General features: G+C 40.6%; 4 protein-coding genes across 4 annotated transcripts in view; 1 reads left to right on the top strand and 3 right to left on the bottom strand.

Moving 5' to 3' along the window:
- The window catches only part of LOC146633106 (uncharacterized), a 7,461-nt gene extending 5,386 nt beyond the window's left edge, over positions 1-2,075 (bottom strand). Inside the window, exons 1-4 of the mRNA XM_085352911.1 lie at positions 2,033-2,075; positions 1,827-1,862; positions 1,416-1,727; positions 815-1,129 (exon numbers count right to left, since the gene is read on the bottom strand). Of these exons, the coding sequence (XP_085209037.1) occupies positions 815-1,129; positions 1,416-1,727; positions 1,827-1,862; positions 2,033-2,075 (706 nt within the window). The remainder of the gene's footprint in view (positions 1-814; positions 1,130-1,415; positions 1,728-1,826; positions 1,863-2,032) is intronic.
- A 44,808-nt stretch (positions 2,076-46,883) lies between these two features.
- On the top strand, positions 46,884-63,387 carry LOC146633105 (uncharacterized). The gene is made up of 9 exons (XM_085352909.1): positions 46,884-46,920; positions 47,579-47,614; positions 47,696-48,007; positions 48,293-48,607; positions 59,882-60,169; positions 60,284-60,577; positions 60,870-61,190; positions 62,749-62,883; positions 62,990-63,387. The coding sequence occupies exons 1-9, from the start codon at positions 46,884-46,886 to the stop codon at positions 63,385-63,387; spliced, it is 2,136 nt and encodes a 711-aa protein (XP_085209035.1).
- Positions 63,388-82,708: 19,321 nt separating this feature from the next.
- Positions 82,709-87,667, bottom strand: LOC146633104 (uncharacterized). The gene is made up of 5 exons (XM_085351313.1): positions 87,511-87,667; positions 87,109-87,402; positions 86,079-86,396; positions 83,469-83,606; positions 82,709-83,382 (listed from the first exon to the last, which is right to left on the bottom strand). The coding sequence occupies exons 1-5, from the start codon at positions 87,665-87,667 to the stop codon at positions 82,709-82,711; spliced, it is 1,581 nt and encodes a 526-aa protein (XP_085207439.1).
- An 11,153-nt stretch (positions 87,668-98,820) lies between these two features.
- LOC146633103 (uncharacterized) lies at positions 98,821-126,363 on the bottom strand. Its single transcript, XM_085352908.1, has 10 exons — positions 126,348-126,363; positions 125,948-126,262; positions 123,460-123,774; positions 116,545-116,856; positions 116,031-116,339; positions 106,275-106,565; positions 105,847-106,140; positions 104,791-105,108; positions 99,695-99,826; positions 98,821-99,611 (listed from the first exon to the last, which is right to left on the bottom strand). The coding sequence occupies exons 1-10, from the start codon at positions 126,361-126,363 to the stop codon at positions 99,061-99,063; spliced, it is 2,853 nt and encodes a 950-aa protein (XP_085209034.1). The 3' UTR covers positions 98,821-99,060.
- Positions 126,364-144,179: the final 17,816 nt, after the last annotated feature.

Raw genomic sequence — 144,179 nt, 5'->3', positions numbered from 1 at the left:
AATTAACTCAATATACATGTCTTTGGGAGGAAGCCAGAGTAGCAAGAAACAGCCCACACTATCACTGGAAGAACATGTAAGCTGTGCAGCATCAAAGTGACACTTTCAAGTAGTAATCACATGTTGACATTCTCTACAAAAAAGGATGTAAAAAAACAAGTATGTGAAACCCCATTATAATGAGATCTCCAAATGCTAACCTTAGCCGAGCCTTAGCTAATTCACAAATCAAAACTGAAGGAGTGAGGCTGTACTACGCTGATCTATCAAATAAAATTAATCTTGAGTTTATCACCTACAAGAAGCATCTGAAATCTCAGACATACCATCATGAGTTAGCATGAAGCTGGAAAAGTAACCTGATAGATGTTAGACATTCATCTGCTATAATAACTGTCTTTAAATAAAGGGATGTCAACATTATACTAGTTAGAGGAAAGTTAAAAGACTAAAAATAAAGCACAAGTAAAGAACAACTGCATGTCAGTTCATGTGTAAAAATTTAATTAATTGAAGGAGTTTGTCCAGCAGAAGGAACTGAAACCAAGTGTGCACAAATGAGGGCCAGACTTTAAGTTAACTAACATGGTGATGGATGACCTGATGAGATCTGCTGGTGCTGACCACTCGACTGCTCCAGCTCCACCAGATTATGGTGGAGCTGTGAAGAAGACTTGTGTAAAAGCTGTTGCTATGTGAACGTACTTATTTTTAAGCTTTACTCGAGAGTTCATTTATTTTCCATAAACACTAAAAATGTTTAATGAGTAATAACAAAGAAAACAAATATTATAATTTCAGTGTTTCTGCTCACCTGAACAGACGACACCCGCATCTTCACCATGGTTACAGTCGTGTGTCCCGAATCCTCTGTGCTGACACTCAGTTAGAGAACTTTCACTCCCTGAACAGGCCACATCATCAAGCAAGATCTGTCCACTTCCTTGACCAAAAAGGGCAGATGAAGTGGCACTCAGGGCTGTACCACAGTCTAAGGATCTGCAGACCACTTCAGCATCCTTTAAGTCCCAGCCATCATCACAGACTGTTCCCCATGCACTACTGTGGTAGATTTCTACTCTTCCAAAGCACTGACTCAACCCAGACTCAGATAATCTGATATGGGCACCTAGTCACAGGAACATTTGTTTAAAAAGTGTTAGTGTTTTCTTTTTTATTGTTTGGTCATGCAACCATCACACACACTTACCAACAATAATGATTATGAAAGATAACATACTTTGTATCATTTAAATTCTGAAGAAACCAAAAGAAAGCCAAAAGCCAATAACCCAGCCCAACTTTCCTTCTTGCCATTCAGTTTAGCTCAGTTATAGTGACTGGGTCACAGAGTTGTTCATCTAAACAGAGAAAGATACATTTATTCAGCACAATTTATTAGAACATTATCTCACCTAAACAGACAACACCAGCGTCCTCGCCATGTCCACAGTTGTGTGTCCCAAATCCACTGTGTCCACACTCAGTTATAGAGCTTTCAGTTCCTGAACAGGCCACATTATCAAGCCAGATTTTCCCACTTCCTGGACCAAAGTCAGCAGATGAAGTGACCTTCACCGCTTTCCGACAGCCCAGCTGTCTACAGACCACGTTGGCATCATTTAAGTCCCAGTCATCATCACAGACTGTTCCCCAGGAGCCACTGTGATAGACTTCAACCCTTCCAGAGCACCGAGTGGACCCAGACCCAGCTAGTCTGATCGGACCTATCAGCACATAATATAAACTATATATAATATTGTCCTTTAAAAATATAAAAATTTTATATTTAAGCATGTATGTATAACACATGAAAAGACACTGACCTGCTGCAGGTGCGAGAAAGGCAAAGATGCAAGAAACTACTGAAGAAGAATACGTGAGATTACACAGGACAAAGGTTGGCAAAAAAATAAATAAAACAAATATAATGATGAATGTTTGCATTGAACACTGAGACTTAAAGACTGTCTCATGCTATCTCCGTACAACATAAAGAAAAGTATTATACATTATAGAAATTATTGCTTACCAAGCATCAGAAAGTGAAGGATGTTTTGCTGTGTGCCTGCCATGACTGACCACAAAAAGCTGCTTCATGTCATTTATGAGAGCCAGGCGACAGTAAAACGAACTTCCCCTTCAGATTTCCGGTGGGTTTTTTGTGGATTGCTGAATACCATTTGCAAACATAATCCTAATTTCTAATTTAGTCTCTTAGTTGTTGTAAATCATCACAGTTTGAATAGGACTGGAAACAAATTTGCAACAGGTCTTCAACACGTTATCCATGAGAACAGACACCGTCTCCATCTAGTGGTCACACTGTAGTATTAACCTAGATTACAAGTTACCTCGATCGCTTTGATTTTCCTCACACCAGACTGTGTTTTCTGAAGTGTGTAATGTACAGTTTAGCAGAGGTAGAGCTTTTGTTTATTGCCGGTGTCGTGCCAAGGTTGGTATCCCCGACAAAATTTGTTTTCCCTGCGTGGCAAGCACGCAATGGAAAGAATTTCCAAATCACTGACAAACAGTATCACTCATTCTTGATTTTTAGTTCAGATGCACTTCTTATTATGACTTATTACTCCGAAATGTTTGAGTTGTAGCTCTTTGAAGTGAAGTTACACTAGGAAAAAAAGTAATTATCGGGCAAAATTTCTTTGATTTGTCAAAAATAATCCTGTCCGATAAATGAACAATAAATGTATCATTTTCTGATTGTAACTCACAAACTGAACGGTAATGTAACGACGCTCATCTTTCAGTTTTTACTAAAGTAAACATCACTACTTCGTCTAGTTGGTTGTAATGCAGGCAGAGTCAACCAGACATACTCCCGACGCAGGGGAAGCAAATTCTGTCGCTGATCCCTACCTTGCCACGACACAGGCAAACTGGTGTTGTGGCGAAAAGTGAATTCCGGGAATTTAAACGGTTATGAATGACATGTTAGCCTATAATCTGCCAAACATAAATCTAATGAATCATATAAAGTCATTTTGAGCCAGGAAGAATATTCTCAAGGTACTGAGCACCAGTGGCGGAGTGGGGGGGTGGCTTACTGGGCTTAAGCCCGGGTTGTTTTTTCAGAAGCCCGGGGTCTTTTGGAGTGTAATTTTTTTTCATAGTTAGATGCCTGGCTGACAACTGTATAAAGCAAAAAACTACACACAATATTCGAAGCACATAGTGCACACTGTGGGAATTTATGACTGTGCGTAAACCCCCCCTAATATTGGTATGATCCGAGCTCAGGCACTAAGCGGGGCAGGGCAGCTGCTGCCTAAGAGTGCGCTGTTGGAGAAACGGAGCTAGGCAGACAGAGGAGAAGTGAAGTTTGACTAGGTACTAGTGATGTGCGATACCACTGATTTTCTTTCCGATCGGATACCAAGTAATATTCAGGGTGGTATCGACGATACTGATCCGATACTTTGTGCACAAACTTATTTTATTTATTGTATCTCAAATTGTAGCATCATAATGATTACAGGACATCAGATTTCTTGTTCTTATCACTTAATAATGCAGAGTTCATCATATAGAAATAAAAAAAAACTGAAGTTGTGCACTATTTGAACACCTTGCCTGCCTGCAGCACTAAAGGACTCCGTGAGAGACGTCTGTCTCACCCTAGCAGCACCTGTCCCTGTCCTCCTCTTCAGTTCGCCTTGTTACGTCCCCACATAAAAGCTAGGCGATGAGGGTGGGGGACAGTAACAGTTGGATCCGGGTGAAATGAAAAGAACGCCAGGCAGAGGTATTTAACATAAAATAAATCTTTATTATAATCAAATACCTCAATAATCATATAAATGGTAACAACAAAAAGAGACAGCACCGCTGCTTTAATGATAAATCAGACAGGTCAACCCAAAGAGATAGTGACCACTTCAACAAAGAAAACAACTATACGGCTTCAACAACAAAAAAGACAGCAACGCTGCTATTAACAATACCCAGGCAGGCCAAACAAAATAATGGAGGCCGCTGTCACTTAAGGGAAACCACCGCTCAGTTAAGAACTACTCACAAAGTCTTAGCTTAGAGTCTTAGCTTACATTTCATATTTTCAGTTGTTTCCCTCCACGGCTAAACAAACTCTCTAAATCGGTTTCAATTGTGTACTGATGAACACAACAATGGACATAAGGAGCTTCTTTCAAAGAAAAAACTCAGGTAGATGTTATTTTATATATTATGCTTTGGATGTTGTTCAGTATATCTATAAAAAACAAGAGGAATTTCAATACACAGCAGTATATTCACAGTTTAAACCAGATATTTATATACACTTTAGGGAGAAAACATAAAAACTTTTTTTTACTGTTAAACATCAATTTAGAGTAAACTTTTGTTTTAGATAAATAAATGTTGAAATATCTTTTGAATTAGTTAAGTGTCAGAATAAAGAGAGACAGAGCTGTCTATTTTAATCACTTTCATCAAATGTAGGAGTACATATACACTAAGTTTATTGTTAATTAATAAGAAAACTGCAGACGATTCCATTCTGAGCTGAAGAAGCTTCTGATAGGTTAGTAGAGTCCATGTGAGTAAAGTGGTGGCACACCTGTGGATGCATATAAGGCAAAACACAGAGCCTGTTTCTGTGACATGGGAAAATCAAGAGCTGTCAACCAAAACACCAGGAGAAGAATTGTGGAGCTCCATAAGTGTGGCTCAATTTTGAATACAATTTGGTGCCATTTGCAATTAAGAAATACAGACAGTTTCTCTCTTTACTCTTAAAGTTAACAAATATGTTTTTTATATTTATCAATCTAAAAAAATAAACATTTAGTCTGATTTGATGTTACAATTAAAAAAGTGTTTTTATCTGAAGAGTACATAAATATCTGGTTTCAACTGTATATTTGATGATGTTGGTGTTTGGCTTGATTGTCAGCACAAAGAGGGAGAGAGAGGAACAGAGAGGGAGAGAGAGGAACAGAGAGAGAGAGACAGGAGCAGAGAGAGAGAGAGAGAGAGAGGAACAGAGAGAGAGAGGGAGGAACAGAGAGAGAGAGACAGGAGCAGAGAGGGAGAGAGAGAATGACGACAGAACAGAGATGGAACAAGAGCAGGTGAGACACACATGTTAGTCAAATGGTTGTTTGCCAAAACTCACCAGAACATGTATCTCGTACCTAGTGTAACTTTTTAGATACCATTTGTTACTTTTCAAATTCTATATTTATTAAGTTCTGCAGCTTGTTTGCACAACAAGGCTAAATAATTATATAAACATTTCTCAATCTAAATATTGTACTTTGGTAGAATTAAAAAATAAGTGTAGTGCAGGTCTATGATGACTTTTAGTGCTACTATCATCTAGTTCTGATTCTGGTTCTGTCTTGGTTACTGTTGTAGTCGTTTTAATTCCGGATCAGTTCTGGGTCTGGTTGAATTGGGGTTTAGTCCTCGTGTCTTGATACAGGCCCGACTTTGTTCTGCCTTGCTGCTTAATTAAAAAACTAGTTTAAGGTGTCCTGCATATGTATATAGAAGTGTGTGTGTGTATATATATATATATATATATATATATATATATATATATATATATATATATATATATATATATATATATATATATATATATATATATAGGAAGTCATTCTTTTTTGAACAAAACTCAAAACAGACCATAATAATCTTTCAGTCATTTCTACCCTCACTTAATTTCCTTTCGCTGCTCAGCTCTCACAAAGTGGCTCAGTTATGCTCCAATCACTCCATATTGTGGCCAATCAAATGCGAGGATATAGGATAATATCATTATGTGAAAAACAGAGAGGGTGAGAGACAGGACAGTCAAGTGGAGCATCCGTCTGTCCTCTCAGTAAGTGAGTGAGACAGTAGACAGCGGTGAGGAGGGCTGTGCGAAAGCAAAAACACATAAATATGCCTGTAAACGAAGCAGGATCTGGCTGCAGTTTAAAGACTTTTTTTGTCTCGGTCTTGGTCTTGGTCTTATCTTGGTCTCGATACCCTCTGGTCTTGGTCTTGTCTTGGTCTCGGATTAGGCGGTCTTGACTACAAGTCTAGATGGATGCAATAAAACCACCAAGTCCGTTGAAACTGACTGGAAACGTGGATGCAAGTTGGAGGACTTTCAAACAGCAGTTCAAACTGTATATTGCAGCTGTTGGAGTGGATCGACGGGCAGATGAAAGGAAAATAGCCATGCTGCTCACCATCGCCGGCACAGAAGCAATAGAGGTCTTCAACACTTTTGTGTTTGCTCAGCCCGAGGACAAAGATAACTTTGATGAAGTCATGAAGAAATTTGACGAGCACTGTCTGTCAAAGAAAAATAAAACATACAAGAGATACGTCTTTCGCTCACGCTTACAGCATCAGGGTGAGTCATTTGATACTTTTGTCACAGACCTCAAGATCAAAGCTCCGTCCTGCAATTTTGGTGATCTCAGAGACTCTATGATACGAGATCAAATAGTGTTTGGAACTAATGAGAAGAAGCTCCGAGAGAAACTGTTGAGAGAAACAGAACTAACGCTGGAAAGTGCTATAAAGATAAGTCAAGCCAGTGAGCTAGCACGACAACATGTACTGACTTTTAGAGAGCCTGTTCAAAGAGCAGCGCAACAAGAAAATGAGGCAGTGAACGCAGTGTCGATTAAAAGAAAGCCATGGAGTAAATTCAAAAACAACGACAACAAAAACAAAACATTGTCACGGTCTGGCTGGCAGACCGTGGGGATGTGGGGAAAGGAGGACCCAAAACGCAGACTCTGCGATGCAAACAGTGCTCTTTATTTACAGTGAAAAGCTGTAAACACAATAACTCCCCATTGCTCCCTCGAACCCCGTGTGCGTGCTTCCCTCCGACGTCTGTGCTCGTGCTCCCCGCTGTTGTGTTTCCGCACTCCCTGTGCGTGCTGCCTTTCTGGACCACTCTTCCTCCTGCAGGGAAACCATAGAAGCAGCCGTCAACACTAACCCTCAGCGGGCATATACGAACGGCACAGACATATGCTGACACACTGACTTGGTACGATAACTCAATGATCCCGCGCCGGTGGGAGCTCCAACACTCTCCTAAGTAGCTCCCCCGACGAGCCTGATCACCAACAGGTGTGGCAGGAACTTCAGGTGTGGCCCGTCCTCCCGCAGGGCCACACCCATCAGGCCTGCAGGTGGCTGTGCTCCATCCTCCAGCCACACCCGCAGACATACACACGTGCACAACCACACCCTGTCTATACATACGAGTGGGACACAGACTAACACAGCATTGTGGAGAAAAAACACACATCACCAAATAATAATCATACTAGCAACAACAACAGTCAAAACTGCTCACGGACCCCCGAGTCCTCCAGAACCGGGTCCGTGACAAACATGTGACAATGAAATGTTCACTTGCAAGAGATGTGGAGAGAAACACAGACCAAAACAATGTCCCGCATATGGAAAAAATTTGCAAAATGTAAAGGACAAAACCATTATGCAAAAATGTGTCTCTCCAAAAACAAGGGACAAAAAGTACACACTGTGCAGGACGACACAGATGACAGTGATGATCTAAGTGAAACATTTTTCATTAAGATGGTGTCACATGAAGAAGATGTCAATGCACAGTCTTCAAGACATAACACTGGCCAAAGTGTTAGTTCAGTCACAGATGATAAATGGACTGCTCCACTGTTAGTCAATGGCCATTGGTAACATTTAAAATTGACACAGGGGCCAAAGCTAACTTGATCAACGAGAAGGATTTCAAGGCACTGACTGAGAAGCCTAGAAGATTTACAGAGAAAGTCACGCCGCTGAGGGCCTACAATAACCAGCCAATACAAACAAAAGGTGGATGCAGACTTAAAGTGACAGCAAAAGGCAAACAGCATAACATTTTGTTCACCATCGTGCCTGATGGACACGAGTCACTTTTAGGAGATAAAACATCTGAGGACTTGGGACTAGTAAAGAGGATCTATCAGATTAATACTGACGCCATGAAAGAAGCCTAACAAGGCAAAAGACTGGAACACCAAGGGCATGAAGGAAGTTCAGACATTATCAGTAAATTTCCTTCAGTCTTCAAAGGACATGGAACATTGCCTTACACCTACAAAATCCAGCTCAAGGATGATGCCGTGCCTGTGGTGCATGCCCCAAGGAGAGTGCCTGCTCCATTACGGACAAGTTTGAAAAAAGAGCTTGAAAGAATGACTCAAATGGGTGTCATTGAACAAGTGGAAGAGCCCACAGACTGGGTGAACTCTTGTGTCAAGAAAAAGAATACAGGTGCCTTAAGAGTCTGCCTTGATCCCAAAGATCTAAATGAAAACATTAAAAGAGAGCATTATCAGATCCCTAAGAGAGAGGAAATAGAGGAAATAATGAGTGAAATGGCAGGAGCTAAGCTTTTTAGCAAACTGGATGCATCACATGGATTTTGGCAGCTGAGGCTAGACCCAGAAAGCAGCCGGTACACTACCCTTAACATACCATTTGGGCATTACTGTTTCTCGAGGCTCCCATTTGGAATTAAATCAGCACCAGAGATCTTCCACAGGGCAATGGAGTCCCTGATTGAAGGGCTGGAAGGCACCAGAGTCTACATAGATGACCTTGTAGTCTGGGGAAATACAAGGCAACAACATGATGAAAGGCTGGAGAAACTTTTGTGGAGAGTTAACAAGAATGGACTTAAACTGAATAGAGACAAGTGCCTCTTTGGTGTTTCAGAGATGACCTTCTTGGGAGATAAGGTTACAAGTGAATGGGTGGAACCTGATCAGTCAAAGGTACAAGCCATATTGGATATGCCAGCACCCACTGACAAAAAAGAGACTTTGGGCTTAGTGTTTGGGTGTGGAAAATTTCACAGCTATGTATATGGATTACCAACCTTTACAGCAGAAACTGATCACAAACCTCTCATCTCGATCAGAAAAAAGAACCTCAATGACATGTCACCCAGAATTCAGCGCATGATGATGGTGTTGCAGCGCTATGATTTTGAGCTGATCTACACGCCTGGGAAATATATCGTACTCGCGGATGCATTATCCCGAGCGCCAGCACCAAGTGGTGACAGGTTAGTCAGCACTACAGCCGAGGAGGCTGAAACACATGTAAACATGGTAACTGCCTCACTCCCAGCATCAGATGTCATGTTGCAGCAAATTGTACAGGAGACAACAAAAGATCCAGTGCTGCAGAAAGTATCCCACCTTATACAGAATGAGTGGTCAAAAGGAGTCTGTCCAGGGTTCTACTCTGTGCGAGCTGATTTATGCATGGCTAATGGGCTGGTGCTGAGACAAAACCAGATTGTCATCCCTCAATCCATGCGGAAGGACATGCTTCAGCGTATCCATGAAGGACATCTTGGAGTGGAGAAATGTAAAAGGAGAGCAAGAGGAGCAGTTTACTGGCCAGGCATCAACAGGGATATTGAGGAGATGATACAGAAATGTGAAACATGTCTCAAACATCACTACAAACAAACAAAAGAGCCAATGCTGGCAGCAGATCTACCCACTGCACCATGGCAAAAGGTAGGCACGGATTTATTTCATCTGGATGGCAAGGACTATGTTTTGGTGATTGACTACTATTCTAATTATCCAGAAGTGGCACAGCTTTCCAGTACATCAGTACAGTCAGTCATCACACACATGAAGGGCTTTTTTGCCAGACATGGAATTCCACAGTGTGTCATCAGTGACAATGGTCCACAATATGACTGTAGAGAATTCAGTGACTTTGCAAAACAATATGGATTTCAACATATCACCTCTAGTCCCTAGTATCTAGTATCCCCAAGCGAATGGACAGGCAGAAAAAGGAGTCCAAATAGTAAAGAGATTGTTCAAAAAAGCAAGAGACAGTAAGACCGACCCTTACCTGGCTCTGCTAAGCTACAGAGCTTCATCCCTGGAGTGTGGGGCATCACCTGCTGAGCTACTCATGCATCGCAAGCTCCGCACCACACTTCCACACATTTCCAAGGAAAATGACAATGCACATGACAACAAGCTGACTGACAAAAGGATGAAACTCAAGCACAGACAGAAAAGGAACTATGACAAAACTGCAAGTTGTCTGGAACCGCTTCAGGAAAGAAATGTTGTGAGGATTGCAGGTCCAGAATTCGGGGACAAAAAAGCAACAGTTCTCAGCGAAGTAGGGCCCAGATCGTTTGCTGTTCAGACAGAATGGACAAGTGTTAAGAAGAAACCGGAGAAGTCTGTTAAAGACTCAGGATGTTAAACATCAGGACACAGAGACTGGAACTGAACAACGAGGTGCTAACCCTGTTGAGCACCACAGTGACCTTCCCCAATGTCTGAGATACTGAGAAGGTCTACCAGACCTAAGAAACCTACAGAGAGGCTCATAGAAAAAGTGTGAACTGTTGTGGTAAAGAATTGTTAAAAAAATAATAATAATAAATCACAAGTAAATAACAGATAATAATTCATTTAGAATAGTAATTGTTCACACTTACTTGCGACCTGCTGAGTTATAATGTATTATTGACTGTTCAAGTTGTCAAAGGTGAAGAGTTCTAATGTGCTTGAAGGCTGTATGGGACTCATTTGGTTCATTCTGGAAGATGTAATGCATACATCCATCCATCCATCCATCCATCTTCATCCGCTTTGTCCGGGGCCGGGTCGCGGGGGCAGCAGCCTAAGCAAAGAGGCCCAGACCTCCCTCTCCCCAGCCACCTCCTCCAGCTTATCCGGGGAAATACCAAGGCGTTCCCAGGCCAGCCGAGAGATATAATCTCTCCAGCGTGTCCTGTGTCTGCCCCGGGGCCTCCTCCCGGTGGGACATGCCTGGAACTCCTCACCCAGGAGGCGCCCAGGGGGCATCCTTGTCAGATGCCCGAACCACCTCAGCTGGCTCCTTTCGATGTGGAGCAGCAGCTGCTCTACTCTGAGCCCCTCCTGGATGGCCGAACTTCTCACCCTATCTCTAAGGGAGAGGCCAGCCACCCTTCGGAGGAAGCTCATTTCTGCCGCTTGTATCCGCGATCTCGTTCTTTCGGTCACTACCCACAGCTCGTGGCCATAGGTGAGGGTAGGGACGTAGATCGACCGGTAAATTGAGAGCTTCGCTTTTACACTCAGCTCCCTCTTCACCACGACGGACCGGTGCAGCGTCCGCATTACTGCAGCTGCAGCCCCAATCCGTCTGTCAATCTCCGGCTCCCTTCTCCCATCACTCGCGAACAAGACCCCGAGATACTTGAACTCCTCCACTTGGGGCAGGAACTCATCCCCGACCCGGAGTGGGCACTCCACCTTTTTCCGGCTGAGAACCATGGCCTCAGATTTGGAGGTGCTGATCCTCATTCCCGCTGCTTCACACTCGGCTGCGAACCGTTCCAGTGCGAGCTGGAGGCCCTCACCCGATGAAGCCAACAGAACCACATCATCTGCAAAAATCAGAGATGAGATTCTGAGGCCACCAAAGCGAAAGCCCTCCGCCACTTGGCTGCGCCTAGAAATCCTGTCCATAAAAACTATGAACAGAACCGGAGACAAAGGGCAGCCCTGGCGGAGCCCATCACCCACCAGGAACGAGTCCGACTTATTGCCGGCAATGCGAACCAAGCTCTTGCAACGGTTGTATAGGGATCGAATGGCCCGTAGCAATGGGCCAGACACCCCATATTCCCGCAACACCTCCCATAGGACACCCCGAGGAACACGGTCGAATGCCTTCTCCAAGTCCACAAAACACATGTAGACTGGTTGGGCAAACTCCCATGCACCCTCAAGTATCCTGGAGAGGATAAAGAGCTGGTCCAGTGTTCCACGACCAGGACGAAAACCGCATTGTTCCTCCTGTATCCGAGGTTCGACTAACGGACGAACTCTCCTTTCCAGCACCCTGGCATAGACTTTCCCAGGGAGGCTGAGGAGTGTGATCCCCCTGTAGTTGGAACACACCCTCCGGTCCCCTTTCTTAAAGATGGGGACCACCACCCCGGTCTGCCAGTCCACAGGTACTGCCCCTGATCTCCACGCAACATTGCAGAGGCGTGTCAACCAGGACAGCCCTACAACGTCCAGAGCCTTCAGGAACTCGGGGCGGACCTCATCAACACCAGGGGCTCTGCCACCAAGGAGTTGTTTAACTGCCTCAGTGACCTCGCCCCCGGAAATTGGCGGGTCATTCCCCTCATCCCCAGACTCTGCTTCCTCCTCGGAAGACGTGTCAGTGGGATTAAGGAGGTCCTCGAAGTATTCCTTCCACCGCCCGACAATTTTCTCAGTCGACGTCAGCAGCGCTCCGCCAGCACTATACACAGTGCAGGTAGAGCACCGCTTTCCCCTCCTGAGACGTCTGACGGTTTGCCAGAATCTCTTCGAGGCAGTCCGAAAGTCTTTTTCCATGGCCTCTCCGAACTCCTCCCACACCCGAGTTTTTGCTTCAGCCACTGCCCAAGCCGCATTCCGCTTGGCCTGTCGATACCTGTCGGCTGCCTCCGGAGTCCCACAGGCTAACCAAGCCCGATAGGACTCCTTCTTCAGCCTGGTGGCTCCCTTCACCTCTGGTGTCCACCATTTGGTTCGGGGATTACCACCACGGCAGGCACCAACCACCTTGCGGCCGCAGCTCAATGCAGCAGCTTCGGCAATGGAGACGCTGAACATGGTCCATTCGGACTCAATGTCCCCAGTCTCCCTCGGAATGCTGTTGAAGCTCTGCCGGAGGTGTGCGTTGAAGATCTCGCGGACTGGGGCCTCTGCTAGACGTTCCCAGCACACCCTCACTACGCGTTTAGGTGCACCAGGTCTGTCCAGCGTCCTCCCCCGCCACCTGATCCAACTCACCACCAGGTGGTGATCAGTTGACAGCTCAGCCCCTCTCTTTACCCGAGTGTCCAGAACATATGGTCGCAGGTCTGCTGATACGATTACAAAATCGATCATCGACCTACGGCCTAGAGCGTCCTGGTGCCACGTGCACTTATGGACACTCTTATGTTCGAACAGGGTGTTCGTTATGGCCAAACTGTGATTAGCACAGAAGTCCAATAACAGAGCACTGCTCGGGTTCAGATCAGGGAGGCCGTTCCTCCCAATCACGCCCCTCCAGGTCTCGCTGTCGTTACCCACGTGAGCATTGAAGTCTCCCAGCAGGACAACAGAGTCTCCAGGTGGAGCACCCTCCAGCACCCCCCCCCCCCCCCCCAGGGACTCTAAGAAGGCTGGGTACTCTGAACTGCCACTCGGCGCATAAGCGCAGATGACAGTCAGGACCCGTTCCCCGACCCTAAGGCGCAGGGAACAAACCCTCTCGTCCACCGGGAAAAACCCCAACGTACCGGCAGCAAGCCGAGGGGATATTAGGATACCCACCCCAGCCCGCTGCCTCTCACAAGGGGCAACTCCAGACTGAGACAGAGTCCAGCCCCTCTCCAGGAGACTGGTTCCAGAGCCCAAGCCATGTGTAGAGGTGAGCCCGACTATATCTAGCCGGTACCTCTCAACCTCACGCACTAACTCAGGCTCCTTCCCCACCAGAGAGGTGACATTCCATGTCCCTATTGCCAGTCTTGGCAGCCGGGGGTCAGTCCGCCAGGGCCTCCGCTCCTGGCCGCCACCCGACACACAATGCACCCGACCCCTATGGCGCCTCCTGCGGGTGGTGGGCCTGCGGGAGGATGGGCCCATGTCTCCTCTTCGGGCTGTGCCCGGCCGGGCCCCATGGACTAAGGCCCGGCCACCAGACGCTCGCCCTCAGGCACCCTCCCCGGGCCTGGCTCCAGGGCGGGGCCCCGGTAACCCTATCCCGGGCAGGGTAAACTGTTCCCTCGGTGTCCTTTTCATAAGGGTCTTATGAATCGCTCTTTGTCTGGTCCCTCACCCAGGGCCAATTTGCCATGGGAGACCCTACCAGGGGGCAAAAGCCCCCAGACAACATAGCCCCTGGGATCCCTGTGACACACAAACCCCTCCACCACGATAAGGTAGCGATTCAAGGAGGGGTGTAATGCATACATTTGGATTTATTTTGTTTGACTTGTGCTACAACTTTTGGTTATAAAAAAACACTACTGAATGTAGTTTGTTGCACAATTTATAACATGTTGAATGTTAGACAAGAATGTTCAGATGTTACAGAGTAACAGTTCTCTTCGGAAATGTGCTTATTATAACACCAACCTGTTTGGAAAGGGGATGTAATGATAGCTGCTATTGTTGAAGCTACCCACAGGGGCGCTCTGGAATCAATAAGATATACAGAATAGAAGAAGTGATCGTTGTAGAAAAAAAACAATAAACAGCTAGCTGAAGCTAGCACCAGGAGCAATTCTTGATGTTTTATTCATAGAGGAATAAGAACATTACAAATATGACAGTGTATCACGAAAGATTGATATCAAACTGATCACTTGACCCATATTACGTTACTTGCTATTCAAGTGAATCAACAAATAGCGAAATGAAAAGCCGATCAACAACAATGCTGTTTCTTTAGAGAGTCTTAGCTTACATGTGTGTTTATTTCATATTTTCAGTTGTTACCCTCCACGGCTAAATAAATCGGTTTCAGTAATGCACTGATATACAAGAATGGACATAAGGGGCTTCTTTCAAAGAAAAAACTCTGGTAGTATTTTATATATTATGCTTTGTATGTTATTCAGTAGGGGAGACCGGGGATAGTTGTAACGTGGGTCAGTTGTAACACTTCCAATTTCTCCAATCAGGGCTAAGTTTCAAATGATGTGACTCATCCTGTGCATGCCCAATTCAGTTCTGCTATCACATGTGAAAAATCAGCACATTTTGTCAAACACAGACAATTTAACATGAAAAAAAGTAATTTGTATGCCAAAAAGTAAGTTTTTCTACTTTATTTCAATTTGTAATAGCATTATCTGCTTTGCAGTTAAACTCATCAAACTTAAATTGTGTTATTTGTATGTCTATGGGGATATATTCTGTGTAAGTCTTTAGTGCTAGTGCTAATGTTTTAGCCGTTGGCTGTAATGTTAGCTAGTTCATGGCTATAGGAGTCTGGGTCAGTTGTAACAGCAACAGTCTGGGTTAGTTTTAACAATAATGCAGATGTTACAACTTACCACACTATTACTTTAACTTATATTAAACAAGTTGGGGCAATGACATCAGCAGAGAGAGCTTCACTGGTCGCTTTTGTATATGCGGTTAATGCCATTGGCAACACAATTCCTCCACTGTTTGTGTTCCCACACATACATTATGCAGACCACTGTGTCAGAGATGGACCAGTAGGAAGTATTGATAGTGGAAATAAATCAGGATGGGTGCAAGAAACAGATTTCCTCATCTTTCTGAAGCACTCTGCAAACCACACCAAGGTAAGCCATGATAAAAAGTAATGGAATTGCGATGCTGGAATTGCGATGCTTCATTGTTATGTTCAAAATTGGTGCAAGAGTTGTAGGTTATAATGCCCACTGAAGGAAGACCAACCAAAATTAATGAAATATTCAGTTGCAGAAAATTCCATAATTTGTCTTTTTTGGGGGGTTGGAATATGTTCAAAAGCTAGATTTCTGCATTCTGTCACACACACACACACACACACACACACACACACACACACACACACACACACACACACACACACACACACAGAGCTACATAAATGGATGTAAGTGCATTCATGTGTTGAATAAACAAAGATTACATGTTAATGTTTTGTTAGTACCCTTATTTCATAGTGTTACATTTTACCCCAGGATATGTTACAACTAACCCAGACTATGGGGTTAATTGTAACATTTCACTCTTCGTGTTTGAGACCATACCATGCAATGGGTAATTGTGCTGCAGAGAAAATAGCTGCACTATTTAATAGCATTACATTTTGAATCCACTACCTTAAAAGAGCTTCAATTTACAGACAGAAATGTCAAAAATGTTACAACTATCCCCGGTCTCCCCTATATTTCTATGCAAAACAAGAGGAATTTCAATACACAGTTTAAACCAGATATTTACATACACCTTATTTTTTTTACAATAACATTTTTTTACTGTACAACATCAATTTAGAGTAAACTTGTTTTGTTTTGGATAAATAAATATTGAAATATCTTTTGAATTAGTTAAGTGTCAGAATAAAGAGAGACAGAGCTGTCTATTTTTTATCACTTTGATCAAATTTAGGAGTACATATACGCTAAGTTTATTGTTAATTAATAACAAAACTCCAGACGATTCCATTCTGGGCTGAAGAAGCTTCTGATAGGTTAGTAGAGTCCATGTGAGTAAATTGGTGGCACAGCTGTGGATGCATATAAGGCAAAACACAGAGCCTGTTTCTCTAAAATCAAGAGATGTCAACCAAAACACCAGGAAAAGAATTGTGGAGCTCCATAAGTGTGGCTCAATTTTGAATACAATTTGGTGCCATTTACAATTAAGAAATACAGACAATTTCTCTCTTTACTCTTAAAGTTAACAAATGTTTTTTATATTTATCAATCTAAAAAAATAAACATTTAGTCTGATTTGATGTTACAATTAAAAAAAAGTGTTTGTGTTTTGATCTGAAGAGTTTGTAAATATCTGGTTTCAACTGTATATTTGATGATTGTCAGCACAAAGAGGGAGAGAGAGGAGAATGAGGACAGAACAGAGATGGAACAAGAGCAGGTGAGACACACATGTTAGTCAAATGGTTGTTTACCAAAAGTATCACCGTATCATAGGTCCTCATGTATCTCGTACCTAGTGTTTCTTTTTAGGTTTGCTATTTTTCAAATTCTACATTTATTAAGTTATGCAGGCTTGTTTGCACAACAAGGCTAAATAATTATATAAACTTTTCTCAATCTAAATAGTGGACTTTGGTAGAATTAAAAAATAAGTTTAGTGCAGGTCTATGATGATTTTTAGTGCTACTATCATCTAGTTCTGATTCTGGTTCTGTCTTGGTTAAGTCCTAAGTAGTCCTGATTTTGAACTGTTGTAGTCCTGTTTTAATTCTGGATCAGTTCTGGGTCTGGTTGAATTGGGGTGTAGTCCTCGTGTCTTGATACAGGCCCGACTTTGTTCTGCCTTGCTGCTTAATTAAAAACCTAGTTTAAGGTGTCCTGCACATGTGATATATATTTTCCCTATATGAAGTCATTCTTTTTTGAACAAAGCTCAGAATTAATCTTTCAGTCATTTCTACCCCCCCCAAAAAAAAAAAAAAATCCCACATGCATACTACCCTTTAGGGCTAAGCCCCGGGTGTTTCAAGTGTCTGGCTGCGCCTCTGCTGAGCACCACAGTATACAGGGCCCGGAGTCATTTTGTTACCTGGGTAGAAGTTGCAGTCAGCTTTGTTTTTGTTTGCCAAACAATTTAAAACAGATTTTTGCTTTTTCCAAAGAGAGTCATTCCACACCTGCTGATACAAATTTTTGGAAATCACAATGGGGTAATGAAGTCTGGTTGTCCCATGGCTTTGAGCGTTCTGCTGGAGTTGCCACGCTTAAAAAATCTTTTTCTGGGGATGTGTTACACTCTGACTGTGACACCTTAAGACACTACCTCTGCTCAATGATCAGACACAATAACAGTACTTTCATTGCAGTAAATATATATGGTTACAATAATAAAACTGAAAATGATAAATTACTTAACTCCTTAGAAGAAAGAATTAATTTCTGGCTCTCCAAATACCCAAATTCAGTCGTCTTAATTGGTGGAGACTTTAACATCGCTTTAGACAATATGGTTGACAGGTGGCCTCCAGGATGCAGCAGTCTGCATACAGTGCAAAATTAAAAAAATTTATGGGAAAATTTAATGTTGTGGATATTTGGAGAGAAAAATTTCCAGATGATAGACTCTTTACTTGGAGCAATAAGACAGGATCCAGGCAATCACGTATTGACTTTTGGCTTGTTTCTGACTGCATTGATAAAGATAATTTTTCCGTTAATATACTTGCCACCCCCCTTACTGATCATAGAGCAATTCACATTAACATCCAAATGTTTACACTGGATAATATACCTTATAAATTCTCTTACTGGAAGTTAAATAATTATTTACTAAAAGATAAAATGGTTATATGCAGATTAATAAATTAATCGTTTATTATTGGAATAAAGCTAACAGAGAGAAGTCCTTTTGTACGAATTGGGAACTTTTTAAATTTGAAGCATGCAAATTCTTGAGAAGATATGGGAGTCAAATTACTAAGTTAAAGAAAGCTGAAGAACAAGAAGTGATAAGCAAAATTGCCTCTTATTACCAGTAGTCCCCAGAAGAAATCTCAGAGGAAGATAAATTAAGTTTACTAGAACTTCAAAATAAATTGGACGGTTTATATCGACGCAAGGGCTGAGGGTGCTTTTGTAAGATCCAGGAAGAGGTGGCTGGAGGAGGGCGAACAAAATTCTGCTTACTTTTTCAGGCTTGAAAAATATAGATCAAAAATAAACTTTATTCATCAACTAAATATTAATGGCATTGTCTCTGACAATCCCAGAGAAATTTCACATTTCTGTGCAAAATTCTATACTAAACTATACTCAAAATATAATGAGGTCATCTCAACACGATTTTTCAATAATATTAAAAACCTAAAAACTATTGTTGTGGAAGATAGAAGTTATTGTGACAGCCCTCTGACTGTGGAGGAAGTCTGTAATTCCATTTCTGCACTTAAGGCCAACAAATCTCCCGGCACAGATGGTTTGACTGCAGAGTTTTATGAATCATTTTCTAATCTCCTGGCTCCGTTTTTACTGCAGGTTTTCACAGAAAGTATACACCCTCCCTCCTACTCTTACTCAAGGTCTCATAACACTTATTCCAAAACCAAACAAAGACTTACTTTTTATTGATAATTGGAGACCCATCTCCCTGCTCAATAATGACTATAAGATTATGGCTATAATACTTGCAAACAGAATTAAAGAGGTCTTGGACACAATTATCGATGAGACACAATCAGGCTTTATGAGAAATAGACACATTTCTAATAACATTAGACTGGTTTTGGATTTTCTTGATCACTCTGATTTGGTATCTGACAATAGCTTCATTCTCTTCCTGGATTTTTATAAGGATTTTGATACAATTGAACATCGATTTATTTTCTACTCTTTGGAAAAATTTGGCTTTGGAGAGTTTTTCTGTAAAGCTGTCAAAACCTTATACATAAATAGTAGGGGTGGGGGAAAAAATCGATACTGTGTAGTATCGTGATATTTTGTTTGCTAATAATGTATCGATACAGGGACAGCAGAAATCGATATTTTGTTACAAAAAAGGTTTTTGTGCTCAGAGCATGTTGATCCTTTTTCTGAGCAAGAATCCTGACATTCCTTCACTGTCCAAATGTGTTGTGTGTGTGGCAGCAATAAACATGACAGTTTACTTATTTTAATTTAAGACATGTTTTATTTTAATTAAGTTTAAAACTTTTTTTTTTAATGTAAAATTATATTTTGTTTTAATTTACTTTCAAATTCTTCAGTTGCTGAATGGGCTGCATAGTTTTCATAAATTGCATAGTTCAGAATAGCTATAATTGTACCAGATGGTTGCATTCAGTTAAGTTGGACTAGACTGTAATACAAACCGTTCAGTTTGTCAACAATAAAACTGACTGAAATGAGAGAAAGACTGAGTGCGAGACTTTAATATTAGATAAAATGAATATTGATAAAGTTTAACTTTATGTACAGAATCGGAATATTGCAAAATATTTAAAAAAAAAATTGCAATAATATCGTATCGTGCGTTAAGTATTGTGATAATATCGTATCGTGGGATCTATTTTCTTATAGACCTCTATCTGGAACTTTATACCATATCATATTTTCTCTTGTTTTGGTGGCTTTAATTTTATTTTAAATTGTAATTACAGTGTTGAGAAACTCCCTGTAAAGCTTTCATCCTTCCATAAGCAAGTCCTCTTAGCGTGGATCCTCATTTATAAACACAACTTCTCACCAATTGTGGGGCAATTGTGGCTCAAGAGTTGGGAGTTCGCCTTCTAATCGGAAGGTTGCCGAGTTGAGCCCCAGCTTGGACAGTCTCGGTCGTTGTGTCCTTGGGCAAGACACTTCACCCGTTGCCTACTGATGGTGGTCAGAGGGCCGGTGGCGCCAGTGTCCGGCAGCCTCGCCTCTGTCAGTGCGCCCCAGGGTGGCTGTGGCTACAATGTAGCTTGCCATCACCAGTGTGTGAATGGGTGGATGACTGAATGTAGTGTAAAGCGCTTTGGGGTCCTTAGGGATTAGTAAAGCGCTATACAAATACACGCCATTTACCACACAAATACCTCATCTGGAACAACAGAGATATTTTATTTAAAAATAAATCACTTTTCCTGGAAACTTGAGTCCAAAATGGGATCCTATTGGTGGCTCAGCTGGTTAATAAAGAGGGACAACTACTTACTTACAATGACTTTATTGCACTATATAATTTTCCAATCAGTATTCAGGAATTCTCAGTGGTGCTTGGTGCCATACCCGCAGGGACTTTAATGTTATATAAAAACACTGACAGCTTAATATCTACCTCAGTCACTCTCCCTGATCCAGCTGAGTCAGCAGTAGGAAAAATCTGCTTTTCACAGGAACTTGGTAACAGCAATAAGAGAATACGTAGTTTATTCCAAGAAGATATCGTCTCTCTCCCATATATAATATCTTAATGGAACTGATATGTTCCAGATATCAAGTGGAAGACAGTCTGGATGATCCCCCATACAGTGGGGCAAAAAAGTATTTAGTCAGCCACCGATTGTGCAAGTTCCCCCACTTAAAATGATGACAGAGGTCAGTAATTTGCACCAGAGGTACACTTCAACTGTGAGAGACAGAATGTGAAAAAAAATCCATGAATTCACATGATAGGATTTGTAAAGAATTTATTCGTAAATTAGGGTGGAAAATAAGTATTTGGTCAATAACAAAAATACAACTCAATACTTTGTAACATAACCTTTGTTGGCAATAACAGAGGTCAAACGTTTACTATAGGTCTTTACCAGGTTTGCACACACAGTAGCTGGTATTTTGGCCCATTCCTCCATGCAGATCTTCTCGAGAGCAGTGATGTTTTGGGGCTGTCGCCGAGCAACACGGACTTTCAACTCCCGCCACAGATTTTCTATGGGGTTGAGGTCTGGATACTGGCTAGGCCACTCCAGGACTTTCAAATGCTTCTTACGGAGCCACTCCTTTGTTGCCCGGGCGGTGTGTTTTGGATCATTGTCATGTTGGAAGACCCAGCCTCGTTTCATCTTCAAAGTTCTCACTGATGGAAGGAGGTTTTGGCTAAAAATCTCATGATACATGGCCCCATTCATTCTGTCCTTAACACGGATCAGTCGTCCTGTCCCCTTGGCAGAAAAACAGCCCCATAGCATGATGTTTCCACCCCCATGCTTCACAGTAGGTATGGTGTTCTTGGGATGCAACTCAGTATTCTTCTTCCTCCAAACACGACGAGTTGAGTTTATACCAAAAAGTTCTACTTTGGTTTCATCTGACCACATGACATTCTCCCAATCCTCTGCTGTATCATCCATGTGCTCTCTGGCAAACTTCAGACGGGCCTGGACATGCACTGGCTTCAGCAGCGGAACACGTCTGGCACTGCGGGATTTGATTCCCTGCCGTTGTAGTGTGTTACTGATGGTGACCTTTGTTACTTTGGTCCCAGCTCTCTGCAGGTCATTCACCAGGTCCCCCCGTGTGGTTCTGGGATCTTTGCTCACCGTTCTCATGATCATTTTGACCCCACGGGATGAGATCTTGCGTGGAGCCCCAGATCGAGGGAGATTATCAGTGGTCTTGTATGTCTTCCATTTTCTGATGATTGCTCCCACAGTTGATTTTTTCACACCAAGCTGCTTGCCTATTGTAGATTCACTCTTCCCAGTCTGGTGCAGGTCTACAATACTTTTCCTGGTGTCCTTCGAAAGCTCTTTGGTCTTGGCCATGGCGGAGTTTGGAGTCTGACTGTTTGAGGCTGTGGACAGGTGTCTTTTATACAGATGATGGGTTCAAACAGGTGCCATTCATACAGGTAACGAGTGGGGGACAGAAAAGCTTCTTACAGAAGACGTTACAGGTCTGTGAGAGCCAGAGATTTTCCTTGTTTTAGGTGACCAAATACTTATTTTCCACCCTAATTTACAAATAAATTCTTCACAAATCCTACCATGTGAATTCATGGATTTTTTTTTCACATTCTGTCTCTCACAGTTGAAGTGTACCTCTGGTACAAATTACTGACCTCTGTCATCATTTTAAGTGGGGGAACTTGCACAATCGGTGGCTGACTAAATACTTTTTTGCCCCACTGTAAATATTTGATTGTTATGGAAGAGGATTAGGGCCACTGGGAAAAAAAAAAGAATTCTGACTTTATTCTCAGAATTCTGAGATTAAAGTCAGAATTCTGACTTTATTCTCAGAATTCTGACTTTTTTCTCAGAATTCTGACTTTAATCTCAGAATTCTGACTTTTTTCTCAGAATTCTGACTTTAATCTCAGAATTCTGACTTTAATCTCAGAATTCTGACTTTTTTCTCAGAATTCTGACTTTAATCTCAGAATTCTGACTTTATTCTCAGAATTCTGACTTTATTCTCAGAATTCTGACTTTATTCTCAGAATTCTGACTTTAATCTCAGAATTCTGACTTTAATCTCAGAATTCTGACTTTTTTCTCAGAATTCTGACTTTTTTCTCAGAATTCTGACTTTAATCTCAGAATTCTGACTTTTTTTCTCAGAATTCTGACTTTAATCTCAGAATTCTGACTTTTTTCTCAGAATTCTGAGATTAAAGTCAGAATTCTGACTTTAATCTCAGAATTTTGAGGTGGGCACCTGCAGGCTTCCAGCTTCAGTGACAGCGATGTGTCCAGTTTGGCAGGTGGAGAACTAATTCACTAAATATGGTGGATATAAGTGACTTTTTGCGTGGCCGAGGGGTCCCCGAAGATGCTATTTTATTAATGGAAGAGCAGAAGGTGAGTAACAAAAAAGAGAAATAGTTTGGTGTCTCCTATTTTTACAGGAAAACAGTTACGGTACAGTTACGGTTAGCTGTTAGCATGCTTGTTAGCTTATAATGTTATATAGGAATGAACGTGTTTCACGATGTTACAGTATACTAGGTGAATTGACGTTTTAACTGTTGTTGATCGCAGGATCATCCCAGATGGGTTCGTTGCATTTTATTTTATTGTTCTACTATTTCAGAGTTTTTCAAGGCAGTTAAGCGGAGCTGTGTTACAGATGCTAGCCGCCTGCCAATATCACTGATATATTTGATGTGTACAAGTAAGTTACACTTAGTACAGCGGAGGAGAGAAGCTGTAATGAATGTTTATGCGGATATTTCACTCAGAAAAATGGGTGGCGTTCATACACAGCCACCGACACAGCCCCGGTTGTTGTTCTGACGGTGGCCGACTGACGATCCCCTCACAACATGTTAGCTAACACAAACTAATGTTGTGCATGTAACTGTGTATACGTTAGTGGTACAGTGTCGGAAGAAATAAGCAAACTGTTAACTGTTTATAATGTCAGAATGACATCATCGTTCTCCTGCACTGTGTAATGTATGTCAGCTCAAGAAGGAAATCATATCTTATACTCTGAGCTGCCCAGTGCACTTAACGCCTACGTGTGGAAATGGTAGGCTACACTACAGTTAACTACCGGTAAAAAATAAACTTAATACAGTATTTGATTTTTTTTATAGAACAATAAAATAAAAAGTGCTGGCTGAGGAGCGCTGCCGTGTTGAACTTTGACCTCGGAGTGACGTGACGTTTGTTCGCACAACCAATAGAAGTGCAGAAAGTCGCAAATCAGGCATATTGTTCGCATAAACACAAAAATAAATAAATAAATAACGAAATAATCCCGATATTGTGCCAAAGACTGATTTACAATGTTACTTTGTGTTCTATGTGTAATACCTTTGCTTAAATGACTAAATGGACTGTGTATTTATGACTCTGCGTTATAGTCTTACATACATAAGTAACATTCATATGTACAGATAAAAATGTACAGAGATATGTACACAAGCGTGTACACAAAAGTCTACTGCTGATCGAGCTGCTCAGTGGTCGTACAGTCTCATGCAGAGAGCGTGGAGGTGTTGTCCGTTGCCATTCCACCACTCCAGCAGACCACAACATAAAAGACAGCAGACGCCACCACAGTGTCGTAGAACATCCTTAGAAGACGTACTACCTACATCATAACCAATCAAGTCCTGCTTTTTTTTTAAATACAGAAGAGGATTTATTATTTACTGAAAGGCTATGCCTTAGTTTGCTTCTTTCATTATTGTGTTTCGCCCTGCATAAAATAGATAGCTTTTCTGACAACTACAGTCAATACTCTCCTACTGGCATTAGCAGTGACCTAAGAGGCTTAACCGTAATATTGCTTTGCAGTGTAAATGTTGCAGAAAATGACTGTCTTTTCTTTCTTCTTGTGTGCAGATTGACTGTGACTTCATAGCACTGATGGATGACGCAACTTTGGCAAACTACATTCCCTCGTACGGAGACCGAATTGCCGTCTTCAATTTCTGCAAAAGCAAGCAACCACTGTCAAAAAGAAAACTAGGACTTCTGCAAAAAGTTCACCTCTCAAAGTGAGAGAAACAGTGGCTGACATGTCAGATTTGGATGACTTAATAAGACTGTATTTCAGACTTTCTTTCAGTAACAAAGAAATACTTTCAATTTTAGCACATAGTCATCATACAATTATAAGTGTTCGAACTCTAAAGAGAATTTGTAAAAGACTTGGGCTTTTTAGAAGGAAGAATCAATCAAACTTGGAGGAAGTGCTAGCCTTTGTCCAACAAGAGATCATGACAAATGGACAGATGCAAGGTTATCGTTGGCTACATCTACGTGCAATTCAACATGGATTTGTGGTGTCACAAGATACTGTAAGATGCATAATCAAATTGCTTGACCCTCAAGGTGTGGAACTGAGACGAGCTCGACGGTTGAGAAGACGACAGTACAGCTGCAGAGGGCCAAATGCTCTCTGGCACATGGATGGCTATGACAAGTTGAAACCATATGGTATTGCTATCAGTGGCTGCATAGATGGTTTTAGCCGCTATGTTTTATGGATGGAGGCTTATACTACAAACAGTGACCCTAAATTGATTGCAAGTTATTTTCTGAAAACAGTTTCATGCATCAGCGGATGTCCAGAAAGGTTACGTGCTGACCGAGGCACCGAAAATGGTTGTGTCGAACAAATGCAGATGTTTTTACGGAGAAACCACACAGACAGTTTTGCAGGTGAGAAAAGTTTCCTTTACGGAAGAAGTACGGCCAACCAACGTATAGAAGGATGGTGGGCTACCCTACGCAAACAGAGTGCACAATTTTGGATGAACTTATTTCAAACTTTTCAGGATGATGGCCACTTCACAGGGGATTTTTTGGACAAAAGTCTTATCCAATTCTGCTTTCTCAATCTTATTCAGGTAAAAGCATGTGCTCATGCTATGTAATGTCTTAGCTGCATAAATAGAAAATATAAATATGGTTAGAACATTTTTTTTCTTTAAATTAAATATGAATTTTATTTCCATTTTAATATGTCTTGATGCATGCTCAATCAGCCAGGTAAGGAATGTTTTTTGACAGAACATTTCTCACACTGAAAACGCTACATCCAGATGAACAGAATCAACTTTTTGGGATTCCATTTTAATACTTTGATGGAATTGTATTCATGTTATCAGTGGAAGTAACTGCACCTTTCTCAGCACAGGTGCATGGAGCATTTTTTTTTTTATTGCCACATGGTTTAAATTACTATGGAGTCTGTTACCTAGTGGTCCTTTGGGCACGGTTTCAGAAAGCAATCCTATCATTTGGTTAATTCTCTATTGAAAATATATTGTAGAATCATTGCACACTGAGTATAAAGTGTTGGGCTATCTATTCAACAGCAGAATCATGCAGCACCATTCTGTGTCCATGTGCTGTTTAGTGAAAGTGCTCTTTTGTTGTTGCTGCTTGGTTTTACATTAATTAGAGGTCAGTTTCTATGTCTGTTGATTAATGAGTTAATAAGCCTCAACTTTGGCTAAATCTACTGGTACATGGTCTGTTTCATATACCGGTACTTATATTGTGTTGTTTTTCATGTAGGATGAACTTGATGAAGTTGTGAACACATGGAACTCGCACAAAATCCGGCCAAGTGGTAGTGCAGCATCGGGTCGACCAGTAGTAATGTACTCATTTCCAGAGCTGCACAGTGCTGAGGATAGACTGAAGCCTATTTCTATGGAGGATATTACTTTGTGTATGGAAGAGTGTAGCCCAAAAGGTCAACACCCCTGTGATGAAACAGTCTTTGAACTGTGTTGTCTGCTTATGGTAGAAAATGAATGGGATGCCCCAGGAGATCCACTTGGTGCTGCGGATCTGTATATTAGGTTAAGAGAAGAAATACTGCAAAGTATTTAAGGAACTTCAGTGTGTAAATGTACAAATAAATACAAAATATTTCTCTTTATCTTGATAACGTGATTTGATAGTAGGTGCCATGTCTTACAGGTACCTTTTATGCAGGTATTTCTGCACTGCATTAAATGAAAGACATCTTTTAGGTGTGACCGAACATGCCATTTTTCAGGTCATTCTCTCAGAATATTGCTGTTTATTTCTGCTGTAATGTAAATTCAGAGTGCTGATAGGAGGTCAGCACCAACTAGTATCATTTTATGTTGATCATAGTAATAAATACAGTTTGGTTGGTATCTTCCCCCCCCCAATTTGATTGTTTTTCTACATTCACACTGATAGGTTTGTAGCTTGAACCCATCCGCTGGAACGTTGAAGACAATATAATTACACTGCTAAGCAAGACACAAATAGGCAAAGTTCTTCATGTTACTCGTGCACGGGAGAGACCGGACAGAGCGCCGTCCCTTCGCTTGACCCCAGTTGCTCTCGTCCGTTCTCCCGTACCACTGTTCTTTTATTGAGGTTACATGAATATGCATAAGTTCATTAACATATGACGTCTACATACACACAAAGAGTACCTTGCCTGTGTGTGTGTGTGTGTGTGTGTGTGTGTGTGTGTGTGTGTGTGTGTGTGTGTGTGTGTGGACTGCTGATCAAAGGGTCAAACATCCTTGGTCAGGAAGAGGGTAGCCTCCCCCTCACCCTAGATGGTTCATCCTAGATAACACGGTGAGGAAGTCCTGCAGTTCATCTAAACAAAGAGCACTTAGACTAGAACAGACGCAACTACGTTAATCCTACCATAAAACAATAAGACACGGTATGACCTCTCATGCTCCCAAAGTGCTGTCTAATACACACAAAGTTTGCAGACTATCAAGGATCAAAACCTCTACCAATCTACAACTAATTACAAAACTCTAAGCATATATAAGTAAATATTTCTAAGCACAAATGACAATCAACAATACAAATCTAACATTTCCCCCCTTTTTGACCTTTATGCTTAAAAAGTTCCCAGGTATGAATACCTCATGTCTGACAGTTTCAATGCAAACCTTTTTATACTCAGCATATGTCAAATCACCCTAAATTACTGAAAAGGTACACAGTTTAACAAATGTATTAGCAGTTATCCCATTCCTCATTGATCTCATCTCATGGCAAACTGCATCCCACAAACAAACAAATTGTTAATTTAATAGTGAAAATAAGAAGATAACATTTCCAAAAACATCTCAGCTTGGTGGTGCTTCCTCCGGGTGTGCACATCACATGTCTCTCTGCAGAGTGGTTTAAGCTCTGCAGGGCGTCATGAATGTCTCTTCCAGTTGTTTCCATCACTGTCCATAGGACCAGAGTCCAAATGTATGTAGAATAGACATTCAAACATACCAGTTGGTTTTGTTGTTCGTCAACATGGGTCTCAGCTATTTCCAAGCTGCAGACTTCTCAGCACTCTAGTTTTATGGCCTCTTACCAGCCCCCATCACCTGACTTCAGACCTTCGTCTTGTGAGGGGGATATTTATGACTCCTTAATTGTCCACGCTCTGCAGAAAAGCTCTCTGTGGAAAGGGTGCTGGGTTCCGTCATCTTACTGCTGTTATGATCCCAGCAGCCTTCAGAGTGTCATCGTATGCACAGTACAGTGGCACAGCGTTAGGTGATGTTCATAGGAAACTGCTGTTATCACCACCATAGCTTCTGGTTCCTGTGCTTTTCACAGAATCATGACGCCATCTCTCCTGGCCTCAGCTCCCATCCTGTGGACGATCCTCTCAGGCACTCCTTCTCGTCATGCATAGTCCTGATTTTGGGCCTGCTGGATCTGTCTCTCTTAGGTGAGAGTTGTCATGTGTCCATCTCCTCTGCCTTCCTCCTGGTTCAGCTGTTTCCGGCACCAGCTGGGGTCCTATAAGGATGAGCGTCGTAGTCAAGGTAACCAAGAGGGTCCTGGTCGCACACAGGTCCGTCACGCCTCGCACTTGGTTGCCCTAGAGTTGATCAGAGGCTGGAGGTTGAAGTGCGAGCTTACCCTACGGGGGCTCAATCAGCACTCCCCCCTCACCACTGAAACAACCAAGTGTGAGATTTCTCTATTGTGCTGTCTTGAGGGTGCCGGGGTTTCCTGGGACCTCGACCTCTTGCAGTGGCTCTGATAAATCCAGGAGGGTCTCTCGCTATTTTGCAGGCAGTTAAAATGGTCCTTGCTGTGGCTCCAAGGTCTGATCTCATGATGGGCCCCAACCAGCTTGACCTTTGACCTCAACCACTGCCTGGTCCTGTCAGCTATGCGCTTCTCACTGGGCCTCTGAAGATTTCTCAGGAGATTACTGCTGCACCTGTATTTCCTTGCTAGGAAGACAAACTATTTGGAGTATGTCAACAATCATCAAACCACATTCTTTAGTTCAGTGAACTTCACTTATAGGCCATCAAAGCCTCATCTGAACATGGGTGCACCACTTGCATAGGTTTAATACTTGTAAATAAAACGGCTAATCACACAAATCACTGCAACAATAATAGTAAACATTGCTTAATGTTACTCCTTGGACCCCACCTCTTGACGCATGGACACACCCATGCGCCAACACACCAAACCTGGATTCCTGTCTTAAAGAAAAAGATTAGCTAGATCATATCCCAGGCAACATCAGGGCATCTCCTCCCCTGGAGCAGCACCACCCTGGACCTATAATCCTGCAATAAAAATGTTAGTGTGTTTTGCATATTAAGTATGCTTAACACCTGGCTCTCCCAGGAGCCTGCATACACACCATCATGGCCTGGAAAGCAAAATCTGGAAGTAAAATCAAACTTCATACCTGTAAACAATTGTATCATAAGAACAATAAGCATTCAACATCAGCAAGACAAGTGTCATGTGCAGGTTTTCTCAAATCAGTAAACTACAATTATTTTCATAAGTCGCCTCAGACATGGATCATCCCATGTACTCAGGCAACATTAATGTAATCGGTGACTGCTCTTAAGCAAAGTCACTCCACTTATATATTACTATGGGCTCAAAAGTGGCCAGCTAATGAGCCCATATCAAACTATCCCAGAAACACTGTATCTCTTATTTGTTCTTCTCATGTCACTTGTCCGCTTCTGCCGAATCCTCTACACGCAGTCATAGAAAAACAAACATTAGCAACACAGTGACCATTGGTGGTCAGACGCAGGTCGACAGGTTCCAGAGGTGCCATAAAAAGACCATAAAGTTAGCCATCTATAGCTGTGGAAAGAAGTAACACCAGTTCTCAACACAGGAAATTTCACACATGTTATTCACATTATCAAAGTAACCTTCACATTTTCCCATCAACACAATGCAACAGCATCACCACTCATAACCTGTAAACACAGTTTTCCTCACACATAAACCCAGAAATCCTGTAGTAGGAAAAAACATCAACCAGTTGTCCTGGTATAAATCGCACCATCAATTCACATGAAGAACTGGCATGCTGTAAGAAAAGAAAATGCAAATATTAGCGCTTGCGCAGGCGTATGCATACTTTGTCACAGTTATCTCTGTGAGCAACACAAGCCTATGAATAACACACCTGATAAATGCACAGACACAGAAAATGGCATTTAAAAGGTTAAATCATCATGCAACCTCGAGTGTTGCTGTCATCTTTCTGCTCCTGTAAAAGGAAACACATGGGTTCATCTGCACCTTTGTCAGGTGGGGGTTAACTTCACACAATCATGTTCAGTCAGTCAGTCAGTTATTTTAAAATTCTTACTCATTCACTCAGTGGTTCCTTCTTTTGCTAATTGTGGAAATTATCATCGCATTCGTTTCCACGCTCAGCAAAACGACGTTATTTCAAAAAGAAAAATAATTTAGACTGGATTTCCTCGTTGAATCCTTTTTGGGGGGGACTCTCATTTCCTAATTGTCCCAAATAAGTGGCTTTCTCCTGAGCCCATTTTAAATGTGGAGAAACTCACTTGCAACAATTGTCTTGACGACGTGTAACGCTTTTAATTCCCGACTTGCAGATCTGCTCAAAGAAAAGAAATTCACAAGCAAAAATCAGTGCTTGTTCAAAAATGAAAAATAAAAAATAACAGAGATTATCAAACCAAACTTTCAGTGCACTGTGAAAGTATCAAAATAAAAAGGCCTTGTTAAGTCATGACACAAACTCCTCATCAACTTCACAACAGGAGAAGAATCATCAGCTAGATTCACTCCAAACCAACCATCAGCTGCACAACACACCACACCACATAACTATGAGTTTAATCACCAGGTCTGTGCTCTTCACTCATTTAGGCCACAGATCTATTTTATTCAATTTTTCCTTTTTCCCTTCATCATAAAACATGTGACATGCTGTCATGCACTTCACAAAAGAAGTTTGTTCTGACGTATTCAGAGTTGTGTATCTAAATACAGGATTCACTCGCACATCAAAACAGGAAACTCAGTGTTTTAGAGTCTCCACTCTAACAAACTCCAACACATCCCATTCACTCGTGCTAGAATTCAGTCACCTTTCATTAATCTAAAAACCAATCAAATAATTTGCATATCGGCTATTAACCCACTAAGTTGACAGGACAACAGAAATGCATGTTCAAAATATTATCACTAAAAGAGAATTTCCCTCATACAGTAAATTTAGTAGTAAACTTGTGCTGCATCAATCAAGCAGGAAGCTTCTCCCAATTTACTATATTAACACTAAATTTATTATCTGATCACTAGTTGGTCAAACCAGAATCTTTTTTCCCACAAAAGTTTAAACTGTTGTCCTGCAACCTAGAGAGTCAATTTTTTGCATTGGATAAATTCAGCATTTGATAACAAGTGTCTGCTAAATTGACACTATTTTAGCACTGATGAAAGATAACAAGCTAATTTTCATTGCATGTGTGTTTGTTGTTAGGCAGGTTTAATGCATGTCTGTGGAGCTGCATATCCAACAGAGCATGTTCTCTGCCTTTCCTACACATTTCTCTGCTATTATTTGATCACTTCTTAACTAATGTGCTATGAGTCCACTGGTTTTTGCATCACACGAGGTGACTTGGACAAGATGATAAACAGACTCACACTTAAGATGTTGTCTAATCTTCATGAGTTATTTTGTGTTTGGAAGTGTTAGTAGGGTTAATTCATGTTCTGCTTGTTTGTGTGATTTTGTATGTTTCTATTTTCGCAATATTTCAGACTCCGTCTCAATTTTCCAACTTAAGCAGTCAGTTTTCTTTTCCCCAGGTTTGCTAACCCAAATTTTGATTTCCCACATTTAATAACAGCATTCCTCTGTGTTTCCACTTACTCTCACTCTGTTGTCATCTCACTCTGTTGTCCTCTCCCACTTTTGTCCTCTCCCACTTTAACAGTCCACAGCCGGCAGTTCTCCTTCAGCTTTGTCCTGTGTTCCACTGTCTCTTCTTGCCATTTTACTCCACAGGTGGCAAATGTCAAACTCCAACTGTTCAGTTCTCCTCAAACATTTTCTTCACATGCACAGTGAAGTTTCAGCTTGTTGTAAACACAGTGCCATTCATCCGATCAGTCAGGATGATGGGTTTGCTCTTCTTCTTTGATGCTGTTTGTCCACATTGCTGCTGCTTTGCTGGGACTCTTTGCTCAGGACTTGCTGCTGTCTTTATCTGCCATGTTATTGCTCTTTGGAGCTGCATTCCTCAGGGAGGAGTGAGCACTTGCTTGTGAGGTTGAGAGACACATGGCGCTGTAAATAAGTCAGCCAGAAACTTGGCCTGCATGTTTCCAATGATGTTAAACTATAACTTTCTTCCGACCGCTGCATGTGGAAAATTGATTCAGGTCTGCTTTTCACCTGAAAGTGACAAACTAAGACATGTTCATTATTATCATCACTGCTTAACCAACACACATCTCTCTCTCTCTCTCTCTCTCTCTGTTTTTGTGAACAATCCTTTCTTAAAAGCAGAAAATGAAATTATAGTTGGTTTTTTTTTGGTTGATCAACACAAAACCTTTTTCTTATGATTATTTTTTTCCTACAATATAAATTCTTCCTCTTTTTCATTTGCATAAATAAATCACATGGCCGATGATACCATGGTGATCCATAAATATAATCACCAGTTTATTAAATTATTTTTAACCCAACAAAACAAATAAACAAAAACATGATGCTGATGCTACACACACACACGAGTCAAGGTGCAGGAAAACTGCTCACGGGAACGCTGCACACTCTCTGTTTCCCTCTCTTTGAGTAGTTCCCAGACAGCTCTTGATCTGATAATGTGTAGCTTGCTCATCAGCTCAGAAAAAAAAACTGCAACGCAACATCACACAGTAGTTGCATGCTCTGCCCACAGCGGCAAAGTCTTACACTTTCATATTCAATACAGCTTCTCCATCATGTACTTTTAGATGTTTCATACAGGGTTCAGCATATTAGTTGTTTTCACAGGTGTGCTCCATATCTCAACAATGGCTCATAACAAGACGACAGTCTTTCACACAGGTCAAGTGCCTCTATGCACTTCATTAGTTTAAATATTTACCTATATCACTTCACCTCACATGTCATTGTACTGAATTTAAGCAACCACAAGCTTAATGTAGATTACTTTTAACAACTATCCACCTCAATTACGTCTATGGTCTGGCACACAGGCTGTTGTCGATCAGGGCAAGCTAAAGAGTTAACATTTTGTGTCAGCTGCCAGGAGCAAAGTCCAGCACAAACGTCTGTCTCCCTCCGACTCACTCTTGGTTGCTTAGAAACCCATGATAACAACAACAGTCGGTGTCACAGACCACATGTTCTGCTCCGCACACACCCACACAACAACAACAACGACGACGACGACAACAAAAACAACACAAAATAGGCCTATCGTCCAGCACAGTCAGGACCCCGCGGAACTTCTCAACGCCCCACAAAGTGGCGGAGAACTCACCTCTCGCCACACAAAGTAGCGAGGAACCTCTTGCTCCACAAAGTAGCAAGGAACCTCTTGCTCCACAAAGTAGCAAGGAACCCGGGTATCGCTCCACAAAGTAGCGAACTTCTCAACGCCTCACACAGTGGCGGAGACTGCACAACCACACGGTTATAGAGTCGGGCTCTTCTCAACGCCTCACACAGTGGCGGAGACTGCACAACGACACGGTTATAGAGTCGGCCTCTTTAAACTTACTTGGCGTTGCTTAGAGTGTAATATCAGCCCAAATCCCGCCGACCGTCATTCATCGAGGAGAAAAGACAGACCGCGAATCCACAGGAACTTCCTGGCTGACGTCAGTCTTTCAGCGTGCCTCTCCTCCCCTCGGTGAATGCGATTCCAGGGCTCCGGCATCGAAGGACCAATTAATGATAGGTTTGTAGCTTGAACCCATCCGCTGGAACGTTGAAGACAATATAATTACACTGCTAAGCAAGACACAAATAGGCAAAGTTCTTCATGTTACTCGTGCACGGGAGAGAACCGGACAGAGCGCCGTTCCTTCGCTTGACCCCAGTTGCTCTCGTCCGTTCTCCCGTACCACTGTTCTTTTATTGAGGTTACATGAATATGCATAAGTTCATTAACATATGACGTCTACATACACACAAAGAGTACCTTGCCTGTGTGTGTGTGTGTGTGTGTGTGTGTGTGTGTGTGTGTGTGTGTGGACTGCTGATCAAAGGGTCAAACATCCTTGGTCAGGAAGAGGGTAGCCTCCCCCTCACCCTAGATGGTTCATCCTAGATAACACGGTGAGGAAGTCCTGCAGTTCATCTAAACAAAGAGCACTTAGACTAGAACAGACGCAACTACGTTAATCCTACCATAAAACAATAAGACACGGTATGACCTCTCATGCTCCCAAAGTGCTGTCTAATACACACAAAGTTTGCAGACTATCAAGGATCAAAACCTCTACCAATCTACAACTAATTACAAAACTCTAAGCATATATAAGTAAATATTTCTAAGCATAAATGACAATCAACAATACAAATCTAACACACACTACCATTAAACAGAAATGTTTATATATTACTTGAAAAAGCTGAATATTGTGATATTATCAATCAGTTATGAAACACATGTCAATCCTTTTAAAAGGCCATACATTAAACTGCATTTACAAATGTTATATTTTTGATTGAATCATAAGTGGTGTAAACCTGCCTACCAGTAAATTGCAATATAAATTTTTGTGTTTTGTTGCCAGACATGTGCATAGTATATAAAATATAAACTGACCAGCTCCCTGCTCATTGTTTTCTGTATCAACCTTTACTCTTAATATTCATGGCTGGAAACCCAGGCACCAGCATATGATATGCTAAGTGCCCGGGTTATCTGTGGTATGTTTCAGCAAACCATAGTAGCATTAACAATTCTAGGTCTTGACAACAGCATGTTTCTATAAACGTATCATTGTTAATATTTAAAGTCGTTATGCCTTTTGGGGAGCTTTTAGTGCAATTATATTAAAGCAAAGCTATTATAATCATTTACCCATATGAAGGTCCATCACTTAATTATTAATGTATTTCACTTCTGTTAGTTGTAAGATATTTTAGCTGGTTTTCATGTAAAATGACCATGAATCATTGCTATACTGATTCAGTGTTAGCTGTTGTATACAAGGCTCCTTCATGATATGAATCCTAAAATTATAAGAAACATACCAAAAATATTTTGACTTTTATTTGTAGTATCCCAGCAACAATGCAACAAAACAGTTCCTGCAAGTGGAACCAAGTTATTGTCCCATTAAGTGCAACATGTTTTACATTTATATTTGTGTATCTTTATGAAATGTTTGAAATTAAAAATAAATGGTATTCTTCCATGTTACTGAGCTCATGTGTGGCAGTCTCTTGAATTCTGGCATGTTCAAATAGATATGGAGTTTGATGAACATATTCAAAACAACAATACAAATGTACTGTGTACAGTAACATTTTATTGGAAAAAGTTTACAAGAAACCTGTTCTTGCCAACGCCAATAACATGGCTAAAACTCATAACCGTATAAGCTGCCCTGTAACAAGAATGACTCAACTTTTAAAACAAACTTATAGATCTCATACAGTCTTGTTATGCATCAGTATACATCAGTGACTTACTGTAAAGACCATGAACACTGGCTATTGTGGTATCACATATTCCTTCAGTGTCATCTATGGTATAGAAATAAAAACAAGTGTGAATGACTGAGAACATACATGCATACAAATAAAAATGCATAATTTCTGGCAGTAACAAGACATTTTTTCAGGTGTTAAGATTAATACTATATCTGAGAACATGACAATTTGGCATTACAAAAGGATGCCTGAATAATCACAGTACTTGACCACTGCACTGAAGTGTACAGTGTTTATTTATGATCTCAGTAATCAATAACCATCTTCAAAACAGACTGAATCCTTTAAGCAGCTTGAATCAATTTGATGGATGAATAACAGGTATGCTTAGAAACAATATGGCATTAAGAAAATACTGGAATTTTAAAAAATATTTTCACCAACTTTATATGGAACCTTTGTAATCAACAACAAATGCCAAACTTTGATACCTTAACCTACCTTAACTAAAAATTGCATATACTGTAAAGCAAAATGTTTTCAGACATGACAAATGCTAAAGTATAAAATTGTACTTATTCCTTTTACAATACAGTGTTGCATAACAGCATTACTTTTACGTTATAACTATGTTCAGTTTTAGCCCTGACGTAATAAGAAAATACCATCTGAATGAATTAGTCTTTCTACTAATTACTTACAAAAGTATTTGACTGTGCTGAGCTCTCACACCACACATGGTGCTTTAAAGAACGTTTAAGAGCAGTTTAATTATAGTTTATAGATCTTAAGTAATCTTTCTTCATGCTTTTGCTGAAGGTTTCTGTCTTACAGCTGGAAAGCTTGGATTTGGTGAAGACAGCTCTGGATATGGTAGTAAACAGTGTACCTGTTCGTTTTGTTTTGTGACTGTATTATGTAAAACTCAAAATGATAAAAGAAAATGAAATATTAGCCAAAACTAGACTTCTAACAGAGATGAGAAACTTCTCTCTAATTAAAAAAAGTATACTGTATAAGTTCAAAATACATAAAAATACATATTCCTAACATCTCTTTACAGTTATGCTCTAGTGTGCATGAGCAGTTCAAATGTAGCGCTTTGCTGTGAGAGTCTAAACAATGTCCATCACCCAGATATTACTTTCAAGAACTGCATTAAATTCAGAACAAAAATCTGGGAAGTTTTCATAGCTGTTAGCTAGCTGCAGAACATTCCCACACGTGCGTCCGACTGGTCTTCTTGTAAACTCTGTCATATCTTGAAATTCCACATAAATACTGTTTGTTACTATAAGGTCAGATCCGGTGCAGAAACGCATAAATTTCTGAAGTTTAATGTTATCCAGCTCTCTGATGAATCTTTTGAGATGATTTTTCACTTCTTTTTGTTGTGGAGTCAAATCCACAGCAAATTTCAGCAGCTGGCACACTTTTTTTGAAGTTGGTTGCAGTTCAGAGAATAACTTGGTCAGTCCCTCTGGACTGAGGGAGATATGGGAGTCGATGATCTCCCTCCAGCAGTCAATAACAAACAATGGTTTTTGGACAAGCTCTTTGTGTGCTATTTCATCAAGGATTGTAGGAAGAGTCTCAGCAGTGATTCTTTTTCTACAGCCATAACTGTCAAGAACTTCCACAAGATCATCCAAGTCAACTGCAGAGAAATCTTTTACTGCTTCCATCAAAACATCACATTCTTGGCTGCTGACAAACTGTAGAAAGTGTGCTTTAAGATCACTGTAAACACCACTGAAAAGCACTTGTTCCAGAAAAGGGATTGCAAGTTTATTTGGAAAATACTGACATTCTTGGTAACCTTTCAGGAGTATTCGCCCAACTGCCTTCCATTTTTCAGCAGGAAAATCATGGCGAATGAATGGCACTTTAACGGTTGCACCTAGGGTGCATCGCTCATAAAATTCATGCCAGAAGCATGTGAGTACATCTCTTAGTATTCCTGATCCAGTGCCTGGTTCTTCTGTGTTGTCTGGAAGTATGCGCTTCACATTCAGTGTTTTGGTCAAAATCTCCTCATCAGAGAAAGCAGTAATCATGTCATGTAAAGTGTCAGTATGACGTATGGTGATTGTTATTATGTTCTCTGAATTAGGTGGACTGAGGGGTACAAGAAAACCCTCATAGACTAATGTGTCTTCTGTATCTTTTTCAGCATCAAAAATTGGACCAAAAGTAATTTCTGGATTATCTAAAATTTCTGAACCAGCGATGACTTCATCAAAATTACCCCTGACTTCCCCCACTTGCAATGGATTAATATCACTGCCACTGCTTTCTGAGACAAACACCACTTCAGATGTCTCGCTGGCATCTTCTTCAGGATCTTTTGGTTTTGTTGCAATGTAGAAGCGTAACATTGTCAGTCTCGCTGCCTCATACATATTGCCAATAGACTGGCAGGTATCATCAGTAAGGTGGTTCTGTTTAAAGTCCCAAACCTCAAACTCAAAATCTGTTTCACATCCCTTAGGAGATATGCCATTAGGAAAAAAAAAGTTTCTTTCCTTCCTGAAGAATATCTTTTAATTCAGCATCAGTGGCCATTTGAATTTTTCTAGTGCCACCTCCCTGCTTCACTCTCACCTGTTTGGCTATTTTTCCATCACAATGTATCCATCCTATCTCAACATTGCGTGTTGCTTTTTGCTTCTTTGTCTGTCTTATTCCTGCATCTGTATGTGAAGTGTTCTCCTTTGGACTTTCTTTTCTGGTTTTCATTTTCTCACGAAGTTTTTGCAGAAGTCCTAGTTTTCTTTTTGACAGTGGTTGCTTGCTTTTGCAGAAATTGAAGACGGCAATTCGGTCTCCGTACGAGGGAATGTAGTTTGCCAAAGTTGCGTCATCCATCAGCGCTATGACATCACAGTCAATCTGCACACAGGAAGAAAGAAAAGACAGTCATTTTCTGCAACATTTACACTGCAAAGCAATATTACAGTTAAGCCTCTTAGGTCGCCGCTAATGCCAGTAGGAGAGTATTGACTGTAGTTATCAGAAAAGCTATCTATTTTATGCAGGGCGAAACACAATAATGAAAGAAGCAAACTAAGGCATAGCCTTTCAGTAAATAATAAATCCTCTTCTGTATTTAAAAAAAAGCAGGACTTGATTGGTTATGATGTAGGTAGTACGTCTTCTAAGGATGTTCTACGACACTGTGGTGGCGTCTGCTGTCTTTTATGTTGTGGTCTGCTGGAGTGGTGGAATGGCAGAGAGGGACAGGGGGAAACTTAACAAACTGGTCGGGAGGGCCAGCTTTAGCGGTCTGCTAAAGTCCACTGAGCAGACTGGGGAGGAGAGGATGTTGTCTAAGCTAACATCCACCATGGACAACACCTCCACGCTCTCTGCATGAGACTGTACGACCACTGAGCAGCTCGATCAGCAGTAGACTTTTGTGTACACGCTTGTGTACATATCTCTGTACATTTTTATCTGTACATATGAATGTTACTTATGTATGTAAGACTATAACGCAGAGTCATAAATACACAGTCCATTTAGTCATTTAAGCAAAGGTATTACACATAGAACACAAAGTAACATTGTAAATCAGTCTTTGGCACAATATCGGGATTATTTCGTTATTTATTTATTTATTTTTGTGTTTATGCGAACAATATGCCTGATTTGCGACTTTCTGCACTTCTATTGGTTGTGCGAACAAACGTCACGTCACTCCGAGGTCAAAGTTCAACACGGCAGCGCTCCTCAGCCAGCACTTTTTATTTTATTGTTCTATAAAAAAAAAATCAAATACTGTATTAAGTTTATTTTTTACCGGTAGTTAACTGTAGTGTAGCCTACCATTTCCACACGTAGGCGTTAAGTGCACTGGGCAGCTCAGAGTATAAGATATGATTTCCTTCTTGAACTGACATACATTACACAGTGCAGGAGAACGATGATGTCATTCTGACATTATAAACAGTTAACAGTTTGCTTATTTCTTCCGACACTGTACCACTAACGTATACACAGTTACATGCACTACATTAGTTTGTGTTAGCTAACATGTTGTGAGGGGATCGTCAGTCGGCCACCGTCAGAACAACAACCGGGGCTGTGTCGGTGGCTGTGTATGAACGCCACCCATTTTTCTGAGTGAAATATCCGCATAAACATTCATTACAGCTTCTCTCCTCCGCTGTACTAAGTGTAACTTACTTGTACACATCAAATATATCAGTGATATTGGCAGGCGGCTAGCATCTGTAACACAGCTCCGCTTAACTGCCTTGAAAAACTCTGAAATAGTAGAACAATAAAATAAAATGCAACGAACCCATCTGGGATGATCCTGCGATCAACAACAGTTAAAACGTCAATTCACCTAGTATACTGTAACATCGTGAAACACGTTCATTCCTATATAACATTATAAGCTAACAAGCATGCTAACAGCTAACCGTAACTGTACCGTAACTGTTTTCCTGTAAAAATAGGAGACACCAAACTATTTCTCTTTTTTGTTACTCACCTTCTGCTCTTCCATTAATAAAATAGCATCTTCGGGGACCCCTCGGCCACGCAAAAAGTCACTTATATCCACCATATTTAGTGAATTAGTTCTCCACCTGCCAAACTGGACACATCGCTGTCACTGAAGCTGGAAGCCTGCAGGTGCCCACCTCAAAATTCTGAGATTAAAGTCAGAATTCTGACTTTAATCTCAGAATTCTGAGAAAAAAGTCAGAATTCTGAGATTAAAGTCAGAATTCTGAGATTAAAGTCAGAATTCTGAGAAAAAAGTCAGAATTCTGAGATTAAAGTCAGAATTCTGAGATTAAAGTCAGAATTCTGAGAAAAAAGTCAGAATTCTGAGATTAAAGTCAGAATTCTGAGAAAAAAGTCAGAATTCTGAGAATAAAGTCAGAATTCTGAGATTAAAGTCAGAATTCTTTTTTTTTTTCCAGTGGCCCTAATCCTCTTCCGTAGATTGTAAATAAGGTGAAAGAAGTCTCATTTAAATTTCTACATAAATGTTATCCAGCCAGTCACTACATGGTAAAATTTAAATGAGACATAAATACTAATTGTACTTTCTGTGGGGATCATCCAGAAACCGTGACACATCTTTTTTGGTACTGTTCTTCTACACAAAGATTCTGGAAGGAATTTAGCTGTTTTGTTATTGTCCATATTTTAAGGGAGTTTTCTTTACGATGGGAAAATGTTTTATTCTGTTTCTTTAAGTTCCCCACGGAGAATGATAAATGTTTTTTTATAATAAATTTGTTAATACTTTTAGCTAAATTTTTTATCCATAAATATAAGTTTACCAATAAAACACCATATCTGCCATTTGTTTAAGGATGTGGAATTGTACAATCAATATCAGACTCCACCAACAAAAAGGCTCTCAAAACAATACATGTATATGTGAATTTTTCCGTGTATTCATATAATTATTACTTTTTTCTTTTTACTGCTGATTTTGTGTGTTCATTTTCTGTTCTTTTGTATACTTCATCTGTTTGTATGTTGTATACTCGTTGTTTGTTAAATAAAGTTCTTTAAAATAAAATAGAAGTTGCAGTCAATTTTCCGCAACGTAACTGAATTTACAGTTATGTTTTCATTTTGTCATACTGCAATAACACAATTGATGTAAAATCAGACAAAAAAACATACAATCAGAGTAGAAAATGTTATATTTATACTGTAACAACCACAAACATGTTTAATGAATCATATTTCATAACTTTAAATGCAAATATAAATTGTCAATTTTAAAATCCTATGCACAAGTTTTGCAAACAACAAAGTTATTTGCATCCATTTACCTTTTACCTTGATTTCAAACTATTTACAGAACAATCAGCTGTTCTGCATTCAATAAGATGCCACACAAATTATTTGTGCCACTCCAAATAATTCTGTCCACTATAAAGGAGAACATCACAGCCTGATACCTGCAGGTCTGACGGCAGCAGGTGTATCACTCCTTTTTCTACATGGACTGTCAGGGTTCCTGGGTCATTGACCCAGTGATTTCAGTTTGTTCATGTTCGGTTTATTTTGCCACATCAATGTTGTTCTCACTTCCTGTTTTTCCCGTATCAGCTCGTCTCTCATGTCGTTAGCCAGATTATGTTCAGCTGTGTACTCACCGGTCTCTCATTATCATCCTCATCAGTCTGTGTATTTAAGTCCTCAGTTTCCTCCAGTTCATTGTCGTGTCATTGATGTTATGTTGTCGTTTCCGCCTGCGTTCAGTATAGCCAGCCATTCAGTCTTTCAGCCAGAAGGTCCTTTTGTTCCTGCGCTGTTTATCCACTCTTCATAATAAACCATCTTCAGTTCTTAACTATCCACGAGTCCTGCGTTTAGGTCACTTCCTTGCCTCCACACGACACAAATCCTGACAGCGTGTGCGCATACCGTGTGTGTGCATGTGTGTATGTCTCTGTGTATATGACTTCCCGTCTTAAAAAAGGCCATCTCCCCACACCCAAGGTACACCAAACTCCTCTACAAAACATGATTATTAGGTCACAAGCACTGAGACTCCCACTCAGGTATCCCTTGGGGAATTTCCACTAAGCTATGGCTTCCCTTTGTTCTACTTTCACAGCCCAAGGTGGGGGGGTTCTCCTAAAAGTCTAGTCCTAACTTTAAGATACGTTTAGGCCTTTATTGCATCCAGGGCAGTGTCAGTGTCTCTACAATACTCTACATTTCTTGTAACTTATTTCTAAATCCTAAAGTGAACTACAAATATCTTCACTGGCTGTATGCAAGTAGCAGTGCCATGACAAGCATCTGTAAACAAAAGAGCTGTGTACAAACACAATGACAAAGGCTAATGAGGACGGAGAAATACATTTAAAGGGTTGAGAGTAAGTAGAATGACATCAAAAATCAAATTGATTGAGAAAAACTTCAATCTATGTTAATACTACAGTGTGATCACTAGATGAAGACAAAGAGTTCTGTTCTTGTGGATAACAGGTTGAAGACCTGCTGCAAAATTGTTCACAATGAGTCACAGTGACTGACAGCAAGTTAGCCTGGGCCCTGGATGTGTTTTTGAATATCCCTGGATCTCATAAAAGAATTGTTTACTGGAGGGAAGATAAATTCAGCTATCTGATCGCCGGCTATCACAGGCAAGGTCTCTGTCAGAGCTGAGCATCACTCTGGCAGCTCGAAAGTAACATCAGCGCCTATGTTGACTGGTCTGACAAACTGGATTCAGCAATGGGACAGCTGTGCTGCAAAGCAGGTTAATCAGGTCATTAGTTATCTAAAACACATCAACAATGATGGTGGCAAGCATCACAGTAAGTAACCATAGTGACAGTGGGATGGTCTGAAACTGAAACTGGATAAATGATCTGAGGTTATTATATCCATCCGATATCAAGATTGCACTAAAACCTATTAAAATAAGTAAACTGTATGTGTAGATAGTGTGCATTATTGTTGTAACCTTAAGAAGAAAAAGATGTGCATATCTGTGTATTCAGAGTGTGAATACACAGAAAGACAATAGAAAGTCACGTACGTTGTTGTGTTCCACGTTCACAGAGGAGTAATGAAATCTAGTGGACATTTGAAGATACTACACAGAATAGTTTAAAAACCAGTGTAAAAGCAGAGTGAAAATTAAAGGACACTAAGAATAAAATATACTGCAAAATGAAATAGAAAACACAAATTAACAAACAAGGGAGTCACGTGATAGTGAAGACAGATGTCATTTGTGCACGACATTCAGTAGAAATAACAGCAACACAATCCTGACTCATGAACATCCACATCTGCATTAAGTATTGGCCTGTAGGTCCAGTCATTATCGACAGTTTAGTTCTTGTGGCATGAAATTGTGCATTAATAATTCGATTTTCTGCAACCTGACATTTGTTGAATAACTGATTGGGCCAGTTTATAAAGTAAGTTGATACATAAGAGTTATACCATAGATGATCTATTTGGGTGGAGTTTCATTGGCACATGTTGATTACATTCTTCTTATAACGAGGACAGAGGAGAGAGCAGAGGAGATGAAGACTATGAAGTTTATTTTAGTATTATTTTGTGACTTCAACCTTGAGGCAGCACATCTTTGACATGTTATATTTATTTCACTATAATATTTAGTAAATTTAGTAAATCCAAAAGATTTCAAGACTGGGCTCAGCACCCAGATCCTAATCTTTGAAGACGTCCTTCCCTTAGATGTTGGAGGTAACAAGTGAAGCAGCAAAAGATGGCAGCTGCCTCGCAGTCCCAAACTACAGAATAGGAATTAAGATCATCACAATTACTGTCATTTAAAGGACCCCAGCAGCCATTTTTTCCACGGTATGTAATACCATGATGACATTTTAGACACCTGATAATTTTTCAAATAAGGCAGTTTACCAGTGCCTTGGTATAAAAATTCATTTCTAGAGACTTAAAATCTTCTCGCCACCAAGTGAAGTACATATCGAGTCATAACAATAGTAAGATTATGTAACTTTTTTTGTGTTCAAACTACATTAAATGTCATTTCAAGTTTAACATGTTTGTAAGCTTGTTTTCATACCATACAGAAACCCAATGTGATTTAGAAAATGGACAGCTGTATTCCAATTTGTAGTAAAGGTTTACCAGTGATATATTGTGTTGTGGGAATTAAGCAAATGCTGTAAAGGCATGCAAAATCTACCATTTCCAACTTACACTTACCACCCTCGTCAGAGTAACGCTGTGCAGAAATGAGCAGCTCATCCAATTCTGTACTCTGAGACAGATTTTTGCAATCTTTGATGATCCTTGGCTTGAAGAATGTTGGCCACTTTGCAAGGAGCTTACCAGACACTTCCTCCCCAACAAACAACATTGTGAAGTCTTGGTCAATCTTAAACACAAAGTGTAACAACAGAAACAACACTTTAACAAGAAAACAAACAAAGGAACCACAAAGCGGTCATTAAATCATTTTATGCCTTACCAAGCCAGGTGTATCCAGAAATCTTGGGAAAAGGTACAGGACAGTAGAAGCTGTGGCAGGTTCTTGAACCACTTTTTGCCCATGTTGAAATGTCACCTTCATGTTGTCTTTGACATGTTTCATGTCAGTTGAGTGCCTCTTCCTTGCATTTATCACCTGACAACGGCCTCACATTTGAACACAAGTTGCGAAGAGTCTTGGGGCTGTCTTGAAAAGCTGACTTTGATTACTTCATCTCTTCTCAGGAACCAGCATATCACCACCTTCCAAGAGTAAAATAAGGTCCAGCATATAACACCATTTCTTTGCAAAATATCTAGCATGTCTAGTTCCTTTAGACTGAGCTAAAATTAATTTTGTTAAGAAAAAACATCCTTGGTCCATTTTTAAGTAGTACAAGCTGTGTAACATGACTGCAATACAGTATTCTCTCAATTATAGCAGGGGTTAGTAGGAACCATATTTCTATTTTATTATTTTTATATATTTTAAGCCATAAAACCCCTCCCCACTCTCTAACAAACCCTAATATAACCCTGTTATTCATTTTTAGACTAGAAAATGCTTAATTTACCACGAAAGAATTTAAATCTAAAAAATATAAACAAAGAAAATACCTACTGGCTACAGAAATGCACACTATAATGAAATTCCCATAATTTACAAGATGTAGGGGCCATTATAGTGTAAAAATACTCTCAGGTTACCCTTAAGCATCCTAGTTCACCTAAGGCAGGGTCTCAAACCTAAATGAACTGCCATCTCATTGGAGGGCTACTTCAAAAAAACAGAAACCATAAAGAAAACACACACAAATATTCCTGACAATGTAGCGTTTGGTTTGTTCGTTTTTAAATTTCAAAAATTGTATAACAAGACAAAACTGCAAATATGAATGCATTTCCCCCCCTCTCACTCTTAACTAACCGATGCCTTTAATTGAACTACCAAATGAACACAATGGTCCTCTCTTTCTGGTCAGACACTTTGCAGCACTTCTGCTGTAATTTTGTTCATATTTAACAAAATAAAAATGCAGAAATAAGTGTTCACATTAGTTTTTTACTCTCACTGAACTAACAAAGCCAATCCCTCCACATGTTTGTACTCTCTTGTTACCTCGGCCAGGTCCGCGGCTCTGAAACGTGGTAATGACACCTCTGGCTAATACGTCGGGTTGTCGGGCTTGTAGCTTTACTGTCAGCGAACACAGTGTACAGTCGAGTCTTAACAGCTTTCTTACAACCAGGCACTCATTTTGGCAGCAGTGGTTATTATTATATTTACATGCTTTCTTCTTCCATTTCTCCTCGGTAACAGCTCCTACTTTCTCCCTCTCTCGCGCTCAAACACACACGGGAGGGGCCATCCCACAAGTTCTCCCTGCAGCATGGACTACGCTGCCTATGAGGGCCCGTAACACTCTGCCCTTATTGCCTTCATATTAAATCATTTTTGGCTAATCACAAAAAAAAGTCACATTAAGGGCCAAATTGCATTATACTTCTTCACCTCACCTGACGTGGGCCGTAAGTGGCCGCGAGTTTGAGACCACTGACCCTAAGGCTTTGGCAGTTTAATTCGAAAATAAATAAAAGGCATTTAATAAAAACTGTGACATATATATTAACAAGTAATATTCATTACAGTCTGCCAACAGCCAGATTATGCTAAATGAATATTAGGAAAGTAACTGGTACTTTGCAGAGTTCTAGCTAGCAGTAGTCTAGCTTAACAAAAAGAGTTAAAATTCAAATATGACACTTAAAGATGATGTATTTTGATATAAATACTATTTTTTTTTTACTAGTTATCATGTTACTTGTTCTAACATCAATCTAAAACTTAATATTTAACCGAATAAAACTTACCGCAGCAGCAAGAAAAAATGGCGACCGAGGATTCTGAAATGCGGAGCTCCACAGGAAATGAAGGTGTGGTCTAATTTAACACCCACAGTGTTAAAATGCAGTAACGACTAAAATCCACACTAACACTTTTCAGGAATCAACTCCCGATGTGTTATTTTAACTCGATTAAGTGTTGAACTAACTCGGAACTCTGTTGAATTCTACTAACACTGAAAAATCAACACTGGCATTTTTGCTGTGTAGCAATGCCCCTGACTGCGAGGCACTCGATTAATCATTAGCATTATTTTTGCCATTGTTATGCAACATTACACAACACGTAATCATGTGTGTGAACTTCAAGCCTTACAGCTGCTTTGTTTGAATACCCTGCGGATGCATGTGAGATTAAAAAAAGAAAAAAGAGGAAAAACACCGGAAATCGAAAGAGGAAGTTCATTTTACTGCCACCGGGTTCTAATAAATAACATGAAGCAGCTTTTGTTTGTCAGTTATGGAGCAGCTGAAGGTGCTTCACATCTTTACCCTTGGTAAGAAAATCTTCCTTTTCGTATAATGTTTTTCTTTATATTGTGCAGATCAAGAATATTATAGTTAACTAAAACTATATGTAAAAAATAAAGTCTTTTAGTTAACTAAACTAAAATAAAAATTTAGATGGAATATAATTAGTTTTAGTAGGAATTTTATTACAACTTGCCCGATGAGGCATTGGTAGACTTGAAACTTGAGTCTACAAGCCCGAGTGAACTGCTTTCAAAAGATTATGTTTGTTCATTGTAAGACCTGTAGTGATTTTCCTAAATCAATTAAAACTAAACTAAGTTGCATGTTCAAATAATAAAAAAGAAACTGAAATAAGAAATTAAACTCTGGAAGCTAAAGTGAAAATAAATTAAGAACATCCATCCATCCATTTGCTTCCGTTTATCCTTTTCAGGGTCGCGGGGGGCGCTGGAGCCTATACTAGCTGTCATAGGGCGAGAGGCGGGGTACAAAAGAAAAATTAAGAACAAAAAGTAAAAAGATACAAAACTATAATAACTCTGATACAGAAGCAGTAATGAATACATCTTTAAGACTCAGTTTTTATTTATTTATTTATTTTTTTATAAATGATAACATTTTGTTACATTATTTTTAACTAACTTTATATCATAAGCAATCCCATGTTTTCCTCTTCATCAGTTTCTTGTCTCTTTGCGTCCTCCACACCTGCAGCAGGTAAGTTTCTTCTTATGTGTCTCATATGAATATTTCAACTTGAAGAAAATATTAAATACAGTTTATATTATGTGCTGATAGGTCAGATCAGACTAGCTGGGTCTGGGTCCACTCGGTGCTCTGGAAGGGTTGAAATCTATCACAGTGGCTCCTGGGGAACAGTCTGTGATGATGACTGGGACTTAAATGATGCAAAAGTGGTCTGTAGAAGACTTCGCTGTGGGACACCAGTGGAGGCCACTGCATCTGCTCACTTTGGTGCAGGAAGTGGAGAAATCTGGCTTGATGATGTGGCCTGTTCAGGAAGTGAGAGTTCTCTAACTGCGTGTGAACACAGAGGATTTGGGAAACACAACTGTGGACATGGCGAGGACGCTGGTGTTGTCTGTTCAGGTGAGATATTGTTCTAATAAATTGTGTTGAATAAATGTATCTTTCTCTGTTTGGATGAACAACTCTGTGACCCAGTCACTATAACTGGGCCAAACTGAAGGACAAGAAGGAAAGTTGGGCTGGGTTATGCTGATTGGGTTTCTTTTGGTTTCTTCAGAATTTAAATGATACAAAGTATGTTATCTTTCATAATTATTATTGTTGGTAAATGTGTTTGATTTTTGCCATGGCCAAATAACAAAAAAGAAACACTAACACTCTTTAAGCAAATGTGCCTGTGACTAGGTGCTCATATCAGATTATCCGGGTCTGGGTCCACTCGGTGCTCTGGAAGAGTAGAAATCTACCACAGCAGTGCGTGGGGAACAGTCTGTGATGATGACTGGGACTTAAGTGATGCTAAGGTGGCCTGTGGACAGCTGGGCTGTGGGACAGCAGTGGAGGCCACTGCATCTGCTCACTTTGGTCCAGGAAGTGGGAAAATCTGGCTTGATGACGTGGCCTGTTCAGGAAGTGAAAGTTCTCTAATTGAGTGTGGACACAGTGGATTTGGGACACACAACTGTGGACATGACGAGGACGCTGGTGTTGTTTGTTCAGGTGAGAAAAAATACACAAAACAACTTGATAAACTTAATTTTCTCCATCAATCATGTAAGGTACATGGGGTCAAAAGCAACAAATCAACCTGGACCCATCATGTTTCCTCCACTGTGCAGTGTTTGACATTTTTCTGTCAGTTTGCAGTATAGTGTGTTCTGTCAAGTTTTTCTTTAATGGTTTTTACTCAGGATTCAGTGGTTACTTGCCAGGGGAACTGTTTAAATAGATATGCATTTGCCATATACAAGTAGAGCACAAAAAGTGATCATTATTCTTTTTATTTTTTATTCTTTCATCTAACTAGTACACTGTTGATATCTCTTCATTTACAGACAGTTAATGTTTCAGATGCATGTCAAAGCTCTTTCAGATTATATTTCCAGCTTTCCCAGAGATCTGTTTTTGAGGCAACAATCGCATCAGCAGATAACAAACTCAAAATAAGCGTAGCTTATCTTCACACCTTCAGTTTTGATTTGTAAATTAGCTGAGGCCCAGCTAAGGTTAGCATTTGGAGATGCTGTAGTGGGGTTTTACATACTTTTTCTAACCCACTGTACATGGAGCATTTTGATATTTAGCATGGTGTTATTAATATTTTGCCATCTAACTCTGTCTTGTCAAATGACAGAATCCTGTTCTAAGAGTACAAGCAGAAATGACAGTGTGGCTCACCACAGAGACCACATTCCTTTATTTATTTATTTATTTTTTTCCTGTCCCATTTGGTTCTTTAGCTGTCAGAATTGTTGTCTGAAGACCAACAAGGATACCCAATGGATTTACTTTGCCAAATGGATCATCACAGCCTTGCCGTATTGGTCCATTTGATCGACCTTTGTTGTTATTATTTATTTTATTTTATTTTCAGTTGTTACAGACGGGACAGACATGACTGAGGGATAGGAAAGGGAGAAAGAAAGATGAAGTAAAAGAAAAACAGAAGGGAAGAGGGACAGAGAGAAAGGGCACTTAAAAAGAGAAAGAAGAGGAAAAAAATCTCCTGGATCACCTGTTGAGAGAAAAAGAAGAGAAAACAGAGCAACATACTAAACACAACACCATCACGTTAATCTAGCTAAGTGTAAACAGCAGTAAATACTAAATATTGAATGTTGTTGTGTAGCAAGCAGGACCAACAGCGCACAATGTGCTTGGAAATAGCACCAATAAAGGTGTAGTTTATGTCTATGAACAGTGAACACCCGTGTGCACACCTGTGTGGATCAGCGCGCTTGTATTCAAAAGGTTTCCCCATGTAATGGTCTGCTAGAGGATGTAGAGAGCCATAGCCCCGCTCCCATGGCATGAAGCAGGCATGGAAGAGATCCAGGCCCCAGACATCCAGAGGCCCCAGAGTGCAAGAGCCCAAGAAGGACCACCGGAGGGGCATCCGTGCCACCCTCAAGAGCTGAAGAGAGACCACATTCCTAACATGTAATTGAAAATGTATTTAAATGCACTGCAGCTGATTTGTACCAGCCTAAAATGTCCTCATGTAAAATGGTGAAACTACATTTTTATGCAAATAACTTGCGTATCAGCATGATTGATCAAGCATATTCACATAGATACATGGGCAGAAACACAAAAATGGCTCAAAACTAAACATCACAACACCTTCACATACTAACACACCCACACACAGTAAGTTACTCAGGCAAACAAGAAAAGCAGCAGCTGGTGTGTAGAGGAGATTTTAAACAATTCAGAGCACTGTTAAGTATGGGTGTCCATGGCTTTCTGCAAATTGTGCAGCTTTTACATGAGGATAACATCAACCAGTGAGGCTCTCTTTTCTTGACTCCTTTCCAGTGTGGTTCTTAAAAACATTAAGGAAAAAATAAACTGAAGGCAAGCAAACCCAACAAATCCAGGACTCTGCTTTGACACAACCAGCTTTAAGGCTTGGTGTACTTATAAACATAAAACTTTAACAATTCAGATGCAAAGAAACTGTCAGAAAAAATCCCCATTACATTAAACAGAGAACAGTGAGTCCGTTTTTTAGCGTGTATGTTTGGTGTTTTACTGTAAATTTCTTCTTGATTGTTTAGAGCAGGGGTCGGAAACCTATGGCTCGTGAGCCAGATGTGGCTGTTTTGATGGCTGCATCTGGCTCGCAGGCAAATCTTTAACAATAAAAGAAATATGATATTAAAACTATAAAACATTCCCATGTATTTCAATCAATTCATTTTCTACCGCTCATGTTGATGGTTGCGGATGGCTGGAGCTAACCACAGCTGTCCTCCGAGACAACACCAAATTTTTATTGGATAATGCGTAACATACATGGGTCATTGTGAGGTCAGGAAGTAAACTTCCTTCCTTTTAATCAAGTAGTCAGCTAGCCAATTGCAGAAACCCTTTTATCGAAGATGGCTAAAAGAAAAAAAGATGACGAATATCATACTTTTCAGCAGGAATGGACAGAGGAATTCACCTATGTGGAGAGAGCAGGTTCTGCAGTGTGTCTAATATGCAATGATAAAATTGGATCGATGAAATGGTCAGATATAAAGCGCCACTTCGACACACGCCATACTACATTTGCATTGAAATATCCTGTAGGGGACAGCTTGATGTTGCTAGTTAACTTTTTGGCGACTTTTCAGATACAGACAAGATAATCAAACAAGTAAAAGATATGCCCCTGTCGGCAAAAACTGCTCACAATTGTACCATCATGATGGCAAATCAAATTGAGGCAACATAAGTGAAGGACATAATAATGGATTGCATTTATACAGCGCTTTTCGGGGCCCTCAAAGCGCTTTACAATTCCACTATTCATTCACTCTCACATTCATACACTGGTGGAGGCAGCTACAGCTGTAGCCACAGCTGCCCTGGGGCAGACTGACAGAATCGAGGCTACCATATCGCGCCATCGGCCCCTCTGGCCATCACCATTAGGCGGTAGGTGAAGTGTCTTACCCAAGGACACAACGACCAAGACTCTCCGAGCTGGAGGTTGAACCGGCAACCTTCCGATTACAAGACGAACACCCAACTCTTGAGCCACAATCGCCCTCAATTATTGAAGTTAACTCAGAAAGATCAATTGGAGAAAAAGAGTCTAAATGAATATCAATGGTACTGAAAGTAGCTTTTTATATTTTTATTAGTGTGTCCCACAAACAGCAAATATTGTCAAAAAAAGTAAGAAATCTTTGGGGGTGCTTTGGTCTACATCACCCCCTTTGATTGGGGGTGATGTAGATTCATAATATTATCTACAGCCAGGGCTAAAATCGCCCCTGGCTGTAGATAATATTACATCTGTGGGATGATTACTGGTAATTTTTTCTCTAATGATAAAAATTTTATTTGTGAAGAAGTTCATGAAGTCATTACTAGTTAATGTTAAAGGGATGGCTGGCTCAACAGAGCTCTGACTGTTTGTCAGCCTGGCTACAGTGCTGAAGAGAAACCTGGGGTTGTTCTTATTTTCTTCAATCAGTGATGAATAGTAAGATGTTCTGGCTTTGCGGAGGGCTTTCTTATAAAGCAACAAACTATTTCTCCAGGCTAAATGATGATCCTCTAAATTTGTGACACGCTATTTCCTCTCCAGCTTACGAGTTATCTGCTCGTATCTGCTCATAGGCGGCTTACGAGCAGATAACTCGTAGGCAGTTATCTGCCTAAAGCAGATAACTATAATTCTCCGTGGTTTGAGAATTATACCACAGAGTCAGGTACTTCTGATTTGAGGCCTTAGTTTTCACAGGAGCTACAGTATCCAGAGTCGTACGTAGTGAGGAGGTAAAATTATAATAATCGACCTCTGTTGGGGTAGCGTTCAGGTAGCTGCTCTGCTCTATGTTGGTACAGGGCATTGAAGATGATAACAGTGGGTGGATTATATTCTTAAACTTAGTTACAGCGCTTTCAGAAAGACATCTGCTGTGATAAAGTGATAAAGGGTTTTCAGGAAACACTGTTAAATGTTCAGTTTCTATGCCATATGTTAAAACAAGATCTAGAGTGTGATTAAAGTGGTGGGTGGGTTCTTTTTTTACATTTTGAGAGAAGCCAATTGAGTCTAATAACAGATTAAATTCCATGTTGAGGCTGTCATTTTTAGCATCTACATGGATGTTAAAATCACCCACAATAATTATTTTATCTGAGCTTCATTTAAACTAACATAATCATCCTGCTGCAACCAGGTTTCTGTAAGGCAGAGTAAATCGATTTGTTGATCAATTATTAAGTCATGTACTAACAGAGACTTGGAGGAGAGAGACCTAATATTTAATCATCCACATTTCACTGTTTTACTCTTTGGTTCAGATGTGGATACTGTATTGTTCTTTCTTTGTGATTTTTTTTTTATGTTTAAGTTGTTTATTGCTGGTTTTTAGTTTGTTTTATGTCTGTTTGGGAGCTGACACAGTCTCTATGGAGATGGGGTTTGGGGGGGGGGGGGGGGGGTGTAACCTGTACGAAATATTATTTAACAAGAGTCTTAACTCTAATTAACCTGTGAAGTAAAACAAATTTCTTAGAATTCACCTCATCCCATATCTTGTGTTTTAAAATTTCTGAATACATATTTTAATTTAACAAACTTTCGCTAAGCCTACCTGGGGTTGAAAGTCCTGATAAATGTGTGGCGTTTCAGCGGGTACACCGGCTTGCGCGAGTGTTTCGCTTTACACTACATTCAGTCATCCACACATTCACACACTGGTGATGGCAGCTACATTGTAACCACAGCTTCCCTGGGGCGCACTGACAGAGGCGAGGCTGCCGGACACTGGCACCACCCGGTCCTCTGACCACCACCAGTAGGCAACGGGTGAAGTGTCTTGCCCAAGGACACAACAACCGAGACTGTCAAAGCTGGGGCTCGAACTGGCAACCTTCCGATTACAAGACGAACTGCAAACTCTTGAGCCACGATCACCCACGATAATCTCCCAAATTTAGGACTACAAGTTAAAAAAGAACTAACAGAAATAAAATGCACTTCAGCTAAATACTTTTACAATTTATTTTTTATAGCCACAGGTTGCCGACCCCTGCCCTAAGCCATTAGATGATGCATTCGCTGACACCTTGCATTCACAGCTTGGGTCATACATGGCTAACACTGGTGATGTCACCTTGTGTTCCAGGTCAAGAAACACTCGGCAGTTTCTCTTAGATAGGCCTCTTTCTTAAACAGAAGCCTGTCATGCTTAACTTTTGAGAATATAAGTAAATCTTTCTTTAAAAGAACTCTGTCCTGCTTAACTTAAAATCATATAAATTAATAGAAAGCAACAGAACAAAAATATTCTTGTAACTGTGCACATATAGTGCATTTAGTACAATTGGCTTCAGTTCAGGTATTATTTCAGCTTTTCTAATGCTAATCAGCTGCTCCTGTTTGTAAACCCACTTGTTCCCATGATTACGCATCTTAACTCATCATCATTATTAATCTATGTATTACTTTTATGTATTAGTCATCTATTTGTTGTAATCATCTATCCTTGCAGTTGTTTATTACACAAAATAAATTATATTATCACACTTCTGGCCACATAGCGCTGATATTGATTGATTGATTGATTGATTGATTGGTAATTTATTTCAACATGTGAACAATATACAAGTACATTTAGAAAAGAAATGAGAGAAAAAAAATATACTATACAAATTACATACAAAAAAACATTCTGATTAATTTACATGTTGAAAGGGAGTGGGAAGAAGTATACACTTATTTAATCCCACCCCTGTCCCATAAATTATCAGTGAATATTTAGTCAGCTTCCTTACTGATATAATTTGTAATAAAAATAGTGAACAGATTTCTGATATACTATATACTATAATATCACATCATGAATTTTTTGTTTGTTTGTTTTTAAATAGATACATTCACTTAATTTAAATATTTTCCTTTTCTTTATAGATCGAGAAGATCATATTTTTATAACTCTTTTTGAACAGTTTTATGTTTGGACATTGCTTTAATTCCATATTCAGTTTGTTCCATAGTTTCACTCCTTGAACAGAAACACAAAAGCCTTTTCTTGTAGTACGTACCTTCATTGTTTTGAAGTTACAAAAACCCCTTAAATTATAACTTCCTTCTTTCAAAAAAAACATACTCTGAATATTACCTGGCAGTTCTTTATTTTTTGCTTTGAATAGAATTTGTGCTGTTTGGAATTTCACTATATCGTCAATTTTCAATATTTCAGACTGCAAAAATAGTGAGTTTGTATGTTCCCTATTCACTGCACATGCCCATATTAACCTTAACCAGAGGGTTAAAAAACAAACAAACCAGTGTTTACATACCATATCTGCTTCTGCCGTGGCCTGGTGGACAAGCCCCTCGTGTTCTTCATGTGCCCACCATTAGAAGCATGCCTATGGAAAAAGTGCGCCGGCACACAGTGCAGTGCGCTTTATAGGTGTTATCGTGCACTTTTCCAGCCAGGTGTTTTCCTTTTCCCATTCCTCCCTGTACTTTTGCAGCCTATTTTTCTTTCTCTGAGGGGAACAAACATTGCTGCTCTAATGCTGGGCTTACACTGTGCGATTTTTGGCCCATTTTGAGCCGATTTTTGAGTCATGCGACCGATTTGGTGATCGGCCCGATTTTGGCCTTCATCGTGCATTGTGTAGTATATGTGGGGTAACGAGAAGCGATTAACACCTCAAGCAGCTCCCGATCATCAATCGCTCGTGAGCCGCTCACACTGCTCACGCGCAAACACGTAAACGTCGGTGAAAAAGATGGAGCAGCACGGCTGTGCAGCGTGTGATCTGGACACAAGCGATGGAGGCACAACTTGTAGAACTTTGGAAAGCTCATCCGAGCCTTTTCGATGTGGCATCACAAAATTATCACGACCACAACAACCGTGAAAACAGTTGGATTTACACTGCTGCTCAATCACAGCTGCCTGATCAATGTTTTTCATTAGCAATTTAGCAAAGTTGATGGTGGTTGTGTGTCTGTGTGAGTGAAAGACAGAGAGAGCGAGCGACAGATTTTCTGTTATAACCTTCATTTTATGGACGCACAGTGTGAGCTCTCAGGTCGCATCAGAGCATCGGGTGAGACCTGCATCGTGACCTACCAACTTCTAACCCCTGCGAGTCAATCGTGCAGTTTGAGCAGGAGCTGAATAACGTGACTGAAAAAATCGCACAGTGTCTGCCCAGCTTTAGGTGTACTGTCGTCCGAGACTTGCACCGCAGTGTCGGCGTTTGTTTCCCTGTTGGCCATGCTTCTTGTTGTGGTCATCTGTTGTCTTCCGGTATTTTCTCTGTAAGCGACCTTTCCTCGACCAATGAGATGAGCGGTAATCTGAATTGTCATACTCGAATTGCCATAAGTGTGCTGTCAGCTCATTGGTCACAAAGCAGGAGAGGGGCTGGGAATTATGTTTTCAAACAAAGCGTTAATTCCATTAAAAGTTATAGACTACTTTTGATTCTCACTGTATTACGGGACAAAGTGCGTCCCTTATTAGCTCAATACAGGACGTGTACTTTTGTTTCTAAATACGGGACGATTCCGTTTTTTAAGGGACGGTTGGCAACCCTAATGACAATTGCTATACACTTTACATCAGATGACCACTTTGGTTGCAAGATTCAGATGATTATTTATTAAAAGATAGAGAATTAAAATGACAATAAGAAAGAAAAGTATTTCTTTGTGCCCCTCTTTCCCTGGTAATGTGTCTGCAACCACAGTTGCAGACACATGATCTGGGCCACCAAAGGGTCGTCATTCTTTGCGGTATGTGGGCCATGTGTAAGTTGTGTGCAGCCACGGGCCAGTTGCAAGCACACTGCTGGCCCTGTGCTGGCCCTGAACAGGTTCAGCTCTGGACCCAGATGTCAGCCTAATGTCTACCTTAATCAAGCCATGTAATAACAACATGTGCATAATAGTGCAAAAGTAAAATGACAAAACTCTGATCAGACAGTGAATGGACTGACTCTTATACAGCACTTTTCTATTCTCCCAGATTGCTCAACATGCCACATTTACCCAATCACACACTTTCTCTAAACTGAGCGCTTCCTAACTACATTCATACACATTCAGACTTGACACTAGCCTTCCGATCAGTGGGTGACCTGCTCTACCTCCTGAGCTACAGCCACGCACTGGCAAAGATGAGCAAACCGTCACTAGGTTTTGGCTAAAGTGTACACTCACAAACCTGCATTTGTAATGTTGGCTACCATAGCAGTATAGTATTGCAACATGGCATTTGAGTCTTCTAACTAAAATAGGAACATAAATATTGCCATCATTGCCAGACCTGGCCCACATCTGGTTGACATGCAGCCATGACACCGGTCAGTCAGAAATGCCAGCTTGATGCCAGATCCGGGCCAGACCCATTTTTCTATGGGTCTGGGCCACATGAACCAAATCACAATCGAGCCAGATATGGCATTCCAACCGCTATGGACAGCGCAATCTATGCCAGGCCTGGCCCATATCTGGATGACATATGTCTTATCATGCCAGAAGTCAGCCAGCAGTGCAGGCTTGATACCAGATCCGGGCCAGACCTGCTTGCGATGTGGGAAGGACCTCTCCTGGTTTCATCTTCATGTTTCCCTCTTACCAGATATCCAAACCGATATCATGACCAGCAGCTTTTACGGCTGTGGCTCCAGCAAACATCAGCTGATACCTGAAAGTAATATTAAATAAATTCTAAAAACAGCTTATCAAGCTTAACCATACTGCTGTTGTTTAGCATGACATCCACAGGTTTCCTCTTTCTGTCACAAAGTGGGCGATAAACAAACAAGAGAGACGGAACTTGCAACAGAAAAGCCAATCAGCTGATCATTGATCAGTTTCATGATTGAAGTAGCAACAGGAGAGGGAGAGAATGTCAGAAGAAGAGGCAGCTGTGCAGCATAAAGACAGAATAACTCCAGCTTTGTGTCTTATTTTCATTCTAGCTGAAGAACGGAACAAATCACGTTCTTTTTAACCTCAATAAGGATACCACAAAACCATATTCTTCTGTTTGTCCATGATAAGATTGGTTTCAGAGCCGCTGCCCAAGCAAACGGGAGGGTGTGTCCGACGTCCTCAGCTGTAAATGGTCCAGCCCAGGGTCAATCATGACACATTGGCCAATCCACCACCTTTTATTGTTTATACCATTACAAAAAATTAAAAAAAAACAACAAAAAAGCTCATGAGAACAAAAAAATATCATCGGCCCACCAGGCGAATGCCCAATATGCCTGATGGCCAGTCCAGCTGTACTTATGTCTGACTTTATGTTGATATGTTGATAGACTTCTGCAGGGTCAAATCTGAGTCAAGCTGCATGCATTCTGACAGCCGTTTGTCTGTGAGACCAACAACAAGCCTGTCACGTATCAGCTCATCATGTAGCACTCCATAGTTGCAGTGTTGTGCTTGTGCGTAGAGCACAGTCACAAAAAAAAGCATCCCCTTTCTGATTATCTCCCTGTCTGCGCATGTTGAATTTAAGCACGCTGAAAACAGCCTCGAATCCATCATGTACCCCCGATATGTTGTCCTCTGCTTAGCAGTTAACTTAGTCAGTGAAGAAATAAATCAAAATGTTGACTTGGTTCTCTTCCAAACTCACATTCAAATTACTTGCAAGAGAAAATCTTTTGAACCTTGGTATCCATTTGGACTACTCTTGCGGCTTTGAAAAGTCAGAGGACTCCAGTTGCTGGATGCTGAACGTCGTGCTCGGCCCCGCTGACACCACCAGTCTCGCCCCCTAGCTGCTATCCTAACTAATTACACTGATTGGTTCCGTTAACATCCATCCATCCATTCGCTTCCGCTTATCCTTTTCAGGATTTCGTGGGGCACTGGAGCCTATCCTAGCTGTCATAGGGCAAGAGGCGGGGTACACCCTGGACAGGTCGCCAGTCTGTCGCAGGGCTAACACACAGAGACAGACAACCATTCGCGCTCACATTCACTTCCGCATTCACACCGGTTCCGTTAACATCCTGCTGTGGAATGCAATTACACCGCAGATGTAACCTAACTCTGACCATGAAACCACAACCACTGTGCACCAGTCACACACTGTTCTTTACTTTAAATCCACCACATTATAGCAAATTAACCTGTTTATCCTGCAAAACACAATTTCGTATGTACTGGCTCAATGTCCGTTTTAAAAACATGAGGACTTACATGTAAGCTTTACATTTCCAGTTTATCAAATCCCACTGAGACCTTCAAATCTAACCTCTGTTCGTCTTGTCCAATCTTTCTTATCTTTCTCCAACTCTGGGTGAGATTTATTTCTCTACCTGCGAAATAAAGTAGCTGGACCTTTAGCTAGCAATACACTGTGAGACAAACTGCTCACAAACAGTTTGTGTGTTTGCTGATGTTTGTTGAGCTGATAAAAATGTTGCATTTGAAATGACCTGACACTTAAAAAGTCACTCCCCTCATTTTCATTCCTCTTCAGTAGGGCTAGCTAGATACTGCAACTGCAACTTACAGACACCTACAGTCGTTTCAGTGTTGTGCAAAAAAACATAAAAAAATAAACATAAAATAAACCACTGTCCCACTTTTAACCCATAAACGTTGGCCAATGCCATCTCTCTTTCTCTCTCTTTACCTCTCTTGCCATCCCTGGTGATTAATAAATGAACAGGACTGCCTTTCAAGTGTCACTGTCTAGGTTTAAACTGGTGTCATAAAGGCTAGCGGTAACAAACAATAACTCCCCCCAAATGCGTTAAACCAGAGATAAAGAGCAAGTTTAGAAAATGTAAGGAGTAGAAAGTACAGATATTTGTTTAAAAATGTAGGGAGTAAAAGTAAAAAGTAGTCAGAAAAAAAGTACTTAAGTACAGATACCTGAAAATTGTACTTAAGTACAGTAACAAAGTATTTGTACTTTGTTACTTCCCACCTCTAGTGTTATTATACTGTCTATGCTTGGAAAGAGCCAAAGTTGTGTTAGCAGTTTCTGTCCCAGATACCATCTTGCTCTCATCTTTTCTAAACTGGATTTTATTGCCAGCAGACATGGTATTGATTCATGTAGAGCTTGAGAAGGGAAAGTGGAGGTGATAGTGGGTTGCAAAGTGGCTTGCAGTGAGAATGTCACTAAAGAGAATTACCAGTTGGATATGTAAACTGGTATCAGTTGAGCCATATGGATTGTTATTGGGATTAGCTGAGGACATCGGTGTAGCTTGACTTTGTGATCTATTAAAACTAACACTATTCTTTTTTTTCTTTTCTTTTTTTTTTGTTAGTGAGTCTCCCAAAACCCAGCATCTCTGTAAATGAAGGTCAGGTTAGCTGGGGTCAGAATATCAGCATCACTTGTTCCGTCTCATCTGAGTTCTTAGATGGAACTTTCACCCTCAAGAAAACCTCAAGTAATTTCAGTCAGACTGAAACAGGATCCAGATCTGCTACCTTCAATATCCACAGAGTGGACTTCAGTGATGATGGACTGTACCAGTGTCAGTATGAGAAACGCATTTCAAGTAACACATTCAGCTCCCCCCTCAGTGACTCTGTCAGAATCTCTGTTACTGGTAAGAAGAAATACACTTTCCTGAACATCATGCTGCATTTGTTTTCTATAAGTAGGGCGCTCAGTGAGCTACAACAAATGTATTATTGTGCTGGTGTTGTGTGTCTCTTTTCAGTAATCTTTCCAAAACCCAATATCTCCATCAGTCCTGCTGGTGAGGTGACCTGGGGTCAGAACATTGGAATCATTTGTTCAATCTCAACTCAAACTTTAGGTGGAACGTTCATTCTGATGAAAACATCAGATTCATTCAACAGGACCCAAAACTCAAACACAAACTCTGCTACCTTCAATATTCCTGAAGTAGACTTTGATGATGAGGGATTGTACCAGTGTCAGTATCAGGAAAGCGGCCCAAGTCAACAATTTTACTCCCCAACAAGTGACTCTGTTAGGCTCTCTGTTACAGGTAAGAAAACAAATACAAGTATGATCATAAATAATCAATAGCAATGCTTATAAGAGGATACTGCAGTAGTTCTTTCTTGTATTTAGAACAGCAGCTCTTTTTTCATAAAATTTCTGGGTGGCTGACAAAATGCTCTCAAAGCCCACAGTACTCAGGACGAAACACAGACTACTGGAAACAAACTATTACACACTGTAGAGCATTTAGCAGCTAAAGAGCTAAATGTTAAGTTGAGGCCTAAAAGAGTGAATGCTGGACTTCCGTCCTTAATCCCAATGTCACTTTCACACAGTGAGACTGCAGAGGCCCAGCATCTCCTTGACGTCTCCGAATGCAGGACTTGTCTGGGGTCCTGAAGGTGCACAGATCACCAGGGGTTACAGCTTTGTCCTCACCTGTTCCATTAACTCCACATTTTCCAGTGGACATTTTATTCTCAGCTTCTCTGGCTCCAACCTCACAGAGCCAGCAGTCAACAACTCAGCCTCATTTAGTTTCCCTGTAGCTGAGTATGAACAGCAGGGCAACTACAGCTGTGTGTATGAGGTCACAGTGTCCACACGGACATTCAGATCTGCTGTAATTGCACCAATTAGTGTCATCATTAAGTACAGTAAGTACAGTATTTACACATACATAAATTACACAGTTTATGCTTTTTTATTTTTTAATTGCAAACAAATAATAAGAAATGTCACTGTGACAAATCTTCTGTGCACACTGTGTATCGGTATTTCTCAGGCTTCTCTGTTCATTCTGTTAATTTCTGAATGTTTACATTTAAAACCAGAAAGAGAAGAAGCAGATGTAAAGGAGGAGACTGTTCCAGTATAGAAACAAACGTGAATAGAAACAGAAAGATATGAGTCTGAAGTTTCCAAAAAAAACAAAAACAAATGCAGTAATCAGTCTTTTCAGAGTAATCCTGTGCTAGGGTGTACTTCATAGCAAAAATTACTCCATTTGTCAAGGGAGAAACTGGCAAGAATGTACCAGGGGGACGATCCGACCTGCCCCAGATGTAAACAGGTGCCAGCCAACTTATGCCACATGTTCTGGTCTTGTTCCAGGCTGAAAGACTTTTGGGCTAACATCTTTAGAACATTCTCATTCATTTCTAATAAGGATATGGAACCAATGCCTCTGACATCCATCTTCGGTGTGGCACCGAGGGAAACTCAACTAACAGCCTCTCAGAGCAAGGCAATAGCATTCGCCTCATTGCTGGCTGGGAGATTGATTCTATTTAACTGGATAAAGGCAACACCGCCATCCCATAAACGCTGGGTGGAGGAGGTGATGGCACACCTCAAATTAGAACATCTCAGATTTACTATACAGGGCAACACCAAGAAATTCTTTAAGGTCTGGCAGCCTTTCATTTCCTATTTTGAAGATGAGTTTCCGTCCACTCCATGACTGGCAACTCCCCCCCCCCCCCCCCCCCCTTTTTTTTTTTTTCCCTTCCTCTGTCTGGGTATAGTTTTGTCTTACACTGTGTGGTAGGACTTGAGTTCGAGCTTTTCTGTATGAATGGTATGCTTTCTGAAAACTCAATAAAAACACTTTGATTATTATTCATAGCAAAAATTAGACAAACACTGGAATAGGATAAAATGATTGATAAGAATAAGATACTGTACATAATAGAATAGAATCAAATAATATACTGCATACAATAGAATAAAAATAGAATAAACTTTCTTAACCATCTTTCCTGTTTTAGCTTTCTCTCAGTCTGGACATTATACTGTCTGTCATCAGCAGAATTCTCAGTAATCACTAGTGAACCACAGTAAAGTTTTGAGACAGTCTGTTAAGACTGTTTAAACTTGTAAATAACTGCTTACATTAAATTGATGAAAATGATTTTATGTTTTTTACTGGTTTCATCTAATTGAATTAATTTAGCCTTTCTTTCTTTTGGTGCTGGGGACGCTGTCATATTTTTACAACTACTTTTAGTAAGTAAGTAGGTTTTTAAGTTGAGCGTGTAGTGTTGACTGTTGACTGTGTATCTGCTCCTGCTGAGCATAGTGTTCTGTAGCCAAACTCTTGAAACTAGACTGGTGTGAATGACATACGATGTGGCTGAAAACTACATGCTCTCGACTGAAACATAAATGAGAAGTAGTTTTTATGGATAAACTGATCAAATTTTCTCTTCCTAGTGTCTTTGATGATGCTGGTGTCCTCGGTATCTGTTGGAGTCCTGCTGCTGCTCCTGCTGCTGCCATTAGTGATGTGGCTGCTGTGCAGAAGACCACGAGCAACCAAGCAGCCTGGAATCCTCGTCCAAAGTCAAAGTGTGTGCTCACCAGGACACACAATTATTAAATAATTATTCATCACATTGTTTACATGTTCATACATATTACAAATTTGCATTGTTTTCCCTTACTTGTGTTTCAGTGTCTGTCAGAGTCAGGAATAATTATATCAATGCAGATGAAGAGGATGATGAGGAGGACTATGTGAATGTTGATGCAGTGGAAACTAATGAAAAAAGCAAAGAAGTTGCAGTACTGGATGAAGAAGCGAGTGATGATTATGATGACCCAGTGAGTGATGAAGATCATGATTATGAGGAAGTGAGCCCAAATGACAATTACAACAAGCCCAAGGAGGCCTGTGTGAGCGTAGACGGTCACAGGGAAGATGAAGGGGAAACTAGTGATGAAGAAGACAACTATGAGAACATATCCTCACCATCATTAGGTGTGGATAATGATAAGGAAGAGGAAACTAGTGATGAAGAGAACGACTATGAGAATGTATCCTTACCATCAACAGTTCATTATCATTTATAATGACCTGAACTTCATAAACATCCGAAATACAACCACATAAAAAATGTTCATAAGGCTACGTCCACACGTACCTGGGTATTTTTGAAAACGCAGATTTTTCTATGCGTTTGCACCTTTCGTCCACACGTAAACGCCGTTTTCGGTCATTGAAAACTGAGATTTTTAAAAACTCCTGCCAGGGTGGATATTTTCAAAAACTCGGTTTTTGCTATTACGTGTGGACGAGATAAACAGAGAAAACGCAGCGTCAAAGGTGTGCGCCTTTTTTGACGTCACACTGTGCGCCACGTTATTGTTTCAGTGAAATGAATTTCTACAATGGCGGATTTAGACAAAATGTTACTGTTAATTTTACTCTCTGCAGTGTTTAAATGCTTACATATACACACACAGTTACTGTCCCTCCACACATACGACTCAGTTCTGCTTCTATGCGCCATCTTTGTTTACTCTTTCCCGCCCAGGCTTATTGACTTCTGATTGGCCAACATTTCTACACAGATAGGAATATAGTGCCACCTGCTACACTGGCATGTTTATAGAAGCGTTTCACTTCGTTTTTGGCTTTATGTGTGGACGGGATTTTTTATAAACGAAAACAGAAAATCTTCGTTTTCAAAAATACCCGTGGACGTGTGGACGTAGCCTAAGTGTTGACAATAAATGATGGCAAGATTGGTCAGCTTGAGATTTCACAGTAAGCTGCAGTAACACCAGAGGAATATATTTTATTTCAAGCCAACATGAAAATAATCACAGGAACGTTTTTAAACATTCATTATTAACCTATTACATTTATATCCATATTTACCACTGAATAATTGCTCGATGATGTCTTTTTCCATAACTTCTCTTTTGGGTTTAGTGTTCTATGAGTCATTGAGTCGGGAACCATTTAGAGCAGAGACAGGCAGAGTTTAAAGAAGCAGAAGGACTTTTATGTTTATTTTTGCTGCAAGAGAATGATCAATAAAGTTCTGCTCAGCACCTGAATTGAATAATGCAAGAGTGTGTTTACTGTAATCTTTGCGGGTACCAAGAGTCTGGGCATCATGGTGAGTGGTTGGAAGGATTCAAAATGTGGACTAAGGAATTACCAGCATTTATTTACAGTCCCGGCAATTCACACAGGGAAGTAACGAATTTGCAAACTATATCTCAAGAACAGCAGGTTATCCAGAAGGCCACTCATCCATGCCACAGGGATGGCCAGAGACAAATCCACCAAACTGACCCCAAAATACTCACAGTCCAAACACTCACTCAGCCCTCACACTCGATTCCTGTACAAACAGGAACAGAAGGTAAGTGGCAGCTTCAAGGCAAACAAAGAAGACAAACGATTAAATGTGGCAGAAACCAAACTTCACTAACTGTTTAGTTAGCAGTCCGGCGTTGAATGACAGTCCTCGTCCAGCTTAAAGGAACCGGATGATGAGGCAAGTACCCAAGTCAACCCAAGTGCAGTCAGCCAGATGCTGGAGGAAGACACTGCAAAACAAAGTGTGGTTAGAGACAAAGAGAGAGAGAGAAGCGGGCAAGGCAGGAAACTGGAGGACCATGATACTGGGTAGGAATGAAATATCAGATTTTGCCAAGCAGCATCCCGACATCAGTGTGAGGCCCGTCTTAGAATTATCACTATATTTTTTATATCCCTTTTATTTATTAAACTTACACCTGATTATATTCTGATCAATAATAAGCAATTAAGCATCCTTAACTATCAGCAAAATCACTTGTAAATCATGATTCTGTGTTCAACAAATACACCATAAATAACACCATTTCATTCAGAGTTATGCATAATGATGGGCTGGTGACATATTTATTATCTTTCACATTCCTGCAGCCACACACACACTAATCTGCCAAGGTCAAAACTTGATTATGTCTGTGCACACAGAATCTGGACATTGAAACCATTTTCACTACTGAAACTGTAAATGTGCAAAACTTTGGGAATAAAAGAGAAAATAAAGACTTAAAGAGACTTACAGCTTCTATTGTCATTGTGCGGTTTCTTGCACAGCGAAATTGGGTAGATGGACCACAAAGGTGCAAAAGTAAAGAAAACAATATACAATGAGGGAAAAAAGCAATATATATGTATACATATATGTGAGTAACAATGTACATGGTGTATGCGTAGAAACACTGAAAGAGAAACATTGTGGGCTGTATACAAGGTCAGTTATACAATATAATAAATAAATAAGGGTGGAGTGGCTATGGTCAGTTAGGGTGGAGGTGGTAGTTCCAGTGAGACCAAAATATTGCACATACCAAAGATATTACACATGGGCCAAAAATATTGCACAGAACATGAAAAGACTGAGATATTGCACATGGGATGGCAGCAACATAGTTGATTAGAAGCGTCAGAGTGGATGTGTTGGAGAAGTCTGTTCACACTCTTAGTTTGCATTAAGAGTTCTGTCAGCCCACGGGAAGAAGCTGTTCTTTAGTTTAGTAATCTCAACTTTTTTCCAGAGGGCAGGATGTTGAAGAGGTGGTGGTTAGGGTGGAGGTAGTCCTTTATAATTCCCCTGGCTCTGGAGAGACATCTCGAGCTGGCAATGGAGTCCAGGGGGGACAGTGGACAGCCGATCACCTTCTCTGCAGTTTTGATGACCCTCTGTAGTCTCCTCTTGTCAGCTGTCGTGCAACCAGCGTACCACACAGATAGTGGTTCGGTAGAAGGACACTAGTAGGTCAGTCTGCAGCCTGTTCTATCTCCAAACCCTCAGGAAATGGAGGCGCTGCTGGGCTTTCTTCACTAGGGCTGATGTGTTTGTGGACCAAGATAGGTCCTCAGATACGTGGGTGCTGAGGAACTTAAAGGAGGCCACCCTCTCCTCAAATATGCTGCATTGCAGAAAAATGTGGGAAACTCTTCATTTCGCACAAATTTTCTGCCAGGAATCATGACCTTGCAAGACCATCCAAGGTAACTGTGCACTACAGGGATGCATTTGGCTCAACTCCTGTATATCTAACAGTGACATGGTTCGTAATTAAAAAAACCCAAAAGAAAGCAGAGACATATATACTTCATATACAATGCCATGTAAGTGCAGCCTAGGACCATTCACAGATTATAATACAAAAATTAAATGGTATAATATAACATAAAACCACAGAAAACTGGCTAAATTTACATTTAAGTTAAGTTTTATTTCTCACTCAAATTCAAGTCTCTGCAGGCTGTGAATGATAAATTTAAAAAGCAGACTGAGGAACTCTTCAAGGTCATCTTCATCAACGCCAGCTCATCAGACTCACTGAAGAAAGTGATCACAAAACGTGGTGAGTTAAAGATACATCCATTCACTACCAATTCAATTAGTCATGTCTCTTAGATTTTTGATATGTTCCATGTCATTTGAAATCTACCACTGAGACATCCATGTAGGTATGAACTCAGGAGGATGCGTTAGAACAGAGCTGTTAAAGGTCTCAGCTGTTTCTATTGAAATAACCCTAAATGGAAGCGATTACATTGAGAAAATCTTTGCTCTTTTAAGTGATCCTGATACATTCACTGCCCAACGCTTTCTAAATAAGACCTAATATGTGAATCTGGTCTGTGAAGATCAGGCCTCACATCTTCTTTGATGACCAGCAGAGACTTGTTGATACTGCATTGGGGTCCAGCACAGTGGCACTCCTGGTGCCCTCACCAAACTAACAATAATATGTCATAACGACGCAAAAATGTGAACTGAAATATGTCCCCATATTGGTCTAAATAACAAAAAATAAACACATTTTTTTTAATCTCATCTGTTATTTTTGTATCTTTATAAAACATATTTGTATGTATTAAAGTTATCAAAAAATGTACTGCATGTTGGAGCTGCCATAGCAGACTGGGATTTCCTCACAGAGAAACAGTCTTTCAGGGTGTAGATGTAAAGAAGAACCATAATATGTAACTATATCAGTCATTATGTAATTATGTCAAAAACATCTGAGTTTTGTATAGCACATGTTGAAATATAACAAATATGACTATAGCACATTATGCTGCATGGATTTATTAAAAAGCACCAAAATCTAGGAGGTATCATTTTTGTACCATCTTAGACAAGTAAATAATACTATCACACAAATCTCCTTAACCATTTAAAGTACTAACACTTTATATTATATAGCTGTTTTGTGAATTGGTGCTATATAAATTGAGTTATATAAAAGTTATATTCAAGTTCAAAATGAACTTCAAACTTCAAATTCAAATGAATCAAAATGAAGTAAAAGTGTTTTCACTCACTCTCAGCAGAGGGCAGTGCAAGATAGTCAGAGTTTATGTGCCTCTTTCCCCTGTTCCCTTGACTATGATGCTTTAATGCATTTCTACATTATTCCACAGAAACATTTATCAATGTAAAGCTGTTTAGAACCTACCTACAATAAGCTGTCTATTTTAAAGAGCTTGGAAAGAAAGCGAATGGACTTCATTTATTTTCATGAAGACAATTCACCTCTCATCCAAGAAGCTTCTGCAGTTCTAAAACAAGCTGAATAAGATTAAATGTTGAGGATGAACTGCTGAGGTCTTGACCTTCTGTATGTCAGTCAGATGACTTGTTTCTACTAACAGTGATGAAATCCAGCACACCTCAGAGCTTCATTAGTGCATCCAAAGACTCAATATATTTTATAGTCATTCAATTGTTGACCAATTCCTGTGTGAAAGACCCTAAATCTGTAACATTATGAATTAACTAATGAGTCTCTGCATTTCACTGGTAAATATCTTAACAAGCGCATTGTGTATTTCATCCTTTACTCACATTATCATTATACAATAAATGTGTTCGTTTCCAGAAAATCTAAATGTCATGATGATTTCAGGTGATTAAGTTTAGCGTTTACCCTTAATTATGTGTGACTGTCATCACATACATCAGCCACCATTCATGTCACACCCCTGGCTGAAAGGGAAAGACATAATATATACACCTCACTGAAAAAAATAAATGTATTTAAAAGTCAAGAATATCACCAGTTTGTCTGTAATTTGTGTAGTGTGTAAATGCGTGTGTAATCAAATAAAATTTAAATAATCCCAAATGACCTGGAAGAATAAGTGATAGAAACTGAGGTTGCTGAGGTCCATATATAGTCTCAGCTGAGTAACTAACCACGGTGACAAATATCGCTCTAAATACAAGTAGCCACCAAAACCTGGAAGAGGATATAGATTTCTAAGAGCCATCACACATATTTATTCACAATAAAACAGGTTTTTGTGATGTTGTCCTGGGGGATGTCAACATGAAAAGTACACAGTAAAAATTAGCACAGACAGGTGTTCATCAAAAATGAAAGAAAAACATTGTAGAAGTGATTTGACCTGAGAAAATTTTAAATTTGTGTATGTAAAGAAAGCCAGTTTAAAAAAAAGAAAAAAAGAAGAAGAAAATACCCGTGTTATGTAAGCTTTGGATAAGATGGAATTAATAGCTAACACGAGAATGAGCCCACTCCTGCACCCTGATAAGTATGAAGGCTTAATTTGTTACCCAGATGATTTCAATGGGGCAAAATGTGCTTAAATTAAATCAGCCACTGTGACCATTGTTGCAGAGATCACAAAAACAAATATGGTTTTGTTTGGGATCTGGGGCTTTTGTTGGCTTTTTTCTAATAAAGTCTTGAAATAGGTGGAAGTAGAGGATTTATAAATGATTTATTTAAAAAAGCAATTTTTTTTAGAAATAAAAAGTTCTTTCATCAGTGAAGCTGATAAAAAGCTGAAGGCAGTGGCACATCCAAATGTTCACTGTGTTTACAGAAAAGTGCCAACTTGGATTAATCAATGTGAAAAGAGAAAATGGGATGATCCACACAGTAATATGGGAACATGTATTATTTTCTTAATCAGCAAAGTAGTTTTGGTCTGTGCTGATATCTTTGGTAAAAGTGTTCTTGACTGATAAGTTGGGATTTAATGTGATAAACTTACAGTAGATAACACAATGTACCACTGAAAGACAGGAGGCACTGTTGATGAAAATGGGCCTGTGTACACCTGCGTAGATATTCCAACCTCATTCCTGAGTTATGCTCAGTGTTACTATTAAGCATTTATATTTCTTTACCTGACTGATTAATTTTGTGTTACTCAACATCAAACTAACCTTTATTTTCTTCATAAAACAAGACATTTCTAACTTGATTCAAACTTTTGAGCTGTAGCGTAAATTGCAGTGAGAGTCCATGGTTATTGATTAAAGCAGATGATGTAGAGCAGGGGTGCTCAATACGTCGATCGCGATCGACCAGTTGATTGCAAAGGTAGTATTGGTAGATCGCATGGCATTAAAAAAATAGATGCCAGCCTATCATCCATCCCGTCACTTGATTGATACAGGGAAGCCAGTCAGATGACAGCAGATTTTTTCTGACGCTTAGGTCGCTGCGCATGCGCAAACAGCGGCGTGAAGTGTAGTAAAACTGACAAGCTAGTCAGCGAGTTAACTCCAATTTTTAGCTCTCGGTTTTTTCTCTTAAACCTGGCCGTCAGCAGCTACTGTCCGGACTATGCATCCCTGGCTGATTCAATTCAGTGCAAGTCATCAGAGTAAACTCAGGTAATGACAAAAAATTTACATAGTTAATTGTGTTGTGAAATATTGGATATTGCGGTTATGCATGTATATACATTGTAGATATAAAGAATCCTCAATATATTTATAAATAAGTATATGTTTTGGATTTTTGTAGTGGGTAGATCATTTTGACTTGGTCATTTTATAAGTAGCTCACATGCGGAAAAGGTGTGAGCACCCCTGATGTAGAGTATCAGGACAGGGACAGACTGTTAAAAAGTTATGAGCTGTCTTGCTGCAGAGAAAGTGGAGTCTGTCATCCTTGAAATGCTGCCAAGACAGGCAGCTGGCAGGATTGAATGATGCTCTGCCTCTGTGCTCAAGTACAGACATAGGCTTTAAGCAACCATGAGCCACTGATAAGCGTGACAGATCAGTATTAATATGAATGCAAAAGTGGATTAGTTAAATATGAGCCACTGATAAGAAAACGCCAATGAACACGCAATAAAGTGGACTTGTCAGGGAGAGTTTTTCACTGCCATTGGAATAGTTCAGCTCAATTTTTGTTGAAATACAGAGCTAGAAAGTTGAGTCTTTGTTTCAAAATGCTGACAAAACCTTGATCAGATGCAGTCAGACACAAACAAACAGTATAAACTACTGCTCAAAAGATTGGACTCAGTTTGAAAAGTCCTTGTTTTTCATGATTAAAGTACAGTACAGCACATTTTTAGTAACAATTACTCCTGTTTTGAAAGGAATCACATTGTTCTACTCAATACACGTTTGAAGGTTACTGTGCTGATTAAAGAAACATTACATTTGGTTAATTTAGGGACTGAAGCTTCAGATTTGTGGGTTAAATTGGACTGATAAGAGATCAAATTATCATGCACCCAGAATTTCTCTCCTTGTTTCATGGAAAATATTTTTCCTTCTCTCCCTTCCTCTGGAGAGGAGGGGTCCACCCTAGGGCAGAGTCCAAGAACTGGACTGAGCTGCATCGCTTCATGGAGCAGGTAGTATTTAAGGACGCCTTGTGCCACAGAGCTTCACCAGACTCTTCACCTCTTCAGTGGTACTCAGATCTGCCTACTAGTGTTTATTTCTACTTCTAGTTATGTGGCAACTAGTTCTCTATTTGTTCCAGCTGGTCAGCTTAAGCAGATCGCGCTGGTCAAAGACCTCAAGCTATCTCCCCTTAATGGTTGTGAATGGATCATGGAACTCTGAGCCCTCCACCTGCCTGCCCGCTGGCCACCGATCCCTCCCTTTTTCGCCTTATACGGACTAACCCCTCTTAGCTCCTGAAATTTCACGGGAACAGTTAACCCAGATTATCTGAAACACCCCATCAATTCTCTATCGATCTCTCTGCGCAAATCCCTCAGCCTAAGTCCTCTGACTTCTTGGTCACACTGCCTCTGAATAAAAAAAACAAACCTTTGTGATAGAACGGTCTGCCCAGTCTGAATTTCAGGTCCTGACTTCCTGCTATTGTGACATAAATTGTAGCGTCTGCCTTACAATATAAAGCGACCGTTGTTGTGATTTGGTGCTGTATAGATAAAACTGAAATGACCTGAATTTAAAAAAAATAAAAATTCTGAGAATTACATTTTGTAAGAAGTGAAAACTATTCAATGTATGAAACTGATTAAAAATAAAAAATGAAGGCTTTGAATATCTGGCTGTGCCAGTGTCAGGGCTGAATAGAAATAGTTAACCAAATTTGCTGTAATATAATATTAAATGAAGATTGTTGACAATAAATAAAAATATAAACAAAACAAAATATTTTAAAAAATAACTGTTTCTGAGCTCTTTGATTCCAATTTTTACTGATTGCATTGTTCTCACATAATATTAATGCTACAAATACAGGATGTAATGTTCACAGGGTGATGTTAGTACTTTGTTGTAAAGTGAAGAATGTGAATAATTCCTCCATTGTTTAAAGATTAAGTGTATACTCAGAAAACTGTGTAAGAACATAAACTTTATCTACTTTGCTGTCCTCATAATCCTCGTATAACTATCATTGCTGTCAGTACTCTCATGCTCACAGCAGGGTCCTGCTGGAAGAATTCCCAACACTATTGCATCTAAGTCAGACAATACATGCATTTCCCCACAGTTCCAAGAAATACTCTAAGCTCCCAACTTTATACTAAATGTGTGTGTACTACATTACTGTTTGTGTAGTACTTGATAGTAGTTCCAAAAAGATGGGAAGAAATGTTCCCAAAACGCACTATTTCTCTGTAAATTGAGGTGGAAGAAAAGCAAACTAGCTGCTGTTCTATCCTTTTAATTACTGCTCTTGAAAAACAGTTTACAATTGGAAATAGAACATTTCAGCAAACAAAATCACTCAGTGCAGTTATCAAGAGATCCCTTCATAAAATCTGTTTCATAGATCAATTTAAAAAAATAACAGCTCGTCCAACTTTGCTTCATGCTGCATTTTTTGTTGTATCATCTCAATGTACTTTTTTCACCAACACACCACTCATTATGGAATTTCTTTTTCTTATGAAGTTGGTAAAAAGCTGTATAATATATAAACAAGGTGGGATTAAAACTGGTTTTGTCATATGAAACAGGGCATGTGGCAGTAATGTGACACTGGAAAAAAAACATTTCACATACTTCCATATCTGCAGTTGAGTTTTTGGTGTCATCTGAGTTATCTTTGAAAGCATGCACATGCACTGGGAAGACATACATGAGTCTGTATTTTTTTATAATAATGTTATCCCTTCATATAGCCTGTAAGAATTATTAAATTACCCACAATAATATAAATTGAGATGCAGATATGGAAGGAAATAAAGACTTTTTCAAATATGGCTTTTCAGCCCTGATATTTTCTCAACTTCTGAGAGAATATCACGGCTGTACATAATAAAAGTCCATCAGTGTTTTGGATGCTATTCCACAAGACAGCTGATTGAAAATGCCACACACAAATGTTCCAAAAGAACAGATGAAAACAGATTTAGTTTCACTGAGACGTTCAGGTGTCTCTCTGACTTGTACACAAAATCATGTCTTTTCCTTGTAACTGTGTATACAGTTAGCTGCATTAATGATACACACGCGGTTTAAAACTTTGCACCATAATACTTAATTTTAATATAAATGTATCATAATGAACACAATTAATACACAATGATGAAAACAAGCTTGAGAAGAATAACAAGACTTCCAGTTTTGGCATAAAGCAAATATACGAGTTCTTCGTGATTTTTAGCTGATGAAACTCACCAACCAACCCACTGCTGCTCCAGCACCAGCCACAGCGGGACCAGCAGTAGCTGACATACCAGCTGCACCTGCAGCACCATTAGACAAAGAAAGTGATAAATACTTATGCTTTGTGCCTAATGACTAAATATCACTTCAGTCCTGCTGATATCACAGTGTACTCTATCATTATCATCATAAGAAGTCATAGCATGCACTGCTGTAAAGATGACAGCCAAATTTATCTATCCTTGAACTGTATCATTATCATCATCATTATTCACAGTTATTGTTGTAATGATATCATTGATGATGTCATAGTTATGTTTATCATAATGACCATAATTATCATAATGATACAGCATAGTGTCATTATCTAATCTAAAATTATGATATTTTCATGAACTTTTTATTTTTGGATGTTGTTGCAAGTTAAAATCCTAATGAAACATCAAATTATTAATTTACCTGCTGACTGCAAAACTTCCGGCTGCCACTCCTCCTCCATTAGCAGCTGCAGCAAATGACATCATGCCTGCAGCTATTCCAGCTGAGGTGAAACCAGCAGCTCCCAGAAGAGCAGGGGCAGCGACTACAGCACCTACTGCAGGAAGACAAGACATGGATCAGACCTGGATCGGCCTTCGATTCAAATGAGCTAAAGTTAAATAAACTGCTTACCTCAGGGGTGTCCAACTCCAGGTCTCAAGGGATGAGGTTTTTGCTCTCACCCTGGGTCAACACACCGGAATCACATGATTAGTTCATTACCAGGCCTTTGGAGAACTTCAAGACATGTTGAGGAGGTAATTTAGCCATTTGAATCAGCTGTGTTGGATCGAGGACACATCTAAACACAAACTGTAGAGTGGTTTTAACTGGAACATTTTTTCTGGCACAAAAATGCTCAGCTGTCATTAATGAAATACATGTTTTCAGACATGTTCTGGCAGACCATCAATGTGTTTAACATGTCTGAGATGATGAGATATCACTTTGTTATCAGTCCATAATGATGCAGTGAAAAACAAAAATCATTTGTATCATGTGTGACACTCAAAGTGTGTGATCAATTTGTGTTTTCACTTCAAGCCTTGGTGATCACTTTCAATTTCTGCCAGTTATAACAAGCAAAATATGTCATACTTGGGATCCAATTATGTAAAAGCAATGATATATGTATGTATCTGTTATCTGAAAAATATATATGTGAATATAATAATAAAAATAACCAGAACACAACTTCAAAATGCTTTTCATTATTAGGGCTTTATTCAAAGTTGCACAATTTGACCGTGTTCATGTGTTTTGTAATAAAACACCACAGCGATACCAGCTCTCAGCCAAGCTTGATGCTGATATGATTGCAACTGTTTCCAGTTGACAGCAGTAGATATATCATTTATTATTTATTTTTTAAATTCTAATTTCAATAATTAGCGTACACTCGCAGCTGTACTCACATAGACTCATTATTCCACTCAGGGAGCGGAGCCTAAGACTGGACTGTGCCTTTTATAATAATAATAATAATACATTTTATTTGAGGGCGCCTTTCAGAAACCCAAGGTCACCTTACAAAAAACACAATTAATAAAAGGAGCAATAGTCATAAAATACATAAAATAAGTTAAAATTACAAAACAGAGCGTGACAACAGATAAAATCAGCATTAAAGCGAATAAGCCAGTTTAAACAGATGTGTTTTGAGCTGTGTCTTAAATACGGAGAGGGAGTCAATATTTCTTAGTGCAGGAGGAAGAGAGTTCCAGAGCCGAGGAGCAGAGCGACTGAAAGCTCTGTTCCCCATAGTGATAAGGTGTGAGGACGGAACAGTAAGATGAATAGCAGATGATGATCTGAGAGTGCGGGAAACAGTGGTGATATGGAGCAGGTCACACAAATATGAAGGAGCAGATTTATGGATACACTTGTATGCAAGAAGTAAGATTTTAAAATTTATCCTGGCTTCTACGGGCAACCAGTGAAGCTGCTGAAGAACTGGGGTAATATGAGCACTTAACGGAGTGCAAGTTATGACCCGAGCTGCAGAATTTTGAAGAAGCTGGAGTTTATGAAGGGACCTTTTAGGGAGACCAAATAGGAGGGAATTACAGTAATCAATACGGGATGTAATAAGACTATGGACAAGGATGGCAGCAGCATGGGGAGTAAGGAAGGGACGGAGTCGGTGAATATTACGTAAATGGAAGTAAGCAGACCGTGTTATGTAATTAATGTGAGACTGGAATGAAAGAGTATTATCAAGTATGACACCCAAACTCTTAACCTGAGGGGAGGGAAGGGTGGGAGAATTTTCAACGTTAATGGAAAAGCTGTGGGATTTGGTTAAGATAGATGGTGTACCAACAAGTAAAACTTCAGTTTTATTACTGTTAAGTTTGAGGAAATTGGAGGAGAACCAGGATCTAATCTCAATAAGACAGTCTGAGAGGGAGGTAGGTGGGAGGGATGAATTGGGTTTAGAAGAAAGGTAGAGCTGGGTGTCATCGGCATAACAGTGAAAATTTATATTATATTTTCGGAATATATAACCAAGAGGAAGCATATAAATAATGAATAAAAGAGGCCCCAATACTGAACCCTGGGGCACACCAGCAGAAACAGGATAGAGAGCTGAAGAATGGGATTTAAGTTGGATAAACTGAGTGCGGTCTGAGAGATAGGAGGTAAACCAGGTAAGTGGGGTATGACTAATACCAATGGAAGCTAACCGGTTCAGGAGAATATTGTCAGAAATGGTATCAAACGCCGCACTAAGATCAAGAAGGATGAGAATGGATAGGAGACCAGAATCAGCTGCCATCAGAAGGTCATTGGTAATCCTTAACAGAGCAGTTTCTGTGCTATGATTGGGGCGGAAACCAGATTGAAATTGTTCATAGAGATTATGGTCATTGAGATGTGAATGAAGCTGGGCGGCGACAACTTTTTCAAGAATTTTTGAAATAAAGGGGAGATTTGATATAGGGCGAAGATTATCAAAGTTATTGGGGTCTGCACCAGGCTTTTTGAGAGTTGGAATAACAGAAGCCTTTTTCAGTGCTTCAGGAACAATCCCAGTGTTCAGGGAGGAATGAATAATATTGGTTATGAGAGGTGCTAAAGAGGGAAGACAGGCTTTAACTAACACAGTAGGGAGAGGGTCAAGTTGACAGGTGGATGGCTTAGATTTTTTAATGAGATTAGATACATCAGTTATGGAGGGAAGAGTAAAGCTTGAAAATAGCTGACAGGAAGACAGTGGGGGAACCAGGAAGTCTACTTCAGAGCCAGGAGCTCCTAAAGAGTTAAGTTGACGGTGAATGTCTGAGATTTTACAAGTGAAAAAAGAGATAAGAGAATTGCAAAAATCAACAGAATACATCTGGGAGGGGAATGTGTCTGGAGGTTTTGTAATTTTACTGAACAATGAATAGAGGGACCTGGAGTTACCTTCATTAGAACTAATTAAACCAGAGTAGTAAGCAGATTTGGCTGAGGCAATGCAGTCCTTATAGAACAAAACATGATCATTGTGCATTTCTTTATGTACAGTAAGTCCGGTTTTCTTGAATAGACATTCGAGTTGGCGTCCTTTAGCTTTAAGGTGACGCAGGTCGGAGGTAAACCATGGAGCTGAACGGGAAAATGAGACAGTTCGATGTTTAAGGGGAGCAAATATGTTAAGAAGGTTATGAAGGTTGACATTATAATGACAAACGAGTTCATGAGGGGTTGAGGAGCAGTGGATAGATGGAAGGTCACGGACGGCAGATGAAAAAACAGCTGGGTTGATATTACTAATTTTCCTAAAAGTGATATTACGAGAGATACAGGTTTTGGAAGCGGTTATGTTTGCATCAAAAGAAATAAACATATGATCAGACTGGGGAAACAATGTGGCTTTACAATGGGTGGGGGTAATGCCAGAACAACAGACCAAATCCAGGATATGACCTTTGGAATGGGTAGGAAATTCTATGTACTGTAGAAGCCCAAAACTTTCCAGGCAGGAGGTAAAATCTCTGGAAAGGGATTTTATTATTGTCCATATGAATATTGAAGTCACCAGCAATGATCAGATTTGGAGAAAGTACAGAAAAATGAGTGAGAAGAGCAGAAAATTCATTTAAAAACTCCTTGTTTGGCTTAGGTGGCCGATAAACAGTACATATGATGGTGGGGGTAGATCCAGGGAGCTGTAGTGCAGTGTATTCAAATGAATGGGAGGGAGGGGCAGAGACAGGGAGCACTTTCCAGTGCCTCCGGTGAATTATCGCGAGACCTCCGCCCCTCCCCGAGATGCGAGGTTGACAGGTGTAAACAAACTCAGATGGAGTGGAGTCGTTAAGAGAAACAAAGTCATTAGGCAGTTGCCATGTTTCAGTTAAACAAAGAAAGTCCAACTTACGATCACAGAGGAGATCATGGACGAGATGTCCCTTACCAGTGAGAGAGCGGATGTTTAATAGACCAAACTTGATGCTGGAGTTACCATGCCTGACAGTAGGCTTAGTCGATCTAGCCAGGTGGGCCAGCACACTGTGGTCAACAGCCCGGTCAGTCTTGCAGGGAGGACGACGAGTTTTTGACCAGATGGAAAATATTGAGTTAGTGTCACTGATGTTGAACTTCCGCTGAAGCCCTCGGTGGATATACCTGCAGCGGGGCTGGAAGGCGATGTCCGGGTAGAAGTATAGAGCCACCGGTGGAGAGATAGCCAGGCAAAAACGGAGCCGTAAAAGATCCGTAGCAGAATACTGGAGAAGAGCTGTTGCCGGGTGATGAATGATGGATAAAAAAACCCAGGTGAGCACAAGCCACACCAACACCCTGTGGATCCGCATCTTAATCAGGGCCGAGCACTGAACACAAACGGAGGGACCGCTGACAGCTGCAGCGCAAGCAATAGAAGCCCGAAAATATTGCGAAAACAAGTCAAAACAGGGCCGCGTCTTAGATACTTGATTTAAATTGTCGTCAGCAACTTAAAAAATAAGATAATAATAACCGGTGAGCAGCGGCAGCCAAGCGCGCCAGCGTTCACTCGACCGGAAGTTAGTGCACAACTCACTTACAGAGTGAGACTGTGTGTGCGTGCATGTAGGAGTAGGAGGGTCACCAGTTATTTTGTGGAAAACAAAACTCCTGGAGTGGGTGTCATGTGAAATAAATAAACTTTGTAAAGTAAATAAACTTTCTTTAGTAATGATGGAACAAGTGAGTGATTTTGAGGTTGCATCTCACGGGGAAGGCAAAGAAACAAACCTAAAGCCAAGGAAGTAAGAATAAACACAAGCAGAAAACCATGAATGACAATAATCCACGAATATTAACCAATAAACACCAAACCCTGGGTCCGTGATGCAATACCATGACAGATTTATAACAAGTCCCCGAACAAATACAGATAAAGCATAAGAAGCACATTACCAACAAGTGGAAAGTGCAATAATATGATCCATTATGTCTGAGTGAGAGGTCAAACAAGAAAAAAATATCTGAATGGCAATTTCGTGTTTTTGTTTACTGTGTACTGTGATGGATTAAAAGAGCAGTGTGTGACTGGTGCACAATGTGGCACAATGGTTGTGGCTTAAAGGTCAAAGTTATGTTACATCAAGTGCAGCACAGATTTATATAAATTTTACCTGATGATTCTGAGATTCCTTCTCCTCCACCTTCATACCTGCTGTATAGTGTCTAATAATAGGACAGCATTAACAGTGCACAGTCAGTGTCTTAAAAAACCCAAAACACACTGCACCAAAAATTGGTTCACGCCAAGGATCGGGTCCCCCGACACAAACAGAGTAACATAGTGTATGCTGTTAAGTGCCAGGAGGATTGCCAGGATTTATACATCGGGGAAACCAAACAACCTCTGGCTAAGCGGATGGCACAACACAGAAGAGTGTTGTGGACGTTTTCCATTAAATAAAGCTGGGGAAGGCTGGGGAAACCTGCAGTCAGCTGAGACTGAAGAAGTCACTTGGATGAGTGACGAAACATTTCTCTCTGAAAACGCTACGTCCAGATGAACAGAATCAACTTTTGGAGATGTGTCTAGAAACAAGCAAATTTGCTGAACAAAATGTACAAGTGAGTCATGGTTGAAGGAAAAAAAAAGTTTCTACAACTGCCTGTGAGGGGTGCAACAGGCCAACCACCAAAGAGTCAATTCTGCAAAAGTACATTAACACAAAAGACTTAAAACAAAATATCAATAAATAAATTATCAATCTCTGTGTTTTACAAACCTCATCAGCCAGTGTATTTCTGCTAATATCTGGGCTGGCTTGTTGCCTGCTGGTGCTTTTTTCTAGCCTGTACCCTCTTTCTTGCCTTTACAGAGTGATCACGGAGATTCTTCCACAGTCTGTAACACACTGATTTTTTCTTTCCCAGTGTCGCTGAAATCTCTCCGTGAATTCATTGACATTTGGGAGTCCTTGTGCTCTCACATTTATGTGTCATACAGATGCCTGTACAGACGGACCGTGGTTTTCCCTCGAATACGTCCATAGTGGCAATTGTGCCAAGTTACAAAACTCAAGAGGTGCATGAACAGCCAAGGTAACACCAAAATGGCGGCACATGCCGTTGTGTTCTTAATGTTAACATTACCTTCATTTCTGAAGCAAGTACAGTTTTGACATGGAACTGCTTTTTTTTTATTATTTATGCATCTGTATGCTCTGTGAATTTTCATTCGTCAGACATTAACTGACTACCAAGAACTGACCTAAGCAGCGACTCCGGGCCGAGCACATATTTCAAACAGCAGTCTGAGCTCATCCTTTAAGCAGTGATGAGGCCCTGTAACCCGAAACAAGACAGACTCTAACATTTCCACACTGTATGTATGTGAGCGCTGTTTGTGAACACAACAAAGAGCATGTGTCATATGTATTTGTGGCTTTTTAGGACTGTAATGCCTTCATGTGATTGGCTCAAACAGTGAACAAGAATGAATGTGATTGGTTGAAAACAACTGGCTCATTGTGGTATTTACCACATCCTCTTGGAACAGTTTGCTGATACAAAACACCAGAAGCTTATCTTGATGTCTGTTATTGCTGTGAAAAGTTTAATGCACCTCAAAGTGTCAGCAAATAAATATTGTTTGCATTCAGCTGACTGGCTTTACTTGAAGCAATTATGGTTTGGATGAACTGGACTGCACTGGGGATTCATGGTGAAGCCACCAAATCTGGACTAAAGAAAAAAGTTCACAAGGAACAACGACGCATATGAAATAACCTAAGTCAGCTGTGAGTCATCAGCACTGCTGCATGAATAAAGAAGTGTGTCAGTTGGGTAGAGGATGCCAGGATCAGAAACAGAAAGAGAGACTCCAGATAGCTGCTGTGTCTGCATCTCTAAATGACTAAGATATGATTACACCACCCAGCTCAACCAGGTTATTATTCAGTTTGTCAAAACATCCAAATTAAGATTGCCCAGGGTTTTAAATGTGTGAGAATGTGCAATAACATCCAGGTGAAATTACATATTCTGTAGGAAATTTATTAGAAAAAGTGTTTACTCGCTATCTATAGTTTTACATAAATAACAAAATGAAATTTATAGTTTGCTTTTGAAAAGTGTTTGAGTATCAAGGGACAGTGTATAATACTTTGCATGTATACATGTATATATTTACAGTATGTTTTTTATATGGACAAAGTCATAATACTGGAAAATATAAAATATGATGTATGCATCTAAAATTAATTGCAATATCAGTTCAAAATAGAGGCGTCCCAGACCCAAGTCCACCATCAAGAATAACATACAGTGCAAAGCATTAAAATATAAATCATCAAAAATCTAAAAGTTATCAGGGAAGGTTGTTTCAAAGAACATTTGCACTCTTTTAAACACATATCCTGGAATTATTACTAATAATTAATGTGAAGACCCACACTGATGCTTTAGTGACATCATAGAAAACAGTTTGCAAACAGTTTGTTGAAGTTGAGCTTTTCACTGTTGACTATCATATCTAAAAGGCTTCTTACAACAAACTTAGGTTAGCCAGCTAATATTTTTACAGTACATAGACAATATTTGACTAGTTTAAATTCAGATCTGGTTTTAATGTTGGAGAAAATGTACAGTATCTCACAAAAGTGAGTACGCCCTGCACATTATTGAAAAAATGTTGTATCTTTTCATGGGACAACACTGAAGATATGACACCTTGATAGAATGTAATGTAGTCAGTGTACAGCTTGTATAACATTGTAAATTTGCTGTCAGCTCAAAATAGCTCAACATACAGCCATTAACGTCTAAACTGCTGGCAACAAAAGTGAGTACACCTGTAGGTGAAAATGTCCAAGCTGTGCCCAAGGTGTCAATATTTTGCGTGGCAACGATTATTTTTTGTTCTGAGTGAAATCTGTCCTGTTAAACTGCCGTATGGTCTTTTTCCAATGTGCTGCAGCTCAGTTTCAGGGTGTTGGCACCCTTCTTATAGCTTAGGCCATCTTTATGTAGAGCAATAATTCTATTTTGCAGATCCTTTGCCATGTTAGACTTCCAGTGAACAGTATGAGAGTGTGTGAGAGCAATAACACCAAATTCAACACAACTGTTCCCCATTTGCACCTGAGACCTTGTAACACTAATGAGTCACATGACACCAGGGAGGGAAAATGGCTAATTGGGCACAATTTGGACATTTTCACTTGGAGGTGTACTCACTTTTGTTGCCAGCAGTTTAGGCAATAATGGCTGTAAGTTATTTAGAGGGGACAGCAAATTTAAAGTTATACAAGCTGTACACTGTGTCATATCTTCAATGTTGTCCCATGAAAAGACATAACAAAATATTTGCAAAAATGTGAGGGGTTTACTTACTTTTGTGAGATACTGGATATTAAAAATAATGCATGCATCCACCCATGCTTGGCATCACCCATTGGTTATTGAAATCCCACCGTGAAGCCTCAAGATGAGCAATTTTGCCATCATTCTCTTGGTGTTTTCAAACTGGTGTTTTCATGAGCAAGGGGAAGATCTGACTGAGATTAGAACTTAGGGGACACAGCTCAATCAGTTGCAAGCAAGTTGCCTAAAGTGCATCATCATTTACAAAGTTAACATCATGTTGTGTTCAATATGACTGGAAGGTGACACGACAGTTTTTACCCTTTTTCCATGCACTTCCAAAGAAGTGCATGGAAAAGAAGTAGGTGAAGCTAGAGCGGGTCATCTACTAATCGGAAGGTTGCTTTGATCCTTGGCTCCCACAGTCTGCATGCTAAATATATATACTGACCTCAAGTTGCTTTCTGATGCATCCACTGGAGTGTGAATGTGTGTGAATGTTAGATAGAAAACTCTTAAGCATCAAAAGTGCTTGTATGAATGGATGAAAGAGGTAAGTTGCCTAAAGCGCTTTGAGTGCTCAGAGGATAAAAGAGCTTTATAAGAACAAGTCCATTTACCATTTCATACAAAAGGACGAGAGCTCATTACGAATGATAATGAGCTGGTTATGGTAAAGATACATTCTCATAGTTGTTTTCTTCATCACTAGTTTCCTCTTCATCACTAGTTTCCTCTTCTTCCTTATTACACACACTTGCTGAAGGCGGGGACACATTCTCATAGTTGTTTTCTTCATCACTAGTTTCCTCTTCATCACTAGTTTCCTCTTCTTCCTTATTGTCCACACTTGCTGAAGGCGGGGACACATTCTTATAGTTGTTTTCTTCATCACTAGTTTCCTCTTCTTCCTTATTATCCACACTTGCTGAAGGCGGGGATACATTCTCATAGTTGTTTTCTTCATCACTAGTTTCCTCTTCATCACTAGTTTCCTCTTCTTCCTTATTATCCACACTTGCTGAAGGTGGGGATACATTCTCATAGTTGTTTTCTTCATCACTAGTTTCCTCTTCATCACTAGTTTCTTCCTCATCTTGTCTGTGACAGTCTACACTCACACAGGCCTCCTTGGACTTTTTGTCATTTGGGCCTGCTTCCTCATAATCGTGATCATCATCACTCACTAGGTCCTCATAATCATCATCATCTTCATCCAGCCCAGGAGCTCCTCCTTTGATTTTTTCATTAGTGTCCAATAGATCAACATTCACAGAGTCCTCAACATCCTCATCATCATCTTCATCTCCATACTTGTAAGCATTCCCGACTCGGACAGCCACTGAAACACAAGTAAGGGGAAAGAATGTGAATATATAGTCTGATGAATATCAGATGAATAATTGTTTAAAATTTGCGAGCACACACTTTGACTGTGGATGAGAGCTACAGGCTTCTTGGCTCGTCGTTGTCTTCTCCTGCACGTCAGCCCTACCACTAACAGCAACAGCAGGAGCAGCAACAGGAGTCCAACAGATACTGAGGACAGCAGCGGCATCAAATTGACTAAGGAGAGAGAATTTGATCAGTTTGACCATCAAAACACTTCTTCACATAATGAACTACTTTTCATTAATGTTTTAATTTAGAACATGTAACTTATTTCAAGTCTGTTTCGAGAATATGGCTACAGGTCACTGAAAGGGCACTCCGCTCATCCTGTCAACACTTCTCATCTCAACTATGTCTAAAAGTTAGACACGACCACCCATTGGTTTGTTAAGTCCTGTTGTCAAGCCTTCTTAATCTCACCATTTTTGCCATTATGAAACCAAGTGTCAGTCAATGGGTGGATCTGAGAAAATGAGGGACAATGCTTGCTCATGAAACGTTTCACCTACAGGGTAGGTCTGCCCTACAGCATAGCCAGCTTTAACCTCCAGTTTGACAATACTGCAGAACATAATGTCAATATTACAGAGTAAGAGTAACATTCATCAAAATGATCATTGCTTTAATGTCTCATATTAAGTCTGACTTTCTTTTTATTTGATCTTCATGATTTGTGACTAACTTTCACATAGAATGCAGGATAATGGTGTAACACATAGTGGACAGTACCTCATCCAAAAGACCGGGTCTGTTCTGACTGAGTGACTGTAAGAGGTTTGGGTATACTTAACAGATTTTCTGAGAACATTACTGTAAAACAATCTGTAATAAGAACTGGTTTGCTAAGATCTTTTTTTATTTTGTGTCATCAAAAACAAATGGGGTCTTTTGAGGATGGCTGTAGCTCAGGTAGAGATGGGTATTGTTTAGGTTTTATCCGATACCGGTGCCAAACCGGTACTTTTGAAACGGTTCCGGTGCTTAAAGAATGGAGAACACAAACTTTGTCCAAAAACCTCTCATGTTCAGCTGTTTTTTTTGTAAAAAGACAACAATGTTAGCCTTTTCTGCAGCTATGTGGCATATATGGTATCACTCTTGGCTGGAAGCAGTGCTTAATCAATGGAAAAAACACAAACTTTGTCCAAAAACCTCTCGTTTAGCTGTTTTCCACTTTTTCTTTGGTCATTTTAGCCTTTTTGGCCAGGGTGAAGGGAGTATCTGCCATCAAACAGGAAGACAGCCGCATGTAACTACGACGGTGTTTGCTAGTTCACCTTACATGCATTAATGTAATAACGTGGTTAGCCTACTCAATGTAAATTACACACGAACAACATTAAGCTACTCACGCAGAGAAGAATGGCTGCTGCTGCCATCATCATCCTCATCATTTCTGCTACACTGGCAGGGCTACGGCTACACCCTCAGTAGATGTGCTCGGTGTGAGGTCTCGCAGCAAGCTATCAAATACGGCGCATTTCTCGGCTTTTAAAAAAAACGCTATGCGTCGCCAGCTGTTTAATCGGATTCTTGGTGTTACCTCCTTTGACAGTATCACAGTATCAGCTTAAAGCACTTGTTGCTGCTGAGTTTGCATATTTTGCTGTGAAGTACAGCCAGACTTTTGACCGCTTCACCTTGGGCATTTTTAATCTGTAGCTCTGCTCTAAAAGAACGTACGTACCTGGACCCGCCTACTATCCTCGGAAACGTAAAATGATTGGCTAAAATCTAAAGTGTATCACAACTCAGGAAAAAAAAAGCACCGAAATGTGCGCTGCTTTTCGGTCTGGTTACTACCGTTTATGTCAGAACCGGTGCCATCATGGCACCGGATACCGGTACCCATCCCTAAGCTCAGGGGGTAGAGCAGGTCATCTACTGATTGGAAAGGGGGTGGTTCAATCCCTTGCTTCCCCAGTCTGCATGCCAAATATCCTTGGGCAAGTTATTAACCACCTGATGCATCCATCAGAGCAGCAGTCCCCAACCTTTTTTGCGCCACGGACCGGTTTATGCCCGACAATATTTTCACGGACCGGCCTTTAAGGTGTCGCGGATAAATACAACAAAATAAAACTAGTACCGGTACCGAAAAAAATAACATTTATTCATAACACACGTGAAAAGACCTAGGAAAACCGAGTAAACGATAAAAACGATAACAAAATAACGCTGAAAACCGATAAAAACCCTGAAAACCATACATTTCCCACCTGAGCCTCAACTCTCGCGGCCCGGTACCAAACGACTCACGGACCGGTACCGGTCCGAGGTCCGGGGGTTGGGGACCACTGCATCAGAGTATGAATGTTAGTTAGAAGGCACTGACAAGTATAGAAAACAGTGCTTGGTTAAATGTGGCGTGTTGTACAAAGACATTTGAGTAGAGACGAGTAGAAAACTGTTATATAAGAATCAGTCTATTTACCATTTTATTTTTATACTCTACCATTTTCCTCCTTTATGACTTCTCTTTGTGGTCTTAAATGTATACATTTATAACAAGACTGGGAAACATAAGCTAATGCAATGGTCACAGTTTGCATGGTACATACAGCTACAGCTACCACAGTCAGTCTGATATTTTTATGTTATTTTTTGCTTTTATACAAAAATCCATGAATTCAACACTGTACTTACATTTAATGATGACACTAATCGGTGCCAATACATCAGATCTGAATGTCCGTGTGGACACTGTGACCTCGTACACACAGCTGTAGTTGCCCTGCCGTTCATACTCAGCTACAGGGAAACTAAAGGAGGCTGAGTTGTTGACTGCTGGCTCTGTGAGGTTGGAGCCAGAGAAGCTGAGAATAAAATGTCCACTGGAAAATGTGGAGTTAATGGAACAGGTGAGGACAAAGCTGTAACCCCTGGTGATTTCGGCACCTTCAGGACCCCAGACAAGTCCTGCATTAGGAGACGTCAAGGAGATGCTGGGCCTCTGCAGTCTCACTGTGTGAAAGAAAGACTTACCATTAAGAAGGGCAGCAGAAACAAGTCCAATGGTAGCATTTCATGCAAGTTAGCTTATTATTTATGAATCATCATTAACCAATCAACATTAGCCATGTATTTTGTGATCTACCGAATGTTAACAGCTGTTTAATGTTCTACAGCGGCGGTGTCAAACATAAGTCCCAGGGGCCAGAATCGGTCTGCCAAAGACTCCAATTCGTCCCACTGGATATGTGTAGGAGGGCATAGATTTTTGCTGCTGTTCCTACTGATAAAGATCCCTCTCGTGGTCATTCACATTACACTAAGGAATTAAGTAATAAATAAACGTTGAAATGACAGAAAAGTTCCAGCATTTTTTTTTATATAGTGGGTCAACAGTAATAAAACCAAAAAAAAAAACCACAGTTTATTAACTGCAGCCGCGTTTCTGCGAGATTATGCAGAAAAAACAAGATGTACTTTTGAAATTGCACTTTTTGTTTTATATGAAAAAGTTAATATCTATATTTTTATTACATAGATAAACATAAATTAAAGCTGTTGATATCTTATGACAAGTAATTTCTACAGTTTATACAACACTATTTGTATAAACTGCAAAAATATAGCAAATAGCAAAAATGTAAAGATCTGTAAATTTGTATTATTTTTATTTAGTTGATCAGTTTTGATCTTTTTATTTTACCCTTTTATTTATTGCTCTTACCTGTGACATTGAGTATGACACTGTCACTTAGCGGGGAATTAAAGTCCCGCCTTGAGCCCTTTTTCTGATACTGACACTGGTACGATCCCTCATCATCAAAGTCCACAGAAGAAATATTGAAGGTAGCAGAGTTTGTAGCTGAATTTTGGGTCCTGTTGAATGAATCTGATGTTGTCATCAGAATGAACGTTCCACCCAAAACCTGAGTGGAGATTGAACAAGTGATTGCAATGTTCTGACTCCAGGTCACCTCACCAGCAGGACTGATGGAGATATGGGGTTTGGGGAAGCTTACTGAAATAGCAACACAGAATTAAAGTTTTCATTTTATCACCAGTTTACTGATTAGATTATACAAAATGGAATATACCATAAAACTTGGGAAATTGGATTTATCCTTACCAGTAACAAAGAGTCCTACAGAGTTACTAAAGGGGGAGGAGAACTTTGAACCCTGAATGCTTTCCTCGTACTGGCAGTAGTACTGTCCTTCATGACTGAAGTTCACTTTGTTGATACTGAAGATAGTAGAGTTGGAATTTGAGGTTTTAGTCTCCATGAATGAGTCAGACGTCTTCTTGAGGATGAAAGTTCCATCTGATGCCTGAGTTGGGACTAAACAAGAGATGCTGGCACTCTGACCCCAGGTGACCTCACTGTTATTTATGGAGATCCTTGGCTTGGGGGGGACCCCTGAAACAATAATTTGGCATGTGGTAAATGTACACCGTATTCTCCTTTTAACTTAAGCATCTCTGGTGTAGTGCCAGCATTGTGACAGTAAAATGGCACTAGCACTGGTTTTCCTGGTCAGTATTTCAACATTTAAGAGACATTTTTGGTTTGTTGGGGTGGTGTTCTACCAATCTATGGTAAATGGCCTGTATTTATATAGCGCTTTACTAGTCCCTAAGGACCCCAAAGCGCTTTACATATCCAGTCATCCACCCATTCACACACACACATTCACACACTGGTGATGGCAAGCTACATTGTAACCACAGCCACCCTGGGGCGCACTGACAGAGGCGAGGCTGCCGCTGCCTTTTTCATATAATCTATTTATCAAAAGGTCGGTGGTTCAATCCCAGACTGCTCCGGGATGTATGCCAAATATCCTTAGGGAAGATACTAGACCCAAGTTGCCCTCCAGTGCACCCATCAGAGTGTATCTGTGTGAATGTTAGATAGAAAGCATACAAAAAAAGTGCTTGTATGAATGAGAGTGGTGTAAAGCACTTTGATAATTTTTGTATTATCCATCCATTTTCTAAATGATGGCACCCGTATTTGGTTTGCATTGCTTTGTTGCTCATTTGAATAAGTTGCTGGTCTGAGCTTTGATGGCGACTTTATGAATGAGGAAATGAAGTTTCAGGCAGCTGGTTGATGTGCAGCAGGACAGCAGGATACTCTGTTGAGGAAAACCTGCCAATGAGCTGGTTAAGGTTACAATCTGTTTCTCAAATAAGTGACTCGGAGTGAACCAGACTCAAAAGTAACTTTAAAAAACACATAGGCAGCACACAGATGACGAAACAGAGGAAAATCCTGACATGCTCCTACAGAAGCCATGACACCATGAAAGTATGGCCCTGACTAGCATGCAATACTTGAAAATTCACACGTCCTGGATTTTAATTTTTTATTTTTTTACAGGCAGTTGGCCTGTCAGTGTTAACCTTACATTTACCTAAACTGAATAAATAACAAATACAAACAGAGCCAAAAGTCCATTGTGAAGAACACGAGAAAAAAAAAAGGCAACTCCCTCCGCTCTGAACCCAGAGATGTGCTTCTGAATTATTTCCCTATGCGTCACTGTCAAGTAGTAATACCACATTACTGCTGTTCAATGCGCCGCACTGCTAAATTAATCCTTTTCCTGTCAGCATCACCTTGCAAAGCAGCTAATGCTTTGATAATGAGATCAAAGGTATCTGCAGGCAAGCTCAAGATCAAAGATAACGAACAGAAAGTAGAGCAGCTGAAGAATAGTCACACAGTAGCAGGCAGGACGATTTCATCATTTGTTGAGGTGCTCGATGATACCACAGTGATGTTTCCCACAATATGTCGACCTGCTGAACATTCTAAATTTTTAATTCAATCATCAAAAAACTACCTTACAACTTCACACTGTATTTTCCTGTTGCCTACTTCATATTATTTATTGGATATAGAATTGTAAACTGTGTGTCATTTTTAACTTCACTGAGTATATGTTTTAGTTGTACGCTTGATTAATCATGCTGATCTGTCCGTTGTGTGTGAAAATATGGCAGCCATGGTGTTGATGTTGATTTTGGTCATACAGGCTGTAACATTACAGCTGAGAAAGGACAGTCTTGTGAAAAAGAACATTTTCAAAGAACTCTATGAACAATTAGAATAATTAGAAAGTAACTGAAAAAGTCTCGTTCAGGGTTTCAAATTTTGTTTTTAGATTTGATCTTTACTGTCAAAACCTTAAACAGCACCAAGTCTGCAGCTGTGAGAGCAAAATCTAAAACTGTTGGGAACAGGTTATGTTTGAGTTTAAACTCAGTTGGAAGTTCAAAGTTCATTTTCACTGATTCTTTTATTTACAGCAGCTGAAGAGACTTGTGTCTCAGAGAAGAAGAAAATCTTATTTTAAAAAAAGCTATGCATTTACATTTTTGTTGGGAAATATAATTTACTAGTAAATGTTTTCTCCAATGAACAAAGTGTAGTAAAAACAATATAATATACTAATTACATTATTTATTAACGAAAAATAATAATCACTTCACCACTTTTAACAACTTTTATTATGAACTGATATCACGATAGGATTTAACTGAAAGTTTGCTCACCTGAACATGTGACACCAGCATCCTCATTATGCCCACAGTTATGTGTCCCAAATCCACTGTGTCGACACTCAGTAAGAGAACTTTCACTTCCTGAACAGGCCACATCATCAAGCCAGATTTGTCCTGTACCTTCACCAAAGTGAGCTGATTTATGGAAACTCACTGCTGTCCAGCAGTGCAGCTGTCTGCAGACCACTTCAGCATCTTTTAAGTCCCAGTCATCATCACAGACTGTTCCCCAGGAGCCACTGTGATAGATTTCAACTCTTCCAGAGCACCGAGTGGACCCAGATCCAGCTAGTCTGATCTGACCTATCAAGAACGTTATATAAACAACATTTTAATATTTCCCTTAAAGGTTTTCCTTTAAAAAAAGACATAGGAACAGACTGACCTGCAGCAGGTGACGGTGAGGCCAAGAGACAAGAAACTATCGGAGAGGAAACCATGCCATTGCTTATTACATAGAAATGTTCTTGTTGATATGCAGTGATGAATATTTGCATTGAAAATCAAACCCAAAATCCTATTGATACTGTGCCTGTACAAAATTACAAAAAACATTATACATTATAGAAAATCCGTCTTACCGAGGGTAAAAAAATGCTGTCTGCCCCACATGGCGTGTCATTTATGAGATCCAGAGAACACTACAGAGAACCAAAATTGTTCACAGTGCTTGTCCTCCCGAAACACTTCCCCTTTCGTTTTGTCGCGGGGTTTTTTTCCCATCAACCGACACGGGGCATTAAAACTATGCAGAATTAAAGTCTGAAGTTAACACACTTTGTCCAGCAAAAAAACAATCGCATCTATACTTCTGACTGAATGTTATCATTCTGCTTTCTGCTGCCAGCCGTGAGTACAGATATGATCAATGAAATCAATTTAGTTTCACTGTAAGTTTATCGCCATTCGTTGCCAAAAGTGTCAATCAAAGCGCGTATCTCCCGTCTCAGGCCCTTCTATCGAGAGATAGTTAGTCTCAAAAGATTGGAAAATGGTTACGATATTACCCACAAGTGTAAACTAAGATTTACATATGCGCGCACACAATGATTTGTGTGTAATTCCGCGTACTCAGAAATGCGTGCAACAGTCCACACATGCAATTCCACAAATCAAATAGTTCAATCAGTCATCAGTCTCACTTTCAAAGACCTTCACGAGCTTACTCGTCTCTAAAAATTATTTCAGACATTGTTTACGCTCACATCACGGTTTATGTGCTCGCGGAGTTTTGAGAGATTTACACACTTTTCATCTTTCCACGGGGCTACAAACACAAGAGGCGCTCCATCCCTAAATGAAAACTGGACGTTTGAAATTCCTTTGAATCTTTAAATTACGTCCAACAAAACGATTTTTTACCAGAAATTTCCCAAAAAAATAAAATAAAATAAAATAAAATAAAATAAAATAAAATTTAAAAAAAAAAAATATATATATATATATATATATATATACACACACACACACACACACACACACACACACACACACACACACACACACACACACACACATATTTAAAAAGGTAATTTTTAATAAACAAAAAGGTAATTCTGAATACATCTAAAAAAATGTATAGAGTGCAAAAGTGTGGTAAAACTTTTTGCCCCCTTTTCCATTCACTCATTATTCATGTCTAGCAACCCTATCTAGTCTCCAAGCTAGAAAGGAATAGGATTGTCACTACAGTGTTGCCACAATACACATCCTTTTGAGGTCCAAGAGTTGAAGATAAGCTTTGTGAAATCACTGAAATAAGTCAGACTTGTGCATGCATGTCAGTGTAAGCTGGCTTGCAATTAGACCAGATAAGGCTTTGATGCAGCAGGTGTGTTATGTGGAAGCAAGTGGGATAGACAGCCTTGATCAAATTCAAATGTTATTTGTCACACGCACACACACACACACACACACACAAAATACAATATGTGGAGAAATGCTTATTGCTGTGCAATGCCCATTAAACGACAGTAAAGAATTTACAGATTATGACAAAATTTACAGATTTTACCTTAGAAATTTACAGTAAAAAAGAATGTGCAAATAATGATTTAAGAGAGAGATTATAAGAAGTGTGTAAATAAACAGAGTGTGTGCGGTGATGTGATGTATGAGAGTCCAGTCCTACACCTGGTTCAAGTCCCAAATAGCCTGGGGGACAAAACTCCTCTTTCACTCTGTTTTGACCTTAAGGGAGCGGAAGCGCTTCCCAGACCTCAACAGTGAGAAGAGTCCATTGTTGGGATGGGAGAGGCCCATCATGATCTTCCTGGCTTTGTTCTTGCACCACTTGGTGTAGATGGACAGCAGGTCAGAAAGCGCTGATAGATTGATGCGTTTGGCCGAGCGCATCACTCTTTGCAGATCTCGTCTGTCCTGCTTGGTGCTGTTCCCAAACCAGGTGCAGATGTTTCAGGATGCTCTCGATGGTGCAGGAGTAGAACTTCTTAAGCACCTAAGTCTTCTGGGGAAGAAGAGACACTGGCAGGCTTTCTTAACCAGGGTCTTAACCAGGGTGTTAATGTGACAGGTCCATGATGAGGTTCCGCATCTTCCGGGCAAGGACAGAGAGACTCAAGAGGAGCTTCTATCCCCAAGCCATCCGTGCCCTAAACACACACACCCGCCCTCTCACATCATCTATAATTGACTGAGACAGGACTCTTCCAGACACTCTAAACCAAGGCACAATGTACATTTCAATTCCTTTAATTTTAAATATGTTTATATTGTCTATCCTGTAAAATAGTCAGATGTCTATTCATATTAATGTACAGAATTCACCTGCTTGCTGCTACTACTGCACATTCACCCAGTGTATATACTATATGTATGTATATATATATATATATATATATATATATATATATATATATATATATATATATATATATATATATATATATAATGTTCTTCCTCTACACCCCCCGCCCCCATTTTTGCACATGTCGAGGAGCGTGTCAGGCTACATTTCACTGTGTGTTATACTTGTATAACTATGCATGTGACAAATAAAGAACCTTGAACCTTGATAGGTCCTGAGTGATGTGGAGACCCCTGGTACCAGAAACTATCCACTCTCTCCACTAGGTGTACAAAGCAGATATGGCTAGTTTAGCAGATGAAAGGAGCACAAGCAGGACACTTGGCTCTCAAAAATAACAATGTGGAATTGCTTAAAAACAAACAAACAAAAAAACATGGATGTCCATTTGTGATCACAACATAGGTTTCATTTAGTTTGGTTTAGTTTTAAATATAGCCGGGGATCGGCTCACCAGGGCCTCCGTTCTTGGCCGCCACCTGACACACATTGCACCCGACCCCTACGGCGCCTCCTGCAGGTGGTGGGCCTATAGGAGGATGGGCCCATGTCCCTTTGTCGGACTGGGCTCCATGGCCACCAGACGCATGCTAACATCAGCTGCTTTCTGGTAGAGAGTACCATGTCCCCCCATGTTTTTAATGCACTTGGAATGCTGGGCCTCCCTGCTGCAGGACCGGGGGTGGTCTGCTTGTCTCCACTCCACAGCAAACATTTCCTGGGTCTGGGGCTGGATTGACCCTCTGGGAGTGTCTATGTGTCAGGTCGAGTCTTAGACTCCACCTCTCTGGGAATATCTCAGGCTCCCCTAGGTGTGGGGGCCTATCTCCCCCCACTACACTCCCTGCCAATGGCTGATACCCTCAACCCTTGGTGCATTGGTGGTTTTCGGTGTCCGGGGCTGGGTGCACGGTGCTCACTCCCAGTGGTTGCTTGGCAGGGCCTGGCGCCCATGACTCGGTCAGGGCCCTTCCGGAGGGCTATGGCTCCCCACATTTACTTTCAGATAATTATATGGAGAAATCTTTGGAATACAAGCGCGCTAACGCACACAGGTGTGCACAGACACACACCATCTTCCTTGGATGCTGCCTCAAAGCATATCGTGCATTGTCGATTTTGTGTGCTTAATTTAAAATTAATTTTAAAATTGTAAAAGTAATTTTAAACATTTTACTCAGTAATGTGTACTGAGGACCTTCACCTTTTTTAGCTGAATATGGAAACCACTATACCAGAGGTGTCAAACATACGGCTCACCTGTATATTTTATATAACATAAAATAAACTATATACAAAGATGCAGAAACGTGTGCACTGAAAAACAGACAAGATGTTAGATTTACATAAATTAAGTAGTCGACATTGGTTGCACACAGATGTTCTGCTTTTTGAAGCAACTCAACACAAGTTACACAAACAAAGTGCAATTGCAGTAAATTCATCAAAGATGCTTACATAAATCCAAGAGATGGCCAGTCTCCATTTTTCACTGTACATGTAGCACAGAGCCGTGGCTCAGTGTCTGAGTGTCTGAATGAGTCTCACAGGTCCGAATGTGTGCTTAAAGCCATTTATAATTCCTAACTTGTTTGATCTGCTGCTCACCACAAACAAGCACAAGCATACATTTTGAACATTTTACTGTATATTTATAGGTTTTACAGTTTTTACTACTGATAAAAAGTTCCCTTATGGCCACTCATACTCCACAAAGTAATTAAGGAATAAACAATTACAAAACAAAAAACAACAATTTTCACCTTTGAAAAAAATGTAATGAATTCCCTCTTACTTTGGCAGTTTGGCACTTCCTCTACAGCTCTAACTCTCAGTGTGTTTTGATACCAGTTTCCCATCAATAATCTCTATTTTTGGCATTATTCGTTTGCTTATTACAAACCAGTCTACTGTTGTGTACAGTGTTGTTTTTTCTTAGTTTTTGTTCCCAAAAATGTGTCTCTAATAAAACCTCTGTAACTTTGTGAAAATAGGAAAAGTTTTTGTTTTTCACTTTCTGCTATAGAAATTTCTAGAGTTTTCTAGGGGATCCTCGAGGTCATCTTACACACCTAAACACAATTAAATAAAGTAAACAAAAAACCCCAACTATAACGTTTTTCAAGCTAACAATAGTCTAAAACCAAGTTAGAATAAAGTTGATGGTTAATTATATCAAAAGAAGAGGACAATTATAGATGAAGATTTGCAATTTTGGTATTTAAAAAACCCCATAAATTCATTACAGACTGCAGCAGAGAGTGAACGTATATGGTAACGATATCTAGTACAAGTGTTTCCTTCAGCTCACAGAATAATAGTAGTGTAGCAAGCACATTTAACATGAGAAATAGCTTCTTTCCTATTGTATTGTTTATGACTGAGGTACATGTCCTTATGAATAGTAAGTCCAGTTTTTCTGAAGAGACATTCCAGGCGATGGCCAATAGCTTTAAGCTGGCAAAATTCAAATGAATATCAAGGGACAGAATGGGGGAAGGAAAAGTTTGAGTTTTCTGAGGAGCCAAGGTATCTAAGAGTTTGACAAATCCATTGTTATAGTGAGATACCAAGTCATTTGTGGAAGCTGAAGCATCTATGGCCATTAAATTATCAATGCAAGGGGAAAGAACTGATAAATCAATGCCTGTAATGTTTCTAAAATTAAGAAAGCATGTTAGATTACCTTTGTACAGTTGGAAACCAACACCGAATGAAACTAAATTATGATCTGAAAAAGATATGTCTGATACAGCATAGTTCATCGCTCGGACTCCAGTACAACAGATAAGGTCTAAAGTATGTCCTTTGGAGTGTGTGGGAACATGTATTTATTAGTCTAAGCCAAAATTCTCCAGATAGGAAATATAAAATTTTTTTAAATTAATTTGATGCTCTGTCCATGTGGCTATTAAAATCTCCCAGCAATGTTATATTTGGAAAGTAAAAAGTAAAATTACGACACGAGCTTTTGGTAAGTAGTTGTTGGTTTTGTGAAGCAACCGATGACGGGGTAACTCTCATGACTAACTCAGATTCCCTGTGGTTACGGAGGAAGAAAGGAGCTTTCCAGAATGCATATGATAATTTTTCTCAAGGGATACTAATGTCCTTGCATTATATGCAATGACCTTCTGTTACGACTGTGGCCATAAGAAGTCTGTATGAGCTGCTTTGTTTCTGTGTCTGTGCTGTGCTTAAGACCCTCTGCAGGTCCTTCCCCTAATGAAGAGTAGTGAGCTGCTGATTGGACCGTGGAACAGGTGACTGCGTTCAAAAAGCCGCTCTGACAGCTCCCGGGAGAGAGAGAAACGAGCGAGCAGTTTTAAAAGCAGACACAGACCCAGCCCTGGTTTCCAACTTTTTGCATTTCTTGGTATCTGTGTAAGCGTGCTCTGTCAGAGCTGCCACTGGTGTAAACTCTGTGCTTATGTATGCATAGGCTGAAGCGGAAGGGGTGAGCCGCCTTTTTCTTTCGAACAGTTTTCTCCTGTTTTGTGGGCTAGGAAGTGAGGGATAGTATTGTCATTTGTTTGTTTTGTTTCTATCTTAGGGTTTAGGTAGTTTCCTCTGGTGTGACTTAGGTGGTTTTGTTTATTATTTTAGCCTGGGTTGCTTCCTGACATTAAATAAAATCACCTTTTTTTACTCATAACTGGTTTCGAATGTTTGGCTTGGGAACCAGGGCAGGTACTTGCCTCTCTCTCCTCCAACCTTATGTGCGTCTCTATACGCCTAGACTAGGGGCGTAACACCTTCATCTTGGCTGCTTGTTTCTGATAAAACAGCTTCCAGGCACTGCTGTGAGGTGGGGTATAAAGGGCTCTGAAAAATCATGGTAATCTAGAATGGGTGCCTGTGTTAGATAGTTTGTCAACTGGTTTAGGGCATCTTGATGACTCTCAGTCCATCCAAGTTCTTCTTAAGACCAGACCCATTCTGGCTGGTCAAACTAGTGAATGGCAATTTCTGTCCTTCTGTTCTGTCTCCTCAATGTGACAAAAGGTCCGTAAGTCTTTTCTCAGAGTCATTCTGGTGCTTCAAACACTGCAGACTGACTTGCTTCTTTCTCACTTATTCTAGCAGCACTTTAAACTGGATGTGTGAATGTGTGATGTGTGCATTCATTAACTATTTTCAACCGTGTTGCTGTATCATCAGCTGTATCATCAAGTCACATCAAGGTCATGATTTTACAGTGAAGTTCAAAATTATTATTTAATACGCTTCCACCTGCAGAAAATGTTCCACCCTAGGACTGACATATAGTGCTTTTCTACTTTCCATGAGTAATTCAAAGCACTTTATACAACATGCCTAACTCAGCTATTCACCCCAGTGCTTTTTTCTATGCTTGAGGGCTTTCTATTTAATATTCCCACACATTCATACTCCAGTAGATGTATCAGGGAGCCACTTGTGGTTAGCATCTTGCCCAAAGATATTTGGCATGCAGACTGAAGCAGCCAGGTATCAAACCACCAACCTTCAGATAAGTACAGTCATGCCAGGTGTCATAGGGCAAATAGTGGGGTAAACCCCAGACAGATCATCAGTCTGTTATAGAGATCCAGACAACCAGACACACTCATACCTTCTGCCAATTCAGAATCACCCATTTACCAAAGCCCATGTATGTTTTTGAACTGTACGGGGAAGCTGGAATACCTGAAGAGAATCAATGCAAACACAACAAGAACATGACAACACCACCAAGATTCAAACCCAGGACCTTCTTTATGTGAGACAGCTATAATGACCATGTGCTGTTATTAGTTTAAACAAAAAGTGTTCAATCATGTTAGTTATTGTTCTCTGTAATCACAGGTTAACCGTTACCTCACACTGGCAGTCTTTATGCTAACCGTGTACATGGTATCTTATTTTTTCCTTCATCAGAAATTAACTAACAATCGAGAACAGACCTCAGCAGCTGCTCATAACTGAGCACTCATAACAAATAGAGAACTTGTATTTGAGGGTGGCTGTGGTCCCTAACCTCTGCGAATACCAGAGGTCAACTGTAAGGACATAAATGAGGGTGAAATCATCTTGTCATCTACATTGTTGATACAAGGTGCTAAATATGTGTTTTGATAAGATCAACAAAGATAAAGTTTGTGTGACTGCTTTACATTAAGTAAAAAAAAAACTTACATGAGTTTGAATATAAAAATATGCATTATCTGTTCATACAAATATACTGTATTTACCTCTCCAGGATCAAATTTGACACCTTGTCACCAGGACTATACTAAATATGTACACGGACACCTGAAGTACATATTCGTGTTACTTGTGCAAATACATCATGTTGGAAATCAAAAAATATAACATAAAATTATAGGATGAGTACAGCAAGCAACAGCTGGATTAAGATATAGAGTTTTTTGGTCTATTATCTTTGTTTGTAAATCAAGGGTTTCTGCAAATTTCAGGCCAATAAGCTTAACTGAGGTTATACAAAGAATAGAAAAAAAAAAGGCTAAAACAGGTTTTTGATGTTGAGATCTTCACAGTCATGGCTAAAAAGCTAGAACAAGTGAATTTAATATTAAGGGCAGCTAATAAATTCTTACACTACATAGAAAATATTCAAATTGTTGAAATTCTAAAATTTTAACATTAGAAGACAGTTTTAAGGGATCATCTTAGAATGTTTATAAAGTATGCATAAACCCACCCATGGCTGACATCACCTACTGCGAAGCCTCAAGCTGAGCAATTTTGCCATTTTGGTCTGGGTGTTTTAAAACTGGGCATCATGAACACGTTGCAGATCTGACTGAGAAACTGAGCCCAATCAGAAGCAAGCAACTTGTGAATCTCATGATAAAGATTACCCTGCTTTACCCTTCTTTTGACTCTAATGTACATGATGATTTACAAAGTCATGTGTGTTCAGTATTTTAAACTTGAAACTACCAATTGAGGCCATCAACACATCAGAACGGTTTTAAGGTCATGAGGTCAAACAGCAAGGAAGCCAGAGACCTCCATACAAGATCGCACCTTTGCAACAAAAGCAGTCTCCTCCTGTTGGCCATTAGAAAAAAAATTCATGTCTAAGTGGCTTCCACAATGGCATCACCTTTCAGACCCAGAAGGCAAGTCTACCTTTTATATCTATATAAAAGGCATCTATATATTTTTATATTATGTAGTATGTTACAATTACGGGAAACCAAGCTAACTAATTAAACATATTGGCCAAAAGATTTTTTGGTTGCAGTTGTATTTTAGGTCAAGTTATTATCAATGATGATGAACTGCTGATAGTCAAGATACATTCTCATAGTTGTCCTCTTCATCATCACTACTTTCTTCTTCTTCATCATTATGTACACCAAGCGAGGGTGGGGATACATTCTCATAATTGTCCTCTTCATCATCACTACTTTCTTCTTCTTCATCATTATGTACACCAAGCGAGGGTGGGGATACATTCTCATAATTGTCCTCTTCATCACTAGTTTCTTCTTCATCATCATTATCTACACCTGGTGGTGGTGGTGGTGATACATACAGCGAGGGTGGGGATACATTCTCATAGTTGTCTTCTTCATCACTAGTTACATCATCTTCATCTTCTCTGTGATCACTTACACTCACATAGGCCTTCATGCAATTGGGGCCTGCTTTCTTGTAATCATGATCATCATTACACACTGGCTGCTCATAGTCATTGCTTCCCTCGTCATCCACTCCTGCAGCTCCCCCTTTCATTTTTACATTAGTGTCCATTAGATCAACATTCACATAGTCCTGCGTATCGTCTTCATCACCCTCACTGTCTCCCCACTGGTAAGCATTCCCGACTTGGTCAACAACTGAAACACAAGTAAGGGAAAACAATGTCAATATGTAGTCAAACTATCTGATGAATAATTGCCTAAAATTTGTGAGCACACACTTTGACTGTGGATGAAAGCTAGAGGCTCCTTGGCTCGTCGTTGTCTTCTCCTGATGAGAACCACTAACAGCAGCAGCAGGAGCAGCAGCAGGATTCCAACAGCTACCGAGGACAACAGCAGCATCAAAGACACTAGAAGGACAGCATTCGATCAGTTTGATCAAAAACTTCCCCGGTACAATGAATTACGTCTTAGTTAAGTTGCTAATCTAGAGCAGTGTTTCCCAACCACTGTGCCATGGCACAGAGTTGTGCCTTGAGAGATCATCAGGTGTGCCATGGGAAATTATTTAATTTCAATTAATTGGTCCAAAAAATACAATTTAATAATTACTGCAAATAATAAAATCATTGTTGGGCATCTGTCCTTTCAACACAGTGACTGGTAGAGTAATTACTCTTTCATGTCAGTGGGTGGCAGTGAATGAATGAATGAATGAAGCCTTTATTTGTCACTTGCAGTTGCCTGCAGTGAAATTGGAGCCCTTCCGACCATACATACATTACACAAACATTCCAGAGGATGGTATGGTGGAGTCAAAAAGGAGGTACTGCCTCTGGACACAGTGGAGACTGTCAGAAAACAACTACAAGAAGACAGCTTCTTGGAAGACAGAAACAGCTTTACCCCAAACCAGATTTGCACACTATTAGACCTCTGCCTTACCACCACATATTGTAAATACAACAACGGTTTTTACAGACAAAAACATGGATGTGCCATGGGCTCCCCGGTGTCACCTATTGTAGCCAACCTTTATATGGTGGAAAGAAAGGCTCTTGGCTGTTTTAACGGGAGGGTATCTAGCTGCTGGTACAGATATGTGGACGACACCTGGGTCAAAATCGAGACCCAAGAAGTAGAATCCTTCACTGCGCACATCAACGCTGTGGCTAAAAACATAAATTTCACCAGGGAAGACACAAAGGATAACTGTTTGCCATTCCTGGACTGTGCTGTGCACATTAAAGAGAACGGCAACCTCAATGTTGAAGTTTACCAGAAGCCCACACACACACGGACCAGTACCTCCTCTTTGACTCCCATCACCCTCTGGAACACAGACTTGAAATAATTAGGACCCTACACCACCGGGCAAAAAATGTTCCCTCTAAGCCTGAAGGAAAAAAGAGGGAACACGCACATGTAAATGAGGCTCTTAAAACATGTGGTTATCCTAACTGGGCTTTCATAAAGTCAGCAACGAGGCACAGAAAAGAAGATCAGACACCAACTCTTGAGGATCAGAAAGACAAATGCAAAAACATTGTCATCCCCTATGTTGCCAGTTTATCAGAAAAACACAGGAGTTTTCTCCAAGCATGACATCCCAGTGTACTTCAGACCCAGCCACACGCTCAGACAAAAACTGGTTCATCCCAAAGACAGAACTCCTAAACACAAACTTAGCAACATAGTATATGCTGTAAAGGGTAGTGACGAATGCCCAGACCTCTACACTGGAGAGACCAAATAGCCACTTAATAAACGCATGGCACAACATAGAAGAGCCACCTTGACGGGACAAGACTCAGCAGTCCATCTGCATCTAAAGGACAAAGGTCACTCTTTTAGGACACCAATGTTCACATTTTGGACACAGAAGACAGATAGTATGAAAGAGGAGTGAAAGAAGCCATCTATGTGTATTGTGAATGACCATCTTTGAAGTAAGTAAGTAAGTAAAATTTTATTTATATAGCACATTTCTAGATAAAAGATCACAAAGTGCTTTACAAGGTATAGGAACAGATTAAAAAGACAAAGTACAGTCAAAAGTTAACAAAATGCAATTTTAAAAAGGATGTGTTTTTAGCTGAACACAGGCGGTGGTTTACGACACCAACTTTCTGCCATCTGAGATCCCTTCCAAGACGCCTTAACGCCCACTCACATCCTGGGCCATCTGACCTCAGGAAATCACATGATAGGTTGGGGCCAGGTTTCAGAGCAGGTTCATCCAAAACCTTGACTGATTGTGACCTACACCCGTTTTCACACCTTGACTTGTGTGATTAGGTAGAGGATCAACAGGGGGTTCATGACCCCGTTGGGGGACACTCACTGAGGAATTAAATCTGGGAGTCTCCACCATTTGACCGTAGAACTGAAGAAGCTTCTCGAATGAGAGGTGAAACGTCTTCAAGCAACTTAAAGAAGTCCAGATACTTTTCTTTCCAATCTTAATGAGTCTACGGACATTAGCTGACATTCCCAACTATTGGCCAATGTGCGTCTTGTGGAAGGAGACTCCATCAGAGAAAACTTTCTATTTTGCAAGGCACTGCCAGAAAAAAAACGGGACAGGAAATTTTTTGGGTTACATCCGAATAGCTTGAACAAAGAGGGTGGGAAACCTGCACGAGTATCTGCACTGATGGAGCAGCAGCCATGGTCGGACGCACCAAAGGTTTCGTTAGCAGAGTGAAAGCGATAAACCCAGATGTTGTTATTATTACGCACTGTTTTCTGCACCGCAAGGAGCTCGTTGCCAAGACTTTACCAGCAGACCAAGCTCCTGTATTGGATGATGTCGTGCGCATGGCAACCTTCATCAAGACAAGACCTCTGAAAAGCCACATACTTGCATCTCTGTGCGAGGAAATGGGAGTGGAGCATAAAGCTTTATTGCTCCACACGGAGGTCCGATGGTTGGCACGCAGCAAAGTACTGGCCTGTGTGTTTGAGCTGCAGGAAGAGCTAAACATGTTTTTGAGTGATGAGAGGTACAATGATGCAAAGCTGCTTACAAGTGATTAGGGGTGTGCAAGGCTGGCTTACATGGCAGATATACTTCCGCATTTTAATAAACTTAACACACAAATGCAAAGCCGAGATGAAAACCTGCTCACAAGCACAGATATAATAAATGTATTTTGTTCAAAGGTCCACCTCTGGCAACAACATCTTTAATTAACCGATTCGCACTACAACCTGGTTTGCCTCTTACCTGTAATTATTTTTATTTAATTTAATAACTGTACAGTACTCTGTTTATAGTAACCATTGTCCTTAATGTAAATATGTAAGAAAAATTGTGTATGTTTCTGTTCCGTGTCCTGTGTACTGTTTGTTTGTATATGTGTCTTTTTGGCTGCTGTTACAACCAAATTTCCCCTTGTGGGACAATTAAAGGATTATTCTATTCTATCTAAAAAATGCCAACCTTGGCATGTTCCCACTCGCTCAGAAATGGCAAGGAGATACTGAAACTGCCACACTGTGTGAAATAGTAGGTAAACATTTGAAAACGCTCGAGAAGAAGTTGTTAATTTATTTCCCCTCTGTTTCCACTGAATGCCTTGACTGGGTAAGAGACCCATATAGCTCAGCAGCAGTTTTTTAGAAAGGATAAGACTTTGCAGGAACAGGAGGAACTAACTGAATTGACACAAGACTGTGGTGTGAAGCTAAGCTTTGCTGATCTATCTTTGGATAGTTTTTGGTTGACTGCTGCAAAGGAGTTCCTCATTCTGGCAAACAGAGCCATTTTGACATTGCTCCCATTTTCCACAACATATCTATGTGAGCTAAGCTTTTCACTTAGGAAGAGTGGTTGAGAAGAGCTTCATATATGGGGAAAAAATGCTTAGATGGTTTTGTTACAAAACCCGTAAAAAAAAAAAAAACAGAAAAAGAAAGCTGAACATACGCAAATCTTATAAATGTATACGACTTTTGTTGAAAAAATTGAGGTAATCTACTAATCAGAAGGTTGATGGTTCGATCACTGGCTGCTTCAGTCTGGGTGAGGCAAGTTGTATAAAGGGCTTTGAGTGCTCAGAGCAGAAAAGCAGAAAAGTGGTATATAAGAAACAGTCAATTTATCATTATTATAAACTACCGGTCAAAAGTTTTAGAACACCCAAATGTTTCTAGTTATTTATTGCAATTCATGTCATTCAAGTCCAATGAATAGCTTGAAATGGTACAAAGGTAAATGGTGAACTGATAACTCAGACAAGAAGAGGTCTGACAGACCCAAAGCCACCACTGAATCAGAGAACAAGTTTCTGAGAGTTAACAGCTTATATGATAGGCGGCTCACAGGACAACAGCTTCAAGCACAGCTTAATAGTGGTATAGAAAGCAAGTCTCAGTTTAAGCGGTAAAGAGAATACTTTAAGCTGAAGGTTTGACAGGACGAGTTGCAGCAAGAAAGCCATTGCTAAGACGTCAGATTAAGACAAAGAGGCTTGCCTGGGACATGAAACACCGCCATTGGACTACTGAAGACTGGAAGAAGGTATTGTGGACTAATGAATCAAAATTTTAAATCTTCAGTTCATCATGTAGGATCTTTGTTTGCCATCAAGTAGGTGAAAGGATGGTTCCACAGTGTGTGGCATCATCTGTCAAACATGGAGGAGGAAGAGTGATGGTCTGGGGCTGTTTTACTGGATCCAGGGATGGTGCCACAGCATTCTGCAGTGCCATGCAATACTCTCTGGTTTGTGCCTAGTTGGTCAGGGGTTCATCCTACAGCAAGATAATGACCCAAAACACAAGTCCAAACTATGCCAGAACTACCTCAGGAAAAAGAACAAGAGGATGGCTTGTTCAGACATAGACTTATACCCCATCGAGCTGGACAGAAGAGTGAAAGCAAAGCAACCTACAAGTGCAACATTTATGGGACCTTCTGCAACAGATTGGGAAGGACTTTCTGAAGAATATTTGATTTCTATTGTAGAAAAACTGTTATATCTGACAAAAGTCTACTTTGATGAGTCAAAACTTTAGAATACATTTTGGTACACTTCAGTTGCTTATGTGCACTATGTTTTCATTTCAGAGTGCAATGAGACATAAACTTTTTTTTTTTTTACCAGAAGTGTATATCTATATATGAACATAACTGCTGTTTGGCAGCAGTTTTTTTTTCTTCTTTTTTTGGCAACATCAAGGTTTAAGTTCCTGTTTCTGTTAAGTTCTATTTTTATTTCAGCCTTTGCCCCTATTTCTACTGCTTCTTCTCTTTCTAGTCTTAATTGCAAACATACAAAGGGAAAACACAGAGACATTAATACTGAGAAAAATTAGGTAGTTATGATATGGTTTTGTTAATAAAACATAAATTCAACACTGTACTTACATTTAATGATGACACTGATCGGTGCTGTTGCAGCAGATCTGAATGTCCGTGTGGACACTGTGACTTCATACACACAGCTGTAGTTGCCCTGATGTTCATACTCAGCTACAGGGAAACTAAATGAGGCTGAGTTGTTGACTGCTGGCTCTGTGAGGTTGGAGCCAGAGAAGCTCAGAATAAAATGTCCACTGGAAAATGTGGAGTTAATGGAACAGGTGAGGATGAAGCTGTAACCCCTGGTGATTTGTGCACCTTCAGGACCCCAGACAAGTCCTGCATTAGGAGATGTCAAGGAGATGCTGGGCCTCTGCAGTCTCACTGTGTGAAAGCAAACTGGGATTAAAACATATTATTCTCTCTACCTTTTAATTCTGGACTTGTTTAAACTCTAGAATCAAAAGCAGAAGGAAGGATTTTTGTGGGGCACTTAAGGGAAGCTGAATCAAACTCAACACATTTCATCACTTACTAACTATTTGGTGTTATTTTATTTTTCACACATTCAGCAGTTATTGAGCAACATTAGAAGTTTCTTGCTACATGATAAATGAAAGTCCATGCTTATCTGCCGAGAAAAATGGCAGATTAGCTTGGGTAAAAGACCGAAAGCTGAGGCACACAATGAAGAATGCTGTTGGTAAAGTTTCTGGGCTGCCTTTCCTCATAACAGCCATCCCTTAAGATTTTCTCAATTTAGAGCAATGCATTATCAGGGATTGTAACATCTAGTCTTTTTACTGAATCTTTTAGCCCTCAACGTAGCATTTAGCTCTTTAGCTGCTCAATCCTCCATGGTATGTAATAGTTTGTTTCAAGTAGTGTGTGTTTACTCCTCAGTACTGTTGGCTTTGAGATCATTTTCTCTGGATACTGAAAAATCCACAATGAAAGTGGGATTCTGTTCATAATGCTTTTTTTTGCTTTTGTTTGTGCTTTTTTTTGTAAATAGCTATTAAAACAAGTTTAAGCTATGACTGAAACAACTTATCTGTATTAAAAATGATAATTTCTCATTATGTTTGAAAAAATGTTTCTTACATGTATTTGCTTTATTACCTGTCACAGAGAGCCTACCAGAGTCACTTGGTGGGGAGTTAAATTCAAGACCTGAGCCCATTTTCTGATACTGACACTGGTACGATCCCTCGTTATCAAAGTTCACTTTAAGGATATTGAATGTTGCAGAGTTTGTACTAGAAGTTTGGGTCCTTATAAATGAATCTGATGTTTTCTTCAGAATGAACGATCCACCCAAAACCTGAGTGGAGATTGAACAAGTGATTGCAATGTTCCGACCCCAGGTGACCTCACCAACAGGATTTATGGTGATATGGGGTTTTGGGAAACTCACTGAAAAAACAAACAAAACAAATGAACAAACAAAAAAACAGCATAATACTGATTGATATGTTGCTGGTTTAATGACACTTTTAGCTTTTGATTCTTGGAGCTGTCGAGCTCAGGAAATTGTTTTGTTTTCTTACCATTAACAGAGAGTCTGACAGCATCACTGAGGGGGGATGAAAAGTTTTGCTCTGAAATGGTTTTCTTATACTGACACTGGTACGAGCCGTTATGATCTAAGTCCACTTTGTGGATACTGAAGGTAGCAGATGTGGAACTTGAGGATGCAGTCTGGCTGAAAGTGCCTGAGGTCTTCTTGAGGATGAAAGTTCCACCAGAGAACTCGGGTGAGATCAAACAAGTAATGATGAGATCTTCACCCCAGGCAACCTTATCTCTATTCAGAGAGATCCTGGGCTTTGGAAGGCTCACTGAAAAACACAGTTTAGCATAATGTTAGTTTAGATAAATATAAGTTTATGCATTTAAATAGCAAATCTTTGTAACTTTTTAATTTTACAACCCACTACCAACTCACTACCACCCCAGCTCTTCCCCATCCCCCCATCCTTCATCTAACTTAATTTCATGTCTGTTAGCAGTAATCGTTCTGTACAGAACATGCCCCACTCTCCCTTCCTTTGTCACTGCTAACTACCTTTTCTAATAACTACCAGGGGTAGCTGTAGCTCAAGAGGTAGAGTAGGCCATCTCCTAACTGGAAGGTTGGTAGTTTGATTCTTGGCTGCTCGAGTCTCCAATCAAGGTCAAGGTCAAGGTTCTTTATTTGTCACATGCATAGTTATACAAGTATAACACACAGTGAAATGTAGCCTGACACGCTCCTCGACATGTGCAGACATCTGCATGCCTAAGTGCATTTTGACAAGATAGCAAACACCAAGTTCCTCTCTAAACCATTTCTCATTGTATCGGACCGATGCCGATACGTAATATCGGATCAGTCCATCTCTAATTACTACTATAGATTTCTTAGAGATGTTAGTTTGCATGGACTGAAACAGTATTGTAAGAGTAGCAGCAGGATTTCATGGTCACCAGGGAGACCAGCAAAATCAAAGACAGTTTTTTTATTAAGAAAACAAAAGAGATTCCACACATGTAACTTACCTATAAGGCATTTACGGCATGCCATAAAAAAGTATCTTGCTCCCACCCACCCCCTTCATTTCTGTGTGAATGAGCTTGACTGATCATGCTTATCTATGCTTATCTGTCTGGGTTCCTTTTTTTTTGTTTTGTTTTATTTTCTTTTTGTTTTTGTTTTCAGCCTATGAAGTGTTGATCACGGGAATGAGATGATAAATCCTGCGGATATATAAGTCTTACATAATTTAACTTACATTTAGGTAAGTACTGTAGGGTTGGAATGGCTGGTTTGAGTAACATTTGATTTCAGAACCTTGTTAGTTCCTGGATATGTCTGGCATCATGACTTTCTGTGTGTGCAGCCAGGCAACAAGAAACACATGAAAAACATGAAGTGTTTGATTTCACCCAGTGTCAGCTAAACACTGTACAGACTTAAGACACCACAGATTCCTAAGTGTTCAATGCAGGGTGTCAAACTCATTTTACTTCGCGGGACATGTACAGACCACTTTGCTATTAAGTGGGCCGGACCAAACTCTGCTTTCTGTCACTGTGTAAAGAAGTTACATATTAAACAGTTTTAAAAAGTTGTGACAAAAAAAGAAAATCTGTCAGCATGACTCTTTGAAGAGTCTTTAGAAGACCTTTTCCTATTTTCACAAAGCAAAATCTGTTTACCTGCTCGTTAATCATTTGCTGTTTGCTGGTTGTTGAAATGGTTTTGAAAACTTTTAGCTGAGATTCTGATGTTTCTGTGGATGCTACACGTTTATATATTTAACAGATCTGGCTGTACATCCTGTTAAACCAGATGTTCTCCCTTTCACATTTGATACTGGGGGCATTGGGGTTCAATGGATTAATTGTTTATTGCTTAATTACTTTGTGGCCATAAGGAAGATTTTTATCAATAGGAAAAGCTGTAAAACCTATGAAAATATAGTTAAAAGTCCAAAATTTATGCTTGTTTGTGGTGAGCAGCAGATGAAACAAGTTAAGAACTATAAATGACGTCAAGTTTTCTAGTCTCTTTGCATGTGGCCAAATGGTGTGCTCATTTAATAAAGTTGCTTGCATGAATTCTTAGCAGGGCTGAAGATTCGCCTCCCACGGGCCATTAATACCTGACAAATGAAATTATTATTTCACTTGTTTGACACCCGAGGTCTAATAACTTAATGGCAAGAAAACACATTTATCATCATTTTTGTATTAAAAAAGTCTTTGTGCTATAAAAATATCATAATCCAAAACAAATTGAATAACATGATGTTGTCATGCTGACATCAGCGCTAATAATCAGTATATATTGCTGATATCCTTGATCTTATAATAGAAACAGGCTAATGTCATCATATTGTAATACAAACAGGATGTTATTAGCATGTTCTCATAGGAACATCTTAAAACACTAAAACAGGTTTTTGTATAGTTCTTGCCCTTCGGAGGAGTTGTGGTCTCCACGTGCTCTTGTTTCTCAGTGATTTCTTTCCTTATGGTGCATCTTCTCTTAGGTTTTCCACCTCCAAAAATCACTTTAACCTCTTTGTTCAAGTTATAGCTCAAGGTTCAAGGTTCAAGGTTCTTTATTTGTCACATGCATAGTTATACAGTGAAATGTAGCCTGACACACTCCTCGACATGTGCAGAAAAATTGGGGGGGGGGGGGGGTGTAGAGGAAGAACATTATATATATATAAAAAAAAAAACACCCAGCACGCCCCTGCGGGCGGTTTATCCTTCAAGCTCGGGTCCTCTACCAGAGGCCTGGGAGCTTGAGGGTCCTGCGCAGTATCTTAGCTGTTCCCAGGACTGCGCTCTTCTGGACAGAGATTTCCGATGTTGTTCCCGGGATCTGCTGGAGCCACTCGCCTAGCTTGGGAGTCACCGCACCTAGTGCTCCGATTACCATGGGGACCACCGTTACCTTCACCCTCCACATCCTCTCGAGCTCTTCTCTGAGCCCTTGGTATTTCTCCAGCTTCTCGTGTTCCTTCTTCCTGATATTGCTGTCATTCGGAACCGCTACATCGATCACTACGGCCGCCTTCTTCTGTTTGTCTACCACCACTATGTCCGGTTGGTTAGCCACCACCATTTTGTCCGTCTGTATCTGGAAGTCCCACAGGATCTTAGCTCGGTCATTCTCCACCACCCTTGGGGGCATCTCCCATTTTGACCTCGGGACTTCCAGGTTGTACTCAGCACAGATGTTCCTGTACACTATGCCAGCCACTTGGTTATGGCGTTCCATGTATGCCTTGCCTGCTAGCATCTTGCACCCTGCTGTTATGTGCTGGATTGTCTCTGGGGCATCTTTACACAGCCTGCACCTGGGGTCTTGCCTGGTGTGATAGACCCCAGCCTCTATGGATCTTGTGCTCAGAGCTTGTTCTTGTGCTGCCATGATTAGTGCCTCTGTGCTGTCTTTCAGTCCAGCTTTGTCCAGCCACTGGTAGGATTTCTGGATATCAGCCACCTCCTCTATCTGCCGGTGGTACATACCGTGCAGGGGCCTGTCCTTCCATGATGGTTCCTCGTCTCCATCCTCTTTCTTGGGTTTCTGCTGCCTGAGGTATTCACTGAGCACTCGGTCAGTTGGGGCCATCTTCCCAATGTATTCTTGGATGTTCCTTGTCTCATCCTGGACTGTAGTGCTGACACTCACCAGTCCCCGGCCCCCTTCCTTCCGCTTAGCGTACAGCCTCAGGGTGCTGGACTTGGGGTGAAACCCTCCATGCATGGTAAGGAGCTTTCTTGTCTTTATGTCAGTGGCTTCTATCTCCTCCTTTGTCCAGCTTATTACCCCAGCAGGGTACCTGATCACGGGCAGGGCGTATGTGTTGATGGCCCGGATCTTGTTCTTACCATTCAGCTGACTCCTCAGGACTTGCCTGACCCTCTGCAGGTACTTGGTGGTTGCAGCCTTTCTAGCGGCCTCTTCATGGTTCCCATTTGCCTGCGGGATCCCCAGGTACTTGTAACTGTCCTCTATGTCTGCAATGTTGCCTTCTGGTAGTTCAATCCCCTCAGTTCTGACTACCTTCCCTCTCTTTGTTACCATCCGACTACACTTCTCCAGTCCGAACGACATTCCAATGTCATTGCTGTATAGCCTGGTAGTGTGGATCAGTGAATCGATGTCTCGTTCACTCTTGGCATACAGCTTGATGTCATCCATGTACAGGAGGTGGCTGACAACTGCTCCGTTCCGTAGCCGATATCCGTAGCCAGTCTTGTTAATGATCTCACTGAGGGGGTTCAGGCCTATGCAGAACAGCAGTGGGGACAGAGCATCTCCTTGGTAGATCCCGCACTTGATGGTAACTTGTGCTATGGGCTTGGAGTTGGCCTCTAGTGTTGTACGCCACATCCCCATTGAGTTCCTGATGAAGGCTCTTAGGGTCCCATTGATCTTGTACAATTCTAGGCATTCCAGTATCCAGCTGTGGGGCATTGAGTCATAGGCCTTCTTGTAATCAATCCAGGCAGTGCACAGGTTGGTCAGTCTGGTCTTGCAGTCTCGGCTGATTGTTCTGTCTACCAGTAGCTGGTGTTTTGCACCTCTGGTATTCTTGCCAATTCCTTTCTGTGTCCCGCTCATGTATTGACCCATGTGCCTGTTCATCTTAGCCGATATGATACCTGACAGGAGCTTCCATGTAGTACTGAGGCAGGTTATTGGTCGGTAGTTGGAGGGGACCGGTCCCTTCTTGGGGTCCTTGGGGATCAGGACCGTCCGGCCTTCGGTTAGCCATTCCGGGTGTCTTTCGTTAACTAGCAGCTGGTTCATTTGTGCTGCCAGACGCTCGTGGAGTGCAGTCAGCTTCTTCAGCCAGTAGGTGTGAACCATGTCGGGCCCTGGTGCTGTCCAACTCTTCATACTGGAGACCCTTTCTTGGATATCTGCCACTGTGATGGTTACTGGACCCTGTTCAGGGAGGTCACTGTGGTCTGCCCTCAGATCCTCTAGCCACTGAGCATTGCCGTTATGGGTTGCGTCCTTCTCCCATATGCTCTTCCAGTATTGCTCCGTCTCCAGCCTTGGTGGTGCTGTTCTCTTATTGTTCCCTTGCCACTGAGAGTACACCTTTGCTGGTTCTGTGGAGAACAGCTGGTTTATTCTCCTGCCTTCTATCTCTCTGGTGTACCTCCTCAAGCGGCTGGCCAAGGCTGTGAGTCTTTGCTTGGCAGTTTCCAAGGCCTCAGGTATGGACAGCTTGCTGTATTTCTTAGGCACCTTATTTGTCGCACCTTTCTGCAACTCCGTTAGTTGGCTAACCTCCCTCCGTGCTACTTTGATCTTGCCCTCTAGCCTCCTTCTCCATGGAGGGTACTGCCCCTTGTGGCTGTTCAACTTGTAGCCAAGCATCTCACTGATCACTGCTGCCGTATTGTAGATCAGCTTGTTAGTGTCGGTAACCGTGGTTGTAGGTATTGTACGTAGTGCTGCATTAACATCATCTAGCAGACCTTCTGAGGGTACTTCACGTAATCTTGGTAACCGGCTACGGGGGATCCAGGTTTCAAGCTTGGCCATGATCCTATTTTTCAGGTCAGTTCCTCTCGCACTCAACTCTCCTATCGCACTTGGGGCTATGTACCCAATCTCGGGTGGGGGTGATGATATCTCCCCCCTGACCTGGCGTCCTGACTCCTCCTTGCCGTAGCATTTGTGTTGTACCTCGTCAATCTCTAGCTGTGAGAGCAGTCCCTTCTTTCGAATGTTGGAACACTGAGCTACTAGTTGTTTCGCCGTCATTGTGGATGTTGGGTATCGAAGAATCCATAGGTCCCTCATCCTATTCATGTAGCCCCTTCCGCCGGGGTTACTTGCGTAGTAGCATTCCAACAACGCCCTGTTTTCGTCCCTTGCCCACCGATGCCTTCTTGTTCCAGTAGCCCACTTTTCGTCAGGGTGCCCTGGTTCCTCAACACCTGACGCGGACCTTGTTGATCCGGGCGACGTCCGAGCCGGCATGCCTTCATATTTATCTGTCTCGCTCATGTCTGCGGTAGGCTTGCTTGAGTCTCTCTGTCCTTGCCCGGAAGATGCGGAACCTTCTACCAGATTGCAGAAGTTGGAACAGTTTGTTGCCAGGATGGCAACAAACCTGGCAACAGGATGGTCAGTGGCAGGATGGTCCTTCAGTTGCCATCCTGCCACTGAAGGACCCGGGACGGGTCCTTCAGTATCTGCGCTGCTCTAGTCCGGCATCTCCTGGTGTAGGTGTCCTGAAGCGGGGGGAGAGCAATCCTGCAGCAGCGTTCTGCTGTACGGATCACTCTCTGGAGAGCTTTTTGGTCCTTCACACAGCTGTTCCCAAACCACGATGTCATGTTCTGTGTGAGGATGCTCTCCACAGCGCCTGTATAGAAAATCCTGAGGATCTTTGGAGAGACCCTGAACTTCCTCAGTTGTCGTAGGTGATACAGGCGCTGCCTAGCCTTTTTGGTCTGGACCTGAATGTGGGCAGCCCATGTCAGGTCTGAGGAGATGTGGACACCAAGATACTTGAAGGACTGCACCCTCTCCACTGGAGCTCCATTGATGATAATGGGCTTGTAGTCTCTGTGCTGACTCCTTCTGAAGTCCACCACCAGCTCCTTGGGCTTGCCGACGTTCAGCTGGAGGTGGTTGTCCTGGCACCACGATGCCAGATTCTTCACTTCATCCATGTAGGCCGCCTCATCGTTGTTGGAGATGGCACCCAACACCACTGTGTCGTCAGCAAACTTCACAATGGTGTTGGAGCCATGGGTGGCCACACAGTCTGAAGTGTATAGGGAGTAGAGCAGTGGCGAGAGGACACATCCCTGAGGTGCTCCTGTGTTGATGGTGATGCTGTTGGAGAAGCACCTGCCCACCCTCACCACCTGAGTTCTGCCAGTGAGGAAGTCCAACACCCATGCACACAGACGGCTGTTAAGTCCCAGATCCCTGAGCTTTGTGAACAGTCTGCAGGGCACTATTGTGTTAAACGCTGAACTGTAATCAACAAACAGCATTCGCACATAGTTACCCTGTTTCTTGTCAACGTGGCTGAGAGTGGTGTGTAGGACGTGGGCGATGGCATCCTCTGTGGATCTGTTGGATCTGTAGGCGAACTGCAGCGGATCTGTGGTGTCTGGGATGGAGGAGGAGATGATGTTCTTCAGCAGCCTCTCAAACACCTCTCAAAAACTCTTGAGCCACGATCGCCTTCAAGGGGCGATCGTGGCTCAAGAGTTGGGAGTTCGCCTTGTAATCAGAAGGTTGCCGGTTCGAGCCCCGGCTTGGACAGTCTCGGTCGTTGTGTCCTTGGGCAAGACACTTCACCCGTTGCCTACTGGTGGTGGTCAGAGGGCCCGGTGGCGCCAGTGTCCGGCAGCCTCGCCTCTGTCAGTGCGCCCCAGGGTGGCTGTGGCTACATTGTAGCTTGCCATCACCAGTGTGTGTGTGAATGGGTGGATGACAGGTTGTGTAAAGCGCTTTGGGGTCCTTAGGGACTAGAAAAGCGCTATACAAATACAGGCCATTTACCATTACTACCGAGGTCAGTGCAACTGGCCGGTAATTGTTCAGGGATGAGGGTTTGCTCTTCTTGGGCACAGGGATGATGGTGGATCTTTTGAAGCATGTGGGGACCACAGACTTCGCCAGGGACTCGTTGAACATGTAAGTGAACACACCTGCTAGCTGGTCAGCACAGCAGCGCAGCAGACGGCCGGTGATGCCGTCTGGCCCCGCCGCTTTCCTTGTGTTCACTCTCCTCAGTGCCGCTCAGACATCATGCTCCGCGATGCTGGTCACCGGTCTCTCGCTGATGACGTCACTGTCCTCGGTAGTCAGGCGGTAGATAGCATTAGCCGCCTGGCTAACCTCGAAACGGGCGTAGAACTGATTCAGCTCGTTGGTGAATGCAGAGTCAGCGTTGATCAGCGCAGTGTCCCTGGCTTTGTAGTCCGTAATGGTGCGTAGTCCGTGCCACATACTCCGTGTGTCGCCCTGGTGGAAGTGGGACTCCACACGTTCCCGGTACCGGCGTTTGGCATCTCTCACCGCACGCCGTATGAGGCCGCTTTGTAGGCGCTCATATCGCCAGTGGCGAGACCCGTGTTGTAGGAGGCGGTCCTGGCGTTTACTGCAGAGCGGATCGATCTGTCCATCCACGGTTTCTGTTTTGGGAATGTGGTGACTCTCGCAGTGGGGATAATCTAATTCAATAAGGTAATTCAAGCGAATTAGTTCTGTTGATAAGCACCGCTGTTAATGTGTTTTTTAAATACAAATAACTGAACAGGCATGCGGTCCATAGCAGGAAACCAAGAGGGAAGTTGCTGCATGAAGATTACTGAGAAAAAACAGCACCATACTGCAACTATAAATATCAAGTATTGATAAGATCATGTGGTACCATATTTGGGCATGGATGCTGTAAGTATTTGGGAGTGCTACTAGACTCTAAATGATCCTTTAAAAAACACATTAAAAAAGTAGTGAAAACTGTAAATATTAATATACAGAACTTTAGACATATCCGCACATCATTAACAGACACAGCAGCGATTACATTCTTGCATTCTATGATACTGGCTCATATTGAATATTGTATTACAAGTTGGTCCAAGTAGCTTTGCTGCTATTGGGCCAATTGAAGTATGCTACAAAAGAGCATTAAAAATATTAGATAAAAAACCTTTTTCATATCACCATTGTCAAATTTTAGAAAAATACAAGTTTTTATATTTTACTAATTTCAAATTATTTAAATCTGCCTGTCTAATATACAAAGTTATACATGGTCTGGCACCTCCACCAATGAGTGATTTTATTAAACAAAAGTCTAGCCGGGTCTCGACTGACTCGAGCCACTGTTCGAGGTGATTGTGAACTGGCACTCAGGCGGACCACCTTTTCACAGAATGCTCTGTCATATCAGGGAGTGAGCTTCTGGAATAGTCTTCCACTGTCAGTGAGGGAAAGTACAAGTCTACCCATCTTTAAGAGTCACTTAAAAGAGCGGCTGAGGGACACACAAACATGTAATCATGTTTAATAATCATGTTTTATATTGGACGGGAAAAAGAGTTAGTGTATTACAAAAAGGGAAACAACTGTTAGTGCAATGGGTGAACGCAATATCACGATGGTCAGGGCATGTACAATACTGGGGTTTGTGCAATATAATTGATGTGTTTCCGTTATTGTTATCTATACTGTCCTCTTTGTCCACTCTTCTTGTCATTGTTTGTTCTAGTATAATGTGATCACTGTTTTTGTCCTTGTCACATGACCTGTAAATAGTGTCTCTGTATGTTTTTACTAACTTGTGTTTAACACCAACCTGCCAGAGGGTCTGCAGATGGAAATTAGCCCAAGGCTATAATCTGGCATATTTACATTTGTTAAAATGTTCATTAATATGTATTGCCCCTCTTTCTAAAAAATAAATAAATAAAATAATATCACAGAAAGGAAACTGACATTGATAAAGATATCTTCAGCCATTTTGACACAAGCACCGATTTTTTTTTTTTACTTGTCTTATCACACACTCATGAAAACACAAATATCTGACACAGAGATCAGAACTTAGAAAGGGGCTGGCATGAAGTTGAAGTTATTGCTGCCAAAAGAGGAACAGCTGGTTATTTTAAACAATGATTGATGATCTACTTTCTTCCACCACTCAGAACGCTTAATGAGTGTGCTTCATAAATAAAGAGTTCAAAATCTATTATTTATTAATTTAGCACATTTTTATCTATGTTTTGATAAGAGTATAACAAACACTTCTCACCTGAACAGACGACACCAGCATCCTCACCATGGTTACAGTTGTGTTTCCCAAATCCATTGTGTCCACACTCAGTTAGAGAACTCTCACTTCCTGAACAGGCCACATCATCAAGCCAGATTTGTCCACTTCCTTGACCGAAGTGAGCAGATGAAATGGCCTCCAATGCTGCCCCACAGCCCAGCTGTCTACAGACCACCTTAGCATCACTTAAGTTCCAGTCATCATCACAGACCGTTCCCCACGAACTGTTGTAGTAGAATTCTACTCTTCCTGAACATGAAGTAGACCCAGCGAACCTAATCTGAGGTGCTAGCGACAGAACACAGACAAAATATTACCAAGAAAAGACAGAGCACCTTCACTTATTATTTTTTGGTTTTTTTAGTCATGGCAATAATCACATTGACTCTTTAAGTACAAATCAAGTTACAAAGGATGACAATCAGTTTCGTGACTAGCTGTTAAAATACACAGTTACATTTATTCAACATAAATTACCTAAAGTATTTCTCACCTGAGCAAACAATACCAGCATCCTCACCATGTCCACAGTCATGTGTCCCAAATCCATTGTGTCCACACTCAGTTAGAGAACTCTCACTTCCTGAACAGGCCACATCATCAAGCCAGATTTGTCCACTTCCTTGACCAAAGCGAGCAGATGAAGTGACCTCCAATGCTGCCCCACAGCCCAGCTGTCTGCAGACCACCTTAGCATCATTTAAGTCCCAGCGATCATCACAGACTGTTCCCCAGGAGCCACTGTGATAGATTTCAACTCTTCCAGAGCACCGAGTGGATCCAGACCCAGCTAGTCTGATCTGTCCTATCAGCACATAATATAAACTATATTTAATACTTTCCTAAATTTGAAAAGAATTAAAAAATTTCACACACAAGAACAGACTGACCTGCAGCAGATGAAGTGAAGGCCAAGAGGCAAGAAACTTTTGGAAGGAACAAAATGACATTGCTGATTATGTAAAGTAAGTAAATACATCTGTAGTCATTTATCTAAAGTGATCAATATTTGCACTGAAAGGTAAACCTCAAAGACCCAAACTGTCTCTCTACAAAAGCATTACAAAAGTATGTCTTACCGAAGGTCAAAAACTGAAGCACTCTCTGCTGTCTGCACCCCATGACTGAAAAAAAGAGGCTGATCGTGTCATTTATGGGAACCAGAAGACAGTAAAGTCAACAAAAAACTACAGTGTACAAAAAACACTTCACATTTGGTTTATCCTCCCAAAACACTTCCTCTTTCGTTTTGAATTTTTTTAAAAAATTCATCCACGGGGCTTTGACACGAGCAGCTCTAAAGACTGGAGCTCACCACATCATTAAAAAATCAGTTTTTTAAAATAAAAATAAAACTGCTCGAGTAGTCTAGTGACTCTCGGATACATATTGATTCATTATAAGCAAATTTGCACCAACCCTACCATCATCCACAGAAACACACACACTGTCTCCATCTGGTGATTAAAAAGTAATATTGACACAGATGATACATTCTTGAGGTTAAGCGCTCATAATTTTAAGCACTCCTACATTAGCCTAAAAAGTATTAGCAAGGACTCACAGTTTAACATTTGGGAAGATGATCTGAATGAGAACCGAAGTCAATCCTTTTATAGTGGCAGTGGAAAGAAATGCAACCAGAGAATTGTCTCTGTTTCGACAGTTTTAAATCTTAACTCATTTCATGAATGTTTCTGAGGACTAAATTGGAAGCCACACTTTAAACTATAAAATCTTTAAAATATGGGCCTAAAATCGATGATCTGAAGCATTAAAGTGTCACAAATATACACAAAAAAAGCAAAAGAAGAGAAATCATGAAGGAGGAAAATTGCTTTTCGCAGCAGTGTGTGTGATACACCAACAAAAACACAGGGTCACACAGAATAAACTCATCCAAGATTTTTAGGAGATATACCCATGCCATCAATTTGAACAATCTACTGTGCTCGAGGTGATGACAATATGTACGCCTGTCTGACATATAACGTTCTACATGGACTTGCCCCCACATCCTTTAAATTAATTTATTAATCACATGATGTTCCTGTTAAATGTATAAAAGGAAGAAAAAAATCCTGTAGTCAAGAAAGGAGTGAAATAATTAATAATGACAATAATGAACCGGTTTGGAAAATGTAAGGAGTAGAAAGTCGAGATCTTTGTGTGAAATTGGAGGAATAAAAAGTAGCAAAGTGTCAGAAAAGTGCTTAAGTAGAGACAGGAAACTTTTGCTTTTGATAGAGACCACAGTGTGGAGGACGTTCTGCGAACCTTCGTTTCGGGTTATCACCGTCCTCTGTCTTCGGTGGTGGCCCCTCCTTTTCCTCCCACCGTCCTCTGCAGCTGTTCCAGCTGTTGCTGCTCCCGTGAAGTTTCATTGTGTTAACCGGTGTTAAAGGCGTGCAAAGCTCACTATTACTCATTCATACATAAACAACATGCAGTGTAACTGAATCTGTTAAAAGTCCTTTACAGCAGTAGATCACCTAGTTTCTCACCTTGCTTATCTGCGTTTATTTTTTTGCGGTAGAGACTGCCACGTCTGCCTGGGAAAAGCAGCCTGCTAATCGTCACCACTTCAGCTCCTCCCCCAGACCCTGCTGCTGACAGCGCAGTGGGAATCACACTCCTAACTACACATAGAGCGATTGCCATTTTTCCCGAATCACTGTCCATACCACCACCTCTAACTGTAAATAATATCTCACATAATAACCTCTATCAGCAGTCATAATTAAGGAAAATGCTTTAAAAGATCAAATGCAATAAATTTAATTAAATATTGGTTAAAACATCCCTGTTTAGTGAATGTGTACACATGCCCTATCAGTGTAAACATTTCAGGCCTTTAGACAGCTATCAGCTACAGTGTAGCAATATCAAAATCTGAATGAACTTATCTACAGTGCAGAAGAAACTTCAGTGGACATTCTTTATGACATAAGTGTAAAGAAAACCTTTTTTTCTCTAACAAACTTCACTGTTGAGTTCATCAGTCTGTGTTTTAGATCCTCTGTGAGCGACCTGAGTTTGGAGAAACAGTGGCACAAAGATGGTGCTCAGAACAAAAATGACACTTACCCACAGTCACCCTGTGATGAACTAACAAACAAGCTTTGTAAAGTGTGAAAACTGAGAAACAAGTGCTGCAGTTTTTTCATAAAATGCACTGCTAATCTTACTATGTTTGGTGTGGTGATGCCAGGGTCTGTCATGTGCTGTGTGATAGTGATAAACAAAAGGCGAACTTTGTATTTAGGCTGAAAGACAAAATAACAAGGCATAACGTAAAGTACCAAAGGAAAATAAACACATAACTACAGAACACACACAAACGCAGCATGCCAGGGTGATAAGGGAAGTGCAGACAGGGGAAGCAAAACTAAACATAATGCACACAAGATAATATACTATCAAAATATCAAATGGAAGTAATTAATACAAAAACCAGGATGTCTTAGTCCTGCAAGCTTGACACAGACAAAGTGTAAACAGACATAAAAGACTGACTCAACATGGGAGACACTAAAAGCCAAAATACAGAGATAAGACTGAGAGAACAGGAAGGAAATGTTAACGGGAACTAAAAAAACCAAAAGGGAGAACAACACATTAATTATTTTATTAATCAACACATTACACACATATGATACAGTTCAGTACACCCCCCCACACACACACACACAAAACACTGTAGTAGCAATAATATAACTGTGTGTAATATAATATAAACGTATCATTACCTACTCTTTAATACTTTTGCAATTTGTTGTAGTTGTACTCTCTCAGTGTGTGTGTGTGTGTGTGTGTGTGTGTGTGTGTGTGTGTGTGTAATGATACAAGGGGTAGAGATATTGAGATGGACTGATAGTAGCCACTACTTGTTATTATTTCCTGAAATATCCTTTATCAGGTCTGGAGAGCTGAATCAAGGCTAGTTTTATGCATGATATGGACACTTTACCACATTGTGGTCTCACTGTTTAAGTTAAATAGATTGGTAGTTGTGGATATATTTGGTAAATATGGGGTTCAATATCTTGCTAAAGGAGACTCTGTGGTGCAAACTGGAGAAACCAGGATTTAAACCACTGAACTTCCAATTAGAAGTCCTGAGTCACAGTCATCATGGTTAAAGCAGGGGAACTTGGTATAGCTAAGGACCAGTGGGAGATGAATTTTTGAATGCCGTTGGTCTTCCTCAATGTCAGTAATATTAAAGTTTTGTGTACTATCTGTGAGTGCTATACTATCAGAATGTAACTCCCAGAATGCTTGTTATTTGATATGCATGAAGCTTCAAAAGCATATTACGGATCTAATCACACCAGCTGATTTTAAGTCTGGCTGAAGTGATGAAATCGTCGGAGGTCTTTCTCTGTTCCCCCAGCCTGTTCCTCCTCATCAGTCGCCCCTTCTGCTCTAAAAACAAGCATCTCTGTGTTCTCCTTTTGCTTTGAATTCTGCCTTGTGGTGACCTGGAGAGACACAAATGCCTGTTTCCACTGTGCTCCTATTCTTTTCTTCCAGGTAAATATGCATTCATTGACTCTGATGAACAGTACCTTGTTGTAGAAATGAAGGCCAATGTTTGCCAGCACTGAATTTGCTGGATCTGTTTGAAGGACATTTATAAAATCAGTAAAACAACAAAAAAGATGTTTAAATAGACTTAGAATATACATGCTCATTTTACAAGTCATATATATTAACTTAAACAGAGTTAGAGACAATAGGCTGCCAGCTGGAACACTGATAGGAGGAGGTTAGGCTGTTACCTGGTGTACATAAAAGAACACCAAGTTGATTCAGTAGTGGTTGACAGCATTCAGACTCCACTCTTAACCACAGAAAAGACTCAGAGTGATTCAAAGGGTGAACTGTAGGATCCCCTGGTCAGACACAAAAATGAAAACCTAAAAACGCAAATCCGATAAGTACCCCATACCACACATTCATGGTTCAGTGTAGCTAAAACTTACTATCAGGAGAGCATCAGTGAAGATTAAAAAAATTCACAACCTTTAAAACACCATGGATGTGGTATGAATCAAACAGGATTGTGTTTGGCCTCACAAATGCACCCTGAGCTTTTCAGTATAGTATGGAAGCAGGCCTCAGACACAAAATATGCAATCCATACTTAGACGATGTGTTGAGGATATGTTCTCAAACATCTAAACTAAGACCAGACAAATGGGACCTGTTCAGAAATGAGGTGCTCTATCTCGGAAAGGTGATCCCTGCTGATGGCTACATGATGGATGATATAAATGGATGACCACAAATACTGCTAATGATTTCAGCATCAACATGTGGCAATGTAAATACGGTCTGTAGTGTCCCTCTGGTTCACAGATAAATCGGTTCTGCCTCCAGAGAGGTGAATTTCCTTGACAGCATTGCTGTTGCTTCATACACACAGCTGTAGTTGCCCTGGTGTCCATACTCAGCTGCAGGGAAACTAAAGGAAGGCGAGTTGTTGACAGCTGTCTTGATGTGTGTGATGTTGGAGCCCGAGAAGATGAGAATGAAACTGCCTGGAGTGGAGCTGAAGTTCATAAGGCAGGTGAAGACAAAGCTGTAACCCCTGGTGATCTCTGAACCTTCAGGACCCCAGACCAGACCTCCGCTTGGAGATGTCAGAGAGATGCTGGGTTTCTGCAGGGATTCCAGATATTAAAATGGAAAATAAGATGAAATAAGGTAAAAAGAACATTTTTCTGCCTGATATTAAGCTAATGTAGTCAGTGTTTTGCTAGCCTGACCAATACTTTTGATCTGCTACATCACTAACATCAAGTCAATTAACTTTAATTTATCTTTGTAGAAGTTGGTTTGTCACATGATTGCACATTATGTTTGATAATATAAAAAGATTTAAACCAAAACAATCATGTGTTTCTAAAAACGGACATATACAAACTCTGTTTTAATACATGAACCTTATTTGTTCAATGACAAATGTGTTTGGCTTTTATTCACTCTTTGGCCAGATTTAGGCATCAAAGCTACTGGGACCTTATCATGGACCTACTATCAAAAGATAACTAGACCCTCTCACAACCCTGAATTGTAACTTTAAAATTGAGGGCCCTAATCAAGTAAATAATAATCAGCTTCTACTGTGATTTTAATACATAAAAGTACTGACTTAGAGCTTGACAACAGAAGAAATAAATAAAATAAAGTAAATTACCACCCAAACGCTGAAAAGAATTAAATCCAAGTCTGAGACTTAATAATTTGTTAATCTCTGTCTTGTGTTGAAAAGAGAAGAACACATCATACCTCAGTACTGCATGGATTTAGTTTTTTTTTTTTTGCTTTCGTTTCTGGTTTTCCAAAAAAGCTTGCTTTAAGTGGAAATGAAAGTTTTCTAAAGTCTCAACTCTGAAGACTCAACAATTTTATATATAGCTCCTTTTTTCTGTTGCTAGTAGTTCGAGTAGTATTTTCCCCTCAGTGGAAACATTTTCCTGTAAACATGGGTCTCGGGGACGAGACCTGCCCATTAAAGTCGCTGTGCTCCCTCAGCTGAGCTCTACTGATATACTTCAAGTTACATTAAATCATGTTTGTTAATGAAAAACAAGACCACCCATGTCACCAATAAATTATTAGAGTGCAAGCTCAATTTAATTATTTGGTTAACAGTAGTTTCTGCAGCAGTCGTGGTAACCAGCAGGTTAGATTTTAAAGTACCGCTCATGTGTCCTTGAAAGTAATTTATGATGGACTATGTTTATGACTATTGATTATTCTTAAATTTGCTGTGTAGCTAATAAAGGTGGCCCATTGTGTGAGTTTAGTAATAGTAGAGGACAGACTGTTGTAGTACTCTTCAAAATTCAAATGTGTGTTAGTTTAAAGCCTCTGGAAATAATGTGTGTGATGTGTCAGCATGTTTTTTTTTTAAAGGAATAACAAAATGATTGAGCCAAATCTGCCCTTGTCAAAGTTGCTTACTCATCCAGTTCAAATGCTCTGGTGCCAACCCTGACATAGTTTGTCCTTATTTTAAGATCTGTTGTACATATAATTTTAAATTAGTAAATAATACCACTGATATCAATTACTTTATACTTCTCTTTAACCTATTAATAAGTCATTCTTAAAAAAATGGATCTTCAAATTTTGTTTGGGAAATTATTAATCAGAGTATTTTGAGTGCTTCCTGTTTGGCTGAGTGCTAGAATACTTAAAGTACCTGTTAACATGGACATTTATCATTTTACAACAGCTGGAATGCTAAATTTAAAAACTTACAAATAAAAAAAACATTGTATTAAAAGGTAAGTGTAGAAAAGTTTCAATAATGTCTAAATATATAGTCTGACAGGGTTCCTTGCATCATTAGTTATAGTATCCAAGTATATATAGACCTCACGATGTCGCTCACCTGAACAAATGACACCAGCATCCTCACCATGACTACAGTTATGCTTCCCAAATCCTCTGTGCTGGCACTCAATTAGGAAACTTTCATTTCCTGAACAGTCCACTTCATCAAGCCAGATTTCGCCAGTTCCGTCACCAAAGTAAGCTGAGTGAGGAGCACTCAGTGCCATCCCACAGTTTAACTCTCTGCAAAAGATCTCAGCATCAATTAAGTCCCAGTCGTCATCACAGACTGCTCCCCAGCTGCTGTTGTGATAGATTTCAACTCTTCCAGAGCACACAGTTGACCCAGCTCCAGCCAATCTGATAGGCACACCTGAAAATATAAGTTTGGGATAAAAGATACAGTGTTTTTAATGTTAACATTAAGTCACAATAATTATCAGTGTTCTTTGGTAGCTGATTTTATACATTTCAAGTTTTCAGGGGAACAAGGGGAATCAAGCTAATCCAAGTGCAAAACAAACTATATTATGATTTTTCTTTTAAGATTTTCCTGAAAAGAAAATTCTAATTAATTAGAATAATCCCACTTGCATGTCTTCCGTGGAGGACAAAGTCTGGGGACAAAGGGGATGACCCACCAATCTCCAGGGGTGAGGTCACTGAGGCAGTTAAACAACTCCTTGGCGCCAGAGCCTCTGGGGTTCCTGAGTTCCTGAAGGCTCTGGATGTTGTAAGGCTGTCCTGGTTGACAAGCCCCTACAATGTTGAGTGGAGATCAGGGGCGATACCTCTGGATTGGCAGACCGGGGTGGTGGTTCCCATTTTTTAAAAAAAGGGGGACTGGAGGGTGGAAAGGAGAGTTCGTCCGTTAGAAGGAAAAATGCGTTTTTTTTGTCCTGGTCGCGGAACACTGGATCAGCTCTTTATCCTCTCGAGGATAGTTGAGGGCACATGTGTCACGATGAGTTGTGTGGCTGTCAGTGGCTGGACCCACGTGCAGGACTCGGAGACAAAACATTAACTTAAACGACGGCTTTATTTGCTGGAGAGTCACCTTTGGACGATACATAAACAACAACTTAAACTAACTAGACAGGAGATGCTGAAGGAAGACGACCATGGATACACACACAACAAACGTGGAGGACGCAACAACTGGCAGGGAAAAACACAGGGCTTAAATACATACTGAGGTGATTAGGGAATGTGAAACAGGAGGAGAGCACAGCTGGGACTCATCAGACATGACAAGACAAGGGGAGGCAAAACTCAACACATTGACATAGTACACAGACTTTCAAAGTAAAACAGGAAACTGAACAGACGTGGACTAAACTAGGGGATACAGTGACAGAAATCAAACCCAAGAGAATCAAAACACATCATGAAAACAAAGATAACTAATACAAACAGAAAAACACTGAGTCCACAGACTCAGGACCGTGACAACATAGGAGTTTGCCCAACCAGTCTACATGTGTTTTGTGGACTTGGAGAAGGCATTCGACCGTGTCCCTCAGGGTGTCCCGTGGGAGGTGCTCCGGGAATATGGGGTGTCTGGCCTATTGCTAAGGGCCATTCGATCCTTATACAAACGTTGCAAGATCTTGGTCCGCATACCTGGCAATAAGTTGGACTCTTTCCCGGTGGGTGATGGGCTCCGCCAGAGCTGCACTTTGTCACCAATTCTGTTCGTAATTTTTATGGACAGAATTTCTAGGCGTAGGCTTTCACTTGGGTGGTCTCAGAAACTCATCTCTGCTTTTCATGGATGGATGATGTGGCTCTTTTGGCTTCATCGGGTGATGGCCTCCAGCTCGCACTGGAATGGTTCGCAGCTGAGTGTGAAGCTGTGGGAGTGAGCACCTCCAAATATGAGACCATGGCCCTCAGCCAGAAAAGGTGGATCAGGAACTCTGGATCAGGAACGAGTTCCTGCCCCAAGTGGAGGAGTTTAATTATCTTGGGGCCTTGTTCACAAATGATGGGAGAAGGGAACGAGAGATTGACAGACGGATTGGTGCTGCAGCTGCAGTGATGCGGATGCTGCACCGGTCCATTGTGGTGATGAGACAGCTGAGTGTAAAAGCGAAGCTCTCAATTTACTGGTCGATCTACATCCCTATCCTCACCCTATGTGTGACCGAAAGAATGAGATAGCGGAGAGATAGGGTGAGAAGTTCAGCCATCCAAAAGGGGATCAGAGTAGAGCTGCTGCTCCCCACATGGAAAGGACCCAGTTGAGGTGGTTCAGGCATCTGACAAGGATGCCTCCTGGGTGAGGTGTTCCAGGCATGTCTCACTGGGAGGAAGGCCCAGGCCAGACCCAGGACACGGTGGAGAGATTATATTTCTCAGATGGCCTGGGAATGCCTTGGTGTTCCCCTGGACAAGCTGGAGGAGGTTGCGCTTCACTGCTTAGGCTGCTGCCCCTGCAACCCAGCCCTGGATAAGTGGAAGAAGATGGATGGACGGATGGATAGAATAAACTTTACGTATATCACTAGAATAACTGACCTGAAACATTTCCATAGATTTCTTACCTGAACAAATGACACCAGCGTCTTCACTGTGTCTACAATTGTGTGATCCAAATCCTCTGTGCTGGCACTGAGTCACAGACCTTTCATTTCCTGAACAGTCCACTTCATCAAGCCAGATTTTGCCAGCTCCTTTACCAAAGTAAGCTGAGTGAGGAGCACTCAGTGCCGTCCCACAGTTTAACTCTCTACAAAAGATCTCAGCATCAATTAAGTCCCAGTCGTCATCACAGACTGTTCCCCAGCTGTTGTTGTGATAGATTTCAACTCTGCCAGAGCACCGAGTCGACCCAGCTCCAGCCAATCTGATGGGCACACCTGAAAATATATGTTTTGGATAGAACATACATTAGGTTTTGTTCTGAGTGAAATTTGTCCTGTTAAACTGCTGCATGTTCTTGACCACCATTGACCACCATTGTATCAAAGTGTCATATCTTCAGTGTTGTCCCATGAAAAGATATAACAAAATATTTATAAAATGTGAGAGGTGTACTCGTTTTGTGAGATACTGTAATTATGATTCTTCTATTAAGACTTTCTTGAAAAGGAAAAGTCTTTTAATTATAATAAAGTTTCTGTATGACACTAGAGAAGACTGACCTAAAATATTTTCCATAATTTTTATTACCTTACACTTCATCAAGCCAGATTTCGCCAGTTCCTTCACCAAAGTAAGCTGAGTGAGAAGCACTCTGTGCCTCTGTGCTGTGGGACAGCCTCTGTGCTGTGGGACAGCCTCTGTGCTGTGGGACAGCACGTCCCACAGCACAGAGGCTGGTAAACTCTTCTTGTTAATATTTTAAAAAAATTACAGTGTTCATATGTTTCATGTAGTGACCACATAGTGCCTGTTAATACAAACTACCTGTCAGGGACGTGCAGCAGGGTGGGGGGGCTTGAGCACCTGCCCCTTTCCTGATGGGTGCCCCAAGTGCCCTTTTCTTGAAGCAATTTGTTTATTATTTTTTATGTGTGTGTGTGCACGTGGAGTCCTGCCTGTGCCCCTCAATGATAACATTTAACTATTAATCACAGTTTGGCTAAATAAAAGGATCTAGCTTGCATCAGTCACATGGTGACCATTAACCAATGCTCACTCTTGACAGCAGAGTGCTCTGGTTTAGAGCCGGGAACAAGCTCTCACAGAGCAAGTGCATTTTTTGCTGCCTTACCGATGCGGAGCTGTAGGAAAACAGATTAATTGGGAGACACAGACTGATGCAAAGGAAAACAATAAGAATGGTGTACAGCGTAAACTGTAGTCTATAGCACACAGTATTAGCTTATTATGTACACGTTGGTAAGTTGTCTGACAAATTAAAACAAATCAGCATGCTGTGTGTGTGCGCAACAGCACGACAAACACTACCTGTCCTTTTATTAACTGCAAAAGTAGTGCTGGTCAATAGCTGTTTGCTAACTGGGTGTCAGGGGTTTGTAGCTCTGTCCACCATTTCTTTTTAGAGTAAGCTGCAGGGCTTTCCCCTGTCTTTCTGGAAGGCTTCTATTTCACTAAAAACTATCTGATATGCATATCCACATAATTATGGATTATTATAATTATGCTATTAAAAACACACTGTGTTTTAAAGATAATACATTAAGAAACTGATTATGTTAGATTAATAATAAATAATAAGAGAAGCATTCTGGATCAGCACCATGATGCAAACTTGTAGCCATAGTATATACAGTACCCTGGAGAAGGTAAGAATGTCACACACGTGTGTGTGTGTGCATGTGTATAGATATTTTAAAACGATTACTCATCATATAACATTGTCCAGACATATCCGGTAAGGGAGGAGGAGGAAACAGTGATTCTAGAATAAAATCAATAATGAACACAACTGCCATGTTTTGGTTCTATATAACATTTCCTGTCATTACTTTATTATGGATTGGGTGCAAGAGTTGTTAAGTGTGGATAATTAAATAATAGATTAATGCAATATCAAACTGTGCCTTTTTCTTAGTTGGACAGCAAGTCCAACAAGTGTTTCGGATAAAATGTGGGAGCCCGAAATTGTGTCTACTTTCATCTTACAATCCGGCAACAAATAAATTGCACTGCAAACAAAGTCTATCAACAAAGAAAACATTTTCGTTTCATACTTTTCCGTTATATTCCCTTACAAAGCTAGCTTTAACGCTTCGAGGGTTCCTTTGTTCTTGCCGTCGCCTCGGCGCTTGACCCAGACTTTCGCTCTGTAGTTGCTTTTTAGCATAGTACTACAAAAAATTGTAAATCTGTGATATATGATTGATAAACGTAAAGGTAACTGTATAAATGTGTTCAATGACTTTGTTACTTTTAATGATTGGTGAGCACCCGCTTCGATTCGCACTCAATTCAAACTTTACGCTGCACGCTCACCTAACTTTACGCTGCACGCTCACCTAACTTTACGCTGCACGCTCACCTAACTTTACGCTGCACGCTCACCTAACTTGCGTTTGCACCTTTTGTCCACACGTAAACTGCGTTTAGCATTTACGTGTGGACGAGGAAGACGGAGAAAACGCAGCGTCAAAGGTGTGCGCCTATTTTGACGCCACACTGTGCGCCATGTTTTTGTCTCGGTGCCATGAATTCCTACAATGGCAGACTTAGACAAAATACTGTTAATTTTATTATCTTCAGTGTTTAAATGCTTACATATACGGGTTTGCTTGTAATTGTTGCCTATATACATTTTAAGCTATTATTTATTATTTAGTTCAATCAATAGATCAAGTTTTGTAGTGACTATGAAATATATTGTAATTATCTGTTTCCTGTTTATCCTAGACAGGGCAAAAAAGGACTCCAAATTAAAAAAAAGATAAAAATGAAAGACTGGTGCATTGTGCAGTTTAGCACTGGTGGTACAGAAATAGTCCCTAGATCATGGATAAATGGGGAGAAATTGTCATGGCCTCCATATCCTCCGTGAGACACATTCAGGATCCACGACACAGTAAAGAGGAGAGTTCATCCTGGTGCAACATGGCTCACCTATGCACCAGTCCGACTTCTAATAAGCCATGGTGGGTATCATCTGGATTGGTGTTGTATAAATGTAACAATAACAAGTTTTTCGTGTCCTAATTTATGTCTGGCCATACATTGTGTTTGTACTTCCAGACACATTTCACGAAGCAGAACGCAGTCTTCAGAAATATCTAAGTGAACATTGTGATACGTCTGACCTTCAGTCCAAAGCTGAAACTCAGACCAGTCATAAAAGAAAGCACAAGTAAAACTTTTTTTTATTTCACAAACATATCTTTGATTGCTAAGAATTTATGATCTTGTCTTTTATACATATCTGTGGTGCTTGCATACTGCAATATCACCACATAATATAGTCCAAAAAGTGGAAGCTTGTAAACTTTTTATAAATGCAAAGCCGTGTACACTTGTGCACTTCAAAAATTCCTTGTATACTGTACCTTCTTGCACATCTCCGTTTCCTGTGTGTGTTGTTATAAATCAAACTGTAACTTTAGGAAAAAATATTCCAAAAGCACATTTGTAATTACTTATGACCGTTTTCAACTTTTTTTCTTTAGACCAAATCCCCTGTACACATATAGTGACTCAGAGGATGAGCAGCCCACCAAAAAATGGTTTCCCCAGGCCCCTCGAGTGAAAATACCAGGTAATAAAATACTGTCTAGTGTCTTTGTACATATCTGTGTGTGACACAAGGAAACGTTTGACAAGTTGTCTGTATTCTTAAATACTTAAAAAAAATTTATCTTTTTCTGTCAGACCTGACGAGAGCTGTTAATGAACTCCGTGAGGAGGTCAGAGCCATCCGCAATGAATCGGTAGATGCTGGGGTACTGCCTCTGGATTTGCCCTTGCACAACATTGAGGAGCTAAACAATGCAGAGCCAGCTCTTCAATCACAAGAGGCAAATAAGGCAATGGTAAGTATATAAAGGTTATGTACACTTTGTAACTATAAATTGTAATAGCTGTCAGATGTGATTTAAATACATAACAACGGCCTGTTGATTAACCTGGAGGGTCTTAGGGTTGATTTGTGGCTTTTTCAAATTTTGATTACATGCCATTTGCACAGTGTTGAATGGACTATAGCCAAATTCTCCAAAAAAAAGTTTGATATGATTTTATTTCAAAATTCAAGTCTGACTTCCTTCAATTAGCTTCAGTGGCTAAGCTACAAATAAACTTACACTATTGGGCTTAGTGGTCGATTTGTGCCCCATTGAAACCCATTATAAACGCTATTTTTCACTGCAAATTAATTACGGTCAAAGGGATCGTCGATGTTTAAGTTTCATTTTCATTTTGCAGTAGGGGCCTTAGAGTTGTAATCTTTTTATTTGTCCACCAGGTGGCGCCCTTGCTTCACATTTGACCCCTGCTGGAAAATCCCATATTTACAGCAGTGTTTTTCAGCTCAAATGATGAGTGTGGGTCACTATCAATGTGTGTGTCTAAAAAAAAAAAAAAAAAAGAAAGGAGTGTGTGTCTAACTCCTTTTTTTGTCTGATTTCAAACGTTTTTTCTCCTTTGAGGTCCACACTGCAATACAAACAACAAATGTAAACCTAAGAACTAAAGACTTTGTTTTGTCTGCAAGCGCAGGTTGTTTACGCAGCTGCACTAAAGCCGTGGTTATAAATATGAGCTTTAGAGGCAGGAGTAGTCTTTTCCAAAATGGCAAGACATTACAACACGGAAGAAGCGCTGAGAATGATCATGGATCCCGAGGACAGCTCCTCCTCCTCTGCAGAGGACTCTGGGGATGACGAGGAAATTTCAACGGGGGAGGAAACGGAGGAGCTGGAGTCCTGTTCCGACTCAAGCGGAGCCCAATCTTCTGAAATTGAGAGCGGAGACACGGAGGAAGCACCAGCGGGGTGGATTAGTAAAAATGGATTAATGTGGAATCCAACAAACGCCGAGACGCTGCATCATGTTCCAGCCGCTACTGGGTACACCGGACCTACGCATTACGCCGCCGCTCGGATCTGTGACCCGGTATCCAGCTTTTTAATCTTTGTCACTGATGAAATCATGCTGAACATTGTGTCCATGACGAATCTCCAGGGGAGGCGTACGATCGAAAATTGGAAAGACGTGGACAGCGACGAGCTGCGGGCTTACGTGGGGCTACTGATCCTGGCAGGAGTTTACCGGTCCAAGCACGAGTCCACGCTCAGTCTGTGGAATGAGAAAACTGGCCGCATTGTATTTCGGGCTACCATGTCAGAAAAAAGATTTCACCACATTGGCAGGGCCCTTCGTTTCGATGACAAACTTTCAAGACCGAGACGCAATTCTGGCAAACTGGCTCCCATTAGTCAAATCTGGGATATGTGGACCCGCCGCCTAGAAATGATGTTCTTCCCGGGGAGGGAAATTTGTGTGGACGAGCAACTAGTCCCGTTCAGAGGGAGGTGCGGGTTCAGACAATACATGCCCAAGAAGCCATCCAAATACGGGCTGAAAATATGGGCAGCCTGCGACGTGGATACGTCATACGCCTGGAGATTGCAGCTGTACACAGGCAAACCAGCTGGCGAGCGCCCTGCAGTCAACCTGGGAATGCGGGTCGTTTTGAAGCTGACAGAGGGGCTCCAGGGACGAGTTGTCACATGTGACAGCTTCTTCACATCGTTTCCTCTGTCAGAAGAACTCCTCAGAAGAAAAATGACCCTGGTTGGAACCATCAGAAAGAATAAACCAGAGCTCCCGCAGCAGCTCCTTCAGACAGGGGGGCGAGAGGTGTTTTCCTCAGTTTTCGCTTTTAGGATGACGCACACGGCCGTGTCGTACGTGCCCCGCCGCGGCAAAAATGTGCTCTTATTGAGCACGAAACACCGCACCCAAAGCGTGAGCGATGATGCCAAAAGAAAGCCTCAAGTGATAATTGACTACAACAAATCCAAAGGAGGGGTCGACAAACTTGATCAGGTAAGTGTCATTACGCATCAGTTGCGCACGAATTTATTCATTGTTGCTCATATATTCTTGTGTAAAATATACATAGGTTTAATTTTTATTTTTTTTATCAGGCTGTGTGCGAATACTCCTGCAGGAGGCGAACGAGTCGGTGGCCAGTAGCTCTGTTCCATCATATGATTGACGTCTCCCTTTATAACGGTTTCGTCCTGTGGATCGCAACCGATCCAGCCTGGAAGAAGTCCAAATCACATAGGAGGAGGATTTACATCGAGGAGGTTGGGGAAGCTTTAGTGAAACCACACATGGCAAAGAGAGAGCGCCTTCCTCGCTCATCACTCACAGCGGAGTTTGTGAGACGTGCCCAGTATGCTGCTGCTTCAGACCCCTCTGCAGGCCCCTCTGCAGCCATCAGCTCAAAGGCCAGGAAGCAATGCGACCTTTGCTCAACAAAAAGACGAAGAATCCTCACCACCTGCTGCAAATGTGGAAACGAAATATGTAAGGACCACACCCTGACCATTTGCAGCAACTGCTCCTGAGCAGGACTGTCCTTCCCTCCCCCCCTCTCTCACTTCCTCATATCTCATACCTTTCCCCATTCCCCATGTGTTCATTGTTCTGAAGTTGTAAAATAAATGTTTTCTGGTTCAAAGTTATATTGTATTTTTTATTTTATTTTAGAACACAATAAGGTAATAGCATTTAGTGATAATAAGCAATAATTATAAATGGTAATAAGCATTTTACCATGAATATTTCAAGGAGAATTAGGTCTAAAAGATTGGCTAATTTAAAGTGGAATAAAATATTAATATATAAATTTTTTATAGCACTTTTTATGGCGTGGTCGATTTGTGCCCTTAGGACCGATAGTGTGTGCATTTTATGAAATGCGCTCCTGCAAAAAAAATAAAAGGCAATCAAAATGAATGTTGGTGCCAATCTTTGGTCCATCTAAAGGCCTAATTATAATAACAATTGAATATTACCTCAAATGTTTTTTTTGGAAAATATTCAAGTTTTTTGTTTTTTGGGGCAAAAAAAGCCGTGCGCTCATGTGACGAAACCGGGATATAAAGGGTTAAAATCCGCGAAATGTAATTAAAACTTGACATGAATATTTCAAGGAGAATTAGGTCTAAAAGATTGGCTAATTTAAAGTGGAAAAAAATATTAATATATAAACTTTTTATAGCACTTTTTATGGCGTGGTCGATTTGTGGCTCTAAGACCAATAGTGTATGCATTTTTCTAAGACCCCAAACACACAGGCACTTGCATACACATTTAAGACATGAGACACGCTAATTCCATCTCTTAAAATGTGTCTATAGGTGAGACGCTTTGCCTTGATTGGAGCCTGACGCAGCAGTTAGGGGCAAACTCTGTCCGAGTTTGTCTTTGCACAAGCAGTGCAGAAATGGCTCCGATACGCCCCAGATCGTTTGGGTGGGTGCAGGACGCACATCATGCAAAAAAATTACAAACTTCTGTGAATCATATAAACGTAAATAGGAAACTGTCTTTTAATAAAGTATTTAGCAAACGAAACATGCCTATTGACCTTTTTTTGTTTATTTTTTTTCTCTCTTACATCACATGCAATGCTTTCTTATTTTAGGATATTAATGTTGACATGATACATTGTGAGACATTTGGTTTTTTTTTTATAAAGGGTGTCCAATTTAAGAAATAAGTACAATTATGTGTTTAGGTGGTTGAAGTATTGATGGAAACATGCAGTAGTTTAGTATTGGTTAAAATACCTATAAAGAAAGGTAGATTTCCAGTCATGATTTAACTGTTGTTTTAATAAAAAGCAACTGTGCGAAAGAGGTGGAAAATCAACACCATAGCTCAACAGTGTTTCAATATCAGAATCTGACATTGTTTCAATGTCAGCAGTATTAGAAAATATAACGTTGAATCAACGTCAGGTTTCAACATTGATTCAACATCAAAACCTGACGTTGTTTCAACGTTAAAAAAGGGTGCAAGAGTGACGTTAGGTCAACGTCACACTTCAACGTTGATTCAATGACACAGCCTGATATTGACTCAACATTGTTTCAATGTTTCCTTGCTATCTGGGCTAGGTGCACAAGACATGGGTGGTGGGTCCATTTCAGGATTTTAATTGCTTTTGTTATGTTAACTGCATTGTCAGTAACACAGCAAACCACTTTGTTTTCCACATCCCTGTCACGGTCGCAGTGGCAGACCGTGTGGAGAGTGTGTGGAGGACTCAGGTGCAGACACAGGCGTGGACACGAAACTGAGTTGAACGAAAAGCGAGCCTTTATTGTGGCTGAAGACAAGGAGTGCAAACAAGGCAGAAGCGCAGTGACAAAACTAAACTTTAACTAAACTATGAAGACACAGGAAATCATAACTATGACTACAAAAGACTGGCTGTGACAACATGGAGGGTGGGAACACAGACGACGCGACACAGACCGCATGAAACACCGAGACTAAATACACAAGAGGGATGATCAGGGGAAGTGGCCACACATGGGAGCACAGCTGACACACATGAACCTAACGACAGGACAGGAGAGGTGAAACTAAATACACTGACATTGAATACAGACTTTCAAAGTAAAACAGGAAACATGGAGATTAGACATGACATGAACTAAACATAACCACGCAGACATGACTCATGACAGGTAGACGCACGAACCAGGAAGACAGAGTACAGGGGAAGATGACAGAAGCGACAGCATGAACTTGAAACACAAGACACACAGACATAAACACATGAAGGGCAAGGGAGGCTCAATACAAGGGTAATATAATTACAAATGAGCTGGAATAACTTAATAGACTAAACACAAAACACTGGGTCGCACGACCCAGGACAATGACAATCCCACTCTTTTGCCACTTTGAGCAGCTCTTCTGCTAAGTTCTCAGAAGTGTGTCTGTCGCTGAACTCAAAACAATCCAGAAGACAGGATACCATTTTATAATTTTCAATAAAGTGACACGTAACTGACAAGAAGGATGTGGTGGTTTGGGATGTCCAGCTGTCAGTTAGAAACACTGCTGTGGCTTTTTTAACCCTCTCTTGCAGTGATGCACGTTCTCTTTCATATATGCCTGGGATGATTTTTTTGGGAGAGAGCCTTCCTGCTTGGAATTAGATACATGGGATTCAGTGCATGTATAAAAGTCCTGAATCCCTTATCATCCACAACAGAAAATGGTTGGAAATCAAGTGCTATCATTTTTGCCAGTTCTTCATCAATTGTGTTCTGTCTTGCTGGAGTCACAGACTTCTGCAAAAACTGTCTCATTGAGCTCTGGCTTGGTTTAGGTGGTATACTGCATGACGCTTCAGATACTGCAGCAGAAGAAGGAGCAGCAACAGTTGCAGTAGACCAGGGGTCACCAACACGGTGCCCGCGGGCACCAGGTCGCCCGCAAGGACCACATGAGTCGCCCGCGGGCCTGTTCTAAAAATAGCTCACCATAACAACTTACCAGTAAGCTGCATCTATTTTTATTTTTTCTTGCTATTTTTTTTTAATCACAATTGCATTGGCGTTAATTTGTTAGAGATAATATATAAAAAAATGTTTATTATTAAATATTAGATCATGATCTAATATTTAGTGCTAGCTGGTCTCCACGGAAACAGTTGCCGTGAAGACCAGCAAAGGCAAAGGTGAGGAGATGAGGAAAACATGGCGGAAAAAAGGAAGAAAACATATAATTTTCACAGTGAATGGGAGGAAGAGTTCTTTTTTACCACTGTGAAAGATTCATGCGTGTGTCTCATTTGCGGGGCAACTGTGGCAACGGCAAAGCGGCACAACGTGGAGAGACATTTCCGAACGTGTCACACAAGCTACCATGCTAACTACCCAAAGGGCAGCACACTGCGAGCGGAAAAGGCCCGCGAATTAAAGGCAGGTTTGAGCAAACAGCAGTCTTTTTTCACGAGACCGGTGAAAAACTCTCAAAAAGCAACCGAAGCCTCATTTAGAGCTACACATTTCATGATTAAGAAAAAGAAGGCATTTTTAGACGGGGAGTATTTCAAAGAAGCAATGATGATAATTGCAAAAACTGTGCTTAAAGACGAGAAATATGGAAACGATGTAATCTCCACTCTCTCTGATGTCCAGCTGGGGGCAACTACAATTGTTAGAAAAGTGTCGGCTATGTCCGGGAACTTGGCCGATCAGTTGGATCAGGATCTGGCAAAGTGCAGTTGGTTTAGCATCCAGTGTGGCGAGTCCGTCGACAGCAGCAGTACAGCACAGCTGATGGTCTTTATCCGGATGGTATTTGATGGTTTCTCCACAAAAGAAGAACTTCTGACACTACTGCCACTAAAGACAACAACGAAGGGAGTTGACATCTATAACGCGGTGAAGGAGTTTTTCGCGAAGAAAAAGGTACCGTTGGAAAAGCTGGTATCAGTGACTACCGACGGGGCTCCTGCTATGATCGGCCGACATACGGGATTCATCGCTCACTGTAAAGGTGACACAGAGTTCCCAAACTTCATGCATTACCACTGCATCATTCACCAGCAGGCGTTATGCGCAAAGGTGATCGGCTTCGAGCACGTCATGACTCCCGTCGTGAAGATCATAAACAGCATCCGCTCCAGAGCTAAACAGCACAGAACATTCAAGGTGCTATTGGAGGAGCTGTCAGCTGAATATGGTGACCTGCTACTACATACGGAAATCCGATGGCTCAGCAGGGGACGGATTTTGCTTCGTTTTTTGTCACTTTTGGGTGAAATCAAGGAGTTCATGCAATCCAAAGGGGAAGACACATCTCTGCTGGAGGACACTGAGTGGACACTTGACCTTGCGTTTTTAACAGACATTACTGGGAAACTGAACCATTTGAACTGTGAGCTGCAAGGCAAAGGTAAGACTGTTGCTGACATGATAAGTGCTTTAAATGGATTTAAAGCCCAGATGAACATTTTCTCTGTGCATTTACAGAGAAAAAAGGTGCTGCACTTTCCCTCTGTGCAGATGGTGCTGAAAGACAATGCTTCTGCATCTGAGACTTTTGACAAAGTTGCAGAAAAGTACACTCAAGTCATAAACCGACTTGGTCAAGAGTTTGAGAACAGGTTTTGTGACCTTGATCAGCTTGAGCCATGTGTCTCATTTGTTTCCAATCCTTTCATGAATGTGGACACAACATGCATTGCTGAGCAACTAAGTTCAATGTTCAGCTTGGATGCTGGACAGGTGGAAATCGAAATTGTAACATTGCAAAATGATGTCCACCTCAAAGCCTATCTGGGTGCACCAAACTTTTGGTGCCTTGTTGACACAGAAAAGTACAGTGGTGTGTGCACAGCAGCTATGAAGGTTGCCAGCCTGTTTGGTTCAACCTATCTTTGTGAATCAGCCTTTTCTGACATGAACTTCATCAAGAACAAACACAGAACACGCCTCTCTGATGCACATCTGCAAGACTCACTCAGAGTTGCAGTGTCAAGTTATACCCCAGATTACAACACACTGGTGAACAGCATGCAATGCCAGGTTTCCCACTAACAGACAAAGAAAGCCATATTAGATGTTCTCAGTGGCAACATTACAGTGTCATGTCAAAGTTGAATTTAATTATTGAAAAACAAATGTGTTTGTTAAGTGTAACATGTGACAATTTGCTTTAAAATGCTGCCAATTTGGTGAAAAGTTCTGTAAAATTTGAAAGTTGATTTTTTGTATGTTACATACATACAAAAATAATGTATGTAACAGTGCATGATTTGTTAAAATTTGTTAGTGGTAAGTGAAAATGTTGTAGAAGTGATCACTTCAAAATGTAAATACTTGCAGAGATATATAGAAATAAAGCGTTGCATATTGATATTTATGTTTCCTACCTTGTTTCCTAATTGCATTCTTTATAATTATGGTGAAAAATAATTAACATAATTAGTGTCCGTACATAGATGAATATCATTAATTATTAATGATAACACATAATTAAGTTAAACTGAGGAAATTTGTTATTTGAGAAGTGTGTGTCAAACTGGTAGCCCTTCACATTAATCGGTACCCAAGAAGTAGCTCTCACTTTCAAAAAGGTTGGTGACCCCTGCAGTAGACACACTAGCACCTTCATTTATATCACCCTCAACTGACTGTGGGTTTTTTTCCCCATTGCACTGATGGGTGGACAGTTCTCAGGTGCCTATCCATATTGTTTGTGGAGCCAGCTCTATATGAAATTCTTCGCTTGTAGACTCTACACTCTGCCTTTGTACTGTCAATAAAATTGAAGTGGTTACAGATTTTGCTTGTTTTCTTGGTTGCTTCACTCATTTTCTTTACTGTACCTTTCTAAATTGACGACGTTGTCTCTTGTTGTTGCTCTCTTTCTATCTCTCCCTCCTGCTCTGTTCGTGTGCTACTGCTGCTGCGAGTGTAACTACCGCCCCTCTGCCCAGCGCTGAGCAGAGGCGGGAGGGGCTCAAACGCATAGCTGTGTTTGCTCCCCTCCCCCCTCTGCTAAGCGCAAACACGAGGCTCACGTGTGGCGTGAAGCGAAAAAGGTTAGCGAGAGGGCAAGAGAAAGAAAACAAACCCCCACGGCTCCCAATAAGGAGCCGGCTCCCGTCATTCACTTCAAAGAGCCGGCTCTAAGAGCCATTTCGTTCGCGAACGACCCATCACTAATTGAAACAGCTGAAGAGTAGCCTGAAAGTCCAGGGGCTAGCGCCAGTCCAGCTCCCAGCCTCAACAGTGTAAAAGGTAGGCTTGTTGTAGTCATGTGTGGAGAATAAAACTGAGTATAAGTAACATTACATTAAACGTACTGTATAACACATGTCTAAACACATAACAGAACTGAATAAATTACTGAACAAAAATTACATAACTTTTTAATAGGTTGTGTGATTGTATTTTCAAAAGGCGCCTGTACACTGGGTGAGGATACTCCTGTGTCACTGACATTTGATTCTGCATCAGAGGAAAGTTCTTCATCTGCAGTGAGTGCAGATAATTCCATAAAGAAGAATGCACAAACCAGAAGTAAGTAACCCATATATTAAATAGAACATTGTTGTTGCAAACTTTTCATCATCACATTAGAATAAAAACGTTTTTTTCTAAGTGTCATGTTGAGACCTCACAAGGCAAAATGATGAGTTAAATTTTACTCTAGATGCCCAAGCATGGATAAAGCACAGATATCTTTTAATTAATACTACTCATTTTGTCAATGAGAGGGAAGGGTGAGATTGTAATGTAAGACATACTGTAGATTTTACAATGTTTTTTTAAATAAAAACCATGAGTTGACTCAAATGATCAAATACCCCACAGTCTTAATTTCTGACCTGTACTGTTATGGTGATGTTCTAATTTCTCCAAGGTGTGTACCAGAACTGCATATGGAAATTCCCTCTGTCCTTCAAACAAAAACAAAAAAATCCTTTGGTTGAAGTAACACAAACAACTATTCTCTTTACAGATACATCTGCCAAGAGCAAGAAGAGAAAGTCAAAGATGGAGTCAACTTTGGAAATATTTGCAGACAAGATTACAAGCGCCTTGAAGAATAATGAGTCGGAGCTTCTGTTGAAGATGCAAGCAGCTCAGCATGAGCACGATCTTAAAGTGCTCTCCATGTTGACCCAGCTCATCACACGCCAACAACCACCTTTCTACCAGCAGGCAGTACAGGCTCCGCATCTTTACTGCCCAACACAGTCTTCACTCATCCATTCCCCTCCATACCCCATGGCTTCATCTCAGTCTCCACCATTTGAGATGTCCAATCAGTCTCTGTCTTTCCAACAAGATTTAGCTCAACCTCTTCCTTTTGGTAATGCCCTTCCACCATCTCACAATCCGGGTCAGCCCTTTAGACCAGAACGACTAAACCCTCGAGACCAGGCTCAGCATGCATCCTTTAACCAGGCCTTTATGTCATCCTACCCTCCTCCAGATGAACAGGATTAAACTACTTTAAGGCATTAGTTTAAATGTTATGAAAAGCAAGTTTTGCACATGGTTCACTTAATGTATTTTAAATGGATACTCCAAAAATATTTCAGTTAATGTTATGTTAATATTGTTTTGGAGGGGCTTTACTTTCAATGCAAAATGTTGGTTATTTATCGTTGCATCCAAAAATGCTTTATATTTGTTGTTAGAGATTTTCAGTACTGCTGAAGGACAGTGGGTCTTTCAGATTTAATTTGTGCTTTTCATATGCAAACTTATGTTTTGAGACAAACAACATTGCAATTTCAGTACTCAGAGGAAGAAGTGTACATGTTACACACGTCAAAATAAATATTTTCCATAAAAAAACTAAAAAAACAAACTTTGAATGCTTTACTTTATATTTTGTGAATGCATCACTTAAACATCAAGCTCAAATTTATTGACAATGAGATGAAACCATGGCTTTTGTGCCTTAACGTTGACTATGAAAAAATTGGGTCAGCACCTCTCTGATTCTTATTGGCTGAACATCTGGTAAGATGCCTCCTTCGGTACCTCTAGAATCACGCAGATCAGCTTTATCAGTTTCATTGTAGGCTTCACCATGTTTTTCACACACATTGTGGAGTGTGCAGCATGCAGCTATTATTGTGGGAACAGTGTGGATGTCCACATCAAGACGTTTCCCAAGGCACCTCCACCGACCCTTAAGTCGGCCAAATGCACACTCCACTGTCATCCTGGCTCTGCTGTGTCTCTGGTTGAAGTATTGTTGTTCTTCAGTTAGGGTTCCTGTATCTGCATATCCCTTCAGCAGCCAAATCCATTGGGTATCCTTGTTGGTCTTCAGACAACAATTCTGATGGCTAAAGAACCAAATGGGACAGGCGAAAAAAAAAACAAAAAAAAAACCCAGAACTGAGCATTAAGACCTGCAGTGTGAACGTAGCCATAGAGACAAAATACCGTTTCTGTTAATCTGACTATCTTCAGGTTTTACAGCTTACATATATACACGCAGTGTCCCTCCATTTAGAAAGGCAGCGGCATAACGGTGTGATTATTTTACGTGTAGTTCCCCCCCTGTGTATCAATATTCAACATTGCAATCAAATCAAAAAATGCCTCTGTGCAAAAAACATAAACAACTGTGGGATACTGTTTGTCCATGATTTAGACAGGGGGAACAAATCATGGCAGGATCAGCCTGATATTATTTGTATCCCACTGTAGCTTTACTGTATAAAGAGCAAACATCTCCAAAATGTCAGGAGTCATTACAACAAGTGTTGTAAATCAAGAATGTGCAAGGCTCGCAAAATTTCAAAATCTCTGGTAGCCCTTCGGGCAGGCATTCTTCAGTTTTTGGTAGCCCAAAATAAATTTAAGGAGCCCGAATAAAAAAGAAAGCAATTTTTTAATGTTTTGTTTCCATTACAATATTATACATTAAAGTATAATATTGTAATGGAAACAAAAATTAATCAAAAAAATTGTTAAAATAAAAATCACAACAACTGTATAAAAATTACAATCATCAACTCAAATACTTGGTTCAAATTGAACAGAAATTTCTATGAACTTGTAAGAACTGTGTAGAACATGAATCAGTCTGTGTCAGATCCTGAATCTGAAATTTCCACTGAAGTCACGGGTAAGAGACAAGTGGAACCAAGATCTAGGCCATTTGCTTTTGAAGTTTGCAAAGACTGCTAAATTTTGCCAATGGTAGTTCACTTTTTGCAATATAGCACGCTGTTCTAAACAGCTTTTTCAGGAGTTCTTGTTGTGCTTGGTTTATTTTTAGTATGTTTTTTGTAATTGGTGTTTGTTCCTGGAAAGATACTGCAGACTGGGCAATAATGCATTTCTTGCATTTCTCATGGGTTCTGATGCGGTCTTTCTTAAAACTACTAGTCCCAGTAACAAAGGCGCTTGTCGACTCAGAAATCAAATGAAACTCACAACACACCTGGCAGAACATCATGTTATTTAGCTTGTCATATTCCAGCCACAGAAATTCTTTTGTCCATGAAACCAAAAAAGCTGCGCTTTCTTTTTGCCTCATAGTCTGATTTGTCATAACTTTTCCGTTTTGTGGTAAGCTTTTCTTTGGCTGCCCCTTCTTCACCCTGACCTGTCTTATTTGGCTCAGCAGAACTAAAATACCAGCGTAAATCCTGCTGCTTTTACACACATACTTACATAACGGTCAGCGATTCTTTGCGCACTCAACCTCTCACATGTTTAAGCTTGCTGCGAGAGATTTCACTTGTCGCGTTTGAACAGTAAGCTAATGAGTGATAAGACGAAGTCAGAGGAAATGGTGCGCAATTAATTGTCACTCACCAATCAGTGCTGCTGCTCTCTACACACCATTCGCGCGATCGCAAAATGAAAGTGAAAGCAAAAAACAAGCGCAAATTCAAAAGCGATTTCAATATGTCACATATTGACAGTGGCTCATCGATGCCAATGACATAATTACTCAGCTACATTGGCGAAAGAATGCAAAAGCATAGACATATATTTTCCTTCCTGTGATAGCCCGACAGGCAGGGCTGAGTTAGATTTTGGTAGCCCAACTGGAAAAATCGCTAGCCCCGGGACGTCGGGCTAGCAATTTTGCGAGCCCTGATGTGGGATAGCCTACTGTTTGTGAAAATAAAATAAACAATAAATGCAAAGGTGAATCAAATAGACCAATACGGCAAGGCCGGGATGGTCCATTTGGTAAAGTAAATCCGTTGGGCATCTTTCTTTGCCTTTAGACAATAATTCTGATGGCAAACGGGACAGGCGGGGGGGAATGGTTACGCAAAGTGGAGCGTGCCTGCTCCGACCAGCAATTATCCGGTTGTTCAGTCTGACATCACTAGCCGTGTCTGGGTCTAAACTCCGCTGCAGGTCCATATATCAAACGATCCCATACGGTAAAAAAATACATTTTTCCTGGCCAAAATATATTTCAAATATATGGTAAATATATTTTGTATTTGTGATGCTCCAAAAAAATATATTTTTGAAATTGAAAATATATTTCTTTCAAACCAAAATACATTTCAAAACATATTTTAGGGTGAAGAAAATACATTTCCAACCTTACAGTAGAATGTATATCAAAGTATCCTTTATTTAAAATATATTTAGTGCAATAATGATGATAATGATAACAATACTAAAAGTAACATGTTTTATGCACATCTGCAAAAAACAGTTGGATTCAAACAAAACAGAGTCAAAGGTCTATCACGAATTAGGTTGTTTATTCATTTGCTTACAGTATTTCACATTACACAATATCTCACTATAATGTAGTATAATGTATAAAGTATAATTATAAAGTATAATGTATAATGTTGACTTTGAAATTATCTGTCAGTGATACAGTAAACAAGATACAACAACTGCTATGTACACTTTAGTTTTTGACAATATATACAATTTAGTACTTAAAGGAACACACTCCACTGTTTTGGAAATAGGCTCATTCTCCATCTCCCTCAGAGTTAAAAATGCAGCGTCTTCTTTCTAGATCCGTACGTTAATAGGGCTCTGGAGCGTGATCTTACGGGATGGGGCGTAGCCAGGATTTTTGGTCAAGGCGCCATATTAGCAGGCCAAACAAATGCTTGCTGTGTGGTCGGTTGTAATGTTAGATTGCACTACCGACAAAGGAATAAGCTTGAAAACAGGCTCTCTTTTCATTGTTTCCTCACCTGGAAACATCATGAGGGAGCTTATGTGTTGGATGTTACCAAAAGAAGGCGTCTAGCCTGGATAGCAGCTGCGAGACGAGCTGATATTCAGTTCTCTACCAGCCACAGATATCTGTTGGTGTGCTCCAGTATTTTCATTCAGGTAAGTTCTAAATAAGTTCATATTATTATTTATAGCCTGTTAATTTTATTTTCAATAGCACAAACTTAGAACAAACATGCAGAACTACCTTCTATTTATAGAGTTGCTAATTATTTGGCATTATTGCAACAAACCAGCCTATGAAATGAATGAAACAAATCCTGACTGGGTTCCAACACTACACATGGGGCACTACGAAATCCCTGCTTCAAACTACATGCTACATACCACCATGCCAATCAGATTACTTCTTCCATGTGAGGGTAAAAAGGTGACCTTCCTGGATAAGATGGCAAAGGTTTGCTGCGTTTTGGTGAACATGTGCCCCAGTGTGGTAGTAAAACCAGGGAAAAATGCTCTTGTTAAATACTTTTAAGTCTTGTGCTGTTTATGTAGTGATAAGTTTTCAAAAGAGACAGTAAATTACAGAATGCTAGTAGTGGGTGATATTATACAAATGCTGTCATGATTTTATGTGAACATTTTGTCATTTGTA

This window comes from Diplotaxodon limnothrissa, linkage group LG4, assembly GCF_057381915.1.
Source record: "Diplotaxodon limnothrissa isolate DT_005_m linkage group LG4, D_limnothrissa_male_GT1.1, whole genome shotgun sequence".
Lineage (NCBI taxonomy): Eukaryota > Metazoa > Chordata > Actinopteri > Cichliformes > Cichlidae > Diplotaxodon > Diplotaxodon limnothrissa.
This window is presented reverse-complemented; position numbering and strand designations above follow the sequence as displayed.

Excerpts from the sequence above, each read along its gene's own strand:
- LOC146633105 (XM_085352909.1), top strand. The coding sequence starts at position 46,884 with ATGGAGCAGCTGAAGGTGCTTCACATCTTTACCCTTG. Across the intron at positions 48,008-48,292 it reads CGCTGGTGTTGTCTGTTCAG|GTGCTCATATCAGATTATCC; the intron begins GTGAGATATTGT and ends GCCTGTGACTAG. Across the intron at positions 60,578-60,869 it reads TGTTAGGCTCTCTGTTACAG|TGAGACTGCAGAGGCCCAGC; the intron begins GTAAGAAAACAA and ends ACTTTCACACAG.
- LOC146633103 (XM_085352908.1), bottom strand. Across the intron at positions 123,775-125,947 it reads CGCTGGTGTCATTTGTTCAG|GTGTGCCTATCAGATTGGCT; the intron begins GTAAGAAATCTA and ends TTATATTTTCAG. Across the intron at positions 116,857-123,459 it reads TGCTGGTGTCATTTGTTCAG|GACAGATCAGACTAGCTGGG; the intron begins GTGAGCGACATC and ends ATGTGCTGATAG.
- LOC146633104 (XM_085351313.1), bottom strand. The coding sequence starts at position 87,667 with ATGGAGACTAAAACCTCAAATTCCAACTCTACTATCTTCAGTATCAAC. Across the intron at positions 87,403-87,510 it reads TGTAGGACTCTTTGTTACTG|TAAGCTTCCCCAAACCCCAT; the intron begins GTAAGGATAAAT and ends TTGCTATTTCAG. Across the intron at positions 86,397-87,108 it reads TGTCATACTCAATGTCACAG|TGAGACTGCAGAGGCCCAGC; the intron begins GTAAGAGCAATA and ends TCTTTCACACAG.